Source organism: Colius striatus, chromosome 11 (genome assembly GCF_028858725.1).
Source record: "Colius striatus isolate bColStr4 chromosome 11, bColStr4.1.hap1, whole genome shotgun sequence".
Classification (NCBI taxonomy): Eukaryota; Metazoa; Chordata; class Aves; order Coliiformes; family Coliidae; genus Colius; species Colius striatus.
Genome location: NC_084769.1, coordinates 20,419,855 through 20,547,386, shown reverse-complemented (window position 1 = coordinate 20,547,386; position 127,532 = coordinate 20,419,855). Strand labels below are relative to the sequence as shown.

At 38.0% G+C, this 127,532-nt stretch overlaps 1 protein-coding gene across 3 annotated transcripts; it reads left to right on the top strand.

Annotated features, from left to right (window-relative positions):
- Positions 1–28,767: 28,767 nt before the first annotated feature.
- Positions 28,768–120,815, top strand: COBLL1 (cordon-bleu WH2 repeat protein like 1). 3 transcript variants are annotated; one of them, XM_062004735.1, is made up of 14 exons: positions 28,768–29,001; positions 80,519–80,698; positions 86,538–86,739; positions 87,634–87,862; positions 90,927–90,965; positions 91,835–91,929; positions 92,061–92,300; positions 100,936–101,080; positions 102,137–102,205; positions 108,431–108,680; positions 111,717–111,802; positions 113,152–114,776; positions 115,395–115,577; positions 118,068–120,815. In XM_062004735.1, the coding sequence occupies exons 1-14, from the start codon at positions 28,958–28,960 to the stop codon at positions 118,152–118,154; spliced, it is 3,474 nt and encodes a 1,157-aa protein (XP_061860719.1). In that variant the 5' UTR covers positions 28,768–28,957; the 3' UTR covers positions 118,155–120,815. The 3 variants fall into 3 exon arrangements, with proteins under 3 accessions (XP_061860719.1, XP_061860720.1, XP_061860721.1); XM_062004736.1 differs by having other exon boundaries at positions 28,786–28,863; positions 118,068–120,814; XM_062004737.1 differs by lacking the exon at positions 28,768–29,001 and adding an exon at positions 34,665–34,771 and having other exon boundaries at positions 118,068–120,814.
- The last annotated feature ends 6,717 nt before the right edge of the window (positions 120,816–127,532 follow it).

The window sequence follows — 127,532 nt, the reverse complement described above, 5'->3', positions numbered from 1 at the left end:
GACATTGCTTGAATAACTTGCAAACCTACCTTAGTCTGCAATGATGTTTAAAAAACATAAATTAAATGTTTAGGAATGTAAACATCTCCTATGTTTAATTGCTGTCCTTTAGTTTTCATTAATTTTATAGTCCTTAGTGTGTATTTATTAGGATGCTGTATTATGAGGGTTTTTTTCGATCTTGAAAAACAAATGTGTCTGGGTCTCTTTCTGTGTAGTAAACTTCTGCTCTTAAATTGAAAGGCCCCTATTAATTCTGTCTATGATTTTGCAGAAAAGTGTTGAAAACATCCCTTGTACTGGCTGTAGAGTCAAGGGCAATTTTGTATTCTGACTGAACTGTAACTGATACAATTCAACCGTTAACTGTTAATCTGTGATCTTCTGATTAAAAGATACTGCATGAATAAATCCACACAGGTGGATTTTAAAAGGTTCAAATAAACAATCTTTGTAAAAATGTCAAGACTTACAGAGAAGAAGATGACATGCATAACAAACACAGTTTGATTTGTATATTTGTAACCCAATTTATTATTTCTGAAACTGGATTGAAACTTTACTATATGCCTGGTATGTGCAGCTTGAGCAGATTCTGTTAAGAAAAAATTATGAACTCGGTTATCCTTCTAGTCCTCTGATTGTTTTCAGTATATTGCTATCTACTTTGTTGTGGTTTGCTAAATTTTGGTAATTTGTTATGTTCTCCACAATGACTTTAACATTAAGGATTGATGTATGTGTGTGTATGTATATGTACATACATAAGTATGTGTATTTGTTAAAATGCACATGCAGATATGTCTATAATAGAGTATGAGTAATTTGAGGATGAGAATGAATAAATGTCCTTTATATCAGTGGTCAGATTTTGAAAATATTTTGTTACCAAATCAAACAGTGTACTTTGAGTTAGTTTTTGCATTATGGTGATCATGGTGACTCCTTTTGCCAACCATTACTTCACAATTAAATGTGTAATGCCACTCTATTTTTGTGCTGCTAAGTGGGGTGGTGATGTGTTTTGTCTTCAGTTCATCTCACTTGACAAAGCTATTTTATTCAAGACTTCGGGCTAAATAGATCTTTTAGCAAGGGTCACTGGATGGTGATAATATGCATAAGAATAATGTGTTTTAAAAGCAGTGCTTTCCTAATAAATGTGTTAAGTATCATTAGATTTTTTGGAGTGGTGGTTTTTGGTTGATTTATTGGTTTGCTTGTTTCTTTTTAAGTTGTAAAGCTGGTAGAGAGAACTGTGAGAGTTGTTCTGCATTAATTTTCCTACATAGAATCAACTTTGAGAACACTAATTCATCTATTGCCCATTACTGTTGACAGAGAATATTTTTCACCAGTTTAGATCAAGCAATAGTGATTTTGTCTTAGCTGTGAGTGAGTAGTCACTGGATGGACTCTTCTTGCTCTATGCCAGATTGTGTTATACTTCATATTTCCTCATGCCAGTTAATGAAATCTTTCTGATGAAACAGAAATATCTCTTTGGCTTTTTTGCTCTTATTTTTTAATTTTTTTTAAACATTTCTTTTGTTGAAGTATGCTACCCTATTTCAAGCTATCCTTGGTTTAGAGAGTCAATGGAATAATTTACAGGATGCATTGATTAGCATTGCTAATTCAACTGAAAGATTCTACTGAGGCTGTTTCAATATTAAACCATGTCTTTCCTTGCCTTTCTACTTTATAAATACAGATTTAAAGAAAATTTGTTTCATGATGGTTTATAATTTCAAAACTGTCAAGTCTGAGGTATAGTAATGGTCAGTTAAATGTTTTCATTTCTGATAAAGCTTGTTTTGCTCTTACAAGTTTCTTTTGCCAAAACTAATTGCATTCATGTAATCATACGCTCAGTGGTTTTCATTCATGAATTTTCCAGATGACAATGAAGCTCTTTCATCCCTAAATAAACTGAAAAAGGAAAGTCAGATGTCATGGATGTTGCAATTTAAAGTTAGCTGCTATTTGGCTAATGGCTTTATAGAAGCTATGATTCCTTCTTTTCCAGTATTACATGGTGCAACTTATCGTTTTTGAAATAGCAAATAACAGTAACCTGCTATAGGCTTTCTTAGGAGCTAGGAGGTCTGAATGGAGAGAGAAACATCTTTTTATTTCATAATAAAAGTAGCAATAGTCATTGTTTTTTGGAAACAGACAAGATTCACAAAAATAGAGGTGTAGCTATCACCAGGCAATACAAAAGCATTTAAAGATACAAAAATAAAGTTGTTACGACAGTAGGTGAATCTTAATGCAATAGAAGAGACATAAACTTAAAACGATACATTACAGTGAAGTACAACCACACTACTAAAATACTACTGAAGTACAACCGTAATAAAGAAGTAAATATACTTAATTTGAACTTAAAATAAATCTCTTCCTGTGACTAAAAAAATAAAGCGAAAGTGTCAGTTTACAACTTTTGCACTGAAGAGTATACTTTGGGCTTGTAGTGATAAAGTAGATTTGTTTGTTAAGGTGGAGGTATTTAGTGTTGCTTAATTACTGGACAAATCACAAGGTCTGGTTCTTTATATTTCTCTGTGGTAATTTTCTTTTTCATCTCAGTATCTTGTCAGATTTTTCACTTGCTTTGGCTTTTTAACTGTGTAGACCAGTTTGCTCTAGTTTTGTAAAATCCATTGGGATGCTCTTACTGGCCTCAGCATGTGCAGGATCTTCTGTAGTACTTCAAGAAGAGGTATGCAGTGCACAAAAGTGGAAGGAGTGCTGGAAGCAGCACTATCCTCAGTGCCAAATGCTCTGTGGTGACAGGATTTCATGAAGTTGAGGCGAAAGGAGAACAGTAATGTTCCATAAGCACTTGCTGGCAGAGTTTTCACATCAAAAGCTAGTAGTGTGACTCACTGTTTCTTCCAAGTTCCCTCTCTCCAGCTGAGAAGGCATTTCAGGACACCAGATGTACAATTACCATTCTCACAAAATCTAAGCAGGCAGTTTCTGACTTTCTAGAGCAGTGTGCTTATAAATCAGACTTCTGTACATTCAGAAAATACTTTCTCCTGAAAAACTGTCAGATGAACAAACTCCATGTACTACCATAGATTCCCTAGAGAATTTTACTTCCTCCTCAAGTTTCTTTGTGGAGGAGGGGGGCAGAATGGCTCAGGTTTGCTGAGTGGATATAATTATATACATTTTTCATACATGTTATCTGAATCTGATATGGGAAGGATATTTATCTGTTTAGTAGATAAACTATTTAGTATTTCTGACTCAGTAATAAACAAATCTTAAATGTAGTATGAGGATTTATTTGGACTCCCTGATGTGAACACTGAATAAGAAAGTTAGGGAGAAAGACAAAGTAGTGACAGACTAAACAAAAGCATTGTGAGTGCAAAACATGCAACTGAATGGGTTTCCATTACAGGAAGGGGGGAGAAATCAAAAACCAAACATAATGCACAGAAGGTTTATATTTTTATAGTAGCTTTGTTACATAGAGATCTAATTTTAAAAAAGCAATTCTTGAATTTCAGCCTAGAGACTGTGTTGCAACATTTGTTGTTTCCTTTTTTTTTTTACAATTGGCATAAATTGTCGCAAGTAAAGCATTTGAATTCATGCCAGTGAAGGAAATGGGTAGAAGCTTTCCAGTTTCAGTGCCGTTGGAGAAGATGAAGTTAAGGTACATGCTTAGTACCAATTCGTCATATGACTCAAAACTCTTCCTGGAGAGAAATGAATTTATATGATCATTCCTCTTCCTGCTTATTTTACTTTTCCCTCCTAGCTAAATGTTAATTCTAGGTACCTCATAAGACAGTACCATAGGGAAAAGCTATAGTTGCTCTATAGAATCCCAAAATCACATGCAGTGGGCATTCAAGACAACTTCAGGAAGGTCTGAGTTTTTACATGTGGTTTCCTAAAGGAGAAAATGACCACTAAATTCCCAATAAAATTAATGGACTTACTCAATTCACAGAAGTACAGAAGTAATGAGCTGAAGAGAAAAAGTAAGTTAAAAATGAAAAACACTACTAGACACTGTAGGAATAAATAGTGTTCTGTAAAATCAGCATTAGATGGTGTCATGCAAATTAGCTTTCAGGAGGAAGCTTGTGTCTGCCACAAGCATTACTTGTGACAGACTTGGTGTAGCAAGTATAAAGTTCCATACTGAACCAATTCTACACAGCCTGCCCCAGTGGGATGGGGGATAGAATCAGACAGAAAAAAAAAAAAAGGAAAATTCATAGGCTGAGGTAAAGACAATTTAATGGAACAGAAAACAAAGTGAAAATAGTAACAATGATAATGATAAAAGAATTAAATTATACAAAAAGAATGATGCACAGTGCAATTGCTCTCCATCTGCTGTCTAATTCCTAGACATTGATATCTATTGTATAAACTGGGAGGAGACCAGCCAGTGTTCTATGGTGTGAAATACCCCTTTGACCAGTTCAATTCAGTTGTTCTGGCTGTATCTGACTCACCTTTTTGTGCCCCCTAGTCTACTTGCTGGCTGGACAGTGTGAGAATCTGAAGAGTCCTAGGCCACTGCTCAGCAACAACTAAAGCATCAGTGTGTTATCCCTGCTACTCTCACACTAAATCCAAACCACAGCACTGTACCAGCTACTAGGAAGAACATTAACTCTATCCCAGGCAAAATCAGGACAGGGGTGATATTGCTGTCTTGCAAAGATTGACTGAGATTCTGTGATGGTATGTTGCGTGCATCTCTCATGATTTTTTTTCTAGATGCAGGGTCCATCTTACCTTTTTCTGTGTTCATATACTGCTTAGTAGAGTGGCTTCTAATTGGTGACAGAGCCTCCTAGGTGTTCTAATAACATAAACAGTAATTACTGTGCTTTGGCCATATTGTGCTGCTTCTTTGTCATTACATTTTGTCCCGATAATGAATAACATAAATATGTCATTGGATGACAGAGAGTCCCTTTGTTTTTATTTTTGATTCTGATATTCTCGGAGGAAAAAGGGATTAGAAGAGGTCTTCATACTTGGTTCACTGCATTTTGTGGCTCTTCTGAAAAGGACACAGGTACCTTATTTATGTAGCCTAAGTAGTTAGTTGTTACTCTGGGTTTTTTTAGTGTTGTTTGAGAACTGTTGTGAAAAAGCAGTACCCTGCCTATTATACAGAATCAGTTCAAATACAGGGCAGTCACGGTTGTCTTGGAACACTAATTAGCTTATCAAAGAAGGCATAGCTGGGGTCACATGAGATTTTATGAAGCGACAGCTGTCTAATTTTGGTTTTCTTTCATATCAACTCATTATGAAAGATAATTTTGAGGGCAAAAGACAAGTATATTCTTTTAAATCCAAAGCTGACTGCTTGGATAATATGTAAATGATTAAGATAGACCCCCCACAGGGCAAAAAGTTACATAATTACAGGGACTTTACTGAGCATTAGCTTTTTTGTTTCATTCAATTTTTATATATAATGGAAAAGGAGTGTTTCTAAGGAACTTCAGCAGGTAAGTTTCAGTCTTTTTTCTGTCATATTGCAAGAGATATATTAGCTGAGGAGAGTCAGATACAAGTATCTTCCTATGCTGCTTGACTAAAGGACTCACTTGACTAGGCATTAACATGCAATAAAAAAACTGGAAAAGAGATGATAAAATGTGAGTATATTTTAAAAGTGTTCAGGTCACATAAATTCACTTCTCATTTTTTCTCTCTCTGTCCATCTTTTCTTTGTTTTATTTTTTTCACGGAAAGGATTGTCGGTCTTTTGAATCAGGTCCTTTTATATCCCAGCTCAGTTCTCTGAGGTGTGAATCGCAAAGTCTTTTATATCTGTTTTTCTTTACATTAAAATTCTTGGTGTTGACCCACTACAGAATAATAGGTGTCTTAACATAACACAAGTTTTCACAGAAGGATTGTTACCTTCCCAGGACTATGTAGCTAGCTGTCTACCACAGAAAAGATAAATCCCTGAAATTGGATTCTGAGTGAGGTGAGGTACAAGAGAATACCATAACACAGTGTTTTATGGCATTTTAATTTAGTGGCATGCTGTATGCTGACATCAAACATTTGTAACAGTCCTGGTCTGCCTGCAGCTTGAGACAAATGATGCTCTTAGACTACAGTCATACATTTAACAGCATATATTAAACCTGTTCCCATCCAATGACTTGTCAGTGAGCCAAAAAAGGAAAAAATATTTCTTCTAATAAACCAGGAATTTTAAAATTACTGAAACTATACAAAAATATTCTGGTGTAGCACCTTTTGTGCAGCAATCCGATTATTGAAGAACAGTTTATAGCATCCTGTTCTTCCAGAGGCTTCATAACCATCGTGAAGCCTGTCTGGAAAGGTGGGACAAGTGTAAAGTTACCCATTTATCATAGGTTAATTGACATATTCAGTCTTTAAGAAATCAGATATAACGTAATCCAGATTTTGTAAAAGAAGAGTAGGCCTCAGTGGTGAAATGCAATATATGTATAATTGATGGTATATCAAATCGTGGTTGGTAGGCTCTGTTGTATGTGTCTCAACTATGGGAAAAGCACATGGATGCAGCAGCCTTAAACCAGCATGTTGGAGAGAGGAAGGGGAACTACACCCTAGAGGTGTGAAGCCCCACCAGTTTTCCTAATTTAGGTTCAGATACAAAAGTCATGGGAATCCATGGCACAGTACACATTTCTTCTGTGTAATTCCCCCCTTCAGCCTTGTGTTCCCAGTCTGTTGCATTAAGTGGTTTACAGTGGAACAGGGAAAGACCAAGAGAGTGAGTGAGCTGTATTCCAGCTTTGTAGGTAGAGAAATGAGAGTGTGAGAAGCTTTAACAGAGGAAATGGTGAAGCTGTTGATCCTGTGGATCTGCAGGTGCACTAAAGACCCACGGCATTACGTTTCAAGGAGAAGTCATTCCTTGTGAAACTGGACAAGAGACCCCGTTTCATTTCTTGCACATAAAAAATACAGATAACAAAGCACAGGGAGCTTGTTATTTTAAAGTAAAAAATGATATTTTTATCTGCTTTCTTCAAATACCCAATCTTGTATTACCTAAGAATGCTAAGAGTAAAGATACTAGCTATTCTACTTGCTGTAAAGAAGTTCAAGCTTTCGGAATTGATTTAGTCACCTCTGTCTGCTCTGAAGTCTACTGCAACTATTGACTAAAAGTCAGTGAAATGCATAAAGATGCAAGGAAACTGGAAACTAGTCTTTCAGTTTGGCAGCATTGGCTGTTATTAAACATCAGCTGAACCAGGAAATCAATAAAAGCATTTAAAATGCAAGTTTCCTTTAATAGATAGGAAAGCTATTTCCTCTAATACTCACATAACTCAATCCGTAACAGTGTCTGTGGGACTTAGAGCAAAATTAGCTCTAAAAGATTTTCCAAGTTCTCTCGCATATTACTTTGTAGTATTAATTGCTGGAAGTCTGTTCCCGCCTTTTTTTGTTAGAATGCAGTTCTTCCTTAGATGGATGTTCCATTGTAATTTTTTTCCTTGGAAGACTGAAACTTTTAGGGGGCTTCCAGTAGGGCTTGAATCTTGGAACTAAAGCAGGATGCAAGAAGAAAAACATCCTGAAACTTTAGCAGAGCATCAAAAGAGGAACCTCCTGGAACTGAGGAAGGAACTTTGCTGGAAAGTTGCAAATAATCCCAACTGGTGGTTAATGCTTCCAAAACTAGAGCCAAAAAACCCCAACATTGTGCTTGTTGTGCTATACTTAGATAAAAGCTGGGAACTCGCTTGGATCTTGTTCGTAACACCAGTATTTTAGCAATGTAAACTGCATGTCATTGGATCATATTTTTAAATTGTTCAGATAAGAATGTTTTACAAGTAATTACTGCTTATGGTGAGATTTAGTAACTTGTGCAACAGCTTGTAGCCATTTCCTGTAATAAGTGGGATGGTGCTAACATAGAATGAGAAAATAACAGATCCTAGGCATCAGGATGTCACTACATGGGGGACTAGTACAAGTTTATGAAGTGTCAGTGTGGTCCAATAGAAAGTTTTTAGTGGGAAAAGATTAATCGAACTTGATACAAACAGGCAACCACATAAACTATTGTCTTAAAATTTTTTTTGTTAACTTTTCTTCACTACAGAACAATGGTATATAGAAAAATTGTGTATGTATTTTCATCTTAGTATACCTACTCCTTTTTAAAAAAAGAAAGGAGCATAAACCAAATCTTTAAACTGTTGTTTTGCAAATGCAAAGGTAATGTCTGAATTGGAATGTTTAAAGAATTACAGAAACATTTCTATTTATGTTATTCCAGGATCTTCACTTTTGGACTATCTCTACTGTCAATATTCTTATAAATGAAACTCTGCATCAGTGTCCTTGGTATTGCTGCAAATTACTAATGAGAATTAAGATTTCATTGCACTTTCTCCTTTCAGAATCCTCTTGATTCAGACTAGCAACTTGGATATTTTTCTCCTGTATGAAGCATTAGTGTTCCTTGAAGTATTAAGCATATTTCATTCATGATGCCTGCTCTTTCACTCGGATTTAAATTTCTGTGAGCCTCCACAGGGCTCGAAAGTCTCAATCCTGAACATATGTAGTTAATAAAAAATACAGGAACAGTCCTGTTTACTTCAAGTTTAGAAAACAGAGAAGGTGTGTTTGTTGGAATATTGTAGGAATCAAAATTTGACTATAGCAAATGTCTCCTGTAAAATATTTATTGACCATTACACAAAATATACCCAGATTGACTACAGTGTTTTGGGCAGTAGACCCAGCAATTATTAAATATTAATAACTTATTTATGGAATGGTAATTATTAATAATTATGGGGGGTGAATAAAATAATAATTCCATTGGTAATTGTTAGTGCTACTAACTCTTCTAACATTAATTCACTACTCAGTTAAATACCCGTGCAATGTATCAACAGACCTGTCTTTTGTGTCTAGGCCTTGCATATTATACCTTCAGTTTGATACTGAAACTAGTTTTTATTTACATTATTCAATATTTTTAAAATATTTTAATTCATTATTTGTCCTTGTATTCAAGTGTATTTGTCAGGTGCTCGGAAAGAAAGTGGCAAGATTCAAATGCTGTCTTCTAAACTGTGTGTTAAAAGGCAATTCAAACTGGAAATGAATTATCTTGTCACAGAAAGCAAGTACAGATTTCTTATAATGCAAAATTTTTTGCAAGTGCAAATTAAGCAAATATTTTATTTAGTGTTCTAGGGAGAATGAGAAAAGAATAAGGATTCAGATTTGCTCATAGTTAACCTTGTCAGAATCCAGGCATCAAACATGCAACCTGATTCAAGTTAACTTGTTTAAGCAGGGGCTTGGACTACATGATCTCTAGAAGTCCCTTCCCACCCTTACCAGTCTGTGATTCTGTGAACTTGTCATTTTGTCCTAGATGAATTATATATCTTTCTCTTTCTGGAATGGAGTAAGGAGAAAGAAAAGAGAAGCAGATGGTACTGAATTGCTAGGAGCAAGAGGTGAGCAAGAAGTAATCATGATGATATATTTGAGGGTGAAGCTCTGTCTTTGTAGATTTCTCTACAACTCCTTCCAGTAGTATCTGAGAATCTGCAAGAAATAAGAGATGGCAGTGATATCTCTTCTTTCGTTGCTGACAAGAGTTATGGTAGGGGTGACATATGGTACACTAAGACAAAAACAGTGGCCAAGTTGCTTTCATTTTTGGTGTACTTTAGAAACCCTTTCAGCTTAAAAACATCTCTGTGACAGGTTATGTCAACCTATGTTAACCATAGAGCTGATATCTTAACCTTTCCAACACATCTCCTCTGGAGCCGTCTATTATTACGTCAAGTCTGTTATTTGCTCTAGTATGAGGGAAATGCGTGAGTCGTGAGAGCTTTAATAAATATGTAATAAAATAAGTGATAAGTCAACATAGACCTGATACATATCTAGATGTTACCAGCAGTTGAGAAATCTGGTGGTTGTTTTAGAAGCAGACCAGTAGATGGTGCTCAGAAATTAATCGCAGCATAACTGAGTTGTGATGGTGCATTTTCCATTCATTTAGTTTTCTTTTTTTGTTCTTTACAGAATGGTTATTAGGCACATTTCTTAATTAAATGGAAACGTTAATAAGGCTAGAAGAACAGAATACCCAACACTACCTGGAAATCAATCTGAACACCTGCTGGTTTTCTTTTTTCAATAATTCTCAGGTTAATTTCACCATTTATTTTACTATATTACTTAATTTTAGTTCAAATGTTAAGAGTTTTATCTTAACACAACTCTCCTCCTAATCAGACTGAAATTATTTGCCCTGTAGATTTAAGAATAATTTTAATGGTATTTGAAGGGGTGACAGAAGTTGCAGATGATAGCTGCTAAATTAAAAAGATACATAGAAAAAAAATCCCTGCTTGAACTGAAGTTAAGATGCAAAGATACACCAGTAATCTTAAGAGCCTTAGGAATTTTATACACAATACATTAACCATCAACCCTTCTGCAAATCAGACAATTCAATGTTAATTTCATATTCATAAAACAAGCATTGGCTGTGTTGAAATGCAGTAAACTTACCATGCCATCCTGTTGCATCTTACAGCCATGACAACTTGTTGACATGTTATATTCTAGATGCTGCAAATGGTATACCCAGGTACTTTGAAACTTGGCAGCTTTACAGTCCCTGCTTCCTTGGATATTTCCTAGGTAAATGCCCAGAGTGTGAAAAGAAAGCTATCCTGGGAGCTTTGGTAAGCCTCACCAAAGGTATATGGTCTGTTTTTCATTAAATGTATTGTCAAATTAATGAAGCTGTTTCGTTTGAATAGTAAAAGCTTAACATTGTCAGGAGCTGCCTTGAGGTAGCTGTACTAGAGAGATATGACAAAGAATCAAAAATGTGTCAAATAGTGTACTGGAGGTGACATTTTGTGAAGATTTTTGTGATGAATTAAGCAGGTTAGGGATGTATACAGTGCTAGCTTGCATATAGGTGGAGATTGCTACAGGACTCATAATTTATGTATGAAGTCTATGGCAAAAAAAAATTTGGGTTCTGTAAATTCCAAGAAAATGCAAGTAGAATATGCATACAGTGAAACTTAGGAAATAGAAATTATGTTTTCATACACACACACACAAACAGAACAAAAGCAAAACCACCCATACATTCTTTGCAAAGGAGAAACTGCAATTGAAAAACAGGAAAAACTTGCAAACCAGATGGTTTACACAACGTGCAAATAAAATAAGGTATTGGTCTTTGGCTCTTGCTGCCAAGCCCATTGTTACCAATTTACTCTTAAAGATAAAACTTCCATTAGTATTTCAACAGATGCATCAAGGGGAAAAAAAGTAAAGACTTATCTGCTCTCTGTTATGGTGTACATAGAAGGAGATCAGTAATACAGAACGTATAAAAAGTATTTTCAAATAATAACAGTTCTTGTAGTTGTTCTGTATACTCTTTAGTACTTGTCACACCTGCAGATCCATGATAAGCATATGTCTCAGGTTTTCAGCTGTGAGCTACTGAGATTACTGCATTCCAGCATAAGAAAGACCCACCTAAATTAATAAAGTGTAAATTAAGATTCAATTCAAAACTGTATAAGCATACATACAGTGTGATTTTCATAGCCCTTAAATTTTACTTTAGATTTTTGATAAACCGAGAATGAATCAAACTACCCAGCAAGTCCAAAGGCATATGTATGGAGACTAACTGACTTTCAAGTGTGCTGTAGGCATGAACAGGTATTTTTGTTAACAGTCAGTGTCACAATAATCCAGTTTGGAAGTTAAGTATGTTGTGACATGTCTTTAAACTCAAAAGTGATCAAACAGCTTTCTGCTCCTCAGTTCTTATTCTGCTGGCAGCTTAGGCTCCTATATATAGGATACCTCTCTTTGCTTTCTCACATACAGGAATAAATTAATTTGTTCATGTTTTTAGTGAACAGACAAGCATTGTAGGTGTTTATTAATTTTGTGGACCATATACTTTATCTGAACTTTCTTGGCAGAGTTACGGACAAGTAATCATAGATTTATAGAATCATAGAATGGTAGGGGTTGGAAGGGACCCCCCTGCAGAAGCAGGTTCACATAGATCAGGTCACATAGGAACATGTCCAGGCAGGTCTTGAAGACCTCCAAGGAAGGAGACTCCACAACTCCTCTGGGCAGCCTGTGCCAGGGCTCCATCACCCTCTCAGTGATATAGTTATTCTTATATTTAAGTGGAATTTTTTGTGTTCCAGCTTCATCCCATTACCCCTTGTCCTTTTGCTAGCTACTATAGAAAAAAGGGATGTCCCAACCTCCTGACACCCACCCTTTAGGTATTTGTAAATGTTAATAAGATCTCCCCTCAATCTCCCCTTCTCCAGACTAAACAGTCCCAGTTCCCACAGCCTTTCCTTGTATGAAAGATGTTCCATTCCCCTGATCATCTTGGTGGCGCTGCACTGGACTCTCTCCAGAAGTTCTCTGTCTCTTTTGAGCTGAGGAGCCCAGAACTGGACACAGGGCTCCAGATGAGGCCTCACCAGGGCAGAGTAGAGAGGGAGAAGAACCTCCCTTGACCTGCTGGCCACACTCTTCTTGATGCATCCCAGGATGCCATTGGCCTTCTTGGCTGCGAGGGCACATTGCTGGCTCATGGTCTAGTTTATTATCAGTCAGGACTTACGGATCTCTTTCTCCAGAGCTGCTCTTCAGCAGTTTGACCCTCAACCTGCACTGGTGCATGGAGTTGCTCCTTCCCACATGCAGGACTCTGCACTTGTCCTTGTTGAACCTCATGAGGTTCCTCTCTGTGCCATTGATCACCACCCTCTGGGCTCTGTCATTCAGCCAGCTCTCGATCCACCTCATTGTCCACTCATCCAAGCCACACTGCCTGAGCTTTCTGATGAGGATGTTGTGGGAGACAGTGTCAAAAGCCTTGCTGAAGTCAAGGTAGATGACATCTGCTGCTCTCCCCTCATCTAGCCAGCCGGTTTTGCACTCATAGAACTCAGGTTGGTCAAACAGGATTTCCCCTTGGTGAAGCCATATTGACGCCCCCAATAGCCATCTTTTCCTTCATATATTTGGTGATAACATTCAGGATGAGTTGTTCCATCTCCTCTTCAGCCTCCTCTGTATCCTTGGTCACCAGGGCACCCTCAGCGTTTAGCAGCGGAGCCACACTCCCCCTTGTCATCCTTCTGCTTCTAATGTACTTGAAAAATGCCTTATTGCTGTCCTTAACTTCCCTGGCTAAATTTAATTCTAGAAGGGCTCTAGCCTTCCTAGTTGCACCTCTACAATAATGTATTTAAGTAATGTATCTATAGAGGTAGTATCTTTGAATGCAGCTATTATCCTGTACTGCAAATGAAGTTAGAACTACAGCTCATGTGCAGTTTGAAATCAAGATCATTTGTAAGAGCAAATCTTCCCCAAAGGAGGATGTTTTGGGCATGTTCTCATGGAAGTGGTCAGGAGCTTCTTTGGAAATAGCAAGGAACATGGTGATTGTTAAAATTAAACATGGCCATAGATTTTTCTTTCTCACAAGGCCTTTCTTGATTTTGATTTTTAGTACTTTTTCTTGTTGCATATGACATCAACTACACTACACATGGCGTCCTCTTATTCCAGTAAAGACTGTGTTTCAAAGCCTTGTTTCCTGCTCTGAACTCATAGTAGTCATAGAGTCATAGAATCATAGAATGGTAGGGTTGGAAGGGACCTTTAGAGATCATCTAGTCCAACCCCCCTGCAGAAGCAGGTCCACCTAGATCAGGTTGCTTAGGAACATGTCCAGGTGGGTCTTGAAGACCTCCAAGGAAGGAGACTCCACAACCCCTCTGGGCAGCCTGTGCCAGGTATTCCTCACCTGACAGTGAAATAGTTTTTTCTAATATTTAAGGTGAACTTTTTGTGGTCCAACCTCATCCCATTACTCCTTGTCCTGTTGCTAGCTACTATAGAAAAAAGGGATGTCCCAACCTCCTGACATCCACCATTTAGATCTTTGTAAATATTAATGAGATCCCCCCTCATTCTCCTCTTTTCTAGATTAAACAGCCCCAGTTCCTGCAACCTTTCCTCGTATGAAAGGTGTCCTCTGACAGATTTCTTTACTTCATCTTTGGCTAGAGGATATGATCATTCTTCTCTTAACCTGAGTGCTTTTGTTTATATTTTTGTTGATCTCATCCACAACAGACTTGTCCAGTCGGAAAACCAGCATGGATGTGCCGAGAGGGAGATCACAGGGCTTAAAGTCACAGAGTTCAGGCATGCAATAGTTGCTGACTCCTGTTTTTCTGTGGAGAATAGGAGATAGCTGTGACAGAGGCTCTGAAACGTCTGGCAATATGTAGTGGACAGAAACAGCAGTAGGCTCAGAGCAGGCCTGTATAAGCCTGGTAGTTTAGCATTTATTTTTTTAGCATCTGATAATGGCCTCAACAGGAAGCTATTTTTACTTGATGCTTGTGAGCTACCTAGCATATGGTGTCCCCCACACTAAATTGACCCTCCAAGAAAACACACTGTTGATTACCTCAAAACCTACCTCTTGCAGTAGGTTATTGAGGTTTTATTAAGAGAGAAGTGGTCTCTAAATCAGAGGCCAAATGGCATGAAACTGGTTATATCCACAATACATATCAATTGGCCCTTGGTGTCCCATGAACAAAATACAGTAGTGCTTTGGCTCTAGGCATAATTTCTCTGAGCTTTCACTTGTGTGTATATGAGATAGATTTTTTTTTTCTAGCTCAAAAATATTTAGAATTATGTAAAAGATGTGCAGCAGCTCCTGGGACTGGTAAAACACTCATAGATAGTGTTATATGGAGGGTATGGGAAAGAATACTATCTGATATGGTCAGACCACACCAAGAGTATTGTAACAATTAAGCAGTATTGATGAACAAGTGTGCAGAGTTCAGTCTTGCTCCATGTTCCTATAGAATTCCTCAGTGTAGACATAGCCTGCCTTTATGACTGGTGAAAAGTCTGTGATAGACTGTCAAATGTCTACCAACAATATCAGGAGATACCAATGTACCGTTTACAGTTTTCAGACAATATCTGAAAAAGCTAATAAGGATTAATATAGACTTGTTCTTTTATCATCTACTTAATAATTAGGGAAACTGAAATCAATCCTAGAATTACAGCGGTTTCTTGTTCTGCCTGCAGAGGGCGTTCACACTATTCAGTACATCGTTCCTCTCCAGTTGACAGGGAATTCAAAGGATTACTTTTGGTTATCTCAGTTAAGGCTACATGAATCGGGAGCTTTGTGATACGTGTTTACTGACCATACCTGCTTCGGTAACGACCCTGAGAACCTATAGCGGGGTATGTATGAAACAGCTGAAAAATGTGTTTGTGAGAAGTGTTATAAGAGATGGTCAGATATTTTCCTAAGTGAAAATACCATTTTGCTTGCTGAAATACTGAAAGTTTAAAAAATTATTACTTATTTCTAACCCTTAGCATTTTAATAAATTTTTACACCTAGTTTGTGCACAGTGCTAAACTCCTGCATTCCTTTTCAATGAAGCTGCTCCACAGAGCTTGCACTGAACTTGCAGAGAGCAGCAAAATGGCAAATATGAAAATTTTGGAAAAAACAGAATGAAATTAAGCCAGAATCTAGATAGTAATTTATTTTCTTGGAACCAAGATGCATAGGAGGAAAAAGTTCATTGTAACAATTATTAATCAAAACATTTTTCAAAGCCTTTGTTTCAGTTTTAAATTTACTACAAAAATGGTTACTGTTGTTCTCTTGAAGAGGGAGCATACCTCTTTGGGAGACTCAGGAAGTATCTTCATAAAGAATCTCTCCATCCTGGAAGTGGCAAGGGCAAGGAATGTAGGCTAGCTGGAAGAACAAGTCTGATCAATGGTAACCCGGGCCCATTGTATCAGACAATGGCAGCTGCCGAACAAACACTAGCAGGGCAGTATTAGTGTGCACAAGAGACAGGCTGAAGCACAGAACACTTGAGATCCTATTCATGAGATAGCTGTTCATCCTTAGATGCCTCTGGAAGAGAAGATGATTGTTAGAAAGTTAGCAGTCTGTAACAGCTGAGAACAGATCTTTAAGAAACAGAGAAAGGGACAGGAGGAGTTTCTGCCTTTTTGAGACTAGTTAGTCTACTTTTGGGCATTCACTGGTATCACAAGCCATAAGACAATATTCTGAGGAAGTCTGTATTCATTATGTCAAAGTGACTGTGAAGTATATCGCTGAGAATCCAGGGCATTGAGATAAGGATAAGATGCTTGTCAGGAAGGTCATCCCTGGCAGCAGACACACCTGTATTGCAGAACTCAGTATCGCTGCAACTGCAGTTTCCTTTCATGTAATCATCCAACGTGTATTCATGAAACTGAGAGTGAGTGAACGCTATATTCCAACTTCTAAGTGCCTGTCAGCTCTCCACTTGGATGCATATATTTCTGTAGTTTCTTTATACTGTCACAAACTGCTTGACACACAGCCTTCTACCCTGAACTCTCATCAGCTCTCTGACAAAGCGACTATTCCATAGTGGAATTTACATAATAAATATTTGAGTGCAATCACTGCAGATGGTGTGCCTAGACTTGCTGCTCTCAATCATACTTTTAATACAGAGGCCTTTCTCCTTATTCACATTTCCAGTAAAAGTTTATGAGCCTTAACAATTTGAAAAGTGACTAGGGTTATAGTGATTGCCAGGTGGAAGAAATTCAGGAAAGCTTTTCATGCTGGCTGACACAAGGATCTTTTTTCTGTGGGATCTCTCCATTATTACAGAGGGATCTATAATCTAGTAAATTACCTTATGATGCCTAGTGCATGTATCTAGGTATGGGAATACACAAACTACTCTTAGGTCTGATGAGTCAGATGTTGCTAAAGAGATTAAATTGCAACAGTTAACCTGACTTTTGTATGCCCCTGGATAGTGAAGGGGAATGGGAGGAGTTGTTGGAACTTGCTGTTTGTTTTAAGTTTGGCAGGGTATTCTACTCATCTTACTATTCTCCTTTTCTGTTCTGTGCACTGTGGACTGTGCATGAATACTGTTCAAGCAGGAACTGCTAGTGAAGTAAATCCTGAAGCAGATGGAGAGCGAGATTTCCAGCAGAAGTAGGAAAAGGCATTATTACCCCATTCCTTTACCACTAGTTCCCTGGTGACAATCATAAAAAGTTTAGTAGATTAGATCATAATTCCACTATTCCAAATGAGTCCTGTTTTTCTGTCATGCCTACTATGTAAATTTGAGGTCTGACTTAAGAGAGCTTTTCCTGTAATTTCCAATGTGCTTTTCATACCTTGCTTTTACCAGCTACTATTTATCTCCTTCAATAAATTAAAACCTTTCTGTTAATCTGTAACTGAAGCAGACTGTTTGCAAATGAAATGCAACAGTTCTAATCAGATTGCTATCTACTATGGCATTTTGCAATGTGTGATACTCACTGGTATTTGGTGCAACCTGGAGAGATCTCTGGAAGGGCAGGTTTGCTAGACAAACACAAGGATTAAGCTGTGTTGCATGGAAGGATTTAAAAAATATAATTTCACTTTCTTTGTCCTAACATCAGGTTAAACTCATCATGATTTAAGCATATTACAGATTCCTGGTGTTCACTGTCATATTGTGCTGAACTTGGATAATTGTTCTGTGCTACAGCACTCCTATTTTCTACCTGGATGATATTTGACTTGCACAGTCATCAGAGAAAGCTTCCACAATTTAGTCTTTTTTTAAGGAACTGTGTACAACTTAGATTCCTGTTTGTAACAGTTAGCTACACATAATTGCTACAGCTCTTAAAAGAGGATTCTCTTCCCAGTGACTGCAATAATGAATTCTGAACGCTGCCCTCACTATCTCCCCCATGTTCTATTTTGCTGAAGATTGCCAAGTGCTTCTTTTTCTTATCATAGGCCCCAGATGCCTAGGATTCTTTCACAGAAGTGGCTTTTAGAATATATCTTGTGATTTAATTTGGAGTTAAGAGAGTGAATCAGTTAAAGCTAGAAAAATGGATATGTGTAAGGGTAGAACTAACGTATTACAAAATTTTTGCTATCAAATCTGCCTCTTGGCTTTTTTTCTCCTTCAGCACTGTGGTTCAAATCTTTCTCTGAACTGAGAGAAAACTGTGGAATGTGTTAAAAAGTGACATTGAAAGAGCCATCAGTTAGGAGTAATCTTTGCAAATCTCAGTAATTGTTATTGGTACCCTTCCAGGTACATATATAGCACAGATGGAAATCCTGGTACAGGTTCACTTGGAAGATAGGACAGCAGTTTCCAGCTGTCTGCCTCATGCGGGTCAATAGGCTTCTGACTAAAAACTGTACATGAAAAAAATGCTGTAAACAGCATCAGGACTAGAATTCTTAATAAATGAAAAAAGTATACAAGATAGTATTATGCCATGTAAAGCAAGATGTATGTTGTTCACAGTAGTAAAATGTATTTTTAAAAAAAAGATGAAAAAGCTTTTGCATACATTTAAAATACTTCATGATAGTTCCCCCTTCCCATATAAATGATCTCTATCTAAGTCCTCTCCTTTACCTAAGTCCTCTCCTTTACTAATTTAAAGAGAAATAGAGGCTTAAATACCTGTGAACTTTGAAAAATTAGACTTCTTAGTTTGAAAGATAGGAAGAACGAAAACCATAAAAACATTGAAACAAGAGGTAAATTTGCACCCCTAAGAATCACAAAGGATTATGCTCTTGAAGCCAGTAGGCTGGAGTTTGTCCATGGTGTCTGTGTGTTCTGCATTGGTGAACCAGTAGAATGAGCTCTCTGTACAGAGTAATTTTTGCTATGTTTTACTGGAGAAGCAATACATGTTTCTGTGACTTCTTGACTCTTAGAATACAACAGAGTAACTTTTAGTATTTGCATTGTTTTCGACAGAACATAGATTTAGTCTGATTTACAATTGATAAGCCTCATATTAACTGAATAAAGATATATTGAAGTTAACTGTCAGTGGTTTAAATCTTTATGAAGTGTAGTTTGTCAGCTACAAATTTATTTGTGATTTTGATTTATGATAATTTTTATCATAAAAAGGATTTAAAATCTTATTTTATTGAAAACATTGGGCAAAAATAATTTCATTTTATCTTCAGTAATCCCAACAAAAAATTGCAGCAGTCTAGATAATAAGAAGTTTATTTGTCTCTGCTATTTCAGTTTGAAAGACCTGAATTCAGGTTCCCATTCCCTACTTTTCAGGTTTACACGGGAATGATAGCTCCTTGATGAAGCTGCATCACTTTGCTTCTGTTCTTTTCATACATTAAGACACTTAAAAAATCTTATTTCTTGACTTAGTCTTACACAGCTGATCAAAGTCATTAGAGCTCAGGCCTTGAAGAGTACCAGCATTAATCTCTCTCACTCTTGACAAAGTGGCAAAATTTGTACTATATGCAGTCTGCATTTTTTTCATCAGTGACATGTGAAGTGGAAAAAAGGTGGCTTGAAAAAGTGAAAAAAAAAAAAAGAACAGTTTATTTGCTAGAAATGATGATAAATAGTTACACAGTCTAGCTTAACAGTCACTCATGTAGAGAGGACAGAATGACTTCGGGATTAAAGCCTCAGTATGCAAGGTTAATCAAGAACATTACTTTCACCTGTGCCATGAATGTGTTCCCATATCTTCACATTCTTTAACCATGTAGTCTGGACTTGCCAGACGTTTTAACCTCTTTGTTCTCTTCCTCTCATCTCAGTCTTCAGGCTTTATGCTGAAAAATGTCATGCATCCCTTTTAACGTTTATAATCACAGTCTACATTTTAAAGCAATTTCCTTCTGCCCTCACAAGGCTCTATCTCCTGAGCCACTGTGCAGCTTTATCTCCCTATTCATTTTCATTCACTTTAAATGTTTAAAAATGTTGCAGCCCTGGGGCCAAGGATTTTCTACGGTGCATCTTGAATTACTTAAAACATGTTATGCAGCAGGTTTCGTTTGGTCTGTGAAATCAAGAGACGAGTTAATTCACTTGAAAAATGCTTTTGTGATATCATGTTGCCCATAGTCTACAGCCGCTTACTGCTGAAATGCAGTTCTGAAATGCAGTTTTGTAAGTAGTAAAATAAATGTTTAAAAAGAGCACAAACCATTTTAAATGACTCTTTATTTCCCCTTATTTTCTCCTGCTTCTGCATCTGGGCAGCTCAACCCTAAAGAGAAAAGTCTTTTCTCTTTAACTGTTTGGCTTAAATAGGCTTGGATGAATGTAATGAGCCTATACACACTTACCTTTGTGAATCTTAGCCTGGAATGAAGCCCAAGAACTTGAATTTTACTATAATGGTCTGACTTTTAAAGTTCAACTAGGTCAATAAGCATTTCATACACTACTAGGGAGAGATAAAACATCTTGTCCCAGTGCTGTGACTTTCACACACACTGGCCTTAGAGTTGTTGATAAGGCCATTCAACATCACCAATTTACATAGAGCTTCTTAAGTCAATATGCAAGGAAGCCATTCAGTAGAACTGTAATTTACCTTCTAATATCACTAAACTGCCTTTACCAGCTCTTTGAATACTTAATGCTTGGAAGGTGTGGTTCATTACAATGTAAAAAATCCCTAAGACTAAAGGCAAAATCTTGAAATAATTCCAGTAGGTTCAAAGTAACCGCAGACAATCCATAGCAGTCCTTTACCTTTATTAAAAAATCAAGCCTTTCTGCTTTAAAGTCAGACCTCCAAATAAAGAATGTCAGAAAATAAGAATGGCCCCTCTGTGTCAGACCAAATATCTTCTCTAGCCTAATATCCTGTCTCAGACAATGTCAAAAAAGGAATATTGAGAGAATACTATAAATGAAGGGAAAGCATATATGCTTCAAGAAATATTCCTGCCATCGAGCAATCTGTGGTTCAAGAACTTCCTGAGCCAGAGCCAGAGATGGTGCTTGGTGTTTAATAACTTGATGGATTTCTTTCCCATTAACTTGCCCAGTCTTCTCCAGGAAGAGGTAAGGGAGATAAAGCTGGTGTTCTTTTCAGTTTCTAACCTTTATTTCCAGGAAAAACATTGGTTCCATTCCACAAAGTCAGAATAGCTGTAGTGCTGTTAGAGCAGCTGAGAGGCCTATGGCTCCAATATATAATGATAATGGCAATTTCAAATCTCCTGTCATAAATATGTGACAATGGAGCAACATGTTGGTCATGGAATGGGACTATCTGATGCATTCAAAACCTTTTTGCTATATTTACTTGAGCTTTTTCCTTTGAATGAAAAGGATACACTTAAGGAGCTACTTGAAAGTTGACTTTTCATGTCTTTGAATTATGCAATTGGTCTCCTAGGCATAAAATATTACACAGTCTTCAAAATCTGGTCTAATGCCCAAGTCAAACTGGTTGAGCTCAGAGTATTTCTGTTTGCTGGTTCTATATGGAGCATTTAAAGCTCTAGCCTAGCTTCTTTATTTTTTTTTACTTTATTTTTAATGAAAGTATCTGGATGAAAATATCATGCAACCTTTGTCTTTGATTAGTACACAGTAATTAAAGTGAATTAATAGATGTTGATGTACAGTAAAAAGCAACATAAACTGCTGTGTGTATGCATAGTAATGAGCACGTGAGAATTCTAGGCATGATTATATTTAGGTTTATGCCATAGTAATCACAGCAAAACCAAAATAGTTTGTTAAGCCTTTTATTTTTTCCTCCTAACTGTGTCAAGAAACAAATGAAACTTTCCGAGCCATGACATACTTGGTGGATAGTAAGCAATGACTTTTGTGTAGTAGTTTGGAGGGAAGGAAGAATTAAATAACAGCAGCTGTGATGCCAGGAAGAGTGCTTCCCATGGTGTATAGACACAAACCCTCAATTAAAAGAAAATGGAAAAATAGTATTAGAAACTGCTCCATACATCTCTTAAATAAAACTAAACTCAGCTAAAACTTAACTGCTTAAATTAAAAGCCTTTGAAGATGCTGAATATATACACAGTGGTTTGGTAAATCAACAGCAAATGGGTATAGACAGCTTTCTCAGTCCACATTGCCATGGGCTTACTGTTATGTATGAGACTGCTGTTTAATTACTGTTTTCTATTACATAATGAGAATGGTCCGGGTTGGAAGGGACTTTTAGAGAACATCTAGCCCAACCCCCTGCTAATGCAGATTCACCTTGATCAGGTCACACAGGAATGTGTCCAGAGTAGAGGAGAGGGAAGAACCTCCCTCAACCTGCTAAGTCTCTAGAGAAGAGAAGACTGAGGGGAGGTCATTAATATTTACAAGTATATAAATGGTGGGTGTCAGGAGGTTGGGACATCCTTTTTTCTATTGTATCTAGTAACAGGACACGGGGTAATGGGATGAGGCTGGAACACAAAAAGTTCCATTTAAACATAAGAAAAAACTATTTTACTGTTCAGGTGATGGAGCCCTGGCACAGGTTGCCCAGGGAGGGTGTGGAGGCTCCTTCCTTGAAGGAGACTCCAGGAGGTCTTCAAGACCCACCTGGACACATTCCTGTGTGACCTGATCTATGTGGACCTGCTTCTGCAGGGGGGTTGGACTAGATGATCTCTAAAGGTCCCTTCCAACCCCTACCATTCTATGATTCTAAGATATATATAAGTATTTATATACCAGTGCATACATACCAGGGGAAAAAAACAAACAAACAAAAAAACCCCAAATACTTGTTCCACCCTTGAGCCACCCTGTCCTGTGTACCAATGCTAAGCATAGACAAAGACATAAAGAATTCACTTCTACATTATTCAGGAAACCTGGCTCTGACAATGAGTTATTAGCCCATGCTGAGCTTCACGCAGCTGCTAGTTTCAAACCGTCTTTGACATGTCTAAACAAGCTGTGTTGACAACACATAGGTGCTCACTAATGAGGTAGTTCTTTAAGGAGACTCAGGCAAACTGCAGAAAAGAAACAGCATCAAAGCTGGGCTTTGAAATGAGTTGAAATTATTTATACAAACTCTCAAACTCAAATCAATAAAAATTTTTAGCTAAAGACCTCACAAAATTTCTGCAACTGATGTTTCATCTCCCCACGATGAGGCAAATAGTAGGTATGAAGCCACATTCAGCTGTAATACATAGCCTTGAGCTCCCATCCTTGTTCATTGTGCTTTTTAGAATCATAGCAATAAGTGATACAATTGGAAAATGTGTTTGAAAAGGTCGTGGGACAGTAAACTCTGCCAGGTACTCTGACTGAAAGCTGCATTCATGTCTCTGTTCATGACTTTTATTCCAACATTTCTTGAGAAAAAAAAAAACCCCAACCAACAACAGGAAACAGCTTTCTAAATGCTTAGAACATTAAGAATTTCTGGATCTATGAAGCAGCATACAGTGTGAGTGAAACAGAACTTGGTGTGCTCTTGTGTTCTTGAAACTGCTACCACTGTATGCACATATGTGACCAGAGTGATCTTGGATTTGTCTGTGGTGTACGTCTCAGTACTATTTTGTGTTTAAAATATACATGATAAATGCTTCCCTTTGGAAGTTAGTTGTACAGTCCATTCCAGCAGTAGGTCCCTAAAGTATGCTTGAATAAGCGTGCTGCACACAGAACACCATCTCTTGTTAGCATTCCAGAGGAGGATCACTTCTTCCCTCTCTCCTCCTCATTTCTTTTATTCAGTTGTCTAATCAGAGCACTTAGTTCATAACATCCAGGTTAAGTATATTATAGAATCATAGAATGGTAGGGATTGGAAGGGACCTTTAGAGATTATCTAGTCAAATCCCCTTGCCGATGCAGGTCCACCTAGATCAGCTTGCATAGGAATGCATCCAGGTGGGTTTTGAAAATCTCCACAAGTGACTCCACAACCACCTGGGCAGCCTGTGCCAGGGCTCCCTGACAGTCACAGTAAAATAGTTTTTTCTTATGTTTAAAGGGAGCTTTTTGTGTTCCAGCTTCATTTCATTACCCCTTGTTCTGTCACTAGATACAATAGAAAAAAGGAATGCCCCAAAAGGCCCTGTCCCTTTTGAGCTGAGGAGCCCAGAACTGGACACAGGGCTCCAGATGAGGCCTCACCAGGGCAGAGTAGAGGGGGGGAAGAACCTCCCTTGACCTGCTGCCCACACAATTCTTGATGCATCCCAGGCTGCCATTGGCCTTCTTGGCCACGAGGGCACATTGCTGGCTCTTGTTCAGTTTATTATCAATCAGGATTCCCAGGTCTCTCTCTGCAGAGCTGCTGTTCAGCAGTTCGACCATGAGCCTGTACTGATGCATGGAGTTGTTCCTCCCCAGATGCAGGACTCTGCATTTGTCCTTGTTGAACCTCATGGTTCCTCTCTGCCCAACTCTCAAGCCAGTCGAGATCCCACTGAATGGCAGCACAGCCTCTGGGGAATCAGCCATTCCTCCCAGTTTGGTGTCATCAGGGAACTTGCTGAGGGTACACTCTGTCCCCTCATCCAGGTCATTAATGAAGATATTGAGCAAGACCGGCCCCAGAACCGATCCCTGTGGAACTCCACTGGCCACAGGTCTCCAACTCGATTCTGTGCCATTGATCACCACCCTCTGGGCTCTGTCATCCAGCCAGCTCTCAATCCACCTCACTGTCCACTCATCCAAGCCACACTGGCTTGAGTTTTCTGATGAGGATGTTGTAGTGCTATCCTCCTTATGCTGTATGCTAGTTGTGATTTTAGCAAATTAGATAATCTCCAGGCAATGAGATTATTGGAGAAATATAAATAATTAATTTATTTTATTTATGATGGTAACATTTTACTAATTAGAAGTGATTCCCAGGCTCCTTAGAAAAAGGATGTTCACAAAATGCTTACTATTCCTTTTGTGTATTTATAGATGAGATGTGTATAGTGTTCCCCAATTAAGCACACATTTTAGACTGGCATAAAAATCTGTCCCTGTGCCTACAGCAATACTTTCAGTGGCTATATGCATGTGCATACATTCCCAAAACCTCACCCACATGCTGGAATGCAAACACAGAAAAGGCAGTGGTTCAAATGGATGCGATGTAAGCTGATTGCTTGCTCTATAGAAAAAAATACATCCAGATTTAATTTTCATTGAAACAAAAGCAAGAATCGTGTAATAATTCCTTGTTTTATCTTTATACTATAGGGGTTAAAACCTGATTTTTATCGTGCTGGCAGAATAAAACAGCTCATGTTTCTAATATATTTTAATTATGCATAAGAAAATTAATTTCACAAGGAAACACTCTTCAAATCCATATTCTATTTCACACCTACTTTGCACAGTATTATTCAAAATAACTAGTTTATGATACAGTATAATTTTCTATGTATGAAACTATATTAAGAGAGCATTCTGGTTACATCCTTAAATCACAAAATGCTGCTAATATGCTGTTATATATGAATAAATTTAAAAAGAAAGACCTTGTAAATAAACCTTTACAGCTGTAAAAAAATACCGTAAGACTCTTGTAGTGTGTTTAGCACTTCTAATAGCTTTCACCACAGGCAACAGTGGGCATATCTGTTTGAAAATCATATATTCTATTACCTTTCTACAGCATCTTTCATCCCAAAATACTGGCATTTCACATTTCTGGCAACCGCTTGAACAGAGGAGAGCAACGACTAACAGTGTCCTACCGTGTGGTTGGAGGCATGGAGATTTTCCCAAAGCCATTTAAGACAACTCCTAACTGTTCTGAAAAATGCCATGGGATATTAGTGCTTTTACAGAACAGGCAGGACTTTGTTTTTAGTACTGCAACTTGAATGAAAACCCCATAGTCAGTAAGCTGCCTGAAGCTCCACTCTACCTAAGCTAGAAGTTCTCCTTCAACAAGCATAATTTGAAGGTTATGCTAACAGTAATCAGAACTGGGGATTAATCTGCAAACATTTATACTGAAAATTCAATGGCAGCAAGTACATTCAATGAGTGCAGTGGGTGGTGATCTGTCACATGGATTAATGCCTCCAGATAGAAGTTTTACCTCAAACCATAGACAAAGGATGACATTATGGCAACTGTGCAGTTAATAACCTGCCTCTTCATTAACTGCTACAATGGTATCTTCGCAGATCAGCTTGAAAAAGGCTAGGGAATCTTTCTTTAAATGTGTTTTCTTCAGTATTCAATAGGAGAGACATGAGTAGTGTGTTAATAGCCCAGTTACTTGGTATCCTCTGTTGCACCCCTCTGTTTATCATATGTAAGAGTTACATTTGCTATGTATGAGCAACATCTTGAGTACAGGACAAAGTTGGGAACTTTATAAAAATAGAAAAAAAATTAAAAGAGCATTTTAAACCTTTTGAAACTCAAACACAGAACTGATTTTCTCTTGTTACAAAAACAAAGTGCCATAGCAGTCCGGAATTTGTTTTTAGAAACTGAGATCCCCAGGACAAATGGTATCTCCAGTATCTCATCAAATCAGCTATTTAAAGTCTAGTCATCATAAAACTGTTACTGCAGAACATGGCCTGCAGGGACTCAAGCATAGAGCCTACAGTGTTTCTAGTGATCGGTATTTCAGATGTGCTTAGTTAACAACTGATATTTGAGTAAGAGAAGTGGTAGTGTAAGATAAGCATAACCTCTCCCCTCTTAAGTGACATTGGTGTTATTTGGTGAACTGCTTTTTTAGATAACTTGCCAATCTATTGGAAATTGTCAGCATTAACAATTTTTTTTTAGGTTCTTTCCCTGATGTCACTTTTCTCCCTGGCATTACTGAGTTTCTATTATTAGCCCATCCATGTGAGCTATTCAATAGATTGCAATCTTCACAGCGTTACTATTTGCCAAAAAAATTAGACTGTGGCTTATATTGTTTTTAAATGATAATTCAAAGAGAATGGTACAACAGTTCCTTATCTGTTGCTGTTCCCACAAAGTTTACTAGAAGGAATAACAGCATCACACCAAATTATGTAATTATTCTAACTAATATACAGACAGTTATGATGGTCTTCAGTCGAAATAGCACTATAATGTTGAATCATCTCATGCCTTTGCATGGAGGTTTCATTACCATTTAGAATGTGCAGTCACTTTAATGTCTTTGTTCAATAAATACCTGTTTGGAAACATGAAGTTCTTTTGTACTTAAACTGAGGCTACATACTGACTGCAGAAAGTCACCCTGTCCTGGCTTTAGGAACAGTCAACACGCAAAGGAATTTGTCAACCTTTATCCTAACCTAGGAAGTGGAAAAACAGTTTGAGAAGCATGAGAACAGAAAGAGGACTGTCAAAAGAGAAAAAGGGTCAGAGACTTACATAAGGTCTTCAGTGAGGTTGTTCTAAGATTCTTCTTATTGATCAATTAATTGAACACTGTCTCTTTGAAAACCGGACCATGGAAAATCCATCTGACTCATCTGTGATTAATTTTTTTGGTTTAAGAAGTATACACAGATTAATGGGGCGTGCCTGATAATGGCATGTGGTTATTCAGGGTGTGAACGTCTAGGTCTGTCAAAACAAGCAGCTTCAGGGTTATTTAACCTCTACTGAAGAAGCAGAAAAAAAAAATCTTTATTTGAAGAAGCACATTACAAATCAGGAGGGCATATGGGGAGAAAACTGTTATTACAGTACAGTTTCTGTATTGTACTATATAGACAATGTCCATGTTATGAATAATATTAACATAGAACGGTCAATTGTAGTATTTTCTTCCAGGTAAGTAACTTATAACTAGTCTGAAAGAGGACATTTATACTAGAATGCAGTGTTCTACTTTTTCCCTATGGGAAAAAAAAAAACCCAACCAAACCCAAAACGATATAAATGCTTTGTTATTAGCTATTTCTCAAATTCTGTTAAGCGCTGGCCAAAATATCACGGCCGTCGAGATGTATTTTACTATACAATGCTATCTCCTGATCCCACGGCTCAGCTGGAAAGGTGCTCTATGCTGACACGGGCAAGCAGCACGTACTGCCAAATCCGCTCACTACGTACTGCAAAGGAGCAGCCTGACACACAGGAAAGGCTCAAGTGCCGTCATGCCCGAACAAAAAACTGAAGATCTAGCTGAAACCACTCTTAACTGCGGTCGTGTGAGACATGGGTAGGTCACGCCGTGCTTCAACCGCTGCAGCCAGCTCGGCGGTGAGGGCCACATCTGCAAGGCAACTTCGCCGCACACACCTGGAGCAAGCCTCTGGCGCCCTCGGCCACGGGCACGGGGCGAATTGGCTTTGATCGCCAAGAGGGACAGTTTGCCTGAAGGCGGCGGGTCCCCCGGGCAGCCCTTGCCCCGGCTCCCCGCACGGCTCTCCCCACCTGCAGGGATTTCGCCCGCGCCCTGGCGGCTGGAATGGGCAAGGGCTGAGCCCGAGGCGGCCGCCGGGACGCTTTGCTCGGGAAGAGGAAAATTCCAGCGGCGAGGAGCGGCCCTGCCCCCGCTGGCCGCCGACAGCCCGCACCGGCCGGGCCGCTGGCGGAGTGAGAGCCGGGTGTGTGGAGGCGGGCGGGCAGCGAGAAAGGGGAGGGAGGAGCTGGGACGGGAACAGGGAGTCTCTGTTTCGCCGCGGGTGTCAGGCCGGGGAAGGTTCCTCGTTTCAAGTTTCTCACAGCCAAGTGTTTTTGGCATTTCTGTCTTCCCCCCCCTCCCCGTCCCCTCCGCCCAAGGTGTGGTTCAGCGAGCGGCCGGCTCAGCGCAGGCAGCTCAGCCGAGTCCTCTGCGTAACCGCGGCCACCACCCGGGAAGGCGCCCCTGGCTGCGCTGTAAGCAGCGGGGAATGCCCGGGCTGGGGGACGAGGCGGCGCCGGGGGAGGCAGAGCGGGGCTGTGCTCCTCAGCCCGCCTAGAGCAGGTGAGGCGGGAAGCCGAGGCGCTCTGCGGGCGGATCCAAGCGGCTGCGCCCGCCCTGCCCCCGAGAGCCGAGCTGCCCTCCCTCGGCTGCCGGCATGGACGCGCGCGTTCGGCAGGCGGTCGCCCCACCGCCCTCAGGGTAAGCGCAGTTCGGCACGAGGCGGGGGCCCGCGCGCTCCCCGGCTCGAGGAGCAGCCGGGCGGGGAGCCGCGGTCGTGACGGGTCGCCTGCGGGGCTGGGTGAAGTGCGAGGGGTCAGCGCGGGGCAGGGAGGCCAGTGCTGCGCGCGTCCGGCTGTGAGGTGCGGCGTTTGGCAGGCTACTGGGGGCGAGTGGCACCGGGGGGCGAGCGTGAGTGCCAGTTCTTCGCGCTTCGGCCGCTGAGGGAGCGAGGCGGAAGCTCCGCGCGGGACCGCAGTGCCGCGGCCGAGACGGCAGCAGGGAGGCGGGGGCAAAGGGAGCAACGCGACCGTTAAACGGCTGCCGGCGCAGCAGAAACTGCTGGTGTAGCGATTCCTCGACGGCATCTCGGGCGATGCAGCTGGTTGAAAACAGACTCTTTGGCGGGACGGGACTGCGGGACCAGCCCTTCGGGCCGCCGGCGCCCTCCTCGGCGGTGCCTGGCTGAGCAGCGGCGGCGTATGCGGGCGGCAGGGCCAGCCCTCGCCCCTCGCCGGGGGCCGAGCCGCGAAGGGCCTACCGACGCCGCCGTGCGGGCGCCTCTGTCGTGTTGCCAGGACCGTGTCGGGATTGCGATACCTGTCGCGGAGCGCCTCATTGTCGGGGTGGGCTCCTCCAGAACATCTTTATCATGCAAAACTTCCCAGCCTGAGCATCCGTGAGGCGCACTTATGTCAGCGTTCTCTGCCTGAAAGAGATGGTAGCAGTGCGGGAGAGTTGGGCACTCCTCGGCACAGTGTAACTGCACACACTAAAAGAGAAAAAATAAGCAGCATCTGTTGGGAGAAGTAAAAGGGTTGATTTGTTTGTTTTTAAGTGTTAGGATCCTCCGACGAATTGCTTATAGTCTGTCAGAAAATTTAACAAATGTAATTTTAAATCTAAGTAAAACTACTCCAGTTGCAGATCAGGAGAAGGACTTCCCTTTATGTAGTCAGATATATTTGAAGAAAATAAACTCACTCAGTAACTTCAGTAGGAATGTGAGGGATTCAAAACACTGGTAAGACTGCTGGAGTTCCCTGTAAACAGGACAAAATACACAGTGAGTGTATTTTTTAACACCAAGACATTCTTGAAGCTTGCATATTGTATGCAAAAACGGATTGTATTTCTGACCAAGCAAATACAGGATAAACAGGTGCAGCTGATGGCAATTTACTGTAGTATTTCCAACAGTAATGAGTTTGAAGTCACAGCTGTAGTGAATATGGAAGACTCAAAGAGGACGAGTATCTATTCACTCAGAGTCTGGTGGCAATTCTCCATTTATTTGTGGCCATTGAGAAATGCAGTTTATATTGTTAATCAATGTAGAGTGTATAATTACAGTATAGATAATTATTGTATTTTTTAAGACTTTAGGTATGTAAGCATAAGTTGAGAGGACTGAATGTAATTCAACAGAGGATGATACCAGGTTAGGAAGTGTCAAACAGAATATCTTGAAGGTCTTCAGTTTCGCTTGTGGGCAGAAACATGAAAACAAATGAAAAAGCCCAATTAAAATTGTTATTGGTCTGACAATTTCTCCAGGCTTGTCGCCTACCATTAAACTGTTGGTTACACTGAATTTTGGGTGCTGTTTGATTTATCTAGGTCAGGAAAAGTTGTCTGTTCCCTTAATGTGACTTCAAGCATCTGTCAGCATTCACATCTGAGTTTTGGAAAACTTGTAGCTAGGAGCAGTGCTCATTTGCGTTAGCCCTGGAGATATATTTTCAGGCCTTTTATCAGCTGTTCCTGTGTAATTTGGTACTTAGGAAATCAATTTGCCATTCTCTTCTTGTTACAACAAGAGTTCTTTATTTGCAATCTTAATTATTTCCTGAAGATGATCTTGTTTTCTCATCCAAAAGCTGGATCTGAGGAAGAAGACTTGGATATACCAGCAGAAATGGTAACTGGCAGTGTACTGAAAATGGTCCACCGATATGTTTCTGAATAGTAAGCAGTACTGTGTCTTTCTTCCTCTGAGATGGTAGGAAAAATTGTGCAATTTGAGAATATTTTCAATTGGACTAGATCTCTAAAGGTCCCTTCCAACCCTACCATTCTATGACGTCGCAATTTTCTTTAAATATATCCCCAAACAATGGGATACTGTATTGCATCTATTCTTGTCTAGCCAGGTGGAGAGTGTTGTTAATCTGCAGCTGGAAAGTGTTTACCAGTAAATGTGTTCTTAAATCACTACTTGAAGTTGAGTGGTATAATTACTGATAACTCTTCACAGCTTGGAAAAATCTATTTATGCTAACTGCAAAGAAGGCTAGAGGCATTAAAGGTGTTTTGTGAGTTCTCAAGCATTGATGTTTATTTAGCCTTGGAACTTCCATGTAACTTAATTATCAGTGGCTCTTCAGTGTAGAATTTTGTTATCAGTTCTATGAGGACAAGCTTTGGAAAAGGATCCTGTAATTATATCCTGAAAGACTGTTTTTTTCCATGCAGGATTATGCTTTTGTATTGAAAAAATTTTATCTACAACATGATATAATGAACAAAGTTTGCATGAATTTGAGAAAAAAAATGACAGTGTTATTGTCACTGGTACAATCAAGATAAATCAGTTTTTAAATAAAAACAGCCTCTGGATTTTTTTTTTTTAATGTGATGAATAGAAGGTGTGCCCAGTAACTGGCTGTGTGTTTTTGGAATATGGTGAATAGGAGGTGTGCCCAGTAACCAGCTGGACATGACACATAGTTTCTTCTAGCATTTTATAACTCCTCTATCATGCCCAGTCTGAGCAGCATTCATAACAGGATGCTCCTGCCAGGCTGCTTGACACAGTCTCCTCATGTTTATATATTGCCTGTGTTACGGGATGATAGGAAAATGTGTGTTTTAATACTTTATAAAAAAAAGTGGCAATTGTTGGTATCCCACCTCTTGAACACAGTTTTCCTGCTGCTGCTGGACAGCAATCCTGTAACCTGGAATAAGTACATTTTTACATCACCAAGTAGATTTTACTAGTTGACACAGGCTTTTACTGTGAAGATCTGTATTCTGTATTAATATGCTTTCAAAACACTGGAGCAGATGTGGGTTTTATAAGTGGAAGATTGATTTCTTCTGAAATATTAGAATGGACTTTGAGGCCTACCTACAATTTTAATCAGTTTCTGAGAATCTTACCTTATTTCGTTTGTTTCCTTAAGTCATATTTAAAGCTTTATCATTACTTTCAAAATAACAGCATCTGACTTACTTTACCTAAGCAAACTCCCTTTGTTTTGTGATTTTCTTTTCGTATGTCTGATGACAACGTGTTTAGGAGATACAGCTGCTCTCAAGGGGCTGAGGATGGAGACAGTTGTATGGAGGAGGGGGCAAAGCCAAACTGAGCTTGGATTAGTTTTCTGCTGGGAATGCTACTGATGTATGTCTTCATGCTCTCATTCCCTGGATGCTTGGCCTAGTGAACATATTTGCAAAGTTTGATAAGAAGAACAGGAGATAATTCTTTTTCCCATGGCTAGGATTGTGTCAGGAAGTGAAAGATGTTTTCAGAAAGAACAGGAAATACTTTATTTCTATTATGTGTGTAACTGTTGAGGTTTTATCAAATCATTTCAATCAGATTACAGATCTCTGGAAACATCAGCTGTGTCTCAGTGTTGATGGCTGTCTGGCATCAAGCTTAGAATACTGATTTGAGCTCTCTTCCTTTCTTTCACGTTTTTAGTTGATTCAGTTCACAAAATAGTCACAGGTTTATTCAAGCGTGAATGAAAGTCCTCCCTGTTGTGGAGTTGTGGGATGGGACAAAAAGTGTAGCAGTAGCTTCAAACCATTCTATTGCCAAGTCACAGCAGCAGACTCTTCAGGAGTGTGTGTGTCTGAATTTTCTCAGTTTGATGAAATTTAGGTCAGGGCTGAAACTATATTTTCATATTGCAATGGATTAGCTGTTGCTATTGTTCTGTATTATCTATTATTGTATAGACACATTTACGGGTAAATGCAAGCCCTTTTGTGCCTCTGATACTAAATGGTATCAGTATCTAGGACTAGAAGTTGGGATGGCATGGGTCTAACATGTACTTTATCTCTTAGACTGAGGGCTTCAAGATAAATAGTTTTTTGTTGTTTTTTTTTTCCCCCCTCACCCCCATGACCCTGATGAAGATAAGTAATTGAGAGTAACAAAATGGAAAGAATTTTGAGAATTTGTGACTGTAGAGTTTGCTGGATATGTGAAACAGGGAGTTAGCTCCTTTATGGGTGGATGCCCCTCAGGAGACACTTGGGCGCTAATCATTCCATGGTGTAATTTGCTAGATGACTTCTGAACATGCATGTTAATACTTCTTGAGGTGATTATGTTGTTCTTTTCAATATATCGACCTTAACCAAAGAAATGTCAATTTCTTACATGACACAGTTGTACTATCACCTGAATGTTTTATTTAAAATCTGTTTTAATTACTCAAACTTTGTCAAATCTGAAGTCATAGCTGCCTGCCTGTGGAGTAGTCAGTGGTAACGTTCACTCTTGGAGTGTGTTGGTGTGGGAATGAGATCAAGGAAACATTAGGGGGCTGAGGAATGTGGATACTAGGGTGAAAAAAATGTGTGGGAGGGTAATACACAAATAGAGAAATCAGCAGAGTTATTTCTAACATTTGTCCAAGTGTCATGGTATCCCATGAAGAGCGAAAGTGAGAGCTAGTTAGTAAGATGTCAAAAGCATGGCGGGGTGGAAGTGCTTGAGAAGATGGGAATGTGGGTTACAGTGTTATCTCAGGAGAGATACTTTTCTTTCTATTGCTACTGGGTTTTTTGGGGGGGTGAACTTTAAAGGAGATTACAATGTCTATGTAAAGCTGAAGATTGCTGTTTATGTTGAGTAGGCACATCTGTAACGGGTGGAAGCAGAAAAGAGCCTATTATAGGAGACCCAAGCTTAGATTCCAGAAGGAACTGAAGGTTTTTACTGGACTCCTGTCACCCGAGACAGAAGTTGACTCACTAGGAATATTTTAAAGTCACAAATAAATGGTTTCTCCTGTAATCTGGCAATATGTAAATAGGTCTCCCTTCATGAAATCCAGAACTCCTGACTTTTTTGAATGTATCTTGGAAGGAAGTTTTGAAGCATGCAAATTTCTCTAGCTTGACTTGCTGTTGTTACTAGCTGACACTGTTGTTTTATGTATGCTGTGGGGCAGCACATGCCGAATTGTCTATCCAGCCATTGGAGTTGTAATGTTACCCTAACTAACAAAATATTTTTTTCTTTCTAGAAATTAACAAGTCAATATAATGAGTTGCTTTGGTAATGTAGTGGATACAAGGAATGCCTATGTTCTCTTTTACGGCTGCTTGCAAGTTCAAACAGATCTCATTGTGCGCTTTCTTTTCTTTTCACCTGGCTCTCATTTGCTTCCCCAACGGATGACCTGGTACTCTGATTTAAGTTCACATAGCTGCCTGCTGTTTGAGAAAGAGTTGCTCTTTATTGTGAGTGTTTGCTGTCACTATGTACTGCTCTAAACTCAGAAAGTTGACGTCAGGGCATTAGAGGATGACAAGAAGCCAAGATGTTGGCTCCTGGACTCCTGTAGAGTTCTGTGGCCATGCCCAGCATTAGGACAATAAAGAGGAAGCTGACTTAGAGGCGTGCGACAATGGAGAGTTCAACGGGGAAATCCACCTCTGCTGTTTGAAGCTGTTAACAAGCTATTGAAAACTTGAGCTTTCACCTGAATTCCCTCCTTAGGTAAGGTCCCACAATTAAACATGCAACACTGTGTCTGAAAGTAAACTTAAATGCTTTACTCATTGGAGTTCCAGCAGATGTGTTCTGACATAACTGCATTGTGGTGAACTGGTGGATAAAACTGTGGATTTTTTTCAAAGTTTAAGAAACAATATTTTAAAGTGGAATACCATGGGAATCATTAAAGACATCAGAATTCCTGGATTTGTTTTTTATTTGTTACGAGGTTATCCGGTTCAGAAGTGGCATGTACATTTATATGTGTCCTTTGGTGGTTGTAAATGATCAAAATTCTGTAGGTGGTTAAAGGATGGATCCCTAATCTATCTATGAAACGTCTCCCTGGTGAGGTTGCATTTATCAGCTGTGCTGCAAGGCTAGGGTTGTCAGGATTGCTGTTTTCAGTTAAAGAAAATAGAGTGCATTAATATTTTTAGCCAGGCATAAGCTATCTTCTGTGAGAAAGCATTGGTTTTGTTGAAAGTTAGAGTTCTACAGAGGTTTTCATTGAAAAAATACCTTCCAAGCTGTACTTTCTTAGCTGTATCTTAAAAATCCTTTCTGCACGTTTCTTTGAATTTTATTTCTGTTTTGAAAATATAGCTACTTGGTTTGGAAAATATAGATCCTTTATTTAAAAATAGACAAACAGACAAACCTCTCCTCCTCCCCAAACAATGCAAACAACTGATCTATGCTAAACAAGAAATGTTGTGAGCTTGAATTCTTCTCAAATACCAGCAATGGTACAATTTTTTTACTTTGCCCTAAATCTCTGTTACAAAGTGACACTATCTTAATTATAAAAACATCCAACAAAACAGCAAGAGAAATGTATTTTTCCTTGAAATCAAATGCCTTTTTCAATTTAGTATTCTTTTAATGGGCCTTGGTTTTCTATTGTGAATAAATTCTCCCATTTGGTATTTTACTGAGCTCTCAAGTCAGACCTTAAGATGCATTTTCTTCCAAAGACTAAGGCTTTGTACGTGGGTTCTTAGCAGGTGACTTTCAAATGTTTTGCTATGGGAAAGGCATAAGCATCTCTTTCAGTTGTCCCTATAACGCAAACATATTATTGACAAAGTGGCTTGGAGGACCTGCTTTTTCTATTCTTTTCACAAAAATAATTGTTTTTTTATTGTATGTTGCATCCATTTGACTTCCCTGTCCCCACATTCCAGTTTGATTTGCTGTAAGCTTTGCTAAATAGAGTTAAATAAGAATGTTCAAGGATATGTGACCATCAGTACTGTAGGAGTGAAAATTTGTGTTACTATTGCTCAGATACTTTTAATGCATAGGTATCAAGGTATTTGGAAGGGCAGTAGGGAGGAATATGGCATGTGGAGTTTGGGCTTTGTTATTTAGAACTCTGCCGTGTGTTTAAGTATTATCGTATTGTTCTTGACTTTTGTAAAACCTAGTACAGTCCTTCTGTACTGTCAAACTAGACAGACAAAACAACTGAATATAATACTCTATCTAGAATATAACCTACTAGAGATGTCTGTTGTTTAACTGTTCATGTGAGAGCAATATTGAAAGCATGTTTTACTTGAGAGCAACAATGTTTTGTCTCTGGGTGTAGTAAAACAAAATGAAGGAGCCAGAATATAGTAACAAAGGTGAGAAAACAAATGTTTACAACTCATAGTACTGAGTTGTAACCCCTTCAGGCAAAAATGAAGTACCTCTTTCTTCACTAGTAGCTGTGGACTTGAACCATTTTGTTCTTTTAATTAAAAATGCATATTGTGGCAGAATTAAATATGAAACCATTCTCCCTTTGAGAGCACAGAAACTATTTACATGGATGGATTTTTTTTCTCCTCAGTTCTTTAGTTCTTGAGACAAACAAGACATTAGTTAGTTGATGGTGATTGTGTAGTATGTGAAATTTCCAGAAGTTAAATTTCTGATGATTTTTAGTTGTTTGTGTGAAATCATAAATCCAAGCCATGACAGAAATCTTGACTTTACCTTTTTGAATTTTAGAAGAAAACCCAACCCTTTGAACTTTCAAAAATCAGGTACTGTGATGTGTTGAAAGTTGTCCCAAGGTTCCCAAACTGTAATTTCTAAAAGAGTCTGCTTTCTCCATCTAGTCTATGAAGTCTCCAGTCATAAACTTTTCTGTATCCTCTGTTGGTCTCTGATTCATGGTCTCTTACTTTCCCTTGCCTGCAATTTTGATCCTGTCTTTCCACCCACATTAACAAAGCAGCCTCACTAATTCCATCCTCAGTGCCCTCCTTGAGCTATTTTTATTCAGTCCACTGTTTGGAGAAAGTCCTGTTCTGCTGAATCTCAAACTTCAGTGTGCTACTGCTGCTTTTCTAAAAGCCTTTCTCATAAATCATGCTTAGGAACTTTGAAGAATGGTAACAAGGCACCTTTCTAAGTCACCTTAACTGTTGTGCTTAACATTTGAAGTTAGTGGTCTTTCCCTGCTGTCTTTTATTGGTGGCAGATGCTCTAGAAGACAACACTTGGGCTTTGGGTGTTTATGGCTTTTTTTCTTCCTTTATGAGGGGAGGAGATTTCTTCCTCCTACTACTTAAACGGTTTTGCAATGTATGATTCTGTTCTTAAACTCTTTCATAGACTTGTTCTGCTTTTAGCATTTTGGGTACTATTTTTGTCCATTCTTTAAAATCTTGAGATTTAAGAAGAATCCGTCCCTTCAGCTTGGTCCTTTCATCTGTGGATTTGGTTTTCTTTTTTCTAATTTAATTTTTTTCCTGTGGCCCATTCTGCCTTATCAGATTTCCTCTGATTTCACCTGCAAATGTATCACATTTTACTTAGGTTAATGCATCTTATTTGCTTGGACTTACATGAGCATAGGGACTATTTTCACTGCAGTATTTAATGTAAGAAGGATTTCCCAGGCCTCATATGGCACTTGAAAAAGGGGTTATTAGCTGTCTTTGCAGTTTCTGTTCTACTTGCTTATCTACTGTCAAGTAATGCCTTAGATATTACATGACTTGGATGCAAAATTGTAAGGCTGCAGTGATAGTGAAAGACATGAAATAGAATTTATTTTATTTTTCTCCTTTCAACTAAGAGTAATTCTGATTTGTTGGGCCAGGAACAGTAATTCCCTAATGTATTACATGGTGTTCGTCTGTAGAATTAGATATTCTCATTTGATATCTGCATGACAAATTATCAGGACACTTGTAGAAACAAACTCATGGAACTGGATGGGATGTATCTTTATTCCTTCAGCTCCTCAGTGCTCCTCTTTTGTTTCTTGTTGTTTTTGGAGGGGTAGGGTGAGTGGTCTGTTTTTTCTCCCCAAGTGATATGTAAAAGAATCAGAGGATCTTGAAATCTAGGTAACTTCTTGGTTTTGATTGTTCTGCAGTGTAGGGCACATATTTCCCCATAGGTAACATTGATACAGTCTCAACACACCAGTCAATACCTGTTCACTTCTCTAGGAAAGCAAGGTGAAAATCTAGAAGACATGGAAACCCAAAGTGTTTTGTAAGCAGTCCTTCAGAGCTGATTGTCAGTAATGAGAAGGATAGGAGAGATTCTGAAGCCACTTATTTTGGAAAAGTAATAAGGATCTGTCATCATTGTCTGAACGGTTGGAATTTCTGTCTTATTTCTAAGTATCGTTCTTTGACTATTCGCATATTTCCATTGCCCAAACATTCTTACAAACTTTCCAGCCTTCCTCCCAACGTACACTACTGTAGTTTATCTGTAAATCTCGATTGGATAAATGAGGTGGTAAATGCAGTGAATTGTAGTTGTTAAATGAAACCTTAAAAATATACAATGATTTATTTCAGGAAAAAAAAGGAGTTTAGTGCTATGATAGTTTTAGAAATACTCAGATAAATCAACTGGTTCTTATTTTTTGCGTTCTAACAGTGTTCTGTAACACACTGCTTATAGGACTTTTTTTTTTTCCTGCTTTTACTTACCATTTTTTTTTCCTGGACTCTGTAGCTCCAATATGTGAAGCCTGCCAGCTAAAGGATTGGGGTTTTTTTTTTTTTTTTTGAAGACTGCTTTCCAGCTCTTAGTGAAGAATAAGTTTTTATGGTAGAATTGAGAATGTTTGGAAATAATGACATACAAATGCTGACATTTCAACCTATACTATGCCAAGCAGTATTTTACATGTGTTTACTATAGATAGAGATATTTTAAAATTACTCAGTACTCTGACAGAGTGGTCTCATGGAAAGATCTGTATGGTGTCAGTCAAAGCTATGCCCCTCCTACTAAAGAGAGAGATGTCCTACATGCTGTCTCCACTAGAGAAGAGCAACTGAATTTTCCTTCACACTTCCTAAATGAAATCTATCTGTATTCTTACAAGGTGATGCTGCCTCTTTCTGTTTGTGGTGCAGAGGTCTGTAGCAGAAAAGGAAATGACCAGTGAATTGTTTATTTTGTAAACAAATGTTTGTTAGAGTCACATAATCACAGAATCTTAAGGGTTGGAAGGGACCTTGAAAGATCATCTAGTCCACCCCCACCTGCCAAAGCAGGACCACCTAGAGTAGGTCACAGAGGAACTCGTCCAGGTGGTCTTTGAATGTCTCCAGAGAAGGAGATTCAACAGCCCACCTAGGCAGCCTGTTCCAGTGCTACGCCACCCTCACAGTGAAGAAATTCTTCCTTGTATTTCTTTGGAACCTCTTGTGTTCCAGTTTACACCCACTGCCCCTTGTCCTATCATTGGATGTCACTGAGAACAGCCTGGCTCCATCCTCCTGACACCTGCCCTTTACATATTTGTATACATTAATGAGGTCACCCCTCAGTCTCCTCCAAGCTGAAGAGCCTCAGCTCCCTCAGTGTTTCATCATAAAGGAGATGCTCCACTCCCCTAATCATCTTGATGACCCTATGCTAAACTCTTTCCAGCAGCTCTCTGTTCCTCTTGAACTGAGGGGCCCAGAACTGGACAGAATATTCCAGATGTGGTCTCACTAGGGCAGAGTAGAGGGGGAGGAGAACCTTTCTCGAACTGCTAACTGCAGCCCTTCTAATATACCCCAAGATGCCATTGGCCTTCTTGGCCATGAGGGCACATTGCTGGATCATGGTCATCCTGCTGTCACTTGGAAGAACTTTAGCAGCTTAAAATAGAAATACCCTTGCAAAATCCTGCCCTGATTAATTGAAAAGCATGCAGTTCATTTCCCGCAACATACTCTCAGAAAGGAAAAATGGTTAGGTATGGGAAGAGTGCTTCTGTTACGTGTTAACAAAAGCTTCAAAATCAAAAGTGATAATTTTATGAGATTTTAACGTTCATTTAAAAATAAAATAAAAACCCAATGAGATCTGGAAAACTTACCTACAGTTACTGCTCTTTCCCACATGCTGTCACATCATGTTTCACATCTCAGTCATACATTGAACTCTCTCAGAAAGGTATGTGAATGAATGCTCAACATGTTAGAAAGAGCTCCAGCCTGTAAAGGAGCATTCCTAGAAAAGATAGGAAGGGGGATACCTAAACATGGCATAGCATTTGGCAGAATTGTAAGAATTCAGTCATTAAGCTCAACCCTATGCAACCTGATCTAGGTGAACCTGCTTCTGAGGGTGATTGGACTAGATGATCTCTAAAGGTCCCTTCCAACCCCTACCATTCTATGATTCTTATGAGATCCATCAGAAAATGTGAATCACATCCTCAAAGTGATGTAGCTGTGCTGGTGTGATGGAACATTGTTTCTATTCAAGTGACACTGAGAAAAAAAATGGTTTGATGACTCTCTTAGAAAGATTTCTTCACTCAGAGATCTGTCACTGGATATGGAGATTTACACACATACACTGTTTTGTTTGATAGCAGTCAAATAATTAACAGAAGTTGCATACCTAGCTTCCTCTCTTATAGACCCTCTAGATGGAAAGAAGTTTTAGTATCTTGTTCTGAACTAAGTAGATTTGCTGCTGCTGTTGAGCTTGTGGAGTTGTGGCTTTTTTACGTCCTTTTCTTCAACTAGTAGTAGTCAGTGATAATCTGTAATCACAAAAGTCTGAGGTAATTCCTTTTTCTCTTTTTAAGGTTAGGCAAGGCTTTTGTTTCTTTAGGCCTTCTTTCCTTGCCTGTCTTCACCTTAATATATTCTTTAAGTTTGGAGGTGGTTTTGAAGTGTCGGGTTTTAATGTCTGGATCCAAAGAGATACTTTCTGCTTTAAGCTAGCAGCACTATGGTAGTGACTTTATAGCCATATATTAAAAAATTCTAAAAATTCTGGTGATGGTTGTTCTACATGTGTCAAAAGAAAACCTGAATGGCCATTGAGCACAATTTGAATATCTTCCATGATATGAGGCCAGAGTTTTTTCCATGGATTTCTCCCTTTGGGCAGTGTTTGAAACCCAGCCCTTCCTGAGAGAGAGAAAATGTGACACTGAGAGGTTAATCGAGTTAAAGTTACTCAGTAGAGGGGGAGTGAACTTTGAAATTTCACAGAGTTTGGAGGTGATTTTTAGCACACTTTTGTTTGTGTCTCGTTCTGCTTCTATCATGTGTGTTGATAGCTGTCCATTAACTTTTTTGTTCAGATTGATAGGTTTCTCTGTTTCTCAGGATGTTGTTTCGTTTTATAACAACATACTGTAAAGCAGTTGTGTGCAGTTAAGTTCTGAAGAGATTTTAGCAAATAAACTATCTGCAGCTTGTCGCTGACCCCGGCTTCTACCACTGAGGACAAGAGTAGAGGTTCTGGTCAAGGTGATGTTCTGATCTACACACCTTGTCACTGAAGCTTCTACTGCTGTAGCTCCACTGGTGGTAATTTTGCCTATCCTTCACCCCCACTGCACACTCTATCTCAGGCCTTTTTTGGCCAGTGTAGGCAAATTCAAGGTTCTCGAGTGCCCTTGAATCAGTCCTTAGTTTTTAATTAAGAAGTTTGCCCTATATTGGTCTTAGTACTTGTCTTTTTGCTTCCACTGATACTGTGCTGCTTACCTATTCCCTGATGATAAATCAGTAAAAAAAATGTGGATGTCTTGTGCCTATAACCAGCAAAATATTCTTCATTTTATAAGATTTGAATGCATTAAGTGACTATACAAGTGGCAGTTTCTTCTAAAACTATTTTGAATGAGTATAGTGGTGAACAGTTAAGCAGTTTTGGTCTTTCTATTTCTGAAGCCTGACAACATGCAAATGGCATGTTCATGAGTTACTGCATGGTTACAGAGTGTGAGCATGTAAATAATTCAAAATGCCATTTGTATGGTTAGCTGGATAGGAATGTGGAAAATACTGGTTTTTCTGATAGGATTCTGACTGTTGTGATAACGCAAGATACAGAATTATTAAATACTTAATCTGTGAGGTGTCTAATAAAACTCTTTTATACATATATACTTATAGGCAGTTGGCACAGATTCTCTTTATATTCAGGGAACATTTCTAAATACCGGGAGAAATTGTGGAGATGCTTTCAGGTCTCATGAATTTGAGCGTGGTTTTTTTGAGCACTTTATGAGATCTCAACAGCTTAGGTCATTCAAGCAGTATTTCTGTCCCTTCCTCTGAAAGCCATAAAGGAAGAAAATTAAATTTCTCTGAGTTTTCTCAAGTGTTTTTACATGACTTCCTGGGTGGGAGAATGTGTTCCTTTTTTAGCTTATAGAAGTTAAATTGCATAGTTTCAAAGCACTCAGTATATATCTATATGGTCTGCAGATCAGGTAGGTACCATGTTAGACTTTTTAGAAGAGCTATGAAGATAACATACTGCTAAATTGGAGGATGATGTTTCTCATAATGAGAAGGCAGGCAGTTATAGGAACTTGGATAAATAAAGCCCATAGACAAACTGCCCAGCTGTACTTTAAGAGGAAAACAGGATGTTGGTTGTATTGCTGGAGGACTGCTGTGTAAATCAAAGGATATGCTGTTATTGCTATGTAAGGAAGCTGTACTCCCTTAGAGTAGCTGTGTATATAAAAGAATGGGAATTGCCATGCTTATCAAGGACTGGCAGTTCTCTTTTTCCAATTATGACCTGGTGAATCTACCTCCAGTTCATGACTTAAAACATTGCCAGTTATTTTAATCCCCTATTGAATTGGACAAACAGAATGAGGTTATTTATATCTCGTTACAGTTCCTTAGATTATACAAGTAGAAAACCCCTTTCCCAGATTCAAGCCAAAGGTGGTTTACTGAGGGGGATGTGGGTTATTTCCCCAGTGCCTGTTGAACCCTTCCAGTTCAATGTGTCCACTTAGCCATGTCATCAGGAAATGGGCGAGTGGCTTTCTCCTCATTCTGGTGTCTGACATTTTGTTCTTCTAACTTTTTTTTAAAGAGTTCGCTTATAACCCCTTTAAAATTTTGTTTGATAGCCATTTTTCATGTATTCTCATAAGATCTTTTAAAGCTGTTCTCTGCCCCTCTCCCAATCAATATATTCTTCTACTGTTCTTTAATGATGGCTAGAATGGTGTTGCCTTTAATTTTGGTTTAAAAATTAATAGTTTTTATGCTTCTAAGCACTATATCCCAGTATATTTTATCTCTTTAAGAAGGAAATATGTCAAATTACTTCTTGGCTTTTGATCTTAACCAGTTGGGTTTTTTTTCTCAGGGAAATTGTAGATTTATAGAATTGTTGAGGTTGGAAGCAACCTCTGAAGATCATTTAGTCCAAGTCCCATAGTAGATCTATAGTAGACTGTAGAATAGCATAGATTCTTGTTTAAGAAATATAAGTAAGTTTCTGTTGGGTGGAAGTAGCTGACTCTGGAACAGTAAGTTCCCAGGTGTCTCTCTGCAGAGCTGCTTTCTAGCAGGTCAACCCCCATCCTCTACTGGTGTGCGGGGTTGTTCCTCCCAAGATACAAGTTAAATTGATGTTCTTTAATATTGTCTTGCAATATGTATAAAAAAGTGTTTTTATTGAAATTTCGGAGGGGTGAAGTCCTCAAAACCATGACTATTTTGGTAGTCTTGGCAGGTTATGATGGTTAGTAGAAAGTTGTCAGCCTCTTACTATTTGTACAGAGTGCAGAGTTAGCCTCCCTGCAGGAAGACTGCTGTCTGTGAATCAGATTTGAAACCAGTCCATGCTGCTGATGCCTACACAGTAGGGGAACAGAGTCTGTTAAGAAAGTGAGAACATGACAATGGTAAGTCAGGTTGCAGAACTATAAGGGAAAGCAGATATGCTTCACTCTTGACATAATCTTCCCCTCTTGAAGGCTTTACAGCATAAACCTAATATTGTTTTAATATTGACTTTATACAGAATTAGAAAATTAAACACTTTTTTTAATATTCACAGTTATTTTTCTATTATTTACCATTGCTTACCATATAAATGGCCAGGGTTGGAAGGAGTATCTAGGGATCACCTAGTTCAATACTCCTGCTAAAGCAGATCCACCTAGATCATGTCACGCAGGAATGTGTCCAGGTGGGTTTTGAAAACCTTCAAAGGAGATTCCACACCGTTCATGGTCAGCCTGTTCCAGGGCTCCCTCACCCTCACAGTAAAGTAGTTTTTCCTTATGTTTAAATGGAAATTTTTTGTTCCAGCTTCTTTCCATTACCCCTTGTCTTGTCACTTGAGACAACAGGAAAAATGCCACTCTATCTTCTTGACACACCTTTTAAATATTTGTAAATATTAATGGGGTACTCCCTCAGTCTCCTCTTATCCAGGCTGAAAAGTCCCAGTTACCACAGCCTTTCCTCATAAGAAAGATGCTCCAGTCCCCTGATCATCTTGCTGGCCGTGCACTGGACTCTCTCCAGAAGTTCTCTATCCCACTTGAGCTGAGGACCCCAGAACTGGATACAGGACTGCAGACGAGGCCTCACCAGGGCAGAGTGGAGGGGGAGGAGAACCTTCCTCGACCTGCTGGCCACACTCTTCCTGATGCGTCCCAGGATGCCATTGGCCTTCTTGGCCACAAGGGCACATTGCTAGCTTATGGTTAGTTTGCTGTAGACCAACACTCCCAGGTCTCTGCAGAGCTGCTTTCTAGCAGGTCAACCCCCATCCTCTACTGGTGTGTGGGGTTGTTCCTCCCAAGGTGCAGGACTTTGCACATGCCCTTGTTGATCTCATGAGGTTATCTAGGTTTCTGTGAAATTCTGTTAGAAAAGGATGTTGCAAGAGCTGTTTAGGCTTACGTAACAGGTCATCATAATAGCTAAGGAAAAATATGCCTATATTGTTCCAAGTGATGTTTCATTTTTGTTCAGATGGTAGCGTATTTGAAATAACTTCTCTAAAGGGCTGTTATTTTGGAACATTACTCATGAGTCCTACAAATTTTTGCAGTAAAGAGAACTGGTAGTATTAGGTTAAACAAGGTACATTCCTAGTGTTTGAACTATTTTCTAAAGCGTACGTTGCCACATTACTTGTGTACATTAGAAAACTTCAGTCAAAAATACTGGAGCTGAGATGCTCTGAGGCGTTACCTGTTGGAGCACTTTGCGGTTTTTTTTAAACATAAATGCTAATAAAATAACTTTAGATTTAAAACTGGAATGTAACTGTATGCAAATATCAATTAGCAGACGTAGTAAGGCCTCATTAATCTTCTTTCTGCTTTTTCACAAGGATGGAGTAGGAATAAATTTCAGTCTTGAATTTTTCATGTCTGTACAAAATGGAGGAATTAATCAGGAGTTTAGTATTTTTCTGAAACACGAGTACAAATTGAGTTTTATTGGATAATATGGGATGATACTATATTACATGCAGCTATGTAATTTCTGTGGAGGTCGAACCTTTTCTGGGGCCAGAAACTAATTTATTTGAAAACGTATTTGTCAGTTATCAAATGTTACAGTGTCTGTGACAGCAGTTCATCAAATAAGGGTAGGTAATGATTTATGGTAGACCAGTCATTTTGGAAAGTGCATATAATTTTTAAGTAGTCATGCCCTATGGTCATGAAAGATTAATTTTAATTTCTGGCTGTTAATAGAAACACATTCTTTAACAGGCCAGAAGTGTGGTTATTGGGAGACATGCCATGGAGTTACCCTGATATGACCTTGTAACTGATGGATTTGAAAAGCATTAAGCATTATTTGAACTGATCCAGTACGCTGAAAGCCTTTTAATTACAATGTCAGTATTATTTTTCTTAAAATTTCTAATGAAGAGGAACGTATTCCGGAATTCTTGTCTCAGTTACACACTTTCACGGTTGTCACTGTGTAAATTGTACCTTAAAGTTATTGTGATTTGTTTGGGTTTTTTTAAAAAAATCTTGAGCAAGTATTAAAACTTCTCATCCACAAAGCAAATAGCTGTTGTTCTTGATTAGTAACTTAAACCTTGGCAAGTATGTAAATTCCTCAGCAGGGCACTGGTTTTGAAGAGCTACTTATGCTCCAGTGAGAAATCTTTTGAACAGATTGTTTTAGAACATGTGATTTTTACATTTTTTCTTTAAACTTTTTCCTGCTTCTGTACTAAATTATCTGCACTGATTTACTCCTTTCCTCCAGGAAACACATTTGCATTAAAGATCCGGTCTTCTGTTTATTTAGTTCCTGCTGCTTATTGCTTCCATGGGGTACTCTTTGACCTTACAATTAACAGGAAAATAACTGATCTCCTGGTATTAAATCAAGAAGAAATTAAGTACAAGGAGCAGATAAGTTCTGATGATTTTTTTTTTCCCCACTAATCAAGCTTTGTTTTGCCATGCAAAGTTCCTCAGTAATACAAATAAATAAAAAGACTAAAAAAACCCATAAGGAACCTCTGCTTTTGGGAGTCTTTAGACTATGAGAGTCAGGGATACCACTGATTCCTGTTACCAAATGTTGGCTTTGTTATCAGAAGAGATTCAAGTATATTTGCTGGAAGGTACTTTACCTGGTCTGAGCCAATTTTTATTTATCTGATGTGTGTTGCTTAACTGCCTTTTAGGGAAAATATTTCCATTGTACCATAGTCTCAGCTGATATACCCTGACTTCTATTTTGATCTGCTGATGTAATAATTCTTGGTGCAATTAGTGCAATACTGAAATAGTAGTATCTCAGATCACTCATCTTACTTTTAAGCTTAATCACATACCAGTGAAATAACAGCTCTGAGATATGCTTTGTTTGTTTCTTTGTTGTATTTTACTATTATAATTTTTGTTGGTAATAAAGGAAACTGATGAGAGAGAAAACCAGCATAACAAAGAACTGAAAATATTAATTGCAATGTTGTCTGCTTGATGTTGCTTTAAATGTCTAGGCTTGGTAGTTTGGTCTGATTTGAACATGTGTCACGTTTGAAGGCAGAGGATGCCAAGAAGGGAAGGAGATGATTTTACATCCTTTGAGCTTCCATAAGTGGGAGTTTCAGATTGGAATTTGGCTATAAAATATTCAGATTTTTCACAAAGAGATAAATGGTAAAACAGGATGGAGTACCAAGGCGTCTAATTGGATCCTTTGACACCTAAGCTTGTATGTACCTTATCCAAAATGTAGGAAAGGGTCTGCTCTGTCTTGGCAGACAGTTTAGTTTGGTTTCTAGTGTCTTGAGTTATAGAATGTAATCACAGTACTTACATGTTTAAAAAAGCAAATACGTTTCAGATTAGTGTCATAAACAAGTTCTGCTGTGTTTCTTGGGACTGGGATCTTCTGATATTACCTCAAACTAATCTTAAATTCTGGTTAGAAGACCAGATGCAACCTCTCCAGTGAAGAAGATGAGGACTTGGCAGTGTTAGGTTTACGGTTGAACTCGATGATCCTTTTCCAACCTGAATGATTCTCTGATTCTGTCTTTTCTTTCACTAGTCACTTAGCTGTATGATTTAGCATTGGTTGTGATAAAGTTATGCAGCCATGTAATTGAGGTTAAGTGAGAGCAGTAAAAAGAGAAATGATAGCTTGGCCTAGGTATAAAATTTGTCTTGCACTTTTCTCAGAAACCTATATAATTGTTAGGATTCTGTGCTTTTCAATAGCCACTTGGTACCCTTATTAGCCACTTTTTACCCCTAAAAGCTAATGGTATAGAATATTTTTAAAGGCTGCAAGATCATACTTAAACTTACAGTTTAAGAAAATGTTTCACGTGGTCTGCAGTGTTATTGTGATAGTTGTATCTCTGGTTCAACTGTGTTGTTTCACATCAGCAAATATGCAGAAAATAGAATTGAGACTAAAAATGGTGAGGCTGATAAACCATGTAAATGCATATGCAGAACTAATGCAGCTGCACTGGTGCAAAATATTTTATGAACAACCATTATTTAGCCATGCTAATTTTCCTTACTGTTTAGAAAACATTCAGCCAGGCTATTGCTGAGTAGTTAGAAGGTTTGGTCTACCGATTCATACTATGGTAAGCAGTGGGATCTAGTGAGATTGTGTAGACAATGGCCAGTCCTTAGATAAAGAAAATGGAGAAAGATTGGTGGACCTTATGAGGAAGAGGAGTGTGAAACCATCCAGGATCATGCAGTCTGTTTCATCTGTCTTTATCTTCTAATTTGACAGGTGAATTCTGGTATGTCTTAGCAGTAAGTCAACCTGTAAATATCTGAAGTGACTAATTAGGCTGTAGCCTGTTTTTCTGATCTCTATCCACATGTCTGAGTCAATATTAAACCACCTTTGTCTAACAATCTTAATTTGTGTCTGTCCCATCACTTTCAACACAAAACCATTTGTATGCTGCAATTACATGAGGATGTCCATTGTCCCTGTACATTCACTCCCCAGTTCTGCTCAAATCGTAAAAAGTCTTCATGTATGTATGAAAATGTTTTAAAACTGAGTAGAAATCCAGATATGGAAATACCTTTGTGATCCATTAGATAAATCTTGATAGCTATATGTAATCTCTCTTTTAAGTAAATTATAACATACATTTATTTCCCTTAGGAAAATGCAGAATGTTGGCATCTGTTTTAGTTGTATATTATTGAGAGACAGATACAAGATTGTCATAGTGTGATAGGACTTCAGCAGCAAAATTTTTGGACTCCTCCTGGGAGTGACGTTAATAGTCATCTGTCTAAAGTTTTTGATTTGGCAGACTTTGTACTCTTGTACTGTTCAGTGAAACAGGAGCTTTGCATATGTTTTTTTTCCTTACACTATCAAGCATACCAGCCTAGCAATACAGATATTTTTGTCTTTTCTGGATTTTTTTTAATCATGCAGTAATTGGTTGATTGCTTAAAGGGAGACATTTATGTTTTAAAAACAAATGACACACACAGCTGTGTAGCCAAATGACCCAGAGAAAATTAGTTCCCATGATCTATGTATATGTGCAAGTGATGAGGATCAAAACTTGTTCCTTGCCCAATAGTTCAGTTGTGTTTGTCCTCTAGGGAACATGTGGCCATGCTCCTTGTACTGTTAACTTTCCATGGGAACGTAAAAATATGTCTCTCAGTGGTGGAGGATTTTGTTTTCTTTTTAAAATCTGCTTTGTTATATCTAAATTCCTGTGGATTGTGTACAAATTTGGGCTACATAGTGATTGCACTTTTGAGGAAGAGTGTAAAATTGTGCAATACTACAGTTGTTAAGGATTGGACAGAAATGTTTTGCATTACAGTGACAAAAGCTTTGCGCCCATTTAATTTCTGTTCTTTATGTTATTGGACAAATACTTGCATTCAAGAATATTTGAAAAATGCTGGAAACTATTTAGTCATCTGCATAAACAAATAGATGTGAAGTTCTCAGATACCCAAGATCTGAAAAAATAGATTTGTTTACTTGGCTTTTTTTTTTGTCTTGGATCTACAGTGAGATAGGACTAGGATTGGTAGACTCTTCAGTATTTGATTTTTATGAATTCAAGTTAGTATTTGAATCTTGGTGGTTTTTTTGTTTTTTCTTGGAGAGGAGGTGTGTTTAACCTTCTGCTTAGAACTGAAAAGTTCTGTAATGGCCTGTCATAGACCACACACTGTCCAAGTTAGTAATGACCAACTATGGAAGCTTAATGCATTGACTAGTTCTGAAATTATTAATAACATTTGATTATTAGCAATATGATTAGGAAACTTATCAGTTTAATTGCATAAGGTTCCTAGTGCAATCCTGAAGTGTTATTCCAAACCTGTGCAAAATATGTACACATTAATTATGAACATGTCTCTATCTTAAGGGAAATAAACAGAAGACAACAGAAATCGAGCAGAAGACATGCTAGTTACTTCCTCCATACACCTTGTTATACACAGCTTTCTCACAGGCTATACTTTTAAGGATATGTCCTTGATGATCCAAGTACCTACTTTCCAAACTTAACTAGTTCCATTTAGCTTTCTACTAATCATGGTATAGGTGGCAATAGAGATGGACACAAAACCTATTAGATTGCATCCAGTGTGTCAATTTTTAGCTTAAATAGTTTATTTAGAATTAATGAAGCTCACTTCCATTAGCTGAATTGGCACATGAGCTTGTTATGTTATATGAAATAGTATTATAGTTTATGTAATTGGTGAACTGGGAAGTTATTGTATGAAGTGTTGTGGATATAGTTACTCAGTGTCTATAGGTAAATACTTCAGCTGAAGCCCTTGCTTTCCAAACCCAAGCAGAAGTTATAATCATAGCTAAATCTTGTCAGTAATAATCATGTTCTCTTGTGTTGTGTTGTTGCTTAGTCTTAAATACTATTCTATTAAATGTGCGACTTTTAAGAAATACTGACTCCAGGTACTGAAGTTTTGGTACCAAAATCAATTTCTTTTGCTAGGTGGCTAAATTTTTAATTTAGTATGTTTCAGGCCATTTATTAGAATATAGAGTGCTTTAGTATGAGTCAGCAAAATATGTGAATAATATGCCCATGTCAAATTTGTATAGTTTCAAAAATCAGTACATAACCATCTGCTTTATCTAGTGTTTAAGTCATTGCTGTATTGGCATATTTATTTTCTGATATAGTAGTGTCATGCTATCTAACAGCAAAATAATCTCCATATACAGTTAGTTTAAAAAAATACAAGGAGAAACCTTGTAGCAGAAAGGTTTATAGTTTCTTAGCAGTAGAAACAATTGCCAGTCCACTCTTGAACTTTTGTCTGAGGAAATAAACCTTTCTGTTCTTTAAAATTCTTCTCTGGTGTAGGAAAAGTGACAACAGATGAGTTGGTGTTCTAGTTTATAATATGGTGCAACTGAACTTAAATACAACTCTTATTTTTTGCTGATTTTTGTGTATTATTAGGAACATTGACAAGGATGATTGTTACCGATCATACTTTGAAACTGAAAGCTTTAAATGATCTATGACTTCGGGTGACTAAAATGCTTTTGCGTAGTCATATATTGTCTGATAGTTTACAATCAACTGAAATATCAAGTTTATACCTTGAAGGAACCTTTTGTTTTATACACTGAAAAGTAACTGTTGCAATCCTGGATGACCTCCAAATCTCCATAGAAAACCAGTTTCTTCACTAAATGAGCAAGAATAGCTTTTCTTGCAAATGTTTTTTTACTCAAAGTCCAGGGATTTAAAACTTGGGAGAAAAGAATTCAACAAACCAGATAAAATAGACTCCTATTTTGAAATATTGCTATATGAAATCTTCTGTTTTGGATGAAATGGTATATGATCCTTTTATACATAAGCAGGAAGATGTTTGAAAAGGATATTAGAATGCTGAATGCAGCATTAAGACTTTCCGTAGACTTTCTTTCATTTCTCCTAAGTCAATACTACCCTTCCTTTCAGATGAAGAGAACTGTTCAGAGATTATGCTATCTCAGCATTGATAAAATGTCATGACATGAAGAAAATTATTTAGCTTTTGTTTGAAAATCTTGAATTGTTTCAAAATGAACTGACAAACACAAAATACTTAAAAATTCCTAAAGTATCTTTACAATAGTATTTTTGTGTTATGCTCTTAAATATTATTTAATTTATTAAATACCCTGATGTATCTGCAGGAGAGTACCTCTTTGAAGGTATGATTTATATTCCAGAAACATTTGTTGATGGACGATACAGTGCTTGAAGAAAAACTAATGAACCAGATTGCTGCTTTATAGAGATCGGATTAGATATGCTCTGATTTGCCTGGAAAAGAATAAGAAGCCAAGTAGTTTCAAAATACAGCCTACCTGCAGTGCCACCCTGTGGCTAGTTTTCTTCATGACTTCTTTTAAAACAATTTCTGTTCCCTTATCCCCAGCAGGGTGATGTCTTGTAAACTTGTAAAATGTCTGTATTCGTGGCTCCAGACCTGATCTAACCTGGGTAATATGGCACACTTCTTTGCCTAACTTCAGTGGGGTGTAGCCTGTTTAGACAGAGAACAAGAAAGAGGATTTATGAGTAATACCAGTTTGTTCAGCTGCTGCATCAAATCACAAAGCAACGGCTGCTTTGACCATTGGAAAGGAAAGATCACATTGAACTGGAAAGCAAAAATGTGTCAATTCACAGCAGGAACTTGCACGGGCATGTTAATTGGTCTCATCTGTTCCAGCAGTACTATATATGCATATAGTTGATTTCTGGGTAATCAGTTTTGTGGGAAGATTTTTAAATTTATTTTTTTAATTAGACTGTCTAGGTAGACATAGCATTTCTTACATAGATAGTTGATGATATTTTTGCATTCAAAATATCTGCTTTTTTTTTTTTTTTTACTTTAATTGAAAGATGTTAGACTTTGTTCTTAAAAACAACATTTTACTTTGAGGGATATGTTGTGCTTTGCCTTGTACCATTTTAAAGAGTTGCTCAAATCCTGGTGGAGTAAGTACATGCAACTTTAAGACTGTGGTTTTCAGGTATAGGAAGTAATATCATGTCAAGGATATTTCACACCAAGTGAGCATACAGGAAGGAACTTTTCAGCAGTTCATCTGCCTGGCCTGCCTTAGAGAGCACAACGTGTTTTCTTCCTCACAGCCAGCTTAGTCTTACTGAATCTTTAGATGAAAGGCAGGATTTTACCCATTCTAGCAGGCAGTGTTCTGTATAGCTGGCAGCACTGGCATCGTGGCTCCATGCAGGTGTCAGCAACAGCTTGCTGGGCTCATCACCACAGCCCCTCTTCTGCCCCCAATAGGCCAAAAACTGGCCTGCCACTCTGTAGTTCAAGGAGAGCATTTTTGAATGTCTAAAATTGGTGCTTTTAATGGAAGAGTTTTTATTGTAATTTTCAATGCTTTTAGTATTTCTTTGCTACAGAAGTAGTTACTTATTTTAAGGAAACTAAGTTTCCTTGTTTAGGTTGTGCTGCTCTTGGCCTGATCACGTTGCTGCCATTTCCTCATGTTCACAGAGTGCTTGTTGCCTGCCCCAGAGCTACCCACGCAGTGCAAAGGCAGGATGAGTGACTAAGGCGACAAATCGAGTCTGGGCTAGAAAAGCCTCTGCATGTGCTATTCAGACACTTCTGGATATCAGCGTGTTCATTGAGGACTTTGTATTTTTCTGTAATAGAAATATAAAATGTGAGAGCATGGTAAGTATCAAGCTGTATATATGACGTGTGTAAGCTTTCTCTGATAAACAGGTGCTTACATTCACATTTGTGTTGTAATTGCAGAAGCTATACTTGGCCTTTTCTAGAAAATGAATGTTGCTTTTCACATATCTTGCTTATAAACTGTAAGTAGAAGCATGTTGAATATGGGGTCTGAGTTATTGCAGAATCTTAAAGCCAGCAGTAGAAATATCTGATACTACACTCCATACCTGTAGGTTGTACTGTTTGTTATGTGGACTTGGCAAGTCTTAAATAGTGAGAATTAAAACCACGGAGTTGCCTTTTTCAGTGTTGGAAGAAGGATTTGCATTCTTTAACAATAAGTGTTGCTTTTTAAAAAAAACTATGTTCAATATAAATGCAGTGTGTATCTAAGCAAAACAGTGACCTAAAGGCTTCAAAAGAAACAGTTAAAAGACTGTACTTTATTTTTGTGAAGCAGTTTTGAGTAGTTTAATAATATTTGTAGTTAAATGCATGTTTTTCAGAAGCCTGGATTTCCAGGTAGTAACAAGCAAATGTAGAAGAGGTAGATGTCAGGGGAAGTCACAGACAAGTTTTTGAATACTTGTCTTTATTTATGTGGCTTGTTTGCTCTTTCTTCTACACATCAGGCTTCTGCAGTACTGCGGATGTGTAAACTAAAGTGTCTATGATTTAAGGCAATCACAGCAGCCTAAAGAGATTCTGCAGTAAATTGCAATGGAGGGAACAAGTTCATTGTACTTTAGATCTTGTTTTTTGTTCAGTAGGTGTTTTTCAAATGACTCAAATTTAAGTCATGGGCAGTTCTAATTACTCATTCTCAAAACAATATTTAAATGTATGCACGCATGTATATTCTTGTATATCACAGTTCTTGTGATACTTTTGTCTCTCGAGTCCTTCCCATATTTAGAACTTTGGCTAGCAAAGTATCTCACCTAGATCACAAAAAGACTGCAGTTTTATTCTAAGAAAAATGTAGAACTTGTGTAATTCAAGTTTTAAGAGTTGAGCATTGCTAATAAAAACCTGTTAATGTCTGTGGTGGCACTTTATTTCGTTGAGAAGGAAAATCTGTGCTCATTGTTGTGAAAGTGAAGCTCATGACCAATGCTGTATGCCCTTCCATATATTTTTAATACATACTTTTGTTTATATTTTTCTTTAAAATAAAATTTTAAAAATTGTCACTTAAGCTCATCTGTAAAACTTTTGATCTTTAGGAACCTTTATGAAAATATGTTTGGGTTTTATTTTCCCCTTGTGGGCTATAAAAACCAAGAAAGAACTTCTGCCGCTGTTGATACATACTGTTACTTCAGTTCTGTGATATGCTGTGTCTAACTTGTACTGTTTGATATTTGATAGAAAAATATTGCCAGAAATAGCCACCTGCCATAACTGTTTGCTTTTCTGTTGAAGACTTGCAAAGTTTGCCAGGCTAAAGTGAAAGACTGAATCATAAAAACTTGATATATTGTATGTCTAAGTTAAAAAGTAGATAATATTGGGTAAGCAGACTATGTGTACTACAATAATGCAGTGGGTTTTTAGCAGCATATCAAGACAAGACACCTAGAAACAGTTTGTGAATTTACAATGGCATAAAAGGCCTCTTACTGCATGGGTAAATATTTTCCTTTTTTTTTTTTTTTTTTCTTGTCCAGCAGAACTTAGCTTCACAAAATTGTACTGTTGGCGTTTCTTCTTTCCTCCTGCTTTCATTCATTTTGTTGTCTGTAAGGTTTTTATATTTGATTGGCGTACAAATACTGAGATACTCAAAAATACAAGCATTTCAATCCTTACATTGTCTCTTTTTTAATCTTTTCTGAGTAGGTAGAATATGAAGCTGACAGTCCTGCTCTGTGAAGAACTTATAAGAGCTTGGAATGTTTTCAGATTAAAAAATATTGTTAAGCATCTCTTCTGTACTATTGCACAGAGGAGAAAGTCTGCACAAGTGGTATAGCACTGTGTGATGAGCTGGACACCCACTCAATATAGGGTGTTGTACTTAGTTTCTAGAATATCTGGTTTATCTAGTAGCAATTTCAAGGAGCCTATATGCTACTGTTGAGGTAGTGCAAGGAAGGTTTCTACATTCAAGTGAACATTCCAGCTAAATATTAAATTGTGGAAGATGAAACATGAGCTCTGTCAATTTTGCTGGTATAAAATACTTTTTTTTTTTCCCCTCTCACCCACACAATAGCCCATGGCAGGAGAATTTTTCTAGGATTATACTGTAGATTTTCTAAAGTTAAAGAGCAAATGCTGCAATACTGTAACATGTACTAGAGATTGAATATAACTGGAGCACTTGCACTTGGTCTGAATGTTGCTATACAGTTTTGATTTGAAGCAGACAAAAACAAAAGTGTAACCTAATACATTTGATATTCTTTGAGATTTTTTTTTTTACACTGTTTTGTTAATGGTACCATACTGTCTCTGCTATATGTATAATGAAATTTGTATTTTGGAAGGCATGTTTTCATCTTTTTTTTAAATTTGTTGGTTTGACCTTGCTTCTTTTGAATGCTAGAGAGAATCCCCAAGAATGACTCACTACCCACCTCTTTCAGAATATGATGTGGTACACTCCCAGTTTAGTTGTCTGTGATACTGATTCCAAAGATACATGCTTATCTGAATTAAGGAGCTTGTGTATGTATATTAAGAAAGAAAGCAAGAAGACTGTATTTTTCTTCCTCATTCCTGTCTTATGGATAGCAGGGAACCTGAGGCACATTCCTTTCCACGTGCCATCTTTGCAACTATGGGCTTTTCTCCACAGACAGCTTCTTACCCCTTTAGAACAAAGGTCCCTCTGTAAATCAGTTTCAGTTCCTGTGAAACACTCTGATCTGAATTACTTAATATTATCATTAAAGGGGGGAGGACTTTTCCATTACAAATTTTTAGTACCAATCTCAGTGTGATGAACTGTATAATTTTTCTGTTTACTTTACTTTTAGGAAGTACATGAAACTTGCCTGACAAAGTTTATGGCTGGAGTGTAATGTTTGCATCAGATACCTGGTTCTGAATAACAGAGTGAGGGAGTGCTGTGTGAAGCAAACAGAAAGTGTCCTTGCTTCACAAACTGCTCAGCATTGAAACATTTGAATTATTTTAAACATTTTGTTTTGGGAGAAGAGTGAGTGTTACTAAACCTGATCAGAGGTACAGATTTTTTTAAAACACTGTTATGCTACGTATAAACATTCAGAACAAGAAACTTGTTCAACAGCAACAGTGCCATAAAAAGATCCATTGAAGTACAGGCTATTCTGTTAAGGAATGGATATGATTATTAAAACTTCAGTGTGAAACTGAATCTGAAAGTTTCCTAATTAAAGCATGGGATTTTCCAGAAGAAAATCACTGTGGGAACTTTCAGTTACTTTGTGATTAACCTTCTAGGCTTCTGAGAGTGATTTAGGGAAGCATAGTAACTCTGGAGCTGTAATTCTCCAAAATCACTGTTTTGGGGTTTTTTTTCCCCAGTTGTTTTTGAGTAGATTTGAATGTTGAATCCCCTAGTGACATTTACTGTTCCAGAAAGTCTTTGTTGTGCATGGCTCCCGCTTCTGCTCTTTAAGGAAGATAACACTGTTTTGATTCTCCTTAATGCTGTCTAAATAAATGTGAAGCAATAGGAGGCCTCTAGAATCTTCCAGAGTAGTCATAATAATAATGTGTTTGTTAAATAATAAAGTGTTTGTTAGAAGATCGAAATTCTTTTTCCTCTCAGTTCTCAGTAGGAAATGAGTTTGGGAGCTTAAAAGATATTTTTAACATTAGAACTTTTAAATAGTTGGATAATGTCTCTTTTTAACTATGTGACTTCAGTCACAAGTTTTCCACATTATATTCCTTTCATGATGGCTTGGCAGCAGCTATCCTCTTTGGAACCGCACTTCAAAAACCAGTACAGTTGTTTCCATGCATCTTTGCCTGGTACACTCAGTATGTTACTGCTTGTACAAGAGTGCTGCATTTTGCCAGTGTAGATTTTGGTGATGGCAGTTAAACCCCATCAAACCAATAACATTCTATACTGTCTGGGGCCCTGATTCTGACAAGCTGTAAGTTTTCTGTGTCATAGCATCCAGGGCAGGCATTAGTTATCTGGGGATATGCCTGCACCACCTACCCAGTGAAGGCGTGGTTGGACCATGGGTATGGCTAATCATTGCAGCTTTGATCTTGTAATGTAAACACAGTTACGAAGGCACAGTGTCATCAGTTAGTAGCTGATGTGTGGATTACTAAACCCCAGAGGGCTTTTAGCTGTGACTACTACATCCTGCAGTAATGTTTCAGTCATGTTGTTTAATTTACAGCTAGTGTTATGCCTGCTTGTGTTACAGTTGCAGCTTTGTTTACAGAAATAACCCAAAAACAAGATTTGTGGTGGTTCTTTTCTTCTTGTTCTGGATCACAGATCTAACAATATCTTGATGTGTGCTGCTAAGCATATGTCACATTTCAAACTTTTGTGGAGTATTATATACTGGGATTAAAAAAAAAAGAATTATTTAAGCATTAATCAGTAATTTTATAGTAACATTGTAGCAATAGACCAAGAGCCGTTGATCCTGTCTTTTCTGTAGTATTTGATGTAATGTATATATGAAGAATTCTGTTAAGTGTAAGTTGGTATCTCTAAAATAAAAACAGAGGCAGCTGAATTAGACCTGTTCATGGATTTCCTGCCTACATACTCTGCTACATAAAATAATACAGCTGTTTCTCAAACATAGGGGGGTTATACAGGTAGCAGTTACTGTGACATTTTATCTGTCTTGAGAGCTTTTCCAGAAATGTGAATATAATAATTACATGATTAAACAATAAGGAAACTTTTGGGGTTGTGCATTTCTTTGGGCTATTAACCTAACCACTAATTAACCAACAGGAAATTCCAGACCTGAAAGTTTCATTATTGCTGTACTAAACTGTGAAAATATAAGTGTGTTAATGAGGATTTCATTATAGCCATCTGTAGCTTGTTTTTAAATTGTGTCAAAGTAGGAAAAACATAATATACCATCTGTTACCTAGCTGTATGAAGTTGACACAAAAAGTATTAGGAAAAAAATCCCCCCATTTACAACCCCAGTTGTCTTTCATTTCTCCTATTTTATTTGTGATAACCACTACTGCCATGACAGAGCCACCACCACAGTAGTGTCATTTACCCATGAAATTTATTTGTATTTTGTTTAGCTTACAATTTGTATATTTTAGTTTCAATGTTCAGCGAAGCAGAGGTGCTGACTTTCTGAAATGATAGTTTCTGGGCAGTTAATGGCCCTTCAACATCAGTATCATTTTCTCTCAAATACGTGTACATCACCGAAACTCAGAAGCTGAGAATTGTCTTGCAATTTACAGTTCTTTTTGGTTTTAAGTGAATAAAAACTTCTAGATAACTGCTACTAGTGTTCTCTCTTTCTCTGAACAGTGATTGGGACTTGAAGCATTTTGCTGTCATCAGATGCTGTCTTTTTGCTGCTTCTTTTATCTTAACCCTTGTCTTCCTCTATAGAGCTTAATCCATACAACCTTTCCCAAGCTTCTTGACTTGTGATTCTCTTTGACCTTAAAAAGGAGAGGAGTTGTAATGTATTGCTGTGGATTTATCAAGAAATATTATGAATTCTAAACTGTCAGATATTTGTAGGTGTAATGCAGGTTTGATAGATATGAGATGATGGTGGTCCAATGGAAAAAGTTACAAAAATTGCTCTCGGGGAAAGAATTGCCACAGAAGAAAGCACTAAAACAACTCTGGATGTTGAGACAGATCTTCAGCAGCTGAGATGAAATATGACTCAGTAAGGTCATAAAATGTGCTAGTGTTTGCATCATGCATTTTGTGGTGAGTAGAGAAAGGAATAATCTATTGGTGTGAAAATGAAAGGTTACAATTGATAGAGAGAGGGTGAAGGGTCATACATCAGTTTAAGGGAAGTCATGCTGTGGACTGGCAGCCCAAAATACAGGCTTGTCATTTTGTCTTCAAGAGTTTTCTAAGTAGACACTCTCCTTTTGTCTTGAATTTACACAGCAACTAAGACAGCTTTGGTGAGAGCTCTTAAGTAGCACCTTTAGTATTCAAGACAAAAGATACATTTTGTGGCTGAATTTAAAAACAAAATTTGTTTCTTTGCAGACTGGAATTAAGCACAGTTGAAATAAAATGAGGAACTCTTTGATACAATGTCTACAATGTAAATGTCTTAATGCAGTAAAAAGTGTAAAAAGAATCTATAAATGCTGAGCTGAAAAAATGGGTGAGGAAAAGCCAGCTGGTGCATTCTTTCTGATATTTTAAATGGCTCCTTGTAGTTTCTATTTTTTAGAAAATAAAACAAATATAGTGCAAGATGGTGGACCTTGCACAGATAAATAATTTGCCTCAAAATAAGAGTGTGGGAAATGGTTCATAATGAAGGTGAGGGAAGGCCATCTTAGAGTTCAACAGGGATCTGTGCTGGAACTCTTAGTTCAGCCTGTTAATAACCTAGAAAAGTGGGCAACTAGTGGTGTCACTATGAAAAGTTACTATTCATAGTAATAAGAGGCAAAACCAAATGGATAATAAAATGAGATCACATTCACTGTAGAAAAAATCAATACAAATCAATTTACCGTGTGTATTAATAAAGGAACAGAGAAAAAAACCTCACGATCATGCTACTGTATAAATTTATAATGACACTGCAGTGCATGGTTCTATCATGCATATCATCTCCAAAGGGATATAGTAGAACTGGAGAAGAATCAGTGAATGGTCAAAGATGTGACATGGCTTTCATATAAGAGACGTAATGACATAGTCTCTTGGCTCTTACATTCTTATGTTTACCGTTTGTACGTGTACCAGTTTGTTGTGTTCTAACTATTCCAACTAAGTGAAAGGAGAACAGGCACCATAATTGTCTAATGATGTTGCATAAAATCCTTAAACCAAATGTTGAATAATGGAAAAAAAAAATCAACTCCTCCTTCATGTTGAGAGATTATACAGTGTATAATCAACTTTCCTCATTGATGTGTGACTTGCATAAGAAAAACAAGTTCTTGGTCTACTTCCAAGCTATTTGGAAGCCTCTTGTCTATGCTCTCTTTTCCAGTTCTTTTTGATAGAACAAAGCTATTTGCCTTTCCCTGAAGACCTGACCGTGTTGATCCACCACAGATGAGATGCCATCTCAGTAGGTGCAAAGTAACTGAAGAAACAGAGTATTTAATAAGAGGAGAATTTAATCTGGAAGAATGCCTATTCTTAGCATAGTATTCCAGATTTCCTGCTATTCTTGCTGCTTTCAGACTTTATTTTCTCATGGATATTATTTTTAAAAAATAATCATTACTATTTCAGGATTAGATGAAAGATCAGATAGTTTTTAAAGAAACAGTCTTTTGTTTATAACAATAGAGACAATAGGTTCAAAGAGCTGCCAGCTTCACAGATATGTCCCTGTTGGGCATTTTAAAAAAACATAATTCTGACAAGCTTTTCCATATGCAGATAATAGATACACGTCCATTGAGTTCTAACAGCCTGTTGGGCTTCTGGAGTTTTGCATTTGTTTTTTTTTTTTTTTGCCCCAATGCAGAAAGAATAAATCCTCTGGATGACCACAGATAAATGAATCTGAAGATACTAAAGATCTAAAAACAAACATTGGAAAGCTTTTGTCTTACTGCTGTCACTAGTATATGCCAATCTTTGTATACTTTTGGTCTTGGAAACAATTCTGTGAATAAGAGCATGAAACATCTGTACTAAAAATGTGACCTCCACAGGGACATCTTTAGAAAATGCATTGTATTTAGTACTATAGTATCATTGTATTTAGCAAATAAAACACACATACAAGAAATAAAATAAATTCCATGTTTATGATCTATTCACTTTTTTTTTTTCTTTACTGCTGCTGCTGGTACTAGTCAGTTGAAGTTTCTTTTTAGGGAATGTTTGCTAATGCAGCAAAGCCAAGATGAGTAATTTCAGAAAATGCTTTATGGAAAAATGAGAGCCATTTAAGAATTCTAACAAGGCATTTTACTTCTGTTCCTTTAGATTTTTTTTTTTTCTTCTAATACCCTGTCTAAGCTTTCCTCCCATGCTGTCTTTTAAAATTCTCAACATTTTACCTTAAATAAGTGTTCTAGGAACTTATAAAAAACCAAACAAAAGAAATAAACCTAAAAGCTAGTAGCTTATGCTAAGTGATATCAGTTGGGAAAAAAGTGAAAGTAAACTTTGAGATCTGGGGAAATACTCAGGTATATACTTGCAGAAATGAAAAACCTTTTTTCCCTTTCAAGTTACCTGAAATGTTGGGCACTTGAGTATCGTGTTCAGTAGTATTAAATTCCGTTGGTGACTCTCTTAATGAAAACCACGTGGTGTTTCAGTAGTGATAAATTTACTGCTTAATACGTGAAGGTCACAAGAAGGGAATTGCTAAACAGATAAACAGTGTGTTTAGTACTGCAAGATGCCAGCAGGAGTAAAAAAAAAAAATCTAGGCATTTTATTGTTGTGAATATGAATTGAATGTTTTTAGCTGCAGCCCTTAGACCCAGATAGTCACTACTGCCTCCAAGTGGAATTCCCAGATGTTTTGTCCTGTGTTAGAACATCCTAGCCACAGAGAATGTGTTGGTATTTTAGACACTATTGGTACCCTATCTGCACTGAAACTTTTACTACTGACAGTCTAATTTTGCAAGTCTGGCTGTGTCTGCATTATTACACCACTGATCGATGCGATTGTTTCATTCAACTTTATGTGTGTTGGGTAAAATTGACAATTTTCTATTTCTTCTGACATAATGGGTGATGGATGCTGGTGATATAACTTCTCAGGTAAGAGAGGCTAGATAAGGAGTTGTCAAGAATGTTGTTCACTTGCACTTACACAGATGTTATCCTCTCACCCGAGTGGTATATAAGTCACTGTGTGGCCTGATACAAATCTAGAAGCCACCTTTGTGAATGATAGGAACCTGCAAGATGTTGCCATTGATAGTGCTTGCTCAAGAGATTGTTGGCTGCATTCCTTCCTATTCCCTGGGCAGACTTCATTGTAAGCAGCCCACCCTTGGATATATGCATAGGTTGGACTTTGGGAAGAGGTAGCTGAACTGAGAATTGCTTTTAATCAGCTTCTGTTTTTAATAGACAGTGAGGTCAAGCCTCTGTAAAGTACCCAACTTCAGACACTTCAAAATTGGGGTTTTGATTTTTGGGATTTTTTTCCTCATGGTTTAAATATTATACTTCTGTTTGATTTTTCAAGATCTTAAATTTCAATAATTTTGTGGGTAGTACTGATGTTCAAATTAACTGAAGGTAAATAGATGTTTGTCTCTGCTGCGTAAGTATTCCACTGACCACTTAAAATTTCTTCACCTGAATTATTTAGTTGGGGATCTTACAGACAGAGAAATAGGGAAGACTAAAAAGCATGGGGGAAAGAAGAGTCCTAATTCTAAAACTTCACATTAAAACTAGTTTTGCAAAAATAAAAGAGGTTCAGAAAACAAGATTGGCTTTTTACAGTATAATGCCACAGAAGACATAACAAAGCTACTTAATACTGTCTTTTGAATTGGCTGAAGTAGATATGTCAGGATTAATGGCTATACAAGTCTCTAGATGTACTCTGTGGGCTGTTTGGTCAGGTGGTGGGATTATAAATAGGTAGGCTTACTGATGTCACCATTAGCAGAAGGGAAGAACAGTGAGCTTGCCATGCACACACCCGTTCTACCCCTTCTACCTACATACGCTGTTGAAAGAAATCAACTTTAATGGAGAAGAAAAATCTGTGGTACCTAGGAGGTAAGCAGAAAAATAATGCAAACAATTTTAGCTATTCTTCCCTCTCCTTTTTTAGATGACTGCAGAATGCCTTTGAGGTAATTACTTATATTATCTTCCTGGGGAGCGTCATTCTAACAATAATTTCGTCTGTTATAAATTGATAAAAGTGACCTACAGGACTGTTCTGGTTGGTGTAAATGGGAATTCTTTTAAGTGTTGATGTAAAGTGACACACATTGGTATTTATACAGCATCTCCTTGCTTGTTTGATTGAACTTGTCCTAACACCTGCTGTAAGGAAAAATACTTACCAATATCTGCAATGGCATTTAAGTCATTACTCTTTGAGGGAAGGCAGAATTTGGGTGTAGGCAGTACATAAATTGCCAGAACTCAAAAATTCTTTTTTTTTTTATAGGCTTCTTGCCTTTTCAGAGAAAGTATGTAATTCTTCTAGTCCTTTCTGTGTATTCTTTGTATTCATTGAGTATTATGTATCACTTTCATTTATCATGGAAAGCATTAAAACCAATTTTCTAGCACCCAAATGGACTAAATACCTAAATAACTATACAGTGCAAAGGTGCATTTTGCTTACAGCAACAAAGAAAGAATTTAAGATATGTTGTTCAATTGAACTTCTTGTGAAAGTGAGTATGCTTCTGGTACTGAATCATATATTAGTATGTCAAAAATGCAACAGTGAAAAATACTGGATGCAAACTTGACACAGTGAAAGCTGAAAAGGATGAGAGGTTGAATACAGGAATGAAGTATAGTAGTTAGAGCAAATTATTCATCAGCATAGTTATACAGGAAGGTTTCTCTGTATTCCTCAGAGCTATTTGTAGTAAAGATTAGCAAGAAGTATGCTTCTCCTAAAGGATTTCTTCCTACTTTATAGTTAATGCTTAAGTCCTGTGCCCTTTTTTTCAGAAAAAGGAGAGGCTTTCTAATGGTAGTAATTAGTAATCCAAAATAGTTTTGATGTTACCACCATCACATAGGGAGACAGCTTTCTTTGAAGAAACAGCTTCCTTCCTCCCTTTCCTTCCCTCCCTCCTTCTTGCAAGAACCTAGTAAGAAATGGCTCTAGGGGATACTGAGTGCACCAATGGGGGCTAATAACAGCTCTTGTATGTAGATGGGGATGCTCTTGGGGAAGAAATAATAGCATTCATTTAGGGCCACGAATTGCTAACCAATGAGGGAGTTTAATTAGGACAAAGGGGAGGGACCTTCCACCACCAGCAGTAGTAAATGTGGCTGTGAAACTGCTGGTCAGGCTTAGACTATGAAGAAAGCTCAGATAGGACTTCTGGCTGTGCCTTGTATCACCCATCTTCTCTCACACAGTACGTAAGACATGAGGCTTAGGCTCCAGCAGCAGTACTGACATTTGAGGAAGTAGCAAATGCAGCCCTGTTCCTGAAGGTAAGAGGGTTTACCAACATTGCTTTCAGAGGAGGATGCAGGGAAGGGAGTGAGTGTTAAGGAAAAAGCTGTGAAAGATGAGCAGGAGAATCTGGTGGCAGGTAGGTACTCCAAGTATTTCTTCTTAGTTCTGCAAGGAGTGTCAGCCTGAGAGGCTCAGTGCTGCTGTTTGAACAATGTAGCTTCAGTTCCCCGTTCTTCATGAGAAGCCTCTTTATTACATTTCAACTTTCAGGATATTAACTGGCAAAATACTTCTTTTGCAATCTAGTAAGGAAAACACTTGTTTTAGTACAATTTCTTAGCCTGAATTTAACTTTTTTTCTAGGATGCCTTGTTTGCTGACATAGTTGTCTGTGTGGGAGCTCTGTCTGTTCTTCAAGTGTCACATAGCATGTGTGTATGTGTACATATTTATTTATTTATTTATTTTTAAGCTTCTTGATGAGGATAGGAAACTTTTCCTCCTTCCCATTCCCTTCCAATGCTTAACATCTTGTCTGTTCTTCAGTTTTCTAAACCCTCTGATTTCTTGGTTATGCAAATATAAGAAAAACATTTTGAAGTGTTACCAAACTATAGTTAGTTAAAGGACCTAACTGCTAAGAGAAGGCTCCTGGTGGCTGAAGAGTTTTTTACAAGGGAGGAAGACTGTTCTGTTTGAAACACCTGCACTAGAACAGAAATTAAGTGCGGTACTTGAAAGCTGCCTCACTGTGCTTGGCTCAGTTATTCTTCCAGTATCTTAATCTTCAGCTAGGATATGGGACTGTTGCAGTTGAACCCTACCTTCTATCACAGCTAAGAGGAAGATGGAGTTAAGTTTATCTTCCCTGTTATTAATACAGGGCTTCCTAGCTGCTGTCTTGCATTATTTTATCTGTTACCCAAACCTGTGTTTTGAGGCACGTATGTGAGGAAAAAGGGAAGGGTCTGTATTAGCCTCTTTCCTGCCCACTGTGATACTTAGTGGCTCTGCTTTTCTTTTCCTTACCTTCCCCAGCTTATAATTCCATTCAGTGCCTACCTCCCGTGTTACTTCTAAAATGTGATTTTTGAACAGGACAGAAAAGCAGCAGCAGAAAAGCACAGATAAATTGTCAATTCTTACTTCTACTGATGTTCAGAATAGCAGCTGAAAAAGCCATAGGCAGAGCTAGGTGTTTCATCTGAAGTCTTTGAAAATGCAGTGGTGGTATACCTGCTTTCATGACTAGGAGATAACGGCCAGAGGGCAGATTCAGGTTTTGCTCTACTTGAGAGCCCTTAATTGAACTTTTCATACTGGCCATGGGAGAAAAACCTCTGTATGAACATCCTTTTATAGCTGCTCTTGAAAAAGATTTGAGGGTTTGTTCCTAGCAGAGGTAACATACGTTTGCTTGAGTTTTAAGCATTTGTTAGATTTATTAGTGTATCAAAGGTTAAGCTCCCTCTTTCAGTTCAAGCTGCTCTTTATTTTCTTTTCCTGTTTATTCAGCCAGTTATATATTACTCAATTACTGTTACAGATTTACTGCTTTCTCTTTCTTGCTTTCTGTCCTTTCTATCAGGCTGTTTTCATAACTGTAAATATGATAAAGGCTAAGTAAGTAATATGAAGTTTTAATAGTTTTGAATGCCATTCAAAATTTTTATACTTTAGTAAATCTCGGTTATGTTTTGCATTTGAAAATGTGCAAAAGTTGCAAATAGATAAGTATCTGCTTACTGCAGAAGTAGGTTTTTGTATTTATTTTTTGTTAGCTCTATTTACTTCAGAAGTTTAGGTTCTTAACCTCTTTAGAAGTAACATTGTTGGAATTAATTTTTCACTACACCTTTTTTTTTATTATGTTTTTAAGAGAAGAAGAAATACTACTTTTGGCACAGTAGTATGTGCTATAAAGGAACTTCTGTATCAGAGCACATTTCTATAATTCCTCAGTAATAACAATCAACTTTATGCAAATTCACAGCCTAAAATATTTTTTATCTTCTATGGCCTGCTAGGATTCCGAGCTCTTGGCAGTCTCCCGAACAATGAGGCAGTTCTTACGCTTAGAGGAGCTTATGCTTTGTTTGATAGTGTAAGACAACACTGAAGTAGTGGCTATCAGTGCTCAGGAGTTTGATAATCTTTCATACATCTTAGCTGAGCTTCAAAAGGTCATCGTAATAATAGCTATCATTTGGTTTTGAACAGCAATGAATGAAGCTTTTTTCTGCAAAAGTTTTAAATTAGTACTTAACTATTCATTACAGAAGTTTATACTGAAGTTAGTGCCCCTTTAATGCTAAGAGGGGCACAGTTAAAAACATGCCCATACCATGGAGATTTGTGTTTACATTGCCTCTGAGTCTCCCCTTTTTCCTTGTAATAAGAGAAAACATTGCATGAATTATGGCTTGAATACAGTCTCTTCTGTTTTCAAGACTGCCACTGCCATGGGGACAGGCAATCAGACGGGCAAAGTATCTGTTCCAAATGGTCTGGAGAGAACTGGAGGATTCATTTGCTGCTTTTTTGCTTTTAGTGTGAACCAGACATCCAAAGATTCCATGAAGCTTTCACCTTACTGTCATGGTTACCATCCCAATCCTGTGATTTATTTCTCTTTAGGAAAAGACTTCCTTTTTTTTTTTCCTTTTCTTCAGAGCTGTGAAGCTAGTTAGGGGGAGATTTTACACATCCTGTTAACTAGGAAAAAACCTTTTCTCTAGAGAGAGATTTGAAAATTTGTCCTGATTCCAAGGATGCCTCATTTTCTTAATATGGTAATTTATGAAAAGTGGAAACACAGGTGCTTTTCATTTTAGCAGTCATCTGAATAAAGGTGTAAGGAAGAGAACATCTGCAGAATACTTGTTGTTTGCTGGAACCTCACTGAGTAAAACCATAGAGATAGTCTTCAAAGATCAGTTTATTAATAATCTGATCACCTATAGCATTACTACTGGCATGTCAGTTGGTATATCAGTTGCACAACACATTTTTATGTAGGATGAGCTATTTACCCAGTGCCTCATTTCTAGTACCATCTTATTTTTATGTAATATTTTAAAAATACCAATAGTATTTGCAATATTGGTCTCCTTTCAGCCCTGGGAACCTGTATAGAGAGGTGTACTATGAAATACTCCATTGTCACAAAAGCTTTCAAATTGTTCATGTTTGTTCCCCTACCTGGTGATTGAACTTAAAACGTTTCTGAACTAGCCATATCTTAGACACAATATCCACACAATATAACCTCAAAGTCTTCCCTTCTTAACTAAGCGAATTAGTTTAGAACCTGAAAGCTCATATTTCTCTATAGAGCAGATACAGCAAATAGTTTTCCTTTATTTTGTCCTACATGTAACATAAACCTGGATTGAAGGGATAACCTTAGAATGGACAGTGGTCAACTTTCATTGATCTGTACCTTGATCTTAACATCCAGCTGGTGCTTTTATCATAGAAATAAAGAGACAGTCTGTGTATCAAACAGTGATATTGATCTAGGGATGAAAGCCTAGTATCAAGGCTGATGGGCACATTATATAGATGCTGTGAGGCTGGTACAGCAGTACTTGGGCTGCTTAATGTTAAGCATAGATATTAGAGTACCACAGCATATTACAACTAACATTAAAGCAGTTTTTTTTTTACAGCACTTCTGGCAACCCAAATTTTGAGTAGAGACCTGTATGCCTGGTAAGAGCTTGGTCAAGATGAATAGAATGTCACTTTTCAACCAGCCAAGCTCCAGTTAAAAATTACTATTTTAAGTTCTACCAAAAAGAGAGGTACTTTTCATTAGCAATAACAAACTGTTCTTCGAGTGTGATTTAGGTAGAAGTAGAGGTGATGGCAAGTTAGTGACTCAATGCAAGTCTTCAGCTGAATGTTAAACATTTTCAGGTTAATCTTAGTGTAAGAATGACAGACACGGTGAAAAAAGCTCCATTAGGAATGAAATGAGAATATTTCTTAGGTGAATTTTATGTTTACAGTCCCATGTGGGTGTCTGTTCTTACGAAACATCAGCCACAGACCTAAGTAGGAAGTTCAGATGTTCCATTAGAGGATGGAAAGAGGTGTTTCCACTTCACAAACTGCTCCTTATGGTTTGCTGATACTTAAGAACAAAAGTTTAAGTCTTCCAATAGGCACAATAAATCTTAATGTTTTACAATAGCTTTTCTGTCACATACCAGAAGTTGTCTGATCGAGAACTGTGATTAAGAAAATTAGTGTTTTAAGACTTTCATTAAAAGATAAATATGGACAATCAGTGTATTACAGCATTAGAGAAGAAAGCAATGTACTGTTGAAGACTCTCTTTTCTGTGATCCATATGAAGTGTTGGAAACAAGTTAATCAATGTCCAAAGGAAGACACAGTGTTATCAGTTCTGTGATGTTTGTAATTTTTTTTTAGATTCTTGGTACCCAGTGGTGGAATTAAAAGCAAAGTTGAATGGGCCATTCAATGCTACCTTCAGTGTTTAGTTTACTTATATCAGGAAAACCTACAGACTATTTTATGTAGGAAAGAGGGAACAAAAAAGTTTGATGGTGCATTCATACAGCCATAGTTCTTAAGCAAAGGTAAAGATTCATGCTGAGTCTAGTAATTGTGTACCTATTTTATGTATTATAAAAAGATGAGTCAAAGCTGGGAGTGATTGTGCTGCTTTTGATGTCTGTGATTCTGTGATAGTTGTTTGAGGTGAGATGTCTGGACTCTTCCATTTGATTGTCTTTACAGTGGATATGCAATGGTCAGGAAAAAGCAGTTTCTGTTTTTTCCTTTCACATTTTCAGCATTTTTGTGTGTTTTGCTTGTTTAGTTTCTCTAGTCTTTAGTTTATTTCAAACTTAATTCTTGATCTGCTTGCAGACTGCTGTGATTTGCTTTCCCAGTTTATGTGAACCTTTTTGGCTGTTCCAACATTCATTTGTCTTAATCTCACGGTGCAAGACAAAAATAAATGATGGGTTCTACTGGTAGACAGTAACTTTACTTAAAGAAAAGACATATTCTCAAGTAGCAGCCTCTTAAGCTGATATATTTCATGGGCTTCTGCTGCAAACCCGAGACTCCGTGGAGTGGGGTGAATTCTGTTTTGTTAGCAGCTTTAGGGTAAACTAACACTGAAGATCTGGAACTGATGGAGTACCTCTAAAGAAAATAGAAAGAGAAATGGAGATGATGTATTAGTCTCTGCATAGTTTAGTTGATATTTTTTATCTTAGAGGATATCTTTCTTCTGGAGGTGCTTCTAAAATCATGATCTCAACTGCAAACATTATTCACTAGGTTTGACTAAGCTTGCAGTCTTATTTGGAGTAGTGTTAAAGCTAAAATTGAGACAATGTGACCGTAAAGATAACAGAAGATAAGTAAATTTAGGGACTTCCCATTCCAAATCCTGATCAGAGACTCTAAGCAGTGAGCTGTAATTTGCCAATGAGTGTGCCATAACATAAAATATATAGAAGCAAATTTACTTTTCTCTGGCAGGAGGATTTCTTGAGTCCTTCTTCTTACAAGCGTTAAAATACGTAGACTGTTGCTGATACTAGTTAGTATTAAATTCACTTGCTGAATCAAAAGAAATACAGCTATGCAGAGAGTGTTTTGATACAGCTATAGCATAACTTTTTGATCCAGAACTTTAAATGACTGAAAAAATAATAGAATTTGTTTCAAGCAACTTGTTAGAAATATGTGTGTAGGGGTGAGATGCAGCAAACAGCACTGAAAGGTGATTAAGATGTGTAGATAGCTACAAGTGATAGTCACAAGTTCTTGTGTTTTCTGAGTGTAACATTAATGAGGACAATTTCTAGAAGCTTATCAAAACCTTTTCCAAAAGTTTTAAAGGACTTCCAGTTGACTTTTTTATGTCAACTTTAGACTTGGGCTGGGAGAAGCCAGAATGGCAATGAGTGAATCCAAGATGGGAAAGAGAAATCTCTCTGAAAATGAGAAAAATGGATAACCTTGTTTTGTGGTATGAAATAAAAAGGATTTTAAGGCTGTGCTAGCGAGTATTGCAAAATGCTGAGCTTTGTGCATGCAATAAACAGGTAAATGCTGTTGTAGCTATATGCACTATGACACTGTTGACTTTAACTGAAAGCGTGCAATGTTTCCACATAAGGATGAACAGATAATTCAGGGACTCAGGAATTTTCTGCTGTTGACTAATAGCACTTAGGAAAACAGAAACTCATATTGTAAGATGTTAGCTGTTCAGATTTTGTTTTTAAATACAGATTTTTACTGAAATGTTTACTGAATATATATACCTTATTACACGTTATTCATTGCTAAATTCTGTGTTTTCACTGGTGTCTGGAAGAAAGTTTTTTTGCTTTAAGAGATTACATGCCAAGTATCAACACATAGACAGGAAAAAAGCTTCATATGCAAAGAGACATCCTGTGCTCATATATAAGCTGTTTTACTCTGACAGGGTGAGTAAGGGTCCTATTTCTTGAGTACTTTCATTTCAATCTATCACAAGGTTATGCAGAGTTGCTTTACAACATCTCTGAATCTACTTTAATAAGAAAATCTGTTTATTCCAGTTCTTAAGATAGAAGAGGAATACTTCATGTAGTATAGATGTGTCAATGCAATTGTTAATATTCAGATTAAGAACAAAAAAAAATGAAAATCAGACTGCATTTTACTAAAGGAAAGAAAGAAAAGTATCATCTATAATTGAATGACAGCTGAAGCCGACATTTCAGGTAGCCCTATACACAATAGACACTATTGAAAAGTATCTTTCATGTGTTTGATTATGTAAGTATCAAGTTCCTATTTGGGAGCTTCAACTTGAAAAACTAACAAAATGTGGATTACTGAACATGTATGTCTTATGAAAAATACATCCCTGTCCTCGCTGCCAAGGCCAGTCCTCAGGAAGCCCAGTCCCTGAAAGATAATAGAGTAATCTGGAGAATGGATGACTTTCACTTGGTGGACGAGGGTGAGGTTAAACACTGGTGAGATGCCTAAGGACTGGAGGAAGGCCAATGTCACGCCAGTCGTCAAAAAAGTCAAGAAGGAGGACCCAGGAAACTACAGGCTGGTCAGCCTCATCTCCATCCCTGCAAAGGTGATGGAACCTAGATGCCATCTCAAAACACTACACAGATTCACCAAAGGAAAATCCTGCTTCACCAACCTGATAGCCTTCTAGGAGAATATAACTGGCTGGCTAGATGAGGGGAGAACAGTGGATGTCATCTACCTTGACTTCAGCAAGGCTTTTGACACTGTCTCCCATTACATCCTCATCAGAAAGCTCAGCCAGTGTGTCTTGGATGAGTGGACAGTGAGGTGGATCGAGAGCTGGCTGAATGATAGAGCCTAGAGAGTGGTGATCAGTGGAGCCAAGTCAAGTTGGAGGCCTGTGGCCAGCAGACTTCCGCATTTGTCAGTTCTAGGGCCAGTCTTGTTCAAAACCTTCATCAACAACCTGGATGAGGGGACAGAGTGTACCCTTTGGAGACACCAAACTGTGTCACCAAACACAAAATGTCACAGACTGGCTGATTCCCCAGAATGCTGTGCTGACATTCAGCGGGATCTCGACCGGCTGAGAGTTGGGCAGAGAGGAACCTCATGAGGTTCAAGAAGGGCAAGTGCAGAGTCCTACATCTAGGAAGAAACAACCCCATGCTTCAGTACAGACTGGGGATTGATCTGCTGGAGAGCAGCTCTGCAGAGAGAGAGCTGGGATTGCTGGTTGATAATAAACTAGCTATGAGCCAGCAATGTGCCCTCATGGCCCAGAAGGCCAATGGCATCCTGGGATGCATCAAGAGGAGTGTGGCCAGCAGGTCAAGGGAGGTTCTTCTCCCCCTCTGCTCTGCCCTGGTGAGGCCTCATCTGGAGTCCTGTGTCCAGTTCTGGGCTCCCCAGCTCTAGAGAGACAGGGAAGTGCTGGAGAGAGTCCAGTGCAGGGCCATCAAGATGATCAGGGGACTGGAGCATCTTTCTTACGAGAAAAGGCTGCAGGAACTGGGGCTTTTCATCCTGCATAAGAGGAGTCTGAGGCGGGACCTCATTAATACTTATAAGTATTTGAAAGGTGTATGTCAAGTGATGGGACAACAGTTCTTTCTGTAATGTCCAGTGATGGGACAAAGAGTAATGGACTAGAAGCTGGAACACAAGAAGTTCCACTTAAGGAAAAACTATTTTACTGTTCAGGTGAGAGAGCCCTGGCACAGGCTGCCCAGGGAGGGTGTGGAGTCTCCTTCTCTGGAGGTTTTTTGAAACCCGCCTGAACACGTTCCTGTGTGACCTGATCTTGGTGGACCTTCTGTAGCAGGGGATTGGACTAGATGATCCCTACAGGTCTCTTCCATTATTTGAGAGAAAATAAAATGGGATGCTGCTTGTCCATTTGGAATATATATTTTTTGTAAAATTTGATATTAAAAAAATGTAGTTGCTCTTTGCATGAACCAGTGTTCCTTGTGATACCGTAAGTCAAATTATTACAACAGACAGACAAGTGTGTTGGACAGTAGAAAGCCGTTACTGTACTATGTTTAATGATAATTTTCAGTATCAGAGAGATGACTTATGACCTTGTTTCCCTATGACCTTTCCTGTCTTAGGTGGTTGCTATGGAAAATTTGAGTCTGTTCTGATGTTGGAATTAAATCCAAAATAATTTCAGTGAGGGCTATCAAGCTGTCTTTGTATAGTGTCTCATGTATTAGCATTCCAAACAGCAAGTGCTGTAAACATTACTAGTCCTTGATGTCAGTAGTTGAAGAGGTGGATCTGTTATGCTGTAGCCTTTGATTGTGCACAAATCTAGGAGATAGATTTTATTTTATTTTTTTTTTACTCCATTTTTTGAAGGAATGTGATCTTTATCAAAAGGAAGTGCTGGTAGTAAGTCCAATATCTAGGTCACTATCAGTTCAAGTATTTCTCATTACTTTAAAGTATCTTTCTCTAGTTACTGATAGGTAAAAATACATTATTTGTATATTTCTAATAGGATTTTTAAAAAACCCCCAAACAAATAAATAGATGCTTTATTTATTTACTGTGACAGACCTTTATTTTAAAAAAGGCTTCCACACATTCAGATCACTTGATTATTTTTTTTGGCAATCAGGAAATATGTTAGAGATAGAGCAATGACACTTTATTCTGTAGAAGTGGGATCTGAAGTACATGGAATGTTGACTTCATGGCCTTGCATGTGATTTTAAAAGGTGTATTGTTTTTCTTGACAGAATGTTCTGTCTGCATTTGGCTGAAAGAATTCTTCAGTATTTTTACCAGAACTATATTCTGGTACAAAGACTGGTGGGAATTGCAGGTGGGACTTGAGGAATTTAAATTTCTGAGAGATGAATCAATTCTCTTGGGAACAATATAATCTCAAAAGATGAGGGGTAGCTGAAAGACTTGGCATAAGCAGTGGGCTCCGGGCACGCTGGTAGTAACAGAAATACAAGCTCTGCCCAGGCTGCACCAGCTTGTATTTTTGGGATGTATTGTGAGCATCTTGGATGTCTCTCCAGCTGCCTTTTCCAGGGCTAGGAACAGTCAGAAGAAAGTTTGTTGTTTTTTTCTTTCTTTGCCTTTTTTCGTTTTCTTTCTCTTTCACTTCCTTGCTTTGTCTTAAGCAATTGATTAAATAAAAGCTATTCCAGCGTAATATATAAGCTTAAGTTGTTTATCTGGTGATAAACTGTGGGGAGCACATCCCTTCAGGTGAGTTAAGGTTGGGAGTTTTAATGTCTGAAGTAGGGAAGGTCAACCAGTTCATGAAGCTGGGACCTAAGAAGACAAGGAAAGCACGAGGACCTGCATTGTGTAGGATACTACAGCACAGTTTCCACAGGAGCTTGTATCATGAGTTGTGACCTTATTTGGTTAAAATATCTCTCTCATCTCCCTCTACGTCATAGCTAAATAAGCTGTACTTCGATTCTTTCTGTAGCTTTCCTTTACTATAGTAGCCATGAAAATAAAGAGTATATTTTCAGTTGTTCTAACTCTTTCTAATGTTTACTTTGAAAGTTAGAATAAATCTACTTAGCTCCTAGCATATCTGGAAGCTATCAGAACATAAAAGGTGCTGTGAGCGAGACTGTTTACTGAATATCATCTTTCTGACCTCTAAACTGTTGTTTTTATTTAATTGACATTTCTTTCTCTTTGTTATAGTTGTATTTTGTCTTATTAAAAATAAAGGATTTTCTCCTTTTCAGGAGAAGAAACTACCTTAACTGCTCTTTCTGACTTCAGCAAATTCATGAAAAACCAGCAACTCTCCCAGTTTGCTGAGGACTTGGTAGAGGTGAACACACGAGAACAAGCTGGGCTTTTGTATGTTCGTTCTTTACAGTGGATAAGTATTTGAAATTATGGTGTAGCTTGGAGTTACTCAGATAATTCTGGTTTTCTTTTTGGTTTATTATTAAAATTGCATGTGGAGGATAACTTTGTGAGAGAAATCACCTGTATAAGCTTCTTGGAGACCCCACAGTGCAAAAGAAGAGGGAAGGGTTTTTAGGTTAAAACTAGGTTTGCAAGTGTATTTCCAGCATTGTGTCACTTACTGCTCTTGATTTGTACCTGTAGATGTAATTGTGGTAATGAATTATTCTTGGGGTCCAGTATCAGCTCTGGAGTGGTAAGAGTTCAGGGCTCCCCTTACCTGTCAGGCAGCCTCTCCTGTGGCAAGGCAGAGACACAAACTCAAGAAAAGAAAGACATAGACCAAATGTAAATACTTTGTTCTAAGAAGGAGAGAGTTCATGAAAAATGAAGAAAAAAGGAGACAAGGCATCTGGAAACAGAAAATGAAAGTATTGGGTTCCCTGCTGTTTATTAAGAGGTTGCCAAAAACTCTGTGTGACTTCTGAGAAAGTATGCTTGGAGATTTTTCCTCCTTTGTGTAGGCAGGGCAGGAAATGTAAGCATAACTAACTGCAAAGAACAGGCAGATGTCCCTTCCAACCCCTACCATTCTATGATTCTATGTGCTAGAGATGGGTAGAGCCCATAGCTCTCTATGTAGGGATTCAGCCAGCCTTGTTACACTGCTCGAACCCTTCTCTGTGTGTGTGTATGTCCATGGAACTTCATCTATCTAGCTGTTGCACACAAGTTTTCACAAGAGTTTTATCAATTCTACCTGTCTACAGTGTAAGTTAGACACTATATAAAGCCACCTTTTACTCATGTGGGCAGTGCTCTTCAGAGTTCCAGCAATGAAGTTGCATTTGTCTGCTGAATGGAAAATGGAGTCCACTAGTATTTGCAAACAAATCTTTCTGTGGCATGTAGTCTTCAAAGACTAAATTCTGAGTTTAGTTGTGATAAATATCTTTTAACAGTACTTTGAAGTCACTTAAATATGTAGGAATGAATAAAGAATTTTAAAAGCAGAACTGCTTCACTTTGCACCTGGATTTTTCTTTTGTATTAATGTCATAGAGTGAGAATTTAGTTTTGGGGTTTTATGGTTGTTTGTTTTAAACAGCTGTATTGGTGCTCTATGTTGGCTAATAATTTCTTTTTGTCAGTTATATGAAAGCTGAAAGTCATGCAAAAAAAGCCCCAAACAAGTCAGGGAGGAGTAAAAAGAAGTTTGATTGAACATCTTGTAGTATTCATATAGCCCACAAACAACCCAGAAACGCTGTTGTCGAGACCAAGGTTAAATTTGCAGCTAATGCCACACATCTTAATTGTATGCGAAGTGCACCAAAACTGATATAAAACATTAACACAGAGGAGGTATAAATTTTGATGACAAGTCCTCATCCACTGTGTTTGGAGGTCTGTGAGTAGTCCTGATTAGCTCTGGGAGGCTGTGAATAGTTAATTATTCAGCACGGAGTTCTGAAGTTCAAAACTCTAAGCACTTTAAACAACAGCTCGGTCATGTGAAGTCTGATTATACAGTCGCCTTTTGCAATGCTGCTCTGGACCTTGTTTGCTCTTCATTGTGAGTGATTTTAAACTTTGTTTTCCCAAGAAAGATTTGTGGTTTTAATTGTTATATGCTAGATCTTTTGTTGTGATTCGGTAAGACAATTATAGAAGTAAATTTCTTTGGTTACATTGGTCGGTTATCTTTGGTAAACAAATTTTGGTACAGCTCCAGAATCTAAATTGCAAAAATATTTTTGGAAATAGAGGTGTAGAGAGTTTTTCTTTTATACCATTTTGGATAAATTAAAGTGTTTACATTGAAGAGTACACTGACTTGTCACTAAGATGAGAAAGGCTAGTGGGAAAATTAGAATGGGAAACCAGCGTAGATGAGGGGGAAAATAGCATATTGTGACTGAAATGTCAAGAAATATCAAAAAACAGTAGTATCGGTTGTACTGCTATTTTATTACTGTATAGAAGTGAATAGATTTGAGCTGGTAGGATTTATTTTAAATGATTTTAATAGTCAAAAGAAAAATTTGGGGAGGAAAAGTGTGATTATTCCCTCACCTATCGTATATGTTAATCATTGTGTCAATATAAGTAGGCTTCATACTGCATAGTACAGTATTACTTTTTATACGAATCCAGTAAATCTGTTAGGAATATGCACCAACATGGTCCTTTGCGTAACACAAGGAGGGAAAAAAACAATTTATGTTTTTGAATATATATATTTAAAAGCTAGTTTTGAAGGGGGAAGGAGATAAAACCAGGCCCAGTATTGGAGGATGAAACCTACACAATTGACTTCCTTCTTGAAATGCCTGTATACCAATGCATGCAGCATGGGGAATAAACAGAAGCTGGAAGTCAGTGTACGAGCACAGGATTATGGTCTTGTGGCAATTACAGAGACAAGGTGGGACGGCTCACATGACTGGGGTGTGGTCATGGATGGCTGTGTCCTTTTTAAGAAAGACAGGCCAGGTGGTGGAGTTGTTGTTTATGTGAGAGAGCAACTGGAATGTACTGAATTCTGTCCAGGTGAGGATGATGGACAAGTTGAGAGTTTGTGGGTTAGAGTTAAGGGGCAGGCTAGCACGTGTGACACTATTGTAAGTGTCTAATTTTACAGGCCACCTGATCAGGATGGGGAAGTTCATGAGGCTTTCTACAGGCAGCTCATAGCAGCCTCAAAGTCACAGGCCCTGGTTCTCATGGGGGATTTTAACTACCTAGACATTTGCTGGAAGGCCTCCATGGCTAACCACTTACAGTCCAGGAGGTTCCTTCAGTGCATCAATGACAACTTCTTGATGCAAATGGTGGATGTGCCAACTAGGAGAGGGTCTCTGCTGGATCTTATGAACAAGCAGGATCTGCTTGAAGCAGTGAAGGTTGAGGGCAGCCTTGGCTGCAGTGACCACAAGATGGTGGAGTTCAGAACCTTGTGTGGCCTGAACAGAACACCAAGTAGGATCAAAACCCTGGACTTTAGCAGGGTCAACTTTGGCCTTTTCAAGCAATTGCTAGAGGACAACCCATGGCACAGGGTACAAGAAGGCAAAGGGGCCCAAGATCGTTGATCTATATTCAAGGATCACTTTTTCCAAGCTCAGGATCAGAGCATCCCAGTGGGTAGGAAATCAAGAAAGGGAGCGAGGAACCCCACATGGTTAAACAGGGAACTGCTGGGCAAACTCAAGTGGAAGAAGAGAGGTTAGATATCATGGAAGGAAGGGATGGCCACTTGGGATGAGTAGAAGACTGTCATCAGAATATATAGGGAGCCAAATGTGTCTCAGACTCCTAACATCCTCTCAAGTGAGGATTTTCCATGTTTCTGAAAATAGGAGTTCTTCACTGCAAATTGCGGACTGAAAAGCATTTGAAGCACAAGTAGTGTTCTCTTCTGTTCTTCCAGTTATAGGGAATGATGAGAAAAGAAACCAACAGAAAAAGAGACAGGAGATCAATACCTGGATCCAAGCCTAGAGTCACTGGCAGAATGTTGAGTTTTTTGATCATGGGTTGGTCTACATGTCACCAGGACTGCTGGGGACAGTCGGGGTACATCTGTCTCAAAAGAGGAAAAGATTATTGCCAAGATGAGTTGTGGAGTCTCCTCCTCTGGAGACATTCAAAACCCACCTGGACAAGTTCCTGTGTGACCTCTAGGTGGTCCTGCTCTGGCAGGGGGGTTGGACTAGATGATCTTTCAAGGTCCCTTCTGGCCCTTGAGGTTCTGTGATTCTGTTAACTCGGAGAGCTAAAGCTTCGTTGGAATTGTGCCTTGTAAGGGAGATCAAGGACAAAAAAAAAAAAAGGACTTCTTCAAATACATTGTGGAAAAAACTAACAATGTAGGCCCACTGCTGAATGAGGTGGGTGCATTGGTGACAGAGGATACAGGGAAGGCAGTTAAGAATGCCTTCTTTGCTTCTTGTCTATACTGCTGAAGACTGGGACAGGAGCCCCAGACTCCAGAGGAAGCCCGGTTAAAGGAGGCGTTTTGTTTGGTTGATGAGGACTGGGTTAAGCATCAGTTGAGCAACCTGAATGTACATAAATCCATGGACCCTGATGGGATGCACCTGCAGGTGCTGAGGGAGCTGGTAGAAGTCATTGCTGGACCACTCTCCATCATCTTCAGTAAGTCATGGAGGACAGAAGTGCCTGAAGACTGGAGGAAGGCAAATGTCACTCCAGTCTTCAAAAAGGGTAAGACGGAAGAGCCGGGCAACTACAGGCTGGTCAGCCTCACCTCCATCCATCGAAAGGTGATGGAACATCTTATCCTGGGTACTATCTCCAGGCATATAAAGGACAAGAGGGTCATTAGGAGTAGTCAACATGGCTTTACAAGGGGAAGCCATGTTTGACCAACCTTATAGCCTTTTGTGAAGATAGTGGTGGATAGATGGTGGTAGTACAGTGGATGTGGTTTACCTTGATATCAGTAAAGCATTTGACACGATCTCCCACAGCATCCTCACAGCAAAAGTGAGAAAAAGCCGGCCAGATGATCAGATAGTGAGGTGGATTGTTAACAGGTTGAAGGGAAGAAGGCAGAGAGTTGTGATCAGTGGGGCTGGAAGTCTGTGTCTAGTGGAGTCCCTCAGGAATTGGTGCTGGGACTGGTACTGTTCAATATATTAATTATTGACCTTGATTAGGGAACAGAGAACACTGTCAGCAAGTCTGCTTATGATCCTAAACTGAGGAGAGCGACTGACACACCAAAAGGCTGTGCTGTCATTCAACGAGACCTGGACAGGCTGGAGAGTTGGGCGGGGAGAAATCTAATGAAATTTCCAGTTCTGGGCCCCTCAGTTCAAGAAGGACAGGCAGCTGCTGGAAAGTGTTCAGTGCAGGGCCACAAAAATGCTGAAGGCAGTGGAGCATCTCCTTTCTGATAAAAGGCTGAGGGAGCTGGGGCTCTTTAGCCTGGAGAAGAGGAGACTGACGGGTGATCTCTTTAATGCTTACAAATAGTTAAAGAGTGAGTGTCAGGAGGATGAAGCCAGACTCTTCTTAGTGATGTCCAGTGATAGGACAAGGGGCAATGGGTACAAGCTAGGACTCAAGAGGTTCCAAAGAAGCATAAGGAAAAACTTTGTCACTGTGAGGGTGAGGGAGCAATGGAATGGGCTGCTGAGATGAGTTGTGGAGTCTCCTTCTCTGGAGACATTCAAAATCCACCTGGTTGAGTTCCTGTGTGACCTACTCTAGGTGGTCCTGCTCTGGCAGGGGGTTGGACTAGATGATCTTTCAAGGTCATCCTTCCAATCCTTCCATCCCTTCCAATCCTTATGATTCTGTGATCCTATGATACCTTTTTTGTTTTGGGCTTGATGTTTATGAGGTGCTTTTATTTTCGTTTAATAAATACTTTAGCCTGTTGTATCTCTGTCACCACTGGTCATGTGTTTAAAACATTCTCTTATCCCTTCTTTGCACATATAATTTACACAGTCCAAGTGAAAGCAAGTACATGTAGTTCATCCCTGTTCTGAAACTTACTAGTTTGCCAGTACGGAATCATATGTATAAATACATACTTGACTTTTAATTTTCATTCACTTATTTCAGAAGAAAATCTAAAGCGCCGCCTCCTCCATGTGAAAAAAAACCCATTACCGTTTCTGCATTTGATGACACAGAATCGACCAATCTCATCATGGAACAGAAAGAGAATGTTATCGACAAAGATATTGAACTCTCAGTGGTCCTGCCAGGAGATGTGATCAAATATACTACAGTTAATGGGAGGTAAGTTACCCAGAATGACAGTTTTGTTTCCTTTTATTTCCTTGCTCAAGTTTACTTCAACCTTCTTCCAGGTTTAATCATGCAGTAAAACACTGAGTGATGCTGTATAGGCCTGAACGTTGAGGAAGAGCAACAACGCTGGTGAAAGGTCTGGAGCACAAGTTTGGGGAGGAGTGGCTGAGGTTATATGTCTGGAGAGGAGGAAGCTAAAGGGAGACATGATCAATCTCTACAACTACCCGAAAGGATGTTTTAGTGATTGGTCTCGTCTACCAACTAACAAGTGAAAAGACAAGAGGAAATGGCCTTGAGTTGCACCAGAGAAGTTTAGATTGGACATTAGGATAAATGTCTTCGCTGAAAGGGTTGTCAAGTGTTGGAACAGGTTGTCCAAGAAATGTGGTTGTCACCATCCCTGGAGGTATTTCAAGACATACGGTGCTTAGAGGCTGTCATATAATGGGGAATTTGGCAGTGTCAGCTTTCAGTTGGGCTTGACCATCTTAAAGGTTTTTCCACTCTAAATGATTCTGCGATTCTACTATGATTTTTGTGTAGATGTGGAAACACAGACCTTATGCATTTATCTACCTTTTGGAGACTTCTCTGAGATTCAGAAATTCTGCATGGCACCTATCAGGATGCATTGCTATATGTGTTGTTCTTCTCAGTGATGGCAAATCTCTAGAAATATACTGGTTTGAACAAATCACTGAATTTTCCCCTCATAATTTTTCCTTAGACTTCAAGATGAATTCCTTCATCCTGTTTAGGTACAAAGTCAAGTGTTCAGCATTTGCTCAACACTATTATGTGTAGATTACTAGTGGTCTTAATAACAGGTGTTATCCCATCGGACAAAAGCTATAATGCTTCAAAGACATAGTTTCTAGCTACAGCTTTAGATTTTTTTTAAAAACAAATATGTTTTGCTTCAGCTGTTCTTTATTTGAAGTCCATATTTCAGGCTGCTAATTGGTAGCATAGATTGTGTGTATAACTCTCAAGTCACCTTTAGTTCAGAAAGACTTGGACGTTAACTGATGAGTTGAAATAATAAATCGTGAAACTTAAAATGTTAAACTAATTTTCATAGCAACCCTAGTAAAGGAGGTTCCTGTGTGAGTCCTTGTATGGATTAGAACAGTTAGGATGCTAGTTTGTTGCCTTTCAGAGCTGAAATATAGAGATTATTTGTATGTTGTGCTTGTGTTAGTGTGTTGCAAGTGTCTTTGCTACAGACTTTTTTTCCTTTTATTATTTATTTATTTAAACAAGGTAATGTAAATTTATAGTTACACCTACTTCACATCGAAATGAGAGAAAAGGCCTGACTTTAGTCTGCTTGCATGCTTTGTCATTTGCCAAAGCTCATGAGGTATTGCTTGGACATCAAATACCAGCTTCTTCACCAGAGCTGAAGTGGATTAATTTCTATGGATTTTTTTTTCTCCCCATATTCCATGTGATTTTTCAGGATATTTAAGTGTATATTTCTCAGCATAATTTTTCTGAAATAATTGGTGACTACTGTGATGCTTTATGATCTTCTTGCTAGTGTGTTTACAACAAGGAGTAGTACGTCTGTAGGCAAAGCGCCTTCCTCTATTTTTAAAATTTCTTGAAAGTGAGACAACTCGTGTGCACTGCCAGACATTTATCTTTCTTCCTTTCACTCCCTTTGTCCACACTTATAAGTATTGTGTGCCCTCTTATTTTGTTTTGCTTAGAACAAGGCGCTGGAGAGGCATATTGCAGGTATCTTCATGAGGTTGAATTACATTGATATAAGAACTCAGTGTTCAAGACAGAGCTCACAGGCTTATCAAGGAATGCACACACTTCCCAACCAGTTTTATTATCATACAATTGTGTTTTTTTAAAAAATGAAGATACTGTGTGTGATTTATTTCACAAATGGTTCTCTTGCAAATAAGTACCTGTATTAGCCTGCTAGACTCACTCAGTATGATGGGAGATACTGTGCAGGACTTGCAGTCTGCTGTGAAATGTATTTCAAACTTCTGTTTTTGTTCTGTCTTGATAGTTGTGTTTTATGGACAAATAGACAAGTTCCCTTTAGAAATTATATAAACAGATAAATTGCTAATATATCTCTATCCTGTTCATAATCAGAGGTGAACAGTTTCAAAGCTCCTGAGGAGAAAATATCTTTTTTAATGTCATACTAGAAAAAACAAAACTGTGAGTTTGTACAGCCATGAGCTCAAGTTCTGTAATCCACTGTTGTCAGATGAAATTGGGTTGATTTGCTTCCTGCTTTGGCATACTGGACAGCAGGAGCTATGTAGAATAAAACAAGATGTTACATAGATAAATATCCTGATAGAGTACAAGTAGGCAGAAGAGGATCAGAATGAAATCCAACCAAACATAGTTTTATAGAAAAATGTTACAAGAGAGAATAATTCCTGATCCTCAAGTTGATATATGGACTTAAAAATCTTCTCCATTCCTTCAAAATACAGCATAGGCCTGAAGTAATTTCTGCTACCACATAATTAAAAAACAAACTTGAAATATTTTATTTAGCAGTTTGATGATTTTAAGTTAGGAAGCAATGCAGAGTTTGAAAAAGTTTTTTCATTATTGCATAATTACTTCCCATTCTATAAATCAGTAAATTAACTTAAAAGTTTCAAGGGCCAAAATGATAGTGACATACATTTTATTTGGAAATGATGTGTCAAAGAGTTCTGCGGGTGACATGTTTAGGGCTTCAGTTTCAGATCTTAGCTTTTATTCTCTTAGAGTCCTTTGTGAGTTTCCATTTGATCCATTCCTGAGTATTTTCAGTCATTAGTGTGTTGTTAACAAACTATTGGTATATTCTGTATAGCTAGCTACTGAATAACAAGCTTTGTGGTGTTGCCTTCTTTATTGTCCTTACACTTGTTAGTAACACATTCTGGGGGTTTTGGTGTTTTCTGGTTTTTTTCATGAAAACAAATGTCTTTGTTTTCTTTGGAGAATAGGATTAGTAAATATTTTTGCAAGGAAAGCTACAAAGCCATAGGCTTAAGTAATTAGAGATCACATACCCAGCAATTCCATCCCTAATGAGGAATACTTTTACTAGTTAGTGACAGAGTTCTGTTTCTTGAGTACTGTGCCTGTTACGATGGGAAGACCTTCTTCCTAAAGTTTGATCGTGTAAAAATCTCTACTTTTGGTTTTAAAGTAGCAAGTCTCTGGCCCTTGTTTTTGGAGAACAGCACAGAAATTCAATGTATTTTTTCAGTTAAACACTTGATCCAGTATTTGAAGTGACACCTTCAATTATTGGTTACAAACATAGCATGATTTGGTATATGTAAAGGTTTATCACCTATCATCACAGTATGTGATGTAATGAGAGGCTATTATTAGCCACTTTTAATTGTTACTTGGTCAGGCAGGAATAACCAAAGGAAAACATGAGAGATGAAAGGATGCAGGAATATGTAAATAAATTTATGATCATGAGATTCTGTGGTTCTGTTATCACGGTATTTCCAGAAAAGTAAGTAATGTAATTAAGTTAAAGAAGTTGCAAATAAAGATTTTACTGAAATTAGATAAAGGAGGGCAAACAGGTGATGTTCTCCAAGACAGCTGATGGCCACTTCATACAGTTTTACTAAATATTAATTATGGAAGATGTTAAATTTACTTTATGAATTCCTTTACCAAAAATCTTTGAAAGCTTTAGCAAAAAAAACTTTACAAGTTTTGAAAGATGTGATTATGAAAAAGATTTCTTTTTTGTCGCTGTAGAAACATCCGTCTAAAACAACTGTTGAAGGTTTCTTGGCCTCTGACAGAGGAGGGAACTCAAAGTCTAGCATCTTCCAGTCAAATTATTTCTGGAAATACCAATGGAAAGCAAATTTTCACTGAATCAATGTTTCCGTGTACTAATTTGCATACACATCTGTTGCTTTTGAGCAGCTATGTTTCTCACTAGTCATTCTGTCACTTCTTGTGAGTCTAGTTAACATGAGGACTTGCCCGTGTCACTGTGATGCATTTCCATAGGATAGCTTTCTGTGATCTTTGCTTGTGAATTTCTTGTCTTAGTCACCTTCCAAGTTCTTACTCTTCTCCAATAAGTGAAGGCCAGAGGAAGGGCATTTTTTAAAACTATGCAGTGTATAAAAATGCACCAGGAGAGAAGTAGCAGGTAACTTATTGGATAGATTGTTGACCAGAAAAGTCACTACATAAGTAGTGTCTTCTGTCTTCTCTGGCTTCCTCCTCCCCTACCCTGCCTCAGGTAAAAAGGTGGAATGGCATCATTTGCATTTGCACATCTTTTCTTATTAGAATTATAATTAGAGATAAATGTACTTGCTCTATTACAGGTTAGAAGTACAAGAAATAGAGTACCACCTTCTTTCATCTAATTGTAGCATTTATGAAATATACGAGAGAATTGAAATAAACTTTCTGGTTTTGCAATGTAAAACAGGAGGAATAGTTATTTTTCTGCAGTGCTCAGTGCATTTCTCATGGTGTTCCTCAGGCTGATATCTATTATGTCAGTGAAGGCACAGGAGCATATTACATTCTTCTATACCTTTTCAGCCCATCTAATAGCTGCCTTTTGACACCTCGGAGCGTCATTTCTGCATGTTTTTTGCCTTTATTGTTCCTCCTGCCTTTGTCTCCTGAGACAAGTATTCTCCTGACACTTAAGCAGGCAGAAACTTTCCTCTGGGGGAAAAAAAAAAAGATGACAGGTCTGGAGTAACTGTATCTCTGAGCTTTTAAATAGTTTCAAATTCAAACTCAGTCCAGCCCTGGTTCTAGGAGTTAGAAGGTAATTTGCTGAAGGAAAACTTGTTCTTTAAGACCAAGGGAAGACAAAAATGATATTTTAGGGTTAATTAAATGAGGAGGGGAACAGTGTTCACAGTAATAGCCAACATTGTGTAATTCTTAATTATTTTTACAGAACTGTATCATATGAATAGTCTGTTTTAAATGTATTCACGATCTTTATTATCTAAAACCCTGCTTAGCTTGATGTCTCTTTGCGGAAGCTGTCCATTTCCACATTGGGCCATGCTACCAGAATATTTGTGTCTGTTATGAGATTGCATCTAGAATGTAAGATTTCTGATTGTCCTGGTTTAGGCCCATCAGGGAACAAAAGACCACAATTAGCCTCAAGTACCAAAAACAAGAGACGTAGCATTAGTGACTGCATATGAAAAATTTTGTTTGCCATACTTCATTCGGAAAAGGACATCTGTTGTAAGACAGAGCTTCACAAGATACTGTATTCAACTACTATATTGTCATTTAGCTTCTTTCCCTTTGTCTGTATTAAACACGTGGCTCTCGTTTTGAGATTCTGTAGTGCAAGACCTTCTTCAAAGGTTACTTCTTCAAACTTTATTTCTTCTACTTCCTCCAAATGGCTCATACTCAGAATTTCTGAATTATAACCTCAGAATTTAAAAAAAATATACAAAAAAAAGGTAGAAAAACATAAAATGTCAAATGAGGTGGCTAATCTACAGGTCCCTGCTGACCTTTACAAAAGCACCACTTTGCACAGGAAAAGAATTTCTCCCTTCACTCAAGCACTTTGTCATACTTATGTGCAAGCTGGTTTCATTTTCTTTTTAGTGGGTTATTTTTTAGGTGTCATGAAATTTTTTTGTTTGTTGTTTGGAGGCTTATTATGTGGAAGATATTTAAAGTTGGTGCCTGTCAGTAATTGTGTAGTCATGGAAAGGGAAGGATGACTTAGGTTAAACATTTCACAGCTTGTTTTGTTATAGCCTACTTAATTGTCATCTGTTGTGATGATTCTATTTGTCTTTTACAGGAAGCCCATGATGGACTTGTTGATCTTTCTCTGTGCACAGTATCATTTAAATCCATCAGGTTATACTATAGAGCTGGTATCAGCAGAAAATAGCCAGATTAAATTCAAACCCAACACACCGGTGGGAATGCTTGAAGTTGAAAAGGTGATTGTAAAGCCAAAACAAATAGATAAGAAGAAACCTGCTCCTGTTATACCAGAGGTGAGAACTAAAATTTAAGTGTGTTAAGAAATTGGAATCCCTATTGTATTCAACAAGTTGAGTTGGTTGCTCAGCCTCTTGTTTCAGCTTTTCCTATTGTCTGTCACCCTCTTGCCATACACCTCTGTGAAATGCTTAGCTCTGTGTTCTTGATAACCTCCTTTTAGGTAAAATGTATCATAGTTTGTTGCAGCAAACATCTTTGCTGCTGAAAGAAGGAAACATTACAATATTATTTGAAATCCTACGCCTTACTGTCCTTTTGACAAGTTCTGCAGATGAAGTGTTGCTGAATAAAGCCTTCCACAAACTGAAAATACACAACTTGGACCATCTGTCATGCTGTAATATATATGGCCTTCTGATTGTGTGTTCATTTTCCTTTAATGCATACTGTACTTTTTTGTTGTTACTCAGCTTTTTTTCTGTGTCCTTTAGAGGGCAGATCTTCTAGAAATACTAAAGCAACTTCTGGGTATTGCCTAAATCTTTCTTTCTGCCTTTGTCCTTTTGCTATACAGAAAAATACTGGGTTTAAATTTACCTAAAACACTTAAAGAGGGCTATGGGAGAGTCTCTGCTAGTCTTTTACCTTTACCCTACTTGTGTGCACACAGGCACACACTCATGGCTCATTTGCTGACTTCTACTGCTACTTAATGTAACCTAGTAGGGCATCTCACTCCAGGCATATACGCTGCTAGCCAGGCAAATGACACATGCTGAAGGAGGAACAGACTATTTCATGTGTCCATATGTAGAAAGGAATCGCAAAATAGTTCTTAGTTTCTCTTTTGATGTTTCTGAATTCCTGTGATTGCTCTAAAGTTGTTATAAAAATAGCAGTTGCTTTATAATTTGTGCTGATATTCATTGGAATTTTCTTCTCTTTAGCAAACAGTAAGGGTAGTGATAAACTACAAGAAGACACAGAAGACAGTAGTAAGAGTTAGTCCACATTCACCCCTTCAAGAACTCATACCAATTATCTGTAGTAAATGTGACTTTGATCCTTCACACACTCTACTGTTGAAGAATTACCAGTCTCAAGAACCCCTTGATGTGACAAAATCTCTTAATGACCTTGGGCTAAGAGAATTATATGCCCTGGATATCAGTCGAGGTAAGATAACATGTAATTTGCAGTTACGGAAAAGATAATTTCTTAGTATTTCAGTAATATTTATATTTTGTTGGGTTTTTTTCTTATGAAGAAGGTAATTTCTAGCAATGTAGTAGATATTTTGTTAGTCTGCAAAATTGAAATTGGGACAAGTTAACCTGTACTTACGTTTGAGAAATGGTATATAAAAGTTGTATTCTGTAACAGTGTTAGGTACTAGCAAAGATGGCTAAGTACAAATCATCACATAAAAGCAACCCCTTCTTTTCCTTCACCTACTCTTTCCCCAAAAAGACCAACAATACTGTATTTCCTTTGGGTTGTAGAAAATTTACAGAATCATGATAAGCTGAAAAAAGCAGAAACATTAGAGATACTTAGATTTGGGTTTAGGTTTTTTTTAAATGTAAAAAATGTTAGATTATTGTGGTGCTATTGATGTATATTTGTGTGCTGATTGGTAATTTTATATATCGTGAAGGAAAAATTGTTCTTTTTAAAATTGTGGTCCAACAGGGGCACGATGAATTAACTTGCTTATTTGTACAGACATTTGTATGCCTGATTTCAACTTTAGCTGTAAGCCTATCTTTTTCATGAAGGATTTATTGCATTGTGACAAAAACTATACAAGCGGTATATCTAGAAGGGAGACAGTGGTTCTTAGCTGACAGCTACCATGAGAATGTGAGCCCACTGAAGAACAAGGAAGGTGCCCTGCTGACAGAGGATGCAGAGAAGGCAGAACCACTGAATGCCTTCTTTGCCTCAGTCTTCACTACCAGGGCTGGCCCTTGGGAAACCCAGTCACTGGAGGATAGTAGGATGGTCTGGAGAATGGAAGACTTCTGCTTGGTGGACAAAAATGAGGTTAGAGACCTGTTGGGCAAGCTGGACACCCACAAATCTGTGGGGCCTGATGAGATGCAGCCATGAGTTCTGAGGGAGCTGGCTGATGTTATTGCTCCGTCATTTTTTAATTAATCATAGAGGACCTGTGAGGTGCCTGAGGACTGGAGGAAGGCCAGTGCCACTCTAGTCTTCAGAAAGGGCAAGAATGAGGACCCGGAAACCTACAGGCTGGTCAGCCTCATTTCCATCCCTGCAAAGATGATGGGACAGCTCAACTTGGATGCCATCTCAAAACACATGAAGGAACAGATGGTTATCAGAGGGACTCTACACAGATTCACCAAAGGAAAATCCTGCTTCACCAACCTGATTGCCTTCTAGGAGAATATAACTGGCTGGCTAGATGAGGGGAGAACAGTGGGTATCATCTACCTTGACTTCAGCAAGGCTTTTGACACTGTCTCCCATTACATCCTCATCAGAAAGCTCAGCCAGTGTGTCTTGGATGAGTGGACAGTGAGGTGGATCAAGAGCTGGCTGAATGACAGAGCCCAGAGAGTGGTGATCAGTGGAGCCAAGTCAAGTTGGAGGCCTGTGGCCAGCAGACTTCCGCATTTGTCAGTTCTAGGGCCAGTCTTGTTCAACATCTTCATCAATGATCTGGATAAGGGGACAGAGTGTACCCTCAGCAAGTTCCCTGATGACACCAAACTGGGAGGACTGGCTGATTCCCCAGAGGCTGTGCTGCCATTCAGTGGGATCTCAACTGGCTGAGAGTTGGGCAGAGAGGAACCTCATGAGGTTCAAGAAGGGCAAGTGCAGAGTCCTGCATCTGGGAAGGAACAACCCCATGCACCAGTACAGGCTGGGCATTGATCAGCTGGAGAGCAGCTCCGCAGAGAGAGAGCTGGGAGTGCTGGTTGATAAGCTAACCATGAGCCAGCAATGTGCCCTTGTGGCCAAGAAGGCCAATGGCATCCTGGGATGCATCAAGAGGAGTGTGGCCAGCAGGTCAAGGGAGGTTCTTCTCCCCCTCTGCTCTGCCCTGGTGAGGCCTCATCTGGAGTCCTGTGTCCAGTTCTGGGCTCCCCAGCTCCAGAGGGACAGGGAAGTGCTGGAGAGAGTCCAGTGTAGGGCCATCAAGATGATCAGGGGACTGGAGCATCTTTCTTATGAGGAAAGGCTGTGGGAACTGGGGCTTTTCATCCTGGATAAGAGGAGTCTGAGGCAGGACCTCATTAATACTTACAAATATTTGAAAGGTGTATGTCAGGTGGGTGAGGTGACACTTTTTTCTGTAGTGTCTAGTGATAGGACTAGGGACAATGCACAAAAGCTGGAACACAATAAGTTCCACTTAAGGAAAAACTATTTTACTGTTCAGATGAGGAAGCCCTGCATTAGGCTGCCCAGGAATGGTGTCCAGTCTGGAGATTTTCAAAACCTGCCTGGATGCATTCCTGAGTGACTTGATCCTAGACAGATGTGCATGAGCAGGGAGGTTGTACTAGAGGATGTTTAGAAGTCCCTTCCAACCCCTACTGTTCTATGTTTTTATGATATTTTTTGTTTGGCTAATGCTTTCATCTACAGACTGGCAGATCAGCCTTTTGGACAGTATGATATGTGCTTCATTTGAATCAGCAACCAAAAATCGTTAGGAGAGAATATGAGGGCATATATGCTTTCTACTCAGTAGTGCCCTGCCAGGAAACTTAGGTCTACTTCAGTTCTCTTGATAGAAAGTAGTTCAGCATATCAGTTTTGCATACAGCATCAAAGCTCTGATTGTTTTGCTTTGTTTATGAAAGTAAGTGGTGAGGTAATGCTTCTTACTTAATAGACTTTGAAAATTTTGTTTTATGCAGATGATATTTTTACATTCCTCTTTTCCAATTTTGGACTGCCTGACAATCTAAAACTTAAAGAACAAGCTCTTCTATATGCTCATTTTCCTACTTCCTTCAGAAATAAAAGTTGAGCACCTCTCGTTATTTACAGTATTCTATTTTGTGTTGCATGTCTTCAGGCTCAAGTTCTTAAACGGCTTATAGCATTAAGTAGTAAAGGTACACATCCTTTTACTTCAGGAAAGTATCCAGTTACTTTTTCCTAATGTTGAAGATTCACTTTGGCTTTCTGTGTTTGTAACTTATAACTGCATCCTTGATTCAAATTCACATTTTCTGTCTTTCTTTTTTTCTTTCTGTAGCTACATCACCAGTTGATTTAAATTTACCGTCATTCCAAGGTACGATTTACTGAAATAGGTGGTGAAACAGTAGCACTTACCTCACATGACCATCCACTCCTGTTATCTGCTTAACTGTGACATAAGTAATTATCTCTGTCCTATCATAAAGGCATATTTAGAAAGTTAATACAGAAGTGGATGTGCCTAGCTAAATATAAAGTATTTCTGTATATTTTATCATAGATTGATTGATTAAATTTATGGTCATTTATATTGGTACTTCTACCAGGAGCCCATGGAGGCCTTTCTGATTTCTGTTGTTCATTGCATTTGCATTCAATGAGATTTCTTTAAGAAAGTTAAATCCAGTAAAAAAATGAGAGAACCTTTAGGTCTAGAAATCACCTGTGTGAATAAGACAACGTAAGGAGGACAAGTTCTGCGGGATATGGGAGTGGTTTGTCTTTGCTATGACTGCTGTGCAGCACCCACTGGGTGTTTTGGTGATCTTTCACGGTAGTCATACTACAGCCAGGCTGGGGCCTGACTCGTCCCACTTTGCACTTTGTCAAGAACATAAAACTGTTAGGAACTGAGAGCTGGAGAGGCTGATGGTCTTTTTCCCTTTTACAGCCTTTGTGATATGAACCATAACATATGACAAGTGGGATGGGCTGGATTAAGTGCTGGGGTATTGATAGCAGGTGAAACTCATCTATTGCAAGTTCTGAGAAAAGACAGGAAGAACGTGAATGGTAGGAAATCTGTTCATTTTGTAGTGTTTAGAAAAACTATTACTGTAGGTGATTTATGATATGTTTTGTGTATCCTTCCGGGGGCCTTATGACAGACAGTGAAATAGTAAGAATGCAGGAGAAATAACCTTTGCAATAAATAACATCTAGAACTATTGTTTTCTATTTTAGACTCCTACCAATCTGAAAACTTAGATGTTCTGAAGGAGAAAGAAAACAAAGGATTTTTTAGTTTTTTTCAACGAAGCAAGAAGAAAAGAGAACCAGTAAGAAGTAACTTTGTATGATCAAAGCTTCTAGAAATGTATTCATATTGAGAATCAGTATTATTGATTGCTTTCCAAAGACTATAAGTAACTTGGATTTTTTTCCATACCTCCCTGCCCCTTACCCCAAGGCTGCCAGTGCCCCAGCAACTCCATTGATGAGCAAGCCAAGGCCTACATTCATCGTGAGATCTAACACTGTTAGCAAGCAGTACGATTCAAACACTCTACCCTCTGAAATGCCAAAGAAGCGGAGAGCTCCTTTACCACCCATGCCCAGTTCCCAGAGTGCTCCCCAGGATCTTGCACAAGCTGAAGTCAGACTGGCAGCTGATATTGTGAAATCGAGCAGCCTTGATAGGAATGAACAGGTTAGTTATATTTGCTTCACTTCTTAAAAGAAATCTAGACATAATAATCCTGATAACCCTGTTAATATCTACTGAGGCTTGAAATAACGGGGAAGTGAAAGTGTAGTATTTACTTTTAAAATAGGTTAGTTTGAAAATGACTACAGAAATTGAAAGATATGTTCCTTTTAAACTTTATATCCTGTATATAAACTAGCTGCTGTATTTGGAAGAGGTAAAACCAGCTTCTTAGGTTTTGAAGCTGTTATTGTAAGCACATTTTTGTTCTTAGAACAAAATTATGTTCTCTCAGAACATAAACTGTTCTGGATGAACAGTTTAAGTGTGAGAACACCGTCTCACTTTATCATTGCTAATAATTGATGTTTTGACATTTCCAGTCATATTTCATGTTTTTAGTTATGTGTGATGACGAGTAGTCTGTTCTTCACGTTACATTACTAGAAAAAGGCGGGAATCCTGGGGAGTGGTCTTAACACTTTTGTGATCCCAGCAACTTAAAATCAGGTTTTTCTTTTCTTCAAATAAGATTGTATTTAATTGGAGCTGTGGAGTAACTCATATATCACATGCAAAGCAGAAGTTCTGATAACAAAATTTAGGAGAATTTATGCATTAAGAATTATCCTGATATTGCACACATTGTCAGTTCTAATTGAAGATCCAGGTTAAAAATGTCATTATATTTTTTTTGTTTCTTTCATACCTTACTTTGAATGCAATATCTAAAGATGGTCTTTAATAAGTGAGGTTATCTGCACGCTTAAAAAGTAAAACACAACTAAATGAAATACAAGTCTGAGGAGTTCATTTTGTGGTAAGCTCAGAGGAAAGAAATTTTAAACTGTGACTTCCTTTATACAGTGATTTAGTCTTTTATTGATGCACAGAACCACAAGAGAGCACTGTTTAACAGAAGTTCTGAATTTGTGTATTGTACCCTGCTGAACAGCTTTATCGTTTGAAGAAGACAGAGCTTTCTTTCTGTATTGTTATAAAGGGAATCTTGTGGGGGGAGGAAATCATCATCATCTTTTTCTTGTCTTTTAATTGAATTAAATTTTTTTGAAAATAATTTATTAATGTCAACATGCTTTAAATGATTAATATCCTATTATGTCTAACAGTAATGTATGACTGCTGGGCTAGGATCTGTCATTCAACAAAATTGCTTAGATTTATTATTTTGTACCGACATTTCTTATTGATCTAAAGCGATTTGTCTGAAGTTTCACAAGGAAAGAAATCCAGATTAAGCTACATTTTTGTGTGTATGTTCTATTTTGTGCTACTTTGTGCAGCTCCCTTAGAACTTAGAAGTCTTATCCATGTGTTTTAAGACGACCTCCGTTTCATTCTAACTTGATTGCAGTGTGATTTATCACGTAATACAGAACTTAGTACTTAAATATGGAAAAATACTTGTTCTGTGCTTTGAGTTTTATTAATTCATGCAAAATATTTCAGGTTTTTTGTTATCTGCTTTCTAATAAATATAATCCAATGAATCAATTTGTACTGCATAGTATGTATTGTTTAACTGGAGCAGGGAGCTCTTAAGAGAGCTACTATGAGAGACTTCCTTGGAGGATAAAGCTGCTTCTTGGAAGAGTGCTGAGGTACTTTCAGACAGCCTTCCTGTGGCACAGGAGTGGTCTATTCCCCTAAGTGGGAAAAGGAGTAGGCATAAAAATAAACAGTCTCATTTAAACGTGCTACTGAGAGAGCTCAAGTGCAAAAATAATCAAATTGAGGGATGGAAAGGGGAGAGAGAAATTCCCCCAAATGTAATTATTGGATATGCAGGGATGCAGTTAGCAATGCAAAGGCAAGCCTGAAGCTTGAAGTGGCAGGACATGTCAAGAATAAAAAGAAAGGCTTTAGTAAGCAGCAAACAGAACTTCAATGATGAAGGATGAAGTCTATGATTATTTTAGCAAGGTGTTTGTCACAGGCTGCCACAACATTTTTTGTTGAAAAGATAAGGTAAAGACTAGATAGATGAACCACAAGAGAGGACAAAAACTGGCTAAACTGCTCAAATGGTGGTTAATGGGTCAAAGCCAGACTGGTTGTGAGGTGGAGGTCCTGAGGAGTTGTAGTATGGCAAATAACCACCTAGATGGTGGAATTGAGTGGACCCTCAACAAACTTTTAAATTGACACTGAACTGAGCAGAGGCAGGTACACTGGAAGAGCCACTTTTCAGGAAGACAATGACAGGCTGGAACTGCATGAGGTTTAAAAAAGATACGTATGAAATTCTCTATCCTGAAATGGAATAATCCCAAGCACCAGAGCAATCTGGAGTCTGGTTATGTGATCCACCTTGAGTCCAGTGTACTCAATACACTGGACTACACCTGTAGCCACACCTGTACTACTATGTCCAGATTTGATTCCTGCAGCTCAAGACAGATTAAAAACAGGCAAGAGACCAGTGGAAGGGCCACCATGATTCTTGAAGGTTGGGGAACACATGCATTCTAGCAAAAAGAAGGTTGGGGAACACATGCATTCCAGCAAAAAGAAGGTTGGGGAACACATGCATTCCAGCAAAAAGAAGGCTCAGATGGGATCTCACAGCATTCTTCTGACAACTAGATGTTACAGAGAAAGCAGATATATAGTCTTTCCAAGCAGGCATAGTGACAGGATGAGGGCCAATGGATGGTGCTTCAGAGGAAATTCCATTCAGATACAGGAAGAAAACTGATCAATGTGAGAACAGCTGAACATTGGAAGAGATTGCTTAAGAGAAGTGGTAGAAGCTCCCTCACCAGAAATATTCAAGATGTGCCTTGACAGGCTCCTGAAATAAACTGATCTAAGATCTTGTTTTCACCAGGTGATTGGTCCAAATGATTTCCAGAGGTCCCTTCAGATTTAGATTTTTCTGTTTCACAGGGATGAACCAGTCTTGATTTTTCACAACTCTGTATGTATGTATGCACATAATTAAGAGAATAAAAAAAAATAAATAGGGCTCCATCACTAATAGAAACCAACAAATATTTTGGTTATGCTGTGAGATCAAGCACTGCTTGATTAAGGCTGGCAAGGGAAAGATTTGTAAGCTTGTTGTAAGAGCCTCTACTGAAGCCTCTACTTTTTTTTTTTTAAAGAAGATATCTGTAGCTATTGAGACTTCTGGCTTCACTTTGCTGTAAGATACAGGACAGTTTCTGTGAAAACATAAATAGGTGAGAGACCACGTAAAATAATGTTATTTAAATAAAGATGTCATTTGCAGGTTTATAATTGAATTTAGGTACAAATACTTTGTAAGTATCAGTCTTTATTCCAAGAATTTACATCCTAAATATAGAATTTGAAATGAAACCTGTAAGCATAAACCAAAGTCAGTTTTGATGAGTTTACAGCATTTTTTTCATCTCATGTGCATGAATGTTTCCTCAACCAAAAGTGACCAGTTTACACTCAGTTAATCCAAATCATTTCTCAGTAATGAGGCAAGTACAATGGTTACATGAGACCACAATTGTTTAATTGTAAACAATATAATATTTTTATCTCGTATTCCCCACTGCTGAAAATGTGCATCCTGCTGGTAGGATACAAAATCTTTTCAGGTTACTTTTCAGGATGATTAGTTTTTTTGGAGGGCTATATATGTCTGGACGTTTCACTGTTACTGCAGTGTCCCATTAAGTTAATTTACAAAACTTAGACTATCCTCTTTTTTTCTTTCATTTAAGGGTTTCTTTTTAGTTGCTTTTACCTTACAAAGAAGCATTTCCTTGCAAATCATGTTGCTTTTAAGAATGCCTAAGACCTGAAGTCTACCCTTCAGTTTGTTCGTCAGACTGGATACATACTTTATTTCTTCTATGGACCAGGATGACCTTCTGCATGTGCCTTGTTATGGACAAATCTCTTTTGTAACATCCACAAGGAAGACAAAGTGAAATGTCAGTTTTGCCTGGATAAACTGTTTGCCTGGTTTTGAGAGAAACATGCCAAAGTAGTAACATCAGACAACAGTGAAATGAGCCAACTTTAAGGGAACAGAGTTCTCACTGTTTTCTTTCTTCAAATTCACAGTGTATTGTAGTCCAGATTCTCGGGTTTTAATATTTGCCTCCTACAGTTTCTTCATTTCTTTTCCCTTAGAAAAGAAATGCATTCTCTTTGTATGAGCAGTGACATTCTGGTATGAGGGTTGGAATTTTTTCTGCCTCAAGTTTCAGTGATTACAGAATAAGTTTTTACAGATATATTCCTATTTTAGGTGACAAATTGGTACATTGGGTGTAAAGGTAGCTTTTACAAGTGATTACATATCATTATTTGCTTGTTCCATGAGACTCAGAAGATGACTAGTAAGCTTAAATAGTTAATGTTCCTACAGCACATTTCTATATTAAATCAGATTGGAAATGAGGATGTTAGTCTTTAATATTAGAAATCCCCTACTTATTTGTCAGTTGTAATTTTTGGCAAGATGGCTCTTGACAGAAGTATGTTTAGAATTAGGAAGTTTAAAAGTGCTTGTGAGTGGAGAGGACTCTCAAGGGTTTTTGCGAGGTGCTGTTGTATAATGCAGTATGTGTATTGTCACAGTTTACATCAAGGTGTATGCAGTTTGGTTATGTCCAAAATGCCATTACTGATTTTCTTCTTAATGCTTTATGTGTAAAAACTAGACTGTGATATCTTGATTTTTATCCTGTGACTATCTCCTTACACTGTTTTCAGTTATTATAAAGGAGCATCTATAAACTGTGCTTGGGTAGGAACAATTAAGTGGAGATTTTTAGTCAAAAAATTTACATTATAAAATGATGGATAGAACTTCTCAACCATAGAAATATACCTTGCTTTTATTTGCACAACACTAACTCCTAAAGAAATGTAATCCTTAGAAAAGACAGAGAAGAAGATGAAAGAATAGTGAAAGGGTGGGAAACAACTAAACCATAAAGTATTTCTGAGATTTATTAGCCACTATCACAGAACGGCTTAGTTAAGATTTCTGGGATGAAGGAGTTCCATGCTTAAGGAATGACACCAGAAGCTCAGTTGCCTGAAACTTCATGATCGGCCTTTTAAAGGACAAGTTGGGCAATGATGCAGCCAGCACTATTAGGGAGGTACTGAAAAGAGCCAGGGTTACCTGGGAGAAGACAATGCTCAGGATTGAGTTGGCTCTTACTGAAGTTTGCAGGAAGATCATTTGTTATCATTCTAATATGATTCAGAATTGGTGGCAAACGTTGCATGCATCCCCTTTTCAATATACCAAATGCATAACCTTGTCCTCTTAAGGTATTTACTTCTGTACTGGTAAGTGTGTACATAAATCATAGGAGAGAGTAGTAATGTCAGGTGTTTGGATGGAACAGCATCAGCTAAATTTCTCCAGATATATTTTGTCTGTCTTTTTTTTTTTAATAGGTCAGAAGTATATTACCTTCTCTGTAGTACTTTGGCTAAGTTTAAGTATTTTGGGATGCTTAAGTCATGTAATAGAAATTGAATGCATTAATCATTGTAGGAACAGGTTTTTTTCCTGTTACTCCTTGGACATACATTTGCCTTCATACCTGTACAAAGGGAAGAAATACTGTCAATATGCTATGACATCCCAGTTGCCTGTACATCTTATTTTGCTTCATAGATAACAAGATTTAACAGAGGTAGATACTGGTGGTATGAATATGTATAGTGACCCTCGGTGTGAGGTATGCTTCCCAGCATGCTGAAATGCTGTACTATCCCTAGATTCTTTTCCAAATACTTCCTCTCCCTTCATTTTAACTGCAAAATTACTGTGGCTTAATTACCTTTCCTGTGCTTTTTGAAACGTTAAGAAAGACCGGGCATCATATCAGCCACTGCTTATAGAGGCTAGAACTTGGGAAACACCGGCCTCTGCAAGTTTATGCTCAGGGTGGGATTTGGTGCCAAATTTGACTGTACATATTTAAGACTAAAAAGCTTGATATCTACTCTTGCTTGCTCCAGGATAAGGAAGGTGTACAGTGTTAAAAGAGGAACTCCTGTATACATCGTGAAAGTTATGACAGTTAACTGGTGCTTCTGTGTAAGCACAGTTCATTTCTTTAGTGATTCTAATGTGAATTTTTGTTTAAGTGTAACCGATAAAGCACTGCTTATCATTGGCAGTTGGTATGACACATGAACACCCAGGTGTAGATTGCAAAACTTTGTTGGATAAGTCTTAATAACATTATTTTAATTTTTTCCCATCTGTTTGAAGTACTATTTTCACATTACAGCCTTTGTTAGGATTTGAAAGCTCTTAATATTCATATGTTGAATAATTCCTGAGAAAATCTGTTCAACACTTGAACCTTAACTGGAACATTTAGTACTTTCTCGAAATCTCTCTTCACAAATCGTTTGTTTCTTTGGATGCAAAGGGCAGTAGAAAGGCTTATAAAAATCTTCTAGTAGCATTTGTGCTCGTATGCTGAGAACATTATTTTCCCCCTACACACACTCTTTCTGAGCAGGAGGGAACTCTGGTGACATCTGTTTCGCTGAGCGAATATGCGCAGAACTCTGTGTGCCAGCCGAGTCAGCTGAGGGAGCCTGTGCAAAGCAGATGAGGGTGCAGACCTTTGAACAGAGAAAGAGTGTCTTTGTGCAGAAAAGAGAGGCTGCAGCCTGGCGAGCAGCTGCCAAGGAGGACAAAAACAGAAATGCCCAACAGCAAGGAGGAAAATGATTTAACAAGAAGAAAGTCTCTTTTGGAGAAATAATATTGTATTTGACATCCCCTGCTGCAAAAATTCAGATGTTGAATACTGTTCTTTATTTTTTCTTTCTTTCTTTCTTTCCTTCTTCCTTTCTGTTTTTTTTTCTCTGTTTTTGTGGAACTATTTGGGAACTCTGACTATGAAACTATAAAATAGAAAAGTTATTTTTGTTGTGTAACATTTTAATCTAAAAACTGGCTTGTTTAAATACTAGTCAAATATGCCAGTATTTTTAATTAGGAGTGCAGTGATATATCTGTATCTTCTGCTTTTCTTAAAATAACATTTTGCCTTGTGCTTTGTTTTTTCTCCTTAAAACTCCGAGTCCTACTTTGCTGTAAAAGATTTAAGTTGCTTGCTTTGGCGTTAAACTCATTGATAGAAGACTTTTATGAACATTTTGTACAGTGTTGCTTCTTGCAGTGCAGTAGAGTATCTAAGAGATCTGTCATACATGACACTGAGATGAGACAAAAGGGATGCCCAGGGTAGCTCAGAGGATGGCTTTCACCATCCCAATTCATTCATTCAGATATTCTGTTGAGATTGAACAGAAGGTGCCAAACACTGCTTCACAGACACCTTGTGCCAGTATTTTTTCTCTTTTGAGTAATTTCCTTTATAGTTTTGATTGTGTACTACCACATACTCTAGCTTTTCATCTTTAATATCCCCCTTACTGTAGAACATGTATTTGTTCATGGTAGCTTTCTAAATGATGAGCATCTTACTCCATGGATGTGTTTGTGCCATCTCTGTTCCTTGATACTCTTACTTTGTAAAGTGGGCTGTTTGAAGCACAGCGAAGTTTTCTGAAGATGACCTTACATCGAGTTGCTGTGTGGATCCTTCCAGACATAAAAGGATGTCACTGCTGGATTTTATTATATCATCAAGAAGAATAGCTATAGGGATCAGAATTACTAAAGGAATGGGCAGCTGTGTGTAGTGGCAAAATACACTTCTTTATTGCTGGGATCTTGAATGTTGTCATTCTAATAGAAGTGCAAAAACAAAGTTTCTTCAGCATAAGGCAAACTGCAATTAAGAGTTTACAACTACCGTCTTTTTGAGACGCAGGATGTATTTTCAAAACAATCTAAAATGCAATTGGACTGCTGTATCATTGAACTGTGAAGTATTTAGCAGGTACCCTTTGTCCATTTTGAAATAGTTTTCATTATTTGTAAGAACTGTAAGCTGTAAGAACTTTTGTTGTCTTTCGCTACAGTAATGAAGACATGATACAGTTGAACCTCATTAGGTATTATAAGAATATGTTTCATATGTTATAATAAATATAATAATTATTTTTACAGCTTACCAAAATAATATTATAAGACAGTAGTACTTTCCAAGATAATTTTTGTAAGCTGACATTCAAGTGATTTCTAGAAAAGTTTAAATCTTTCAAGTAGGGGAAAAAAAAATCCTAATAATGATGTATACAGCCCATTCAGAAGAGCTATTGATGGAATGGAGAGGGAATCTGTGTCACATCAGTGCAGTGGGGTCTAGTTAGAAGCTTCCTTTCACAGTGATTTTTCGATACTTTTAGGACAGAATTATTTGGGGTTTGTAGAATGGCCTTTGGGCATAAAAGAATTAAAATTATCTTCTAGACTGTGTGTAACAACTGATTTTCTTTTACTGCTGTATCTTGGGCCTCTGTGAATACATTCAATTACTCTAGAAAAATCTTTTTTTGGTTTTTTTTTAAATACTCCTTGGAGGAATTAAGATAAGAAACATAATACTTCCAGTAAGAGCTGTATGTTCTCTCTTTCCCAAATGTATATTATAAATACTTCTGGAGAATAATTACTAGAGATATTGTGCTGTTTTTCTTAGATTGCTAATAATCTTTTTCCCCTCATCTTCCTTTGTAGGCCCCTCTGGGATTAGTGCGGAAGGGTTCTCTGCCGCTCAGTGACACCGCTTCCGTGAACTCGTCTCTACGGAGGATGAAGCGCAAAGCACCCTCACCACCCTCTAGAGCACCAGAAGATCAAAGTGAAAGCAGTAATGAGACTGGTAATCTTTTTATGCTGTTTAATTAGGAGGCAGCAGAAAGTATGGCAATTTGGCTAAACATTAAAGAAAAAACACCTTATGAGATGAGAACCTCAAGTGAAAATACGAGTGCTAAATATCTTCAGATTGTAAAAAGCGGTAAAACTGCTTTGTGAGACTGGCTTGTGTAGTGTGTGTGAGCCAGTACAGGTGGAACACCGGAACAACCATAAAGCCACAGATGAAAGGGAAAGTCAGTTTGTTTTCATTACCTCACCAAACCGCGGGATCCCCAAAGCAGCACCCAAGCAGAGGCACACAAGTGGGGAGGCAGCACCGCAGAGCTCGGGCCATGCTAGAGGAGCACCCAACCTGCTGTTTTCACCTCTTTGGCGGGGATTCACACAGACCTAGTTCCCGCTGCACTTTCTTCCCCTGGCAAGGCAAGAATCTCAAGCATGTTTGATAGACTGCCTCTAATTCTATCACAGACTTACCTTATCTAAACACAGATGTTTCAGTTGTCCAACGCACAAGGCCAAACAAGAATTAGTGTATATGTTTTTCAACACCTCAGCTACAAGCTGCTTGAGTGTGTTTACTGTCCCCCAGTTTTCCATTATATTCCCACATATGTGAGGAAGTAGGCAAGTTTTAGGGCACACAGGTCAGAAAAAGAAACAGAAAATATAAAATTAATTATATTTAGGTTAACTTACAGCAATTGTGTTTCCGTTAATCAGATGGACAGCTTGGACTGGGAAGAAAAGAAAGATTAGCTTCTGTGGATCAGGGAGGGTATAATCAGGAAGGGACTGAGAGATGAGTTTTAGAGAAAGTCTTATATTTTTTTTCTGTAATTCTTTTCTTTGATCAAAAATTTAATTCTCTGGTTCAAAAATACCTAAGAGTTGAAATGAAAATATCTGGGAAATGTGACGTAAGCACTGGTTGCTTGAGAACATGAATTTATTGAAGAATTAGCTAATGTGGTAGATTGCAACTTGTCATTTTATTTTAGACTTCTATTGGTGCAGAAATAGATAATAAAAACCCTTATTACCTGACTTTTTGCAGTAACAGAGTCAGTAGAATCAGCCCCTACTAAAGCAGAAGAAGGACTCACCAAAATGCAGTCTGAAACAGGTTGGTGCTTTTTCCAAATGCTTTGATAAAGTCTACTTCACAGCAAGCTATGATAATTTGTAGTAATAAATTACTATAATCTAGATGTATCATTAAGTGTAGAACTAATTTTAATACTTCAGATCAATTAACTTTTCCTTTGAAGTAGAAATATTGCTTTCTAAAATAAAGATGTTTTACTGTCTCCAGAAACAACTACAATATATTTTTTATTGGTCACTGCACTTTACATTTAATAAAATAACATTATCCCTATTTTCCCTCCTCTCCTGCAAGCTACAGACAACAGCAAGCTGGAACTTGTGTCCTTTTTTTCTATAGGTCCTAACAGGCCTTTCAAAAGCTAAAGCCCAGTCTTGTTTTCAGAAACCTGCCTCGTGCTGCCCTTGACCTTCATAACCTAGGGGTAGGAGCAAATCTCTGCCTGCCTTCTGATTTGCATCCAAACAGCCTTAGAAAACATAAGTTGCAGATATAAACTGTAAGCCTAAATAGTTGTTTATACATTAAATCTTTTCTTTAGTGCTATGTAAAAAAAGTGATACATAAATTCATAGCTGTTTAAAATGCTATTCTTTAGGTGCTGAACATAATACTTTTTAATTGATACAGTTTCTACTGTTAAGCACTGCTGTTTATAAGCATCGGACTGTAGATTTTGGACACAAGACAGCATCTAGGAGCCTTCTGAAATTTGGAGAAGCTTTTAGAAAAATCAGTGCAGTCTGGAAAAATCATTTTCCAATATATTTCACTAAGAATGAAATATAGAAGCATTAAGCATGTGGAGTGTCACTGTCATTGTATGAGACTAAACAGTTTCTGTTCTAGTTGACAGGAACTCTTAAGCAGTCTTGTAGCTGTTTTATTCAGGATGCCAATCAAATTGGTTGGTGTGGTAAAACATAAATACACCACCACAAGAGTTGAACAAGTCTGATTCTATGATTCTGTACGTCACCTGCCACCCCAGGTCTCTGGCAGAGAGTAAATAAGTAAATAAATCACTAATCAGTAACTTTGAGCTTGGTTTGTGTTTAGGGCAATTTATGTTAATTGTCGGAAAAGACAAATAGAAATAATATATGAATTAATAAATGTGAAGTATGAACCTATACTGTGCAGTCTGAGGTTGAAGATGTAATGAAGATGTAACCTTTCCTTTTCCCACTTGTAGCAAATGGAGGGCAGTTACATCTCTAGAGACTCTGAATTATGTTTATTAGTACTGAATTTTCTTTGTTGAAAACTTTTATCTACATGTGATGAGTCTAAGATGATGAGCAAAGTTATAGTATGATTTAAAATAAAGATATTTTTGTTTTCTTGAGCTTGTTTCTATCTTAAGATTGTATATCCATGCTAAAGATTCTGTATTTACCATCACTGTAATATCCAAGTGCTACATAGATGGACAGCCCTAAACTTCATAGAAATGGCTTGTTTGCTTTTCCATAGATTTAGAAACCTTTGCTAGAGGCATTCAAGTTTTGTAATTAAATATTCTAATTTAAATTGTAATTGAACAAAACAGAAAAATGTAATAATCTTCACTGCTCCTAGAACAGTCTCTTTTGAGCGCTGGGATCATAGGATGCAGCTCTGCGGTTTGTCAGTCTTCATTCTCTGCTTCTGCTGCTGCTGTCTTCATGCAATCTCCTTTGTTGAAGGCTTAATGCAATTTTTTTTTTTCAAATATAGAGAGAAGACACATAACTCAGCTTCACTCCCTTTTTTTTTTTTTCTTTTTCTCATGGGATACTGCTGCTCTCTGGTGGCATCTCTGAAACTGTCCTGAGGCCTATGTATAAAGGGTCTTTGAGCAAAACCCATCATGCTGCGAGAACAAATACTCACCTCCATCAAAGTCAATTGCAGTACACTTGTCCTAATCTTAGTCTGAAAATTTTGTGCATTTGGGTATTGTTTAAAATGGATAAAATAGTTTGATATCTCTTTGTGAAGTTGGACATAACATTACATAAACTAAGTAATGCCTTCCGTTTAGATCAATACTGCTTTGGTTGTCAGGCTTCTGGAGATGCTGTGAGTTTTAGCTCAACTGTGGCTGGCATTCCAAAAGTAGTTCTGTTATGCATTGCTACTTTAGCAACGAAAAACAACAAAAGTTACACTGCAAATGCAGCTTTATCTTCTGCCCTACAACGAACCATTACAAATGTTCCATTTGATGTCTAACTAGTGCATAGCTAAGAGATATGTACACGTGAAGTGGAACTATGCTATATAATTTGCAATATCAATGTTTCTGTTGTGAAATGACAGTTTTCCCATCATGTGAAGACAGCCTGTACCTTGACAAAAGGAATTTGAAGGCATACAACTACTAGAGTAAACATTGACAGGGAGTTAATTTCAATATTTGGGAATGTAAACATTTTTTTAGAAATTATGATTCTTTTTTCACATTCCCAAACTTCAGTTAATGCTCAGATTTGGGTTTGTTGTTTTGGTTTTTCTTCCTAGGGAGGAGGGTGAAATGGTGTTAAAAAAAATTAATTACAATTTTTAAAACAGTTTTCTGTCAAATAAATTATAGAATCATCCTAGAATGGTAGGGTTGGAAGGGACCTTTAGAGATAATCTGGTCCAACTCTAGTCCCTGCAGGTTCACCTATATCAGGTCACATAGGAACATGTCTAGGCGTCGTGAAGAGCTCAAAGGAAGGAGACTCCTCACCCTCCCTGGGCAGCCTGTGCCAGGACTCCCTCACCTGAACAGTAAAATAGTTTTTTCTTATGTTTAAATGGAACTTTTTGTGTTCCAGCTTCATCCCATTACCCTTTGTCTTGTTGCTAGCTACTGTAGAAAAAAGAGATGTCCCAATCTCCTGACACCCACCATTTAGGTATTTGTAAATGTTAATAAGATCTCCCCTCAGTCTCCCCTAGACTAAACAGTCCCAGTTCCTGCAGCCTTTCCTCATAAGGAAGATGCTCCAGTCCCCTGATCATCTTGGTGGCCCTGTGCTGGACTCTCTCCAGCACTTCCCTGTCCCTCTGGAGCTGGGGAGCCCAGAACTGGACACAGGGCTCCACATGAGGCCTCACCAGGGCAGAGCAGAGGGGGAGAAGAACCTCCCTTGACCTGCTGGTCACACTCTTCTTGATGCATCCCAGGATGCCATTGGCCTTCTTGGCTGCGAGGGCACATTGCTGGCTCATGGTTAGTTTATTATCAACCAGGACTCCCAGGACTCTCTCTTCAGAGCTGCTCTTCAGCAGTTCGACCCCTAGCCTGTACTGGTGCATTGGTATATCAAATCCCTTGATACAATTATGTTTACAGTACCTCTGACAAACTTTAAGGACTATAAAGTCCAGAGCAAAAACACTGGCAGATTTGCACGATGCAGTCAGGCTTTCCTGCTTTGATTCTTACAAGCATAGCAGCTCAGAGCAGTCTCAGCCTCTTCTGTGTTGTACGGAGTATTCTTCCTGACTCAAAGGAGACCTGCAGTTGGTATGTCAGTCATCCATCAGATGTGTCTCCATAGTGTCATCCTGTAGGTTTTAACAATGTTCTTCAAGGGCTAACTAAGGCTCCGTGACCAATGTTCATGGAGAATAAATTATACACAGACAAAAATACAACTTATGTGACATATAGGCTTACATATAAAGTATATAAGCAATAAGGCAACAGTATACAGTCAGTATTGCCATACGTACTTCCTAGCAATATGTTGTATATAAAACTCTAAACCGAGGGTTTGGAAACAAGTCATAAAATCTGAACTGCTCCTCTGGGGAATTAACTGCATAATGTAAGTGAGCATGGCTGTTTAATGTTGTGTATGCATTAAACACGTTCAGATTTTATTCTGCTGCAGCAGTGGCAGCCCAGGTCTGCAATGAGGTCCAGTCACAGATGAAAAAAGTTGAAATGAACTCCAAGCGAGGCTGATACTATGCTGACAAATGAAGGAGAGCACTTTGGAAAAAAAGTGTGAGGATGTTTTTGTTTGGTATTATGCATTTGTAGGTCATGTTAGTCCATTCCAAAGCTTGGAAGTGTTCCTAGCACAGCAAAGGACACACTTTCATGTAGCAGTAACATCAAGAATGTCTCCTACCAACTCAAGCTAAGTTTCCATCCCATCAGTATAGATAGAACATGGCCTTTGATGTACTTCTCTCCAGAGGAAAAGCAGCAGAGATGACAGCAGTGCTTGGGCACAATGCCACAGATGAAAGCTTCTGTTTGTCTTGTCACAAGGCCTGGCTGTGTGTTTTCACATCATTTAGATTTCCACAAGGATATTTATACTGAAGGTCTTAGTCTTTGCTCCTATAGCTGTTGATGGCTCAGGCCCATGGCATTGGTGAAGTAGACAATATTGTTGAGATGTGGTTGTAGAATAGTCTCAGCAGGTTTGATGTTTGGTGACATTCTGTTACGGTTGGTTTGTACCTAAAATCATTTCCCAAAGTATGATGCTGCAGGCATGATTTCTCTCTAGATGAAAATGAAAGAGGTTGGGGAAGAGGGGGGCACAACAATAATGACACATGAGCAGGAGAGGTGAGAGCAAGAGAAGGCCCTTATTAATAGTAAATTCTCAAGGAGTGGCTCTAAGACTAGTGTGGTGTATTTGTATGTATCAATGCCTAAATCACATGGAAGGAACTCACCTGCACCACTTGCAGTCTTGCCCCTCTTTGCCTGGGCAACTAAATCACCTCTGAATTCAGCACTAAGACGCATGTTGACCACTTTGCTTAATGTGCAACTACAAAGAATTGAAACAGCACAAAAATCCCCAGAATTAGGTAGAACAACATTTGGCTTTTGTAGCTGCTCTGTAACTGTGAATAAGTAACTGGTATTAGTGAACCTGTAAATAACATCAATGTTATTTGTTGGAAATGTTGTATGTTGGAAACATGAAAGTTTCTGTTCTGTACTGAGACAATATATACAGTCCTCTGTTACGTTTCGATGACACAGTGGTTTTCTAGAAGTATTGGAAGCACTGTAGGATACCAGTGTACAAAATAAGTCAATCTAAGAGGTTTTATACTCTGATATCGTCTACTTTCCAATATTGCTTGCTTTAAGCCAGTATGTTGTTTTGTTAGCCTTGGTTTACAGTTGGAAATGTACTGGTACGACTTAGAAAACTCTGAAGCCTAATTGCCCAAGTGCAAGGCCTGTACCTAACAGGTCTTGGTGCATGCAAAGCTGACAGGAATACCCTGGTCAGGTCAGGCAGAGTGCATTGCTGATATGACTGGCTCAGTTCTGGCCAGTAGCCTTCCATGGCACCATGTTGCACTATACAGATGAAATTACTATCTTCTTTGTGTTACAGAATGCTGGTTGCAAAGGCAAGAGGTTAGTTGTATGGTCTACTTACTAATATTTGAAAAATGTGAATTTTCATCTTGTTGTAGGAATATGACTGCAAGGGAAGTAAAGCTAAAGCTGGTTAATCCCTCTGGAAATCAAAATAGGTGGATTTGGTACATAGATGTATGTGTGTCCTAAATCAGTAACTAAAGTTTTTAGTTAAACTATGCTGTAACTGAAAACTTCATTCTTTTTATAGATTAACATTTTCTAGGCACTTTATTTTTTGCATTTCCACTGTAAAAAAGGGCACTACACAAGACACTTCTAGCTATGTTTTGATACACTTAGGATAATGGTGGGAAGTTTTTGATAGTGTCAACCAAACATGTTCAGACCACGGGCAAATTTGATATTTATTTAGTTCTTTAGTTCTCTAAAATACTTACTCTGATATAAATGGGCTATGCATTTTAAATCTTTTTGGAGAAGTAATAGAAGTCCATTCTATGATTCTATGATTAAGAAATCTGGGTAAAATAAACTGCCTCCATGAAATTTGGGATTATGATACTGTTAAATATATTTTGATCTATTCTAATCCAGTACTTGGGTTAAACCAGGAAAATGCTATGCAATAGTTACAGATGCAGAAACAGATGGGCAGTAGCATGGGGATGAGCATATTCTTGTGTGTAAAAAGAGAGAATGGGGAAGCACCAGAAAATACTGTGAAGTTAAAACTAGAGTATTTTTTCTTTTTTTTTTAATCCTGAATTATGAGAATTATTCTGAGTTTTCCTTCTTTGAACCACTCAGGCTAACTTCACTAGTCCCTTTGTATCAACACCTTGCATTAAGAGCTGTGGGTTGTTTCATTTTTTATTTTTTTCCCCTTGCTGTGAGTGTAGGTGTAAGGAACTCGGAAAATAACCTCGAAGAAATTGATGAAAGGGAAGAAATGAGTGTGCAACAGAGAGAGGACAGTGAAAGTACAAATACCTCTCTTGAGACAGGAGAGGTTACTACAGTCTTCAACTCTGCTGAGATACCACTGAAAACTGAAAAAAATGATCCTGCTTCATCAATTCCTGGCAGTGTTTCTGTAGACTCACAAAGCTTCAAGGAAGAAAAACAAGAAAATATGAGCACAGATGGCAAGTAAGTACTTCTTGTGACAAAGAAAGGAGCACCGGGGAGGGCATGGGGGAGGCAAATAAGATGTATATTGCTGGTTCATTGTAAAGAACAGAATAGCGAATTGTGAGAGACGAATGAGCTTAATATGCTTAGCTTTCATTGTAGCACTCTTCTGTGCACAGTAATTCATGACGCTTTTCAGCAAGAAGTGTTCTGCAGGCTGTTCTGTTTAAGCCTCGCCTTCCTTACTCCTCAAACAGCCAGACCCTAGAAAAACTGAACCCAGCTCTAAAATAACCAGCATATTTACTAGAGCAGCGTGCTGCAAAATAAATTAAAAATATACAAATTCATTCTTACAAGTTGGGGAAAAACAGGTACATCAGCCATTTCTGTTCTTCACAGTTATCTGTTGCTTGCGTACTTGTTTTGTTTTTCTTTTGTCTTTTCCTTATATGTTAGCCAGTTGTTTTGATTTGTCTACATCCATCTACTCTCAGAAAAACAAGTTAATTCTGCTTTTTTAAAGAAGAAACACATTAGTTTCTTTAACCGCTCCTTCTCCCTTCTGGTGATGTACCTTTGCCCTTCAGCATGTTTGTTAAACTACCTGACTCAGCAGGTTTCCAACATGAGTTAGTGCCTGCTTGAAATAAATGTTGATTGTCCAGAGAAGTCCTATTGTGTTAATGTAATTCACTATTTCTATGTTCCCTGGGGCAACTAAACTGGCTACTGTTCCCAATTTAAATTGAAAGAACTATTTCCATTATTGTTCTGAAGCCAAGATATGTGACTGCCCTAGTAGCCAAGAACTTTCAAGGTAGTGTGGAGAGCTTTGACTTGTATTTATTTCAAGGGTCTTTTTCTGTCAGTCCAAGGCCAAATGGGGCTTTGCAAAGATCTTTGCTGTCCTGACAAATATTGTGCTGATTGCTTGGGTGTGTCTGCTCTGTGGGGAACTACAAGCAGCAGGATCAGCCAAATGTTACATTTAAGTTGTCTTGAACTTGCAAATTATCTGACCTGTGTTATTGGTGGTGTTTGGGTGATAGTCAAGGGAATGTTTCTTTTTGCCCCTAGTATCATGTAATATCTTTGTAATATCCTTTCATGGCCTGTAGTCCTGGTGAGTATTATTTAGTGTACGCTGTACTCTAACTTTGTAGAGTCTGGCAGTCCTTTCTTTCCTGAAATATCACAAGGAGGACTAGGGTTTCTCTGATGTTATATTTCTGGAAACCTTTTGATAATTCAGATCTTACATATAAGATGTAGTTACTTTGAAGAAGTGATTTTAAGAAAAGCAGGGATATGTGTAATATTCCAATCAAAATCATAGATTTCTCTGTGGTGTTTGGTTAGCCACATTTAGCCACATTTCTTTGTGGCTTTTGGTTGTGGGTTTTTTTCTTTTTTTTTAAACAGTTCAGCCTTTTGTGAATACTCATGGTTCAAAGGAATGGAGATAAAAAAGAGTACAAGTGCAGGACTGAACCTAACTTGCTTCCAACAATAGTTTTGAGAGTGTATGTGCCTGTTTATTGAACACTTGCAGTATATTTGCAACATGAGGATGGATGGTTATAGAGGAAATTATAATTTGAAATGATTCAAAGCAGATGTTCAAGCTCAAGGCACTGGTTTCAGACAAGTAATAGATTTGATGTGACAAATGAATTGGAATCTACATAATGCTGGTATTTGTAAATATAGAAAATAAAAATATCTTAAACAGAGATGGAAATTTGAAGTTCTAATAATATTTTTAAAGAGAAATCCTGGGATGCATCAAGAAGAGTGTGGCCAGCAGGTCAAGGGAGGTTCTCCCTCTCTACTCTGCCCTGGTGAGGCCTCATCTGGAGTCCTGTGTCTAGTTATGGGCTCCTCAGCTCAAGAGGGACAGAGAACTTCTGGAGAGAGTCCAGTGCAGGGCCACCAAGATGATCAAGGGAATGGAACATCTTTCATACAAGGAAAGGCTGCAGGAACTGGGGCTGTTTAGTCTGGAGGAGACTGAGGGGAGATCTTATTAACATTTACAAATATCTAAAGGGTGGGTGTCAGGAGGTTGGGACATCCCTTTTTTCTATAGTAGGTAGCAACAGGACAAGGGGTAATGGGATGAAGCTGGAACACAAAAAGTTCCACTTAAGCATAAGAAAAAACTATTTCATTGTGAAGGTGACGGAGCAGCAGGGAATTGGCTGCCCAGAGGGGTTGTGGAGTCTTCAAGACCTGCCTGGATGTGTTCCTGTGCAACCTGATCTAGGGGAACCTGCTTCTGCAGGGAGGTTGGACTGGATGATCTCTGGAGGTCCCTTCCAACCCCCACCATTCTGTGATTCTGTGAAATATGAAGTACTTTGTCCTTTTTCATTTACCTTTTTATGCCAAGGACATAATTTCCCTCCAATAAGATGAAGGGTTAATTCTTCATTTGTACAATTCTGTTGTCCCTCATGATCTAAGGACAGAAATTGTACGCATTTGCAAAATGTTTAGTATGCAAGTAACATGTTTGATATGTGTTTCTTTGTTGTTCTCAAGGTATTTCTTGAAAGGGACAGGAAACTTTTCATGGCTATCTTAAAAAGTCTGTACTGCACAGCTCTTAAGTTTATATGCAGTTAGTGTCTCATGCAGCTTCTATATCATGTCGGGGACAAAATCAAGGACATGTTTCAAATGTTGGGGGTGTCTTCACACTAAGAACAGTGTTATATGAATGATAAACCATTGTGACTTCACTGAAACTGAGTTGTTAGTGGAAAAGGGCTTATTCAAACTGCCAGAGTAAACAAAAGGAGGGGGAGGAGAGAAAGGAAAGCTGATCATCTGCTTACACAGAAGAGAGTGAAGCTGCATGTCATTTTGGTTTCCTCTTGTTTTTAAAAAAATAAAATAATCTATTCTGTTGAGTACTCCAGTGTTTGGCAGAGCAATTCTACTTTGTCCATCTGTGTTTGGAGATTATTGCCAGTTCTCTTGCATCGTTTCTTGTGTTTACTGAAATGAATGATACAAGCATGTTTAATATACTGTTGTGCTTTGCAGAGGACTACAGACTAAGATAAGCAGTGAACAAGCTGCATTTGAAAAAGACAGGAAGCTTAGAATTTTGGATCAAAATAAGACTGATGGTGAGTAGATCCCACTCATTTTTAATACTTCAAAGCAGAGTTGAAGAGAACGTTTCTGTTTCTCTGCAAAAAAAAACGATAATCAAGTCAACTCTTGAATTGCTGCCATCAGATTGTTTTCTTCATACTCTTCTAGCTCTGAGGTGTCCTCCTTGAGATGAGGTGACAAGAATTGACTGAAGTTTTGGGGGTTTATTTTTAATATTTGTTTATTACAGCAGCAGTCAAAGCTACATTGTGCTGTTGTGTAGGGCAGTACGGGTGGAGCGGTGCTGAGGAGAGGGAAGGCTGGACACAGAGGTTGTCCTGTGAGGCGTTGTGACATGGGCACTACACCACAGTGGGGAAGGAGAGGCCACCAGTTGTTCTTTGCTTACTAAATTACTGTGAGTCTTCTGCATGAAAAAGCAAATATTTTTAAACCTAAGTAGAACAAAGTGACACGCTAATTTGAAAAGAAATGACGACATCCTGTGCAGCTAATGGCTTGTAAATTTTTCTGTGGATTTAGTGACCTGACTGATTTATTTTACCCTTTTGTGACACTGATTTTCAGATTTATATATTAGGCCTTCCATCGTCTTTTATATTCATCACACCTCTGTTTGTAAATCATAACAATATTCTCCATGAGTCTTGTTTACATGCGATACAAGTTTTAACTGTTGTTTTATAACATACTTGGAATGCTGACTTTTTTTTCCACCCCAAATGATTATACCTGAAGTATATAATTTTTGCCAATATTGTATTTAAAACAATTTGACCCAAATATTCCCGCATTTTGCGAGAGGACTCTGTATTTAGTCTGGAGGTACAAAATTAAATTATCAGACCTGCTAAACAGTTGGAAAAACAGTGTTGGAAAATAGCTTTTGCCTGCATATTTTCGAGCTTTTCCTTTGAACGAATACTTCAGGCACACTTAACAAATAACATTTGTCATGTTAAAACTAAAGAACAGAAGCCACAAAACTGTGTAACTAAATAAAAATTGCATCTAACTTAATAATGAATATACCTTGAGCTCTGATGCCTATATAATCAACTGAGATTCATTAACACTTTTTTAAATGATTGTAGAATAGATTTTTCTATTAAGTTGATGCATGGCACCAGTAGCCTGTTAATTAAGGAAGGATACCCGAGTTAGAATACAATTATTTGGCAATATTAGTAAAAGATGAGTTTATATTTTAAAAGCCTTTTAAACTTAAATGTTAAGGAAAATTTTAGTATCAGAGGAGCTGGTCCTGGAAGTCAAATACACTGGATGCAGGGTTTTGTGATGTAAGGGGAAAGGTTGAATCTCTGTGGCATTTGTAATAATTTTGGAATCTTTCTTTAAGATCACAGTGATGCAAAGCTCCTTCCAGCAACAGAAGAAGGGAAAGAACTTCAGACAGCTGAAATTAAACCTGTAGATTTTAGAGAAAATGACAAGCTTGAAGATGACAGACTATCAGACTGCCAGGCATATAAAAATGACATCTCTGTAAGTCATAGGAATGATCCTCAACTGATTCCAGAAAAGCAAGATCAGAAAACAAATCAAACCAGTCTGGACACAGTAAAAACTCAGGATGTTGCAATCCAGACAGGTCCATCAAATAGCCATTTGGAAAGGACTACACAGAAAGAAGTTACCATTCCTCAGGGCTGTGAATCATCCACATTCAGAGAAACGGTCTCTCAACACAACACAGATACAAATGACCCCCTTCTTCAAGTGATGCATGGAATAAAAGAGGATGAAGATACTCCAGTGAAACAAAATCTTGAGAGGCAAGAATTCACGTGTGAAAAAGTAATTCCTATAAAAGATCAGAGTCATTTTTGTACAAATGGCAGTAATTTTGCTTCACTGGATACAACTGCAAAAATGGCAGATGTCTCTCCTCTAAAAGGTCACCCTCTTTATAGACAGGACACCAAACCTAAACCCAAGCCTGCTAATGAAATTACAAGGGATTACATACCAAAAATTGGAATGACTACTTATAAAATAGTGCCTCCAAAATCCTTAGAAATAATGAAGAGCTGGGAATCAGAAATTTCGTCAAATCATAAGGATCAAGAGGTATCTAGTTTGGAAGACTCACTGAAACATGAAGACTCCAAAGAATTCATAGTGCAAGCTGAAATTCCTCATCTTCGAAAAAGTGTGGATCATTTACAGGTTGGTTCACAGAATGAACCTGCAGCAGCATATGATCATCTGCACAGAGTTAACAGCATTTCTGAACCTGTTGTGACATTTGGAGCTGAGATTACTACTGAGAGCAATCAGACAGAAACAGAGTCTTCTAAACAGCATGTCCCACTGATGCTAAGCTTAGATAATACAAATACTACTTCTGAGACTCAGGGCAAGTCAAATGCTTTAAGTCCTGCAATGAAGCCTAGTTCTTTTTATCTGCAGATGCAACGGAGAGCTTCAGGTCATTATGTGACATCTGCAATTGCCAAAAGTAACCTTTGTGTTCCTAATTCTATTCAAAATGAAGCCAAGAATACAGAGATGGGAAGAAAAATCTCATCACCCGATCCAACTTCTTTGTCTTTACGTAAAACAAGTACTTCCTCTCTTCCGGCAGATGAAGAAAAAGTTGATGATGGAAAACAAATGGAATCCTCCACTTCTCCTGTTAGAAGCAATATACCTTCAAATGTTCCCTCCTGTCCACCAGCACCGTTGAACCTAAAAACTCTAAGAACTTTTGCAGTTCCAAAGCCATACTCCAGCTTGAGACCGTCCCCTTTTGCTCTTGCCGTCTCTTCTGCAGTCAAGAGGTCCCAGTCGTTCAATAAGACACGTACAGTGCCCAGCCAGGCACCGAGAGAGGAGTTCCCTGTTGAACTCTCCTCTACTACTTTGGCAGCTGAATTATCCTCAGCTACCTCTGTGCCTCAAGTGAAAATCCCTTCCTTACAGACTGTAACAGGGGGGTCACAAAATAGCCTGATGTACAAGGTAAACTTTATTTCTAATTTTAGTTGACTGTTTAATCCATTGACATCTTGTGTGACTCATCCAGAGGCCAGTCTCTTCACTGCTCTCTGATCAGAACATGCTGTATTCATACAGTGTAAATGCCTTCTGGTGTCTAACAGTGACACAGCATCATAATGAAATCTAGGAAATGCTAAAGTGGAAACAGCCTCATTCAGATTATTGGAAATAGTCATTTCTTGCCATAATTAGCATCCTCTCCTTTGAAGAACAGTAAACTAAATAGAATCATCATTTGTGTACCTATTTTTATCTTGGAGTGCTTATGATTTGTTCTTTATGGTTCTGTGTTGATTTCTTAAATTTAATCCTGAGTAGTGTGATCAGTTTGTCTTCAAGTGCTTGTGGCACACTTGAACGGAGGTATCAAATTTGGCTGGCATAATCATCTGAGGGAGGCAGAATTATCTGTGCTATAGTGGGAATGTGGATGATCTCAGAAATCTTGAATGAAGCAAACACTAGAATGGTGACAATTTGATGTGCAAGCTTGTACCAGCTTGACTTTGTTTTCCATTTATGACTAATTCACATTAAAGATTTTTGTTTTGTTTTTCCTCCCACTTCCTCCCTTCATAGAAATTCAGCAATGAGAATAGTGAGCAGAGGAGTCAGGCACAGTCAGGTGCTTCTACCGACCACCCACCCCCTGTCACTAAGACACAAACTGCAATGATGTTCCAGCGCTCTGACCCAGAACAGATCCACCAGAGCTTGCTGGCTGCAATCCGCTCTGGAGAAGCTGCTGCCAAGTTGAAAAGGGTGAGTTTTCATTATTGCATCCATAACAATGAACTCATGGTACTTCCTTCAAAATTGCCATATTAGTGCCTGACACTGAAAGCAGTTGGCTTTGGCATGGAATGCTGCCTGGAGGTCTCTTAACAACGGGAAGGCAGGTGGGGAAGAGAGTTCAGTTTTTCAGAATAAACTGGTGAATACACACACAAATCTCTTAAGTTATCAATTGGTTACATCTTTCATAAAATCAGGAACATATTCAATTGCTTATTTGTGTTTATGTGGTTTGAAGTGGTGTGGTTTTAGACACCTGCCTAAGCACCTGAAGTAGCTGCAATCTTTTGCAGGTAGATAACACACAGAAGTTCTGAAGATTGCATTTGTCTATTTATTAGACTTTATCAGGTCCTTAATTATTCTTAAGTATAGTTCAGGTCTCCTGTGTTTGGCATCATTAGTAAGATATTTCTCAATGTTTTGTTAACGGTCCTGGTAGGACCATTTTCCCCCACCCCTTCAGGTTAAAACTGTGGCTTAGTTTTTCTTTTCTCACTTCTAAAATTCACCTATGATTCTCTCATTAGGTAAAACATTGTGCGCTTAAAAAATCTGTATTGTCTTCAATTTGTAGCCAGAGAATTTAATGGTAGTCTCACACAAAGCTTTCTTCACCCAGCATTCTGTATTGAGGAATGAATTCTCATTGTAGGAGGTTAAAGAAATTCAATAGTGTGTGGTGGGTGGATGTGAGGGGGGTTTTGGTTTTATGGAAGACTTTGATTCTCTAGGGTCAAAATGTCTCAGTGGATCATCAGATATTAGAACCAATCCATTTAAAGGTTTTGTTTCAGTGTAGCGCTGCAACAACCTTTCCAAGGCTTACAGACCTCCCATCATTTCTACACCAAGTAGGAAAGTTCAGTTTCCCAGAAAGGCTACAAGCAAGCTCAAGTAGTGTTTGACCTGTGATCGTTAAAAGTGGTGCATAATACAGTAGTATTACTTCTAATTACATGTCACTAACCACAGCCACTTTAGAAAAAGGATAAGAATAAGGAAATACTGTATTGTTTAGAGTTACTTAAAGGACAAATCTATCTGTTCTACCAGAAGTAGTTTGGATTTTGTTTGCGTGTATTTTTTTGTTAAGGTTTTCTTTCCCCTCCAATGCATGATTGCATTCTGAATAATACTGAACTTTATTTATATTGCATACTGTGTGAACTTTGTTTTCTAAGTCCCTGGGAAATATGCATAGGCATGCCTGTTGGCACAGTAGCTTATAACTCTTTTAAAAAATAAAGTTCATAATGTGCTTTTCAAAATTCAATCAGTCTATTTCTACTAGAAGGAAAACAAAGGAAAACTTCATTATGTGGTTATTCATTCTTTTCTAATAGTAATATTTATAGAGGAGATTTGATTCTTGGTTTTTATCAGTCTAGCTGCAAGAATGGCATGAGGAAGAAGAGAAATAATGATTCAAGTCCTTTTTCCCTTTCTTTTCTTTTCCGTGGGTGAGAGATGTTCTTTCTCAGTATAGTGTCTGTTGAGGTTGGGCACGAGGAGAGCTCTATACTTTTTAAGGTGATATTACAATAAGGAAGATCCTGTAAGGATAAAGAAAAGCATTCTGCAACACAGAAACTTGAAATAGGCTTCAAAAAGCAAACACCTTGAAACACACACTTGAAAAATACAAGGAAGAACCCCCTGAAATTTTGCCAGACATAAAATTGTACATGCTGTTCCTTTGAGTCTTATCCAGGCACACGTGCTGTGGTACAGGTATGTCTGACAGCAGAAAGAGAGGAGGTTTGTCCTGTAGCAAATTTAATAGAAACATGGTCTCATTTTATGGTTAATGTGAAGAAGTGGCAGTAGTAGGATAAAGAAATTATGTGTATTGTATCAACAACTTATTAGCACCCAAAAATTATTTCCAGTATTTGAAAGGACTTTTAAAATGAACTCATTTCATAGCTTCTGCTGTCATGCAGCACTCGGTAAACCTGATCATTTCCATCATGAAAGAAGACTAGCAGGTGCTTGCTTCTCTTTTTACCTCTTTCCACACTCTCCTTCTTTCAGCTCTATCATAGAGTCATTAAAAAAATAAAATGCTGGCACTATTAGCCAAATTCTTTTTTTTTCCCCCTTTGTTATGCTTAATAAGTTGTGAGCATGCAATGCTGAGATGTGTGGCCTTTTGTGTTGCTATTATTTTCTCCTCAGTAGAGCCCTCAGTAATTACTATCATAAAATGGGTCAAGTGATGTTTCTTTTTAACCATTTTTCTCTTCAGAATGTTTTCATTGTGTTTAGTAAACTGTGTGCAGTGGTATGTGCTTTGCATGGCTGTGGAACATCCACAGCTCCCATCAACTCCAGTTGGAGTTGTTTGGTTTGTTCAGAAAACATATAAGAGGTCTTTCATTGCATACTACAAAGAGAAGAATCTGAAAAGTGAGGTTAATATTTCTTTTCTTTTTTTTTGTCCCCTGCCTTCAGGTTGGTCCTCCAACAAACACCATGTCTGTGAATGGAAGAGCCAGGCTTTCTCATTTGTATTCCACAGAAGCAAAAGCTAGTCACTAGATATTATACCAAATATTTTGCACTTTACTACTGCTTCATAGGCCAATTAAATACTAACTACAAATTTTTGAAAGTGTAAATGCAAGTATATGTTAATATATTTTTGTCAGTTGTTATAGGAATTTCAAGATGGGTCCTTTGCCTTGGAAAGATTATTAGCATATGTAAATTATGGTAGTATTTTACCTTTTCATAAAGCTGACTATGCTGCTAAAAAGGTTTAAGAGAAGGTGTAGATGAGCTTTGCTTATGTTAAGAATTTTTGATTCTCATTCAGATTTTAGCCTTCAAGACTGAAGCACTCTGTAGCACTCTGATAAAATTACAGATTTAAAGCAATCTAAGATTTTTAGATAATTAATTTTCAATTGTGTATTACTATAACAGGTTGTATGAATTTAAATCCACCACATGCTGCCTCCAAATAACTTTGTTAAATTAAATTTGTAATTAGTAGAAAATCTTAACTATATGCAATATTTTGTTTCTGTTTGAAAAATAGATGGTTTGGTTCCTTCAGCTGAGAGTAGTTGGGATAAGTATTTTGATTTTTTTTCTCCTTTATTTTTTTTTTCCTGGTAGCACACCAAAAGAAAAAAAAGGGGACATAAATTATTGGAAATGTTTGTACTACTTAAAACTTTTCTTAACAGTAGCACTACATGATGTTTCTCATTTATGCTTTGAGTACCTGTGTATAGTATTTGCCTGTCATTCAGATCAGCAATTTTTTTTGTGAACTACAGATATTTTAAAAGTCATCAGCATATAGTCACTTACTAATAAAATGCAAATTCCAGTTTTGATACTTAAGGAAATTGAAGATTTTTGGGTTTTCCTGCTGCAAGTATGACTAAAGAATGAACTGCTTTGGACTTATTCATGTAAAATATTTTAATCTTAAAACATCACAATTATATACTTACAATGCATTCCTGTGTCTGGGAGCATCTATTTATAGATTAAGCATTAAATACCAAAATGGGAATATATATATGTATTTTAAAAAAAGCTTAATGTTACATTTTATCTGTTTTGCATTTCTTGTCAAGCTTGTACATTTTGGGAAGAGGGGTGGAAATATAATCACACTTATGATAAAACAGCTAGACTATGGATGTGTGCAGCAAGTGCTGAGGTATTTGTCATAAAAAACCAATTATTGCTGGACTTGATTTAATTGAAAATAATTGTATTTAGTTTCTCATCTTTAACAATATGTTTATTTTGTACTTTAGAGACAATTCTGTTACTTAGTTTCAGAAATTGATCTATATTTGTATTTCCAAGGGGTATTAATGGTTCGCTGCCAGGTTTTTGTGCAATAATCTCAAAGAGGTGTCTTTACTTTTCTAGTACAGAGACAATTATGAGTTACAAATAATAATGTTAACTTAATGCTGAAAACCTTCAAGGACCCTTTTAGTAAATAAAAATTCATAAACAGAGCTGATGAACACCTGTTCACTGCTGTTCTCTCCTGTTTTCTCTCCTATATCTTAGTCCTCTGGCAATGTATATTTACCACTTCTTTCTCCTGGTTCTTGCCTCCAATCAAGGGCTCATTCCAAGGGGAGGGGGAACTCACATGGTAGCAGAAAAGATCTTGTGAAGGAATGATTCATCCTTCACTTAAAGATGGTGAGATTGAAGAGGTAGGGTGTATTCCTAGTTTCTAACTAGGGCTTACATTCTAGATTACACTGCATCTTGAAGGACAGACTTGAAGTACTTCCAGGACTCTATTGTCTGTGATTGTTGTGATATTTCAAGTCTGTGTTTCAAGTACTCCTATACAGTGTGCTGATCTGTAACTGCCACGGGGAGGTTACACTGTGAAAGGAATCTCCATGTTTGCACTTTGGGTGGGAGGAGGTCACATTTTTTTTTCTCAGAACTTGATATTCTTTGCCAAGGTGACTGAAGTTATTTCAATAAGACTAATTTAATCTCCATCTGTGTTAATACAAGCCCAATTACTCTGCTGGGGGAAAGTTCAAATAACTGTGCTTTGTTGTTGTTCTCTTTGGTTTTGACTACAAAACTATACTACTGTATGTTCCTTAGTCCCATGTGTTAAAAGTATATTGCCCTTTTATGTGAACTGCTGAAGGCAAATACCATCTTATGTAACAAAGAGTAAAACTAAAACCACCTTGATTGGATTTTAGTTTCTTGTTTGTGTATCTGAACTTGCTTGATAATTAACTGAAATGTCTACACACGCTATAGTACTGTGAAACTCTTCAATGAGATTTTCTGTTACTAGCTGGCAATATTGTTTAGCAAAACTTTCTCTTCCCCTTTCTTCTGACATAAATGTGTAATACATTTTAAAATCTTGTTATTGTATATCTAGAGACTCATTTCTTCTTATAGTCTTTTATTAAATTCCTCCAGAAAACCTCTTGTTGGTGAACTTGACATGTTTATTCCTTGTTCAAGCAAGAAAACATTTCTGCTCAAGTACCAAGTGTTTCTACCAAATGCAACCCCAAATTAGACAGCAGTACATTGTTGTGGATGCCTTACATGATAGGAAAACAGACTTATTTTGGGGCCTGAAAATACTTACAGTTTAGGCAACCTGTATCATAAGTATCTTCCAATAGAAGGCAACTAGTTATGCCACATCACTTACAGTCCTCTTGCTGCTTTTAAATGGCAGTCAAAATGTTTAGGAAAGGAGAGTCACGATACTGCAGTAAATGAAATGTCAGTGTAATTGTGCAGCCAAAAAACAGATCCTGGTTAAGGTGTGCTGTGACTTACTGTCATGAGTTCTTTGAAGCAGCAGCAGATATCCGTGTAGCACAGTGGGATCTTTAGTTCAGACTCCAGGACTTTACAGGTAAAGGAGGACTAGAAAAAGAAGAAAGATAGTAAAAATGATCTTATTAGCTCTTATAGATGATATATTTTTTATTTATTATACAGAAGAATAAAGACTAAAATGTCCTTAGAGAAGTGATCTGTTTTGCTGGGAGGGCATCACCAGATAATATTTAGAAATATTCTGTGACTAGGAGTTTTAAGGCCAGGGCAAAAGCTCTCATACTGGAAATTGAAAGATGTTAAACTACTGGATGTCTTCTTTTTGGGGGCATATATTTAGTAATTAATGCCCTAGTTTTTTCACAGATACTTTATCAAGAGGCATGGGATCACACATACTGGGTAAAGGATGAGAATATATCATCAGAGCAGCTAATGGTTTTTTTTAATTTTAAGTTTGTACAGGCACATTTTACCAGCCAAAGCAAAGCATTTTCACTTGGAATTGCCTAGAATCCCATTTTAATACACAGTTGCCGAGAACATTGAAAGAATTATATTAAATAGAAATGAAGAAAAGGTGCTGTTGAGCAGTAGGGTGCACATCCTTGAATGCTTGACCAGAGTTCATCTGTCAGGTGTTGGACAACTACAACTAGATTGAAGAGTAACTGTGTCTTAGATGATGGGTTGGTAGCCAAGGGAAAATGTATTTTAATTTAATTGTCTATGTCTGTGTTAAGAGAACGTGAGGCTGAAGTCAAAGTAGTATGTTTGGACTAGAGCTGCCATTTTCACAGGCACAACTGTTTCTGGGTGCTGTGGATGGTCTGAGTTTCTGAAGCTGTGATGGTCTGTTACCACTTGGCTGCTGACTGGATAGCTGAATTAGGCACATCACTTGTTATAGATGGCTTTTTTTACAGTCTATGTCAATGATAAAGCAAAGCTGTAGCAACATCAAAAGAAATGCTTCAATTGAGCACAAAAAGCATGAAAGCTTTTAATTGAAAAAGATGCTAGGTAGCTTTGTGAGAGGTGAGGTGTCTGTTAAAATGACAGGAAATTTGCAAGTAATGGGAAACTACACAAAAAAAGTTTTCAGTTAGTTTGGCTTGCAGGAGCTATGTGACATAGTAACTAACACAGGAACTGTGTGTCAAGGATCTATCTCAATCTATTGTACATGAAGTTGTATTGTTTCTGTCAGCTGTTCCTGCTTGTTAAGACATGCACTTAACACCTTGACATTTTTGATGCGTATATGTCTTCAAGGGGCAGATTTGGAAGAGACTTATAGTTTTCTCTTTTCAGCTGTATTAAACCTCACATTCACATAACAGTACAATAGCTAGTGTTTAAGTGAAAGAGTAGATGCACACTTCCTTCCTCCCTCCCTCCATCACCCTGGAAAGACTCCTAAAACTGTTAATGAACTTAGTTATTCCTAAATTATTCAAGGCACTTAGGAGAATAAAATTAACAGCAGGGAGAAGAAGTGGGGATGAGGTAGAGAAAAAGAAGACGAATTCTGCTTTTCTTCATCTGCAGAATCACCACTTCTGTGAGGACAGGCAGAAGTATATTTCTGCTCCTCCCCTGTGTAATGCACAAAGGAATAATCTTATATGGCGGAATTATCAGTTGGTACTTGCTTTCAAGCAGAAGATGTGGATTATTTATATATTATTTATTGGTGTTTTACAATGCAAAGTGTTGCTTTTCCTCTCACCCTTCATATATTATGTTTTGGCTTTGGGGTTCTACAAATACAGAACCATTTTGGAATGTGTTGTACAAGACAGAAACTAAAAGCTTAATTCTAAAAGCCTTCCATCCATGTAATCAGTACAATGATGAAAATGCAGCCCTGTGCAGAACAGTCGTTGCTCTGCATCTGCTAATAATAGTAATGAAAGGAAATCTTTTAGCACTGGGAAAGGGTGAAACAACTGTATCTTGAAAAGAGACTAAAACTATTAGGAAATTTCAGCTACATCTCTTGGTAATTGTTATTTCAGAGTGATTGTGCCTGTATAACTTGGGGCTTGGAAATAAAAAGGTTTTTATCATCTCCAAAAGAAGCAGATACAAATTCAATGCCAAAAAGAATCCAGAAGATTTGGATTTTGACTTAAGTTACTAATTCCTCTGTGAAAATTTCTCAAACTTGAAGACTGGTCTTGTGCCAATAACATACTTCTAGAGCTTATAAAGATTATACACAAATGCCAGCAACATTTACTAGTTACCAGTTTGTGACTTCTGTAATGACTGTATTTTTAGTTGCTGTCTTCTTGTTATCAGCTGCTACATGTGAAGAACAACTGTCTACTGCTTCAACAAATGATCTTCTTGGCAGTTTCTAAAGCAGTAGTTTCCATGAGCACATGAGGATTCCCAAACAATGCTTAAAACAGGGGTTTAGGAGTAGGGTGAGAAGCTAACTCTTAGGTGCCTCCTTGCTTATTTGAACATTCCTCAGAGCATCTGGTTAAATGGATGAATAAGCTGAAGAAAGTTTACTCAATGAGAGTGGCAGACTAGGCATTTCTGAAGAATACACTCTCTAGTCTTGTCTTAGATGAAACATAAGGTGGCATTGTTTTGTTATTCATATTAATAGTGACGCAATCTTTTTTCAGTAAAAAGTGGGTATCAAGTGGTTGGAGGAGGTTGGGATAAGGGAGGGGAAGCTTCAAGATCAATGTAGTTAACTTAAAAAAAACCCCACAGCTTGCTGATGGACCATTTCCTTGTTCCTTCCATTGGAGAGAATAAACTGAAACACTTAAAATTCAAAGCCTTAATTTTTTATTTCATTGAGTTGGCATGATTCTTCCTAGTATATGTAACTATGTGCCTGTATAAATTATCAATTTAGTGGCAAAAAATGGAGATAGATCACCATGGGAATTACTCAAAAGTATTTGCATAGCTATCAGACACTCACAGATGTAATCGTATGGTTTGTCCACATTTTTATGCAGCTGTGGTAACTCGTTTCATCAGGTTATGAGAACTGTACATCTGTTAAATCTGTAAAAGTTTCTCGAATTTTCAGTGTGCCAAGAAATGTTTATTAAATATTCCACCAGTCTTCAAAGTTTCAAGTTAAACTTTAAAGACAGCAATCGTCAGTGTAGGGGGTTCTGCTTCTGCTGTTGCCACACTCCGAGAACGTCAAAGCAATGGGGCATCGCTCCTGTGTAGTTTTAAGTCTATAATTGGATTTTTTCTGAATTTCATATTGAACTGAAATGTTGAACAAATGTGCAATTGTTAAAATGTTAAACATCTTTACATGTGAAGGATCCACAGATGTCTAACAGTATATAATTAGGTGGACTTAATCACTTCAATTAAATACTCTTTGCCTTAATTGACAGCAACTTTGATTAGAGGCATTCCCTTACTAAATGGACTAGAACAGCACCTGACGATGTCTATACTATGTCAGTGATTCCTGAAATAGTAAGGTGTTCCTGTTTTAGTAGTCACGACTCCTTCTTTTCATCTGTCTTTGGTCATTTTTAAGATGCAAATTTAAGCCTGCTCTGATTTATGAATGAGAACATTGTGTGCTGCTGCCACTGATGTGAGGCTAAGTGCTGCTCTGTAACTTGCATAAGGAAGTCGACATTACTAATATGAAAGAAATTAATTACTCATTAAAGCAACTTCCCTAAGCAGACTTAGGTTTAGTCACTATTTACATTCTTTATAAGAATCGAAATTGATCACAACTTGATCAGAAATTACAGGCTTGATGCAGAGACTGTGGCATGAGTTTAGATAGTATTACCACTGCATAGGGTTAGATGGTCACAATGATACCTTATTTTCCTGTGGGTATCAAATACCTGAATTCCTACAGGTAATAATGGGCAAAGAGAGTGTACTCCATCATTATATATATATATGAAAATTTTGTTAATTTTGAAGTAAGCTGATTAAGAAGTGGGGGGGTGGGGGGGAACGTGGAACGTAGCTTTGTATTATATATAGCGGGTTTAACTGAAAAGACAAAACTGGCAGGTTATGTGGGTACTTTAAAGAAGCCTACCAGCTGAGAGGTTTTTTTTCAAATAAGGATTGATTGGAATTATTTGAAAAGCTGAAACTGAAGTCTGTGGATAATTATTTTGTACTTATCAGTTGGGTATAGACTGTAGCATTAAAGTGTTGTAGAACAGTCTTTTGCAAGTACGGAAGGAAAGGTACAGAGACCATAGTTTCTAAGAATACAGTGTGGCTGGAGAGCCTGTGTTTCTACCTCTGCAGAACTGTCGTGTCTAGTGACTGAACAGAGCTCTTAGTTCTCCTTTTGCTTATTTATAAAAAACAGGATACAAATTTTCATGCAACAGGGTTTTCTAGTACTGGTTACTAATCTGTAACACAGTAAATAAAAAAGCAAAATAGCAGCTACAGATAATGCAGGGCCCTGTCCTGTGCCACACAGAGGGTAATGACACTTGTTACAAGCCTTATGTCTGAGTACTAAGCAGGGCTGACCTTGCTTAGCCTGTGATTTTTATATCAACTTAGCCAGAGCAACAAGAACACACTGAAATGCAATAGATATAAGGAAATTTTCAGGAGTGGCAGGATAGTTAAAAGAATGGGAATGTTAAAGAATGGGCTTGCACATATGATAATGAACATCTGAAGGAGTAAAGGCATTGAAGCATACAATCAGATCAGGGCAGAGGGAGAATCAAATCCACAGATCCTGTAGTTGCAACAACTGTTTAAAAAGCTGGCCAACAGTGGCTATTTGCAAGTACTAGTGTACTTAGTGTACTAGTGCTGGTGTACATTAACCACTAGTGTACTTACTAACGGTTAATATATTTCTAGTTGGAAAAACAATAAACTGTATTTGGACTTGGAATTTCATAGTTCCTTCCCCCGCCCCCCAGCTATATGTGTGTGTCTTCTTGCAGGTTTACTCTCTTGTTTACTCTTTCTTTTCTTTGCCTTCCCCTATGTGATCCTGAGTGAGCACTAAGACCTGATGGCTACAGTCCCACTTAATCTGAAGTGGTAAAGCAAGAACAAATGAAGTTGTTTCACAGCTGCTTAAAGACTTTCTATAGCTCTGATTTATCAAAGCTACGGTGAAAATAGTCTTTTAAATAGTTACGCTGATTGCAGTTTTCTAAATGAAACACTTGAACTAAACAAGGAGACAAGGGAAGGAATGGGGAGAGAGCTGCAATTGGTCACCTTGGTTAAACAACGTGATTGATCCAATCAGCAGAGCTTTTCCATTTCTCCAAATGCTAAAAGCTAATTAAACCCTTGTGTTCTGCAAACTTGAAGTGTATTTGGCCACACAAGTGTGGATCAAATCAGGAGATACCCGAAGCTACTAAGTGCATGTACCAAGCAATTCCCAATGGTATGTATGCTGAGCTGCTGCATTCTAGCCCCCAAGTACTACAAAGAGCTGAAGAATTGGATTGCAGACTTTGTTTTTAAGTTGTAGAGGCCTGGGAGAAGGATGGACACCCAGGGAGCTGCACAGTTAGATGCCACACTTTCAAGGATTAGCATACCAATGATCTTTACTGTTGATCTTGAATGGTCAGAGAACTGTTGGGAGACAAGCCGTAGTTAGACTGCTGGTGGCCCCAGTTCTTAGAACTGGCATGTTCTAACCACCTCCAATAGTGCTGAGGACAGAAAGCTCTCAGAGGCACTGTTTACCTGAGTCTCCCTTTACCACGATGACTGAGGGGCTGGAAGAGGCAAGCATTAGTTTATGTGGCTGCTGGTAACTGTATGGTAACTCTGGTACACACATTTGTGTAAGAGAGCTCTACTGTAACTCTGTTGTGAGCTGTGTAAGAGAGCTCTTAAACAGGCATGAGCTGTATGCAGAGAGTTCATCTGAGGCTGATCCATCAGGACAAGAGACTCTGAAAAAAACGATATTTGGGGAAAGTGGGTTTCAGGGCTCTACCTGGAAATGGCGGGTTTAATTGTTTGGTTTTTAATTAAAACTGTCTGCTATTAATGCTTTTTTTTAAAAAACAGGAGACTTTTCAAAATGAAAAAGGTGTGCTTGGAAGTTCAGTAGATGGAAAAGGCATATTCTGTGATGCCTACTAAAGACAGAAAGGCTGGAAAGAGAGGTAAGGAAGGGTCTTCTAGATCGTGTTCTCAGGGAAAGGAAGTAGGTGAGTCTTTTCTTGTGTAAATATTAGATTAATGTAAAAGCATCATTTGGTGGTGATGTGAAATGTTTCATCATCAGTAAGGAAAATAACACAGCCGAAATCAAATTGCAATGATTTTGTCTCAAAGTGAAGAAAAGTATGATTAAAAGCAGGAAATACTTTAGATTAAATTCTGACTAGATTGATAATTTAGAGGTGGAAGGCAATTTGGGCAAGAGAGAGAAAAAAACAAGAGTTATATGACCTCTAGAAGACTTGTCAAGAAAGATTAAAGGAATGAGGTTGGTTTAGTGTGAAAAAACAGAAGACTGATTAGCATGACATAACCATGTTTCAACACAAAAAAAGTTGCTACATCAAGGCAAGTGATTAATCATTGTAGCTTCAAGTAATAGTGTGTTCCAGGTTTAGAACA

What these genes read in the sequence shown, in the direction of transcription:
- COBLL1 (XM_062004735.1), top strand. Translation starts at nt 28,958, where the DNA reads ATGGACGCGCGCGTTCGGCAGGCGGTCGCCCCACCGCCCTCAGG. An exon ending in GCAAGAAGAAAAGAGAACCA is followed by an intron (nt 91,930 to 92,060) that starts GTAAGAAGTAAC and finishes CCTTACCCCAAG; the next exon opens with GCTGCCAGTGCCCCAGCAAC. An exon ending in TGAAAGCAGTAATGAGACTG is followed by an intron (nt 101,081 to 102,136) that starts GTAATCTTTTTA and finishes GACTTTTTGCAG; the next exon opens with TAACAGAGTCAGTAGAATCA.